This window comes from Camelus bactrianus, chromosome 3 (assembly GCF_048773025.1).
Source record: "Camelus bactrianus isolate YW-2024 breed Bactrian camel chromosome 3, ASM4877302v1, whole genome shotgun sequence".
Classification (NCBI taxonomy): domain Eukaryota; kingdom Metazoa; phylum Chordata; class Mammalia; order Artiodactyla; family Camelidae; genus Camelus; species Camelus bactrianus.
Window position 1 is genome coordinate 50,807,867 of NC_133541.1, and position 144,179 is coordinate 50,952,045.

General features: G+C 44.2%; 1 long non-coding RNA gene across 1 annotated transcript; it reads right to left on the minus strand.

Annotated features, from left to right (window-relative positions):
* Window positions 1-39,642: 39,642 nt before the first annotated feature.
* On the minus strand, window positions 39,643-100,888 carry LOC141575249 (uncharacterized). The gene is made up of 5 exons (XR_012502693.1): window positions 100,750-100,888; window positions 82,295-82,425; window positions 81,603-81,692; window positions 44,063-44,120; window positions 39,643-43,673 (listed from the first exon to the last, which is right to left on the minus strand). It is a non-coding gene; the product is annotated as an uncharacterized LOC141575249 (long non-coding RNA).
* Between the last annotated feature and the right edge of the window lie 43,291 nt (window positions 100,889-144,179).

Below are 144,179 nucleotides of genomic sequence, written 5' to 3' on the forward strand. Positions count from 1 at the left end.
CCCAGTGCACACAGTAGAATTTCCAGGGAAACTTCTTAGAAGCACTTCTGCCTGGGCCCTGCTGAGACCTGTTTAATCCGACTCTGGTGACTGACGCAAGCAGGGTTTGAAAGACCCCCAGGTTATCCTAAGTGGGCCGTCCAATTTCAGAGTCACTAGTGTAACTTACACTGTAAGGTGGAGCTCTGGGAGTTTAAGATGGCTTTCTGACCTCCATGGATAGTATTGTTTCTAAGGGAAGAGGCATTTAGAGCCTTACTCCAGCTGTCAGGCACACCCTGAATCCCCCCCAGGTCCCCTCCACACACACTGCAAGGCTTACTCAGCAGTAAAGGAAGGGAAAGGCCGGTCTGATCCAGTCCCCCTCTTGGGTCCCAAAGCACGGCTCCCAAGCCGTTCCTAATACGGAGGGCAGGAGCACCATCCAGTCACGTGTGGGAAACGTTTCGTAACCAGAGTGTTTGACCCCGTCAGGGGGTTCTTATTTAAGTCTGGTTACAGCTGAAAGGAAGGGGGATGGGTGTCAACAATAACAGAGGGATGGAAGCTCGAGAAGAAAGGGCCGAAGCTTGGAGTTAATAAAGAAGACACATGCCTGGAAATGGAGATGAAGTGTGGCTTCACAGCTCCATACTAGGAAATCAGCCCAGCCAAGACGTCAGGGAAACTGGTTTCTGTGTTCGCTTGTGTCAGAGCCGCCAGACATCACGAGAGCCGTCCAATCAAACAACACAGCCATTTCCCGAGGGGAGAAGGGGAGGAGGAACAGCACCCGCACTGACCCGGGGTGGGGGGTGGGGGTCCCTGGAAGGGGGTTCAAGTGAATTTCCACGGCCTGCGCACCCCACCCGCATGCCGGCGCCTGGCGGAGGGCGCGCTGGTGGGAAGCAGGATGCCGCCCGCGAAAAACACCCGGGGAGACGGTTGGCAGCAACACAAAACTTCATGAGATCCTTCAAGCCAACAAGACAGAACAGAACAGGCCAGAGGGTACAGCCAAAAACCTGTTGTTTCTTCGCCTCTTCCAGCATCGCACAATGTAAAGTCAATCAAATAATCGAATTACACAAGCAACAGCCTAGGGAGGATTGTGTCAATGCAGCCAGCATCTGGCGGCAGAGTGGGCTCCCGGAATCCCCTTCCAAAGAGGCTCCGCAGCAGCAAACGGGGGCCCCGGCTGCTGAGCCGCCGTGCCCGCGCAAAACGGAATCGCGGCCAGGCCTTGGGGAGGTTTCTCCCACCGCGCGATCGGCTGCTGCGTAACCCGCAGCCGGGGTGGGACGTGTGCCTCCGTCTCCCTCTCCTGCTCCGGAGGAACGGAATAGCACACTGCCATGCCTAAAGCACTTGAATTCCTTTGCAAATCAAGCTCTGCAGCTACCAGGATGGGACACCTTCGCACGTTACCCCAAAATGGGACACATGGGGGGCAAGGAGAGCAAGAGCCCAGCCAGAGGGCAATCGGGACACGCCCCTGGGTACAGGGAGGCTCCAGCAGCCTCAGGCAGAGCAGCCGCTCCAGCATCCGGCCTTCTTGCCCCGCGCAGCGTGGGCTGCTTCTCCCATCATGATAACACAACCGCTGTCTGTTCAGCTCCTGCAGCTGCTGCTATAACCTGGTTCCTCGACCTGGCGGCGTGCCCCCACTCAGCTTCTGTTCCTCGTGGCATCTGCTTCTTTGTCCCCTCTCCTTGTGCCCCTTGGCTTCTGTCCAACTCCAGACTCTCGTGTTCAAAGAATGACTCTAAGGCAGAGGCGACGATTGCGTCAGTTAATTACTGCCCCGTGTGGAGATTTCTTATTGGGCAGAAATCTCCCGGCAGCCTCTCCCTGGTGGCCTTCGAGTCAGGCCCCACCCTCTGGTACAAATGGCCAAAGCCCAGACAGATGGGGCCTGTGCAGGGGCCTGGCCACCAGCGCCTGGGGAATTGCCTGTGGCTGTGTCAGAGTCGATGGGGGCCCCGGGCAAGCTTAACACCTCATCCAGGACCATCTCAGCCTCCCCTGCTACACAGCTTTCCTTTCACAGGTGCAGGATGTGACAGCTTCTGGACCACACACTGAAGGAGGCGTGTGCAAAGCAGGCACAGGAAAGGAATACAGTTCTCTAAGGGAAAGGAGTCGAATAACTGCCTAATACCAAATCTCAACGGTTCTGGATTCCTGCCCTGCATGGTTGAGAATCACTGGGGTGAGACTGAATCAGGGCAAAGGGGTGAGAAATTGGTTCCTAGAGGATGACAGCTGATAATGAACAGGTGCCAGTTCTGGGCCAGCTCCTCACTGAGCGCTCAGGCCCGGTGACATCCTAACGTTGCTGTGGGGCCAAGCGGCACACCTGTGTGCTGGTGGACCCCAGAGCATCCCAGCCCCTTCTCTGAACCACGTCTACAGAGTTGAAAAAGACTGTGCCATCTTCCCTCACAGATGAGAGGCCTTGTAGCCCTGTTCTGACCAATGAAATATAAGAAGAAATCATCTGGGAGCTTTGGGGAAAGTTCTTCATTTTTGGAGAAAAGGGGGAAGCAGCACTGAAGCAGGTGTCTTCGCCCTTTGCACCCTTTATCTTTTTTTTTTTTAATCTTTCTTTCACCTCTCATCTCTGCCCCCTGCTTCCTACTATGAATGAAGACAATATCTGAAGAAATCATAACTGTCTTGCAAGATGAGACAAGTATGAAGATGGAAAACAAAGATGGCGAAGTCATCAGAAGAGCCTCAGTCCCTGATAAGTCTGTTGAGCAGCTGCACCTGCGAAAGGATACAAGTAGTAGTGTTACTCTCCCCATCTTACAGGTCAGGAAACTGAGGCCCAGAGTGAGCAAAGGATGGTCTGGGGTCTCAGCTACAAAGGGGCTTTGTCAGGGTTCAAAACTAAACCTGTTGATTCCGGAGACCTAACCACCATGACATACTCCTCTCCCACCAGGAGAAATCTTAGAATTGAAAAGTCTATATTTTGGAAGTTCCCTCAAGGACCCTGTGGCCCAGTTCCCCTTAATTAATGGATAAAGCCCACAGTGGTTAAATGCTGGGCCCACCTCGCACTGGCTCCACCCTCCTGAAGCATTAGGACTGAATCCTGATTCCTCATCCGGGGCTCGCCACGTTGCTTTGTGCTTTACACTGCCCTTGCTTTCTCTCCTGAGAACAACATGAGACGGCAGATCAAATCCTGCGTGGTACTGTGGTGGCTTCTCTGTTGTCTCAGCTAAGGATTTATCATCTTGATGCGCTTGGGACCTCTGACGCCACAGAAACCGAGACAGAAGTAGAGACGACAGTATTGCATGTCAGAACGTTGTCACGGTGACCGCATTACACTTCAATGTATTTCAACTATATTAAGCCAAGATATTTTATACCAGAAAATGTTACCTGAGACGGCCCATTATTAGTGGCTTTTGCAATACTCACTCTGGGATCCCGCGGCACAGTCCCTTCGGGAGAACAGTATTGCATGGGCAAAGCAATGACAGATTCCGTCCCTGAGGCCATCTCTGTTATTGAGCTGCTCAAAAAAACAAACCTCTCCAATTTCCTAAGGATCTCAATAAAACGAGCGGATCTGTTTACATTTAAATTTGCCATCTTTCCAAAGGGTGTCGAGCATGACGGAGACTGGCTTTGAAAACTCAGCTCTAAGAATCATTTCGTTCTGCACTCTGGCTTCTTTTCAAGCATCTCTTAACGTTCCCAAAAAACTGCCACCATCCTGTGATGGATGCATTTCTGGAGATTCAGCTGAACTTGTCTGTTCACATTATCCAGCTGTTCAGTGCCTGTGGTTTTCACTAATGGCCCTTATGTCTGATCATTCCCTCCTTGCCCCTAAACCTTCTGGCATTGCTCGAGAAAAGTGAGGAATGCAACTGGTACTGAGATCCTTGCAAATTTAGCATAGTTTAGGATCAGAAAATGTCTTAACATTTGAAATAATATGGGATCAAGGTGTGAAATCAGAGGAATCACTGGTTCGTTTATTCCACCCCTGTTTTTTGAGCACTTACTGTAGGTCGAGCCCTGTGCTCAGCCTTCTAGGTGCATTCTTCTATTTAACAAGACCGCAAATGTGTGAGTTCAGCACTAAGATTATGCTCACTTTACTCACCAGGAAACTATGGCTTCACAAGACAGAATAACTTACAATCTGAAAAGGGAGCGAGCAGGTAGTACACGTACACTTATGCATGTACAAGCTCCAACATAGAGCAGAATATATTACTTAGAGGGTCTAAATGTCAGGGCTCAGATAAAGAAGAGGTTGCATTCCAGCCTCCTAGAGAAGATGGCATGATAATAAAGTTCTACAAGATGAGTAAGACTGCAGCAAAAATAATCATCATAGGAATCCCAGAGGAAGGAATGGCATTAAGTAAAGGGGAAGAGGCAGGAATTAGGAAAAGGTGAACCATCCATCAAGTTTAGTAAGAGCAGAGTGGTGCAGTAGACTGAAGGGGTTAGGACTGGGCACGGGTCATGGAGGACCCAGAATGTTGATTGAAATCTGGAATTTGTCAGTATCACAAAGAGAAGCTGCTGCGGAACTTTGGGGAACCAGGAAATTCTCCCAGGTTGTCCTTAAGTAAAGTGCATTTAACAGTAATACGAAGATGGAAAAGGAAAGAGGCTGATGGCTGGGAGCCCAGGCAGCTGCAGCCACAGAACCCTATGGCAAAGAGTGAAGCTCTCACTGAGGTGGGAGTGGCAGGGGTGGAAGGATGGCCACTCAGGCAAGAAGCCTGGCAAAAAGACCAGGCAATAGATAAGTGGGAGAGATGAAGTGTCAAGAAGGATTCTGATGCTGAGTGCCCGAGACATTAACACTCAGGCAGCTTCAGTGTCTGGGAGGAAATGTTAAGCAGAAAATTACAGTGTAAAGAACTTCTAGTTAAAAATGATACCTGTATAGCACAGGGAACTATATTCAATATCTTGTAGTAACTTATGGTGAAAAAGAATAGGAAAATGAATATATATATATATATTCATGTATGACTGAAGCATTATTCTGCACACCAGAAATTGACACAACATTGTAAACTGACTATACTTCAATAAATATATATATATATATATATATATATATATATATACCCCCAAAATTGGGGGAAAAATGATACCCGGCTAGCAGTCCCTTCCTCCATGAATTTCCTGCTAAACATACAGATGATCACACATTTGAAAGAATAAAAACTCAAAAATAGCCCAAAAATTGCCAAAATGGCAAAAGAATTTCCACCGATTCCAGGATGGCTGTCGGGGGACTCAAAGAAACAGGGAGTGGCCAGGCTGTCCTTGTCCTCCTGAAGCAGAGAAGCCCACACATGGCAAAGAATGCAAGGTGGCCCCAGGGCCTTCCTCACTGGCTGCCCATTGTCAGAGGCCCAAGGTCAATGCCAAAATGAAAATGGGTTAACTGTCCCTTTATCAGGCAAGTGTTTCTTTTAAGGCACCAGAATAACACTCCAATCATCTGTTCCCCATCTTGTCCTCTCCCACTAATCCCATCGCAGCCAAATTTTCTATCCCATCTGTGGACTGAAAACAATAAGCAGGAAGTTGAAGGGATGTATAGCGCTGCCCGGCAGCCTCAGGGGTGGAGCCCACACCTTGAAGCTGTATTAGGAAGAGGAACAACTTTAGGAAATCTAACAGCAGTGCACGCCAGAGTTGTACATTTCCATGAACACCCTCGGCTTTAGACTATCAGAGAATCAGACAGTGCTGGGAGAAGGTCCCATTTCTGTACAGCAGAACCACAAAATCTGTTGGCAAACCCTGAATCCAGGGGGACCCAGTCTAACTGAGGATTAATACACAGTGAAGTAAATAGGAGGCCTCTGAAGAAAGTGCCAAATCTCACAAGAAAGGGAACGATGTCCTGAAGATCAAGAAGATGGACACAGCTTTGAGCATAATTTATTACTGGAAAAAAAAAAAAGAGAAAAATACTCTGCCATGTTCTGGTGTCTTCAATAGGATCTATGAATATATGGCCTTTCTGAAACAGGAACAGAAAGCCCAGCTTAAAAGCTGAACTGGAAGAGCATGATGAGATGGAAAGACAAGACAATGAAATGGAAAGACAGGAGCCCAGGGGTGCAGGGAGCTGGCTGAGATGAGGAGGCTGAAATTACAATAAGAGAGATAAAGGCAGCACTGACGACAGCAAAACAGAGGCTGGGAAGTCAAATCAGTAACATGTAGAATTTGAAAAGCTCTCCCAGAAGACAGGGAGAAACAGGGGGTCAAAAATGTGTTCATTTTTAAGACAAAAGAATAGATAATATACAGAGAGGACAAGGAAAGGGAATTCAGTCTACCAACAACAGGTCACCAAAGACAGAGCCAAAACACAGCGGGACAAATGCGCTGAGCGTGGGGATAATATGGAGGCCGTAGCTGTAAGTCTCTCATGTAGGAAATCGGCTTCATTTCTCTGTGTCTCAGGGTCCTTGTCTCAAAATGAGGTTTTAAAACAATAGGCAGGGAATTTTGATGTACAGTAAAGGAGCCGCTATATGCTTGGCTTCGATACTGGTACAGAGAAAACATTAGGTAACATCGGTTGTCATTTATTATTAATCTATAAACAGTTCAGACACACTGATAAGCCGAGGTGAATAAATAAATAACAGAAAGTCTGAAGAGTTAATTCCTGAAATAAGAACTACGAGCAGCATCTAAGGATATGACAAATAGTCCCCTTATTAGGAATCAAAGAAACCCAAATTAAAACAAGGAGCAACAGCTTTTCTAAGAAGAGTTTGGCTACAGTTTTTTCTTCCCTTAATGATCATGCTCTGTGTTGAGAAGAATTTGCTTACAAGGAGCTCTCCCCACCTTGCTGGTGGGGCTCTGAATTGGCTCAAACTTACGCTTGATGTTTATAGATCAAGAGGATGGAAAAAATCGGTATTCGTGCTATGGACTGAATATTTGTGTCCCTCCCAAAAGTCACACGTTGAAGCCCTAACCCCCAAAGTGACTGTATTTGGAGATAAGGCCCATGGGGAGGTGACAAAGATTAAATGAGGTCATGAGGATGAGGCCCCAATCTAATAGGGGTGGTCCCTAATAAGAAGAGGAAGAGACACCAGAGCTCTCTCTGCCATGTGAGGACACGGTGAAAAGGTGACCATGGACTAGCCAGGAAGAGGGCTCTTACTGGGGGTCAAATCAGCCAGCACCTTAATCTGGGACTTCCAGCCTTCAGAACTGTGAGAATATTGATTTCTGTCATTTAAGCCCCCAAATCTACAGTATTTTGTTATGGCAGCCCAGACGGACAAACACAGTTCTTTAAGCAGAATATCCGTTTATGGGAATCTATTCTAAGGAAGTAATGAGTGAGGTTGACAAGGACTTATGAACGTGTCCTACAGCATTACTGGTACAGTTTAAAACAACCTAAATGTCTAGCAATAGAACAATCTTTAGAAGAGTGCAAAATGCATATTTTTGAGTATTTCGCATCCAATAAAACCAGGTTTTAAAGCTCATTTATGATGTGGGAGAATGATTATTATATCATAACAATATAAAAGTGGCAGAGGAAACTACTTCAGTGTGATGCTCATTTCATTAAATTATGTATCTACCAAGTACATGCACATAGAAAAAGGAATAAAAGGGTATATACCAAAAATAGTAACAGGAATATTATCTCTGGTGGTGGGCACAAGTGGGACTTTTTTCTTTATTTTTTGACATGTTCTAAATCTCCAACAACCATCCTGTATTATTTTACAATAATTAAAAAATCATTTTAAAAACAAGGCATATAAATCCAACTTCTGCCAGTAGCTTGAAATCATCTTTAAAGAGAGCCTCGTTTCTTCATGTTATATTGTTTCCTGCCTATAAATGTCTAGGGAAATGATCAATCATTCAGCTGCATTCATAGCATAATAAAAGTTGTTTAGGCTCCTTGGAATCTTAAATATATAAAAAAAAAATGTATTCTTAGTCAACATGAGTACATTCTTGAAAAATATCCCACAAAAAAACCAACATGAAAAATATTGGGTGGAAGAGAGAAGTTTGTGCTGTATTGTTGCAGAGGAAGGAACTGGAATCAAAGGGTGAAGGCTAGAGAAAGGAAGATTTTGATGCAGAACCAAGAATTCCTTAACAATTAGAGGTTCCTGGCAAAGGAGTAAGCTCCCCATCGCCAGTACTGTGAAGAGCAAACACATGATCACTTGTTTGGAAGGAGGGGCAAAGTAATTTCTGCATTAAATGTGAACCAAATTGAAAGATGAACTGGATAATCTTTAAAGCAAACTAACCATAAAACTTGCCCAAACTAAGCAATTTTGAGAGAAAAAAAGGCAACATTAGTGATTACAATGGGACAAGGGGCATCCTAATTACACTGGAATGTGTGGCCATCCTTCTCTCTGGTCTCTTCTAATTCTTGGCACTAAAATTCTACAGTCATCAACCTTAAGTCTTTAATCCATGTTTCAAAGGCTAAATTCTTCCAACGCCTACGCTGCAATGGCTTAATGGCTTATTGTAATGGTCAGACATTCTGGTGCGTAACAAACTTTCTCTGAATGGCTGGGGATGGAGGTGGGGGTAGAAATGCTGCGTTTCCCCAATAATTGGCCCTCGGAGAAAAAGAGAGAAGTGAGCACAGCTAATTGGAAACCTACAAGGCATAGGGCACTGACAAGCCCAGAATTATCCTGAGCTGTAGTTAGCATACCTAGATGATTACTACTTGGGTATTTCAGGGCTTCCTAAGCATAGCTGGAATGCGTAACTCTGATTTGTTTTCCAGCTGGAAATGTTACAGAAACAGGGAGACTTCTGCTTTTGTGTGTCTTGTTGTATCCTGCCTCTGCTTGGCAGGAGCTCTGCTCTGACAGTCATGGACATCACCTTCACTGGGCTCTGGGCTCAACATAAGTCATTTAGAATGAGCTACAGAAATACCAGCAGAACCCTCCCCAGCAGCAGACAAGCCCACCCTCACGCTGATTCCTTGGGGTTTTATTGTCTGTGATCATACGTCATCGTTTGGAAAAGGGTGATAGAGAAGAGGTAAAAGGTGGGAAAAAACGATGTGATTTTAAAGTTTCCTGCCTCTTCTGAATATCTCCCCATTGGCCTAGATCAAAAGTACCATTGGGCTAAGGTATCATATTCCTATAATTTCCCTATAAGAATGCATAAGTGTTTTATTCTAGAAGTAAGACAGGAATCTATTCATTATCAATAGTGCTTACTTTCCTGCAATCAGACTATAAACTCTCCCAGGACAGAAATTCTTTTCATGTGTTTGTGTGTCCTCAGGACTTAGCAAAAAGTAGGTGCTCAGCACAGGTTAGGAGGAAGTCGTGGTGATGTGATAGTGATGAGAGAGATAATGATTTTAAAGGGAATAGTTTTTTAAAAGGGAAATTATTTACCATAAACAGAAAGGGAAAGGCTGCCAAGAGAAGGAGTCAGGTGAATTTGGAGAGGAAGTAAGTCCAGTAATGACCTGCTCTCAAAGGCAGGGCAGGCTAGGGCTGCACAGCAAAGAACAGTGAACAGCTGGGAGGTACTGGACCTATAAGGGGGAGGGGAGGGTACAGAGAAAAAGCCTCTGAAACAGAGATTGAACAGAGCCAAGACAAGTCATCTCAGGTTAGAAATTTTGCTTGATGCCTGGGGAAAAAAAAGTGATCCTCTACCTAAGCAGAAAACTAGGTCACATTTTTAAAAACTAAGAGGATTAGCTCTTTCTAGAGAAGCTTGTATGTCAATTAATGAGCAATTGACTTAAATTGCAAGGGAAGAGTATATATTCTTGGGCATTTTCGTGAAGCTCTGGCAATTGGAAAGGAGAGAACAATAAAGTATGCAGAATATTATCTTCAAGCCTTTGCACCTTCAGGAAAGCCAGCACCTCCTTTGGGTGGTTGTAGCATCAATCCTGCATCGGGTCCCAACCACAGTCAAAAGCAGAGATGCTGCTTTTCCAAGGGAGCTAGAAGTGAAATGTTCCATGGTCACTTGGGACCAGTTAAACCAGCCGCATCTCTAAAGCTTTCAGACTGTCCGCCAACAAGACAGCAAGACCAGAGTGCCTGGAACAAAGCCAAGCTACCAGTTGAGGGGCGACAGTTCATCCCTGAACACCTCCCCAGGGGCAGAGCTGAGCTGAGGGGGAGGAAAGGATGGGGACTGCACAGCCCCCATGTGGAGTGTTAGGCAGGGCAGGTGCTTGCTGTGAAGCCAGAGACGCACTTCCCAGCTTCAAGCAATTCAAAGTATTAAGGTACCTCTGCCACTGGCAGACTGGTGAGCCTCCAGAAGGAGGACTGTGCCTCCAGAAGGAGGCTTCATTTTAGCAAAGGCTGTGAATTATCCAGAAAATCCAACTGGCAAGGTAGGAATCACCTGCCGTGACAAAGGCTGTTGCAGCCACCAACTGAAGAACAATGTACCGGTTAGTGCTGGCTGAGGCAAGCTCAAGGTACCTCCCCCTTCAGCCACACCTGGAACCGTCTCCATGAAGGACACCAACAGGTCCTGAGCACTATTCAACACCACCTTCTCAGGAAGAATGAGCACTGTATTAGGAGGCAGGAGGCTTTGGCTCTGGTCCCCACTTTTCCACCCACTTGCCTGTGACCCTGGACTTTTCATTCACATGCCCACAATCAATAAAATAAACATCCCTTCCCTTCCAGACCCAATTAAGTCTTGCTGATAGGAGTATTCAAGTATGGAACGAGATAATGTTGAAGAAAATTATGGGGAAACTATAAAGTAGAGTTCAAGTGGAAAGTATTGTTACAATCTAACTGAAGGCAGTTAGGATAAAAACTAAATTAAATAATGGTGTCATGCAAAAGAACTTGAAAATTAATATATGTAAGTATATGTATGACTGAAACATTATGCTGTACACCAGAAACTGACACACTGAAACTGACTATATGTCAATCTAAAAACTATAAAAAATGAATTATAAAAATTTAAAAAATAATGGTATCTTATGCTCAAAGAGGCCAAAAGGAAAAATCCTTCCTAATAAACATTTGTCTTCCAAACAACGCCTACCACCAAAAAAGGGCCTGCCAATTTGTCTTTACTCAAGCAATATGGCTGGACCTGATAAGTGTCTTCACTCTGAGATTTCCAGCCCCACTTTTCTCCCCAGTCACTGTGACCAGAAGTGGGTGCCTGTAACTGCTGGCAAATAAGCAGGTAGGACAAGTGTCAGATCCTGGCAGGCAGCTCCCACCCTCCCACCCCCAGCTCCACTCCTAGAATCATACGGACTTCTGTAACTATGCGGCAAAGCCAGGTCAAGGCATCAAACACAAATGTTGTTGTTGTTGTTGTTTTTTAATGCTGTAAGGTTTTCCTGTTATCTTCAACATTTTCACTCATCTCTACTCTCCTTCTTTGACTGAGTGGTGAAGAAAAGATTCCTAAACGTTCGTGTGCCTCCGTGGCTCCAGAAAAAAATCCATGAAGGCGTATAGGCAGCATGCATTTAAGCACAACCAGAGGGTGGTGGTAGGAAGTTGGAGACCTCAGAAAAACTTGCTTAAAAATGCGTAGGCTCGGCCTCCTCCCAGACCAGCTGCTCCAAACTCTCCATTTGTTGGCGGAATTTGCACTGAGTCCCTGGCCCTCACATTTTAGCTCTAGAAGTTCCCCCTTGGTTATCTCTTTTCGACTTCATCATCCATTTGTAAGATCAGGAATGATACCACATAAAACTGGCCTCTGCAAATTTGGAACTGACCAATATCGTTTTCCAAGAGCTCTCAGAAAAATGAAATGGATTATGCAGGAAAATTTTGTAAAGTGGAAAATATGGCATACACAGAGTCTGAGGCAATCCAGGACATTTTAAACCAGAAAGCAGATGGAATAAGAGCAATATAAATTAGTGTAACTGTATTTTGCCAACTGCAAAGTGACTCTAACTCCAAACAGAACTTCTCCCCAACGTGTTGATTGCACATATACTTGTTTGTAATTACCACTGGGTAGAATTTAGTGAGATGTTTAGAGTTATAATCATAGAGCCTACAAAACTAAGGAAACAAGCACATAAAATACATGCGAGGTATTTACATTGGACAATAGTATCCATGCATATGTTGTATAAGCCAATTAACGAAAACTCTGCCATGTGGCAGTTTTTAAGAAAAGACAAAGTCTATTAAATACTGAACGGAAGGGCAAAACTTCACAAGCAGTCCTTCCTAGCCTTGGCCCTCTCACGTGACCCCCGTCCTGTCTCTCAGATGTCTTGGCGGCTTCCCAGTGGAAGAGTCTCGGCCCCCAGTTGTCAGAGTCAGAGCAGGTCTTAATCGACTCAGTCCTCTCTAGGCCACCACGTCAGGCTTAGGAAGGTTTGTCCAACTGTCCCTGGCTGGAGCAGATCGACGCAGTCACAGCAGAGCAAGCTAACCAGCTAACTGGCAGAGCAGAAGGGGCGGGGCGGCACAGATTTTCCCCTGCAGTGCAAAGTGCCGTAAAGAGCAGAGATGTTAACGACTTCTTGGTGAATGTGTCCCTTCGTATTCTGGCCGAGGTGCTCCAGCCTTGAGCCATTTCCTTGGGCTGGGTGAGCCTGGATACGGCTTGACCAGCAGGCTCTCGTTAACCAAGGTGCTACAGTAAACACATGACTCCCCAGTCTGCTGGCCTGCGAGGCTTCTGTTTGCACAAGGACTCTTGCTTAATATCCTAAGCCATTTCTGGCTCAGGTTTTCACAGCCCAAGTCTTCCATGACGAGCCACTGTGGAATATGGATGATGGGAGTAGAATGAAGGTGTCTCCCACGTCTGCAGTCTCCCTTTCCAACCACATAAATATGGATTAGCGCAGAACCACAGAGCCACGCTGAAACGGACAGTCACTCCAAGGTGCTGGCTGCAGTCTTTCTTACTTTTTCTTTGACATGCCTTTCCTCTCTACTCTTTTATCTCTGCCACAAAACCATCTTCATACCTCCTGCCCAGTTTCAGCTTTCACACCAGCTGTTACTATCAGGTAGAAAGGCTCAGAAGGAATCAGCATCTGGAAATATGGTAATTTTGCATAAAATTAGAGGATGGTAGCACAGATTACAGAGACTGCAAACTGGAGACATCTGTCCATCACAGCATTCCAACACACAGTAAGTGCAGGGAGCAGGGCTGGGGAGGAAGTTACAGAGACCTACAGGAGTGGCCAGGGAAGGTACCCTCCACCCCAGACTCAGAGGGGCACCATCCAAGGGAGTGAGAGAGACAAACCAGGGAAAGGAAACTGGCTAAACTCATTCAAATGTTGAAGAGCCTGTGCCCCAATACACAGGGGAAGGAAAGGGATGGTGATCCCAATCCCTGTCGAGCAAAGCTGTAGCCCTCACCCATCCCCATAGAGAAGGACCAGTCTTTGGGGATCACAGGGATGAAGAGTGGAAAGACGGCACCTCTAACACAATATCTGTGCACAAGCATTGCAAAGATGGGGACTCATTTCCATTCATAAACCAAAATAATGTCCCAGGGCCGTTTCTGAAACTACTGAGGAGTCATATTCAACTCAGTGGCCGTGATTGGCCGTGGGCCTCTGCCCTTCACAGCTCAGTCCACCTCTCTGCAGCTGTTTCTGGAATCGGGGGTGTGGTCCATCACGGGAGCTTCCGGGAAGCAGGGCAGCTGCAGTCACCCCAGATGGCTTCTCCTCCCAAGGGTATTCCCACCACGACAAACCTGCACACTTCGTTCAAGGAGCCTCGAGGGTAACTACCATCCTAACACAGGGACTAAACCTGGGAAAGGAGACTTGTAAATTGCATTTCCCGCTCAGTTTCTAGGGGAGAAAAGTGGGTGGGGTCGCAGAGCGCAAACATAACCCCATTCATTCACCTCAGAGGACAATGGAGAGAAATGGCTAATAAAAATGATTACAAATCACTACACACACGTGAAGCGCTTTATAATCGACACTAATACTTTAATCCCACGTTGCTTGTTTTTTAGGCTTGAAGCTTAAGGAAAAGTTAAGCTGAAAGACTCAGTGGAACAAACTTCATATGCTGTCGTTTTCTAGTTTTAAGTAAAGACCAAAAAAAAAAGAAGAAGAAAACCCCAAGAAGTCCATTTTTAACTTGCTGCTTATGTAACGAGAGCCTGTGAGCTGCACCAGAATTTAATTGAAGGAAAAGTAACTGTAGGGGAATTGCTTGGAGAACTGCCAGAAGGGTTTTAACAGCTGGAAGTTGAAAAGTGATTAATTTTGACAGCAATAAAAGCCTCATGTTCATACATAATTATGCTTAGATTTGTGGGCCGCTGGAATTTTTTTCTATGCACTGTTAACCTTTTGCTGTCCAAACAGGAATTTCAATACTTTAAATGAGTGCCTATTTTAAAATGGAATAATAATTTGTTTTCAATGGCTTTGACTCCTCTCAAGACAAGGAAGACTCCAGAGGGAGAAAGTGTGGAGGAACGGGAACAGATTCAAATCCTCTTGTGAGTATTTTTAGAACTTAATGCAGATAAAGTCATCTCATTTTACCCTACTGCAGAAGCACAAGGATAACAACAAAAAGCGTCCGGGAAAAAGGCATTCAGAGCAAATAAAAAATGATGCTGCAGTGGTCGTCCACTGTCAACCAAACAGTTCAGCTAAGTTCCTAGCGTAGGAAATCGAGGCAAGTCTGGATGTGGATACTATAATACCACTTTAACAAATACTGTGTAGAGTGAGAAAGTAATTAATTAAACTGAGTCCTCAAACTGGCAGTGTTGCTAATTGGCTATGAAAGCTTAGACAAGTCCCTTCATTTCTCCATGACTTCTCTGTTTCCCACGTGAGAAGAGAGGGGTGGACCAGATCACTGTGAAGATCTAAAATCGAATTGTCTTGCATCACCTGCTCTAGGATTAGCCACGTTTTGAAATTTTTCTCTCTTAGTCACCTTTACTATCCTCCTGCCAACCAGTCTGACCAGAAGAGTGAAACTTCAGTAATAGGAAATTTTCATTTCATTGAAAATAACTAACATTTAATAAGAGTAATTGCAGCACTGTCCAAGGCACAATTCTAAGAACTTTAGATAATATTATATTTTAATCCTCACAACCACTCTGTGAAGTGGATCCTCCAGTGCTACTACTACTATGATCCCATTTCACAGAAACTGAGACCATAAAGAAGCTACACGACTTCCCAAAGTCAAGTCACCTAGTAGGAAAGCAAAGATTTGAAGGCTCTCATGTCCTACTTTTCCCAAACAAATACATACTATTGTGAATACACTTGATTGGTGGCTTTAAAGGTGACATGGAAAGCCAAACAATGACCCTAAACTCCAAAGAACTGAACTTACTTTTAGCTCCTTCATTTTCTCAATTGGACCATTAGTCCAGTCACCTTGGACAATCCACTGACTTCTCCACTGCAGTTTCCTTAATTGTAAAGGACAGCATTTGTCTAAATCAGCGGTTCTCAAGGCGTGGTACCCAGACCAGGAGCATCACCCTGCCCTGGGAACTTGTTAGCAGTGGAAATTCTCAGGCCCCACCCCAGACTTACAGAATCAGAAACATCTGCATTTTGACAAGCCTACCTGGCAATCCTGGTGGAGGCTAAAGTTTGAGAGCAACTGGCCAAGGTGATCACTAAATTATCTTCTGAGTCCCACGTGCCATGATTCCATCTATACATGTCTGGTTTCAGGTCTCTGGATTTCAAACGGAGGTGGGTTTACTACAGTTAAATTCTTCTTTCCTGATTCAGCAGACATTCGGGCCTCTCGTTGCCAGAGGACAGACAGGATACCTAATGTTGGCTCGCTGGAATGATGGCTTCCTTACTCATCATCAGATCACTATGGGATTAGAGGGCAGAAAGGAGTCATGACTCTAAATAGAAAGATAATATTGTGAACGTTTCGTTACCTCCAGCAAAACGAGAAGATGGAAGTGCACAGTCAGAACCTCAGCATAATCTGAGTCCTTAATCCACTGCCGTGCATCGCACGGGGGCTTAGCAAATCCTTGTTGCTGCCTAAAGCAAATGACACCCAAGCTATGACTAGCAGCCTGGAGGAGATGGCCTGTGGCTGCTCCCATATTCTCAACTGTGCCAAAATCCAGACCTACCTTTCTCCTCTGAGTCAAGAGGGAGGCAGCCAACCCCAGAGAGAATGTTGGCTTTACCTCTTAATTTAGCACTCCATTGCTGCAGGGTTACTGGCAGATAAACACAATGACTTTGAGCCAGAAGCCGGGATGCCCGACAAGAGACAATTCCAAGTGTTCTCAGGAGCACATGGCCCTTGGTCTTGTCCTTGTCAAGGAACCACCTGCTCATCAGAAAAGGCAGAGGAAGACCTCTAAGTTTGGGTTAACCATGACATGAATGTCCAACATCTCTTGCTTCATAAACCTACTTCTAAAAGCAGAATATCAGGTGACCTCATACCCGAGGTACAAGACCACGAACAACAGGGGAGCAAAGACTGATGTCTCTACTTCCTGTGGATTTCTCATGACTCTCATTAACATAAATTGTTGTTTACTGATTAATCTTTTTTAAAAGTTACAACCGGAAGAAACAGAAGAGGCCAAAATGCAAACTCTATTAGAGTTACAAAAATTTCTGAAAAGAATAGGAACTTAGGCAGGAATGACAGCTGGAGAGAAAAGGTAGCCACATAAAGCAATAGGAACTTGTCTGGGACTGTAGCTACAAAGTGGGCGGGCTCTACTTTTAGAGCTGAGGAAACCTAAGACTTACATGAGGAATAACTCTGTCCTTTTGTTTTATGAGAGTGGAAAATCTCAAACATTTATTCTAGACCATCCTGGAGTCTAACAATTTTACATTTGGACATCATAAATATGAGAAGGACTGAAAAAGTTTACTAACCACTTCCTAATCCAAGTTTACTTAAAATGACATTTTAGCAGAGATTTTGCATTCTTTGATTAAAAATAATCTATAATAATTTTCCAGCTCCAGACACCTATGTATTGCTGTGACCACCCCCCCCATAAAGAAGCGACATTTTGACATTTCTTCTGAACTACACTGCATAGTTGATGTAGGACGTACTATCTTACAGATAGAGAAACTGAGGCACGGAGATGCTTGCCCAGCCAAAGTTACAAAACTAGTACTCAGAAGAGCTTAGATTTGAACCCAGGCAGTCTGGCTCCAGAGTTGATGCTTCTGGATGATCAAGTCATTCTTGTTTTATTTAGTCCATGTGTCACTTAGGAATGCTTCTGGTGACATAACACACAACCCAACTTAGAGTGGCCTTAAAAAATAGGAGTCCATCTTTCTCACTTTCCAGTAAGTATGGAGATAAGCAATTGCTAAGGAGTTCAGGTGCTCACAATGTCCCCTGGGACCTGGGTACCACCATTTTGCTGATCCATAATCTTAGCATCCTCATGCTTATCATCTCGTGGTCAGTGCTCTTCCAGGCATCACCTACCATGACAGGGGGGCAGAATGGGCAGGAGAGAAACGTCTCCTGGGAAGACTTTGTCTTTTCTTTGAGAACTAAGCTTCTTTCCGTAGGTGTCCCCTTACATCTCACTAGGCAACACAGGATCACCTGTCATCCTTCAACCAACCAGAGGCCAAGCAAAATGAGAGGATCATGACTGGTTTTGATTGATCATGATTTATATTTTGGGACTGGGAAAGGAGCTGAACCAATGGGTCTCCACCGAACTCCTGGATAAACTGGACTTCTATTCTTGGAGAAGGAGAACAGGCAGGAAGGGGGATGAGGGTTAGGTGCCTACCAGACTCCTACTTTGGAGTGTAGGTTGCCTCTCGCTGTTCAATATCTAACTTATTTGAACTGTGGGAAGGCACCTTGCTGAGAAGCGTGAATAAAGATAGAAGATATAATCTCTATATAATTATCAGTCACTCAAAGGCTTCCTTTGAGAGAACCAACCTCATATCCAATGTTAAATAAAGGGGTGAAAGAATTGGAATCATATATGGCTGGGTTGGCAAACGGCTGTCAGGAGAATCCCAGAGGCTTTACCTGAGCCAAGAGTACAGGGCAAGTAAGAAAGTATAAGCCCCAAGGTACCGTTCTTAGGCTGTACAAGTCCAGACAGGGCAAGGCTTCTGTACAGAATAGAGTGCATGTTGAGTATATCTGAGGCATTCCACACACAGAGTTGGCTTATACCCAGATGTAACTACAGTATAACCTGAGTCTCTCCAAGTCTCCCCTCCACTGGGTATAGTTAGGATGGGGCAAGAGTAGTGACTCAAGCCTCACAGGCACCTTCCCCTCCAGGCCCTGAAAACGCCCTTGCTCTTTGTGGAGGTCCCATGGGGTTCTCACGCGGGCACACAGGCACATCCAGTCCCTTTGGGGCTGCCCACTGCACAGACGCCCCAGGTTGCGTGTCGGCCTGGAGCAGAGCAGGGGAAAGCAGCCCTTTCCTCTCCCCACTTTCCTCGCCCCGACTGTTAGAAGGCTCTGGAAGCAGTCCCTGCCTGTAGTTTCTCCCTGGAACCCAGACATGTGCCCACAGGGCTGGGCTGGGCACAGATTCAAGTGCTAGTGACTGTGATAAACTCACCATCTATTCTCTTCCCCAAATATGACATCTTTTTTGTGACCTCAGATCATCTTGTCTCTTTCTTCCCTTGGGATGACTGACTGTCTCTGTTCTAGGAACTTATTCTTGGGAAATAACCAGACCCATGGCCAAGAATATGTGTGAGGAACCAGTTACAGAGTTCTTTACACTGGTTAAAAAAAAATCCTAAATTTTATCAGTAATAGACTAGTTAAATTAATTATATCACATTCATTTTGAAGAATAATATGCAAATAATATGCATCCATTTAAAATGATGAGGTAGAGCTACATTTATTAACACAGAAAGATATTCATGATATATTGTTGAACAGGGAAAAAGTATGATCTCATTTTTGTAAAAATATGAATATAAATAACACGTAGAGAAAACGGAGGCTATCTTTGAAAGGCAAGATAAGGGTATTTTTACTGTCTTCTTTACATCTTTCTGAACAGCACTTATGTCTTCACAAAAAGCATTAATTTCTTTCCTAATCATAAATGTAAAAAGATAAAGCCATAGTCATTTTGAAAAATAATCTTAATAACTGAGCTTTAGTAACAAATGCATTCTTTAGAGTAAAAGTGTGGGCGGATATAAAATCTCCATTTAGTGAGATTATTTTAATTTAAAAAAGGCTTGATCATTTGCTGGATATTCCTGGGTAATGTGGAAGAATATGAACCTTAATAGGAAGATGATTAGAACTGTACATCTCCCCAAAACTACTGCGACACTGGCCAGCAGCTTCGTACCCCCAACATTGCTGCTCCGGGAAGCCTGAAAAATTTGTGATTTCTGAAAGGAAAAAAAAAGCAAAGCAAACACATGGACTGGTGTATTTTGTAGCTGTCTCTTTCTAGCCTTGCATTATTTTTTTTTCAATTGGTTATCTTTTTCTAATTAGTAAAAGCTCAAAGTTTAACACCACCTGGCATTTCATATTTTTTTTCTCTATTTGTTTTGCCTTTCAGGGTTTTTTGTTTTGTTTTGTTTTTTCTGATTTGGGATTTTATACCATTACAAAAGTTCTCATAGTTCATGTGGTCAACTATAATAATTCTTTTCTTTATGATTCTTGGCTTTGGCATCATGCTTGGAAATGCCTTTTCCACTCCCAGACACCAGAATTATTATCTATATTTTATTAAATCTATAAATTTTCATCTTTTACAGTTCAATGCAAAATTGATCAGAATTTATTTTTGTGTGAGGCATGTATGAGGTAGTGATATAAACAGTTTGCCCCAATTGGTTGGTCATTTTCCCCAACACCATTGGCAAACTATCCAGCCTTTGCCCAATGATTAGAAATGAAATATCTTTATCATATACCAAAATACAACAAACACACCTATCCTTGGGTCTCTTCTGGACTTCTGTTCCATCCTCTGCCTGCTTGTTCCTGAACTAATATGATACAGTTACAATTATTGTATTTTTAAGCTATATTTTATTTTCTGATAAAACAAAGTGTCCCTCATCATTGCTCTTTTTTAAAGAGTATATTAGCGATTCTGAAGTGATCATCCTTTCAAATAATTTAGATTTCATCAGTTTCCAAATAACACTCCATTAAGACTTTTATTGGAATTACATGAAATTTATAGATGAATCCATAGAAAAAGTTCAATATTTTCAGTGGAAAGACTTCTTTTCACACTCCCGCTAAGATTTTGTAAATTTCTCTCTATTGTTCCTGCGTATTTCCTGGTAAGTTTATGAAACGTTGGTTGTCTTTCCCTCCCTACAAGTTGGGTCCCAGGCACGGTGATGGAATCTTTATCAAATTTACAACTGAAGGACAGATTTGCATATCTGCAGCTCCCAGGCAAACTTCCGCTTCCCACAGGCTTGACTTCTGTCTTCGTGAGGTGGCGCCTTCCTCTGACCTCCACTATCTGCCTTCTGGCTTCAGAGACCCACTTAGTCATCCAAATTCCCAGCAGGCCCTGCTCCCCAGGCTCTTATTTACTCCCACACTTCAGATACAGTAACTCACTCTGTCGCTTTTCTTTTGCTACACAATAGACAACCACAAGCCAGCAACATAACATGACACACGTCTGTTATCTCATAGTTCCTGTGATGTGAGGATCGTAGGGTCCTCTTCCAAGCTCACAAGGTTGTCAGCAGAATTCAGTTCCTTGTAGCAGCAGGACGGGGGGCCCTCCATTCTTACCGGCTGTCAGCTGGGGGTGCTCCACAGGTCCTCGCTTGTGGCCCCCTCCCACAACAGGGTGGCTTCCACCCTCTAGGCCAGCGGAAGACCCTCTCCCTCTAAGATGACCACAGGGGTGACATCCATCACCTTGGCCGTTCTTTCTCGGTAGAAGCCAGTCATGGGTACCGCCTGCACACAGGGAGAGGGGATTATTCAAGGGTGTGACTTTTTGGAGTCACCTTGGGGTGTATTTTCCACAGTCACAGGTCTTAGACCATCGCCAGCACCCCTCTATTTCCCAGTCACTTCTAAGACTTGGAGTACTGACCTAAATACAACAAGATGGAAGCCTGCATGAAGACAGGGGGAAAGGGGGACAGGTGGTAGCAGGAGGAAGGAGAGGGGAAAACCGAAAGACAGGCCCTGCTCCCTTCACAGCACTAAGTCTTCTGTTTGACATTGGCCCTGGGTCTCCAAATCACAGAGGCAAAGGAGAATTATGGTATAAGTGAAAGCTACGCTGGTTATTCTTGGTGCTCTCCACCTGCCTTGTATTTATCGGCAGTTCTTTCATAATTCTGGAATTTGGTGGTTAGTTATTTTTCAGTATTAGTGTTTCATCTTTTCTTTTCGTTCTTTTTTTTTTTTTAAGTCTTTGTGTATAGTTAACAAGAGGTTAGGGGAAAACTGCTAGCTTTGCGATGCTTTAAACCAGAGTCTCAACCAAGCCAATTTCTAGCAGGCTTTCACTTCGGTTTTCTTGAAATGGTACTGCTGCCTTGTTTCTGGCTCTTCTGGAGTAAGTTCAAAGTTGAATGCAGCACATCTGACAGGAAGCTTCTTGGGTAATTGCGGCAACTCGTGGGAAACCAAAGAGACAGCTAGTCTGTGCCTCAGGACGCTGTGGATATCAGAAACATATCTGCGTTGCTGGTGGCCAGTTCATCCTCATGATAACCTTGTGAAGTACGTATTATTAAACCACCTTGTGGAAGAGGAGACAGAGGCTCCGACTAGACAAAGAACTTTCCCAGTGTCACACAGTCAGTAAGTGACAGAGCTTGGATTCAAAGCACACTGGGGCTGACCCCTGACAGCTCTTTCTGTCATGTCTTCACGTGCACGTCTTGTACTTTTAGATGCAAGTCAGGTTTTCATTTCTGTAATAGAAAATTATTCATGTATTTTTACATCATTTGTTTTTCCTGACCAGTTTAAAACCAAAAGGATATTCTGAAAAATGGCCAATTTTTTTTTTAAATGCCATCCCAAGCGGCATGCCTAAACATTACATTGCATTTAGAAATAAAAAATCATGTGCCCCAAAAAAAGGATTAAAAATACTTTAAACTCTCAGGGTGAGGGAACACCTCCTGAAATAACCAACACATTTTTTTTTCTATTCTGAATTCAGCGTACAGCCTCAGAACCCTAATGTAGGAATCAACTGCAGCTTCCTGCAGGTGGGAGTTTTTCATGATGAAAATGAACAAACTTCTCACTTCTGTGAGCATACCACATGACCTTTGCCCCATATATTTTGTACCTTAAACAAAGCCAGTAATGTCAATTTTTGAGGGATCTGATAGTCACGCTGGGGCTTTATCTTCAGCCACAACTTTAACCCCTTGTCTCCTATCTCCCTGAAACAAGCCACACTAAACAGGAACATAAGCAAGTCACAGGTAAACTCCCTGCTTGGTTCCTTCAGGAAATTCTTTAGGGATTAGTGCGCCCTGATGGGACAGGACCTGGATACCGCAGTCAGAGCGCCCGGGTCCAAATCCTAGGGCTGGGTGCTTGCCAGCTGCTTTAGCAGGAAGGTTGTGTGTGGACGGTGCAACTGTGATAGGCGTACACTAGGTTTACGTTCTTAAGTAGCAAAGGATACCAAAATTTACCAAGATGTCTTACCAAATAGGAGACCACCCAGCGTACCCCTAGGTGGAGGAAGAGACTCCCCAGGTCCCCACAATGTATAGCTGCTGACCACAAGCCCAGCCCTATTGATTGCCTGAACTACATGCCTGCCTGCTGACCAGGTACAAGTAATTATAGCAGCCAACCCACCACATTCCTAAGTGTTTGTAGCTCATCGAAGGTCAGTTTCCCAGGCATATTGGCCTCAGTAGGCTCAAGATTTAGGACCACCTTGGGCCCATTCCTGCAGCAGCCTGGGGCAAGTCAGAAAATCTGGCCAATGATCCGTTTCCTCTAGCACAGTAGTTCTCAAATGTGGTCCTTGGCCAGCAGCATCAGTAGCATCTGAGAACTTCTTAGAAGTGCAAATTTGGGCACCCCACCCAGAAATACTGAATCAGAAACTCTGGGGATAACACCCAGCAATCTGTTTTAACAAGCCCTCCAGGTGAGGCTGAGGCACACTAACGTGAGAGCCACTGCTCCAATACCTCATCAAGCTGTGAGACTGAAACAATATAATGCACCTGTTCTGCTACCATGAGCGTTTCTGCAGCATGAATGACCCCATCAGGATCGGCTATAAAGCAATGATGTCAGTGGAATGCGAAAATTGCCCATTAAACTGCACATAATTGCACATTAAGGTTTCACCTTGCAATATAAAAATTGCACACTGGTTTTCACCGTATCATAGGTGGGTTTTCCTAAGCAAGAGGAGCTGGAATAGCAGAAGTGGAGCCATAAACTTCAGTGGGAAAGAAGGTCAGGGGCGGGGCAGCTGCATCCTCAGTGGGCACCTTTTTGTTGTATTCCAGGAAATTGAGAACTGGCTCCTGCCTCCAGGGCTGCCTCCTCGGTTAGGCACATCCCAGCCTCTGGAGCTCTCAGCTTGGGGGAGGCTGTCCTGCCTACTGTGTCCATCTTGACAGTAGCCCCACTGACTCAGAGCTCCACTTCCTTTGCCCTCTCTCTGCCCCTGCCAGTGCTGGACTAATTAAAAAGTTGCCAGCTTCTCATCTCTCTTGCTTTTGTGGATTTTAATGCCCTCTGTGGGAGCTTCTGGCCACTGAGCTGCTGCCAGTGTGGTCCAAGTAACGTTCCCAGGTGGCAGTGATTGTTTGGGTTCAGCAGTATTGCATGGGGTTTGAATAGTCTATCTTGGCCCTATTTTTCCCATAAATGCTATTTTTTTTATACTGACTTTTGCAGGTGGCAAAATTTTCTGGGAAGTGTTAGTTTGTGTTACCGCAGAAATGCCTGTCTATGTAAAGTCCCTGGCACCTAGTATAAGTTTAATAATTCTTCTTATTTGTCTATGTCTACCATACCATATCCTTGAAACACTGGGGAAAAAAAAAAAAAAAAAGAAGGACCCAAGAAAACCCTGCAGTGACAACTCCAGTGCAGAGCAAAGGAGCACCATAATAATTTTGATTCTGAAATGGTGAAGTTTTTACCCTCTTTGGTCAATGTTTTTAAAGATTCATTTGGAGCAATTCCTTTCTGCTTTCTTGTTTGTTTTTTTTTTTCCTTCCCCCAGTTTGAACAGCTTTTTCTAAGACATGGGGATGTTGTATCCACTTCTATGCACTTAAATCCTTAATTACACTCAATCTCTTTGTGACTCTGTAAGATGAGGCACTTAGAAGTAGCCAGGTGGAGACTAATTATCTTGGCCATGATTCCTGATGTTTACAGAGGATGGCACTCAGACCTGAAATCTTCCATCACCTCTGCTGGCAGGGACTCGTTCAGTCTCCTCACCTGACAAGTGTGGGAACTGAGGCCTGGCTCAAGGTCAAACAGCAAGAGTCTGGCCACGACAGCCAGCCAGGTGTCCCGGCTCCTGGTTCAGCACTCTGTGTGTTTGCTCTCCAGTCACGCCCTGCCTTCGGAGGTCATTTCTAAATTGTTTCCTTAAACATGGGGTCACCTGGTCAAAACTGGTGATCCGTAGGTCAAATTCAGCCCACAGACATCATTTGTTTGCCCACATATCATCATAAAACTGGAAAATATTACATTTGAAAACCAAAATCCTAGCTTTACTTAAAAATTCAGAACATCTGGCAACACAGTGAATAGCCCCACAGGGCAGCGCCGCTGGCGCTGAAGAGCATTTTCCCCTTCCAGCCAGGACGGACTCACCAGCCCCACCACGGTCTCCGCCACTCCCTGTCATTTCACACACCTGCCCACACCTCGCCTCACGCAAGCACATACATTCTGTATTAGTCTGCGGGGGCTGCCGTAACCAAGTACCCTAGACTGGGTGGCTTTTGTTTTCTCATGGTTCCAGAGGCAAGAGGTCCAAGACCAAAGTGTCAGTGGGGTTGGGTCATTCCAAGGCTTCTCGGGTGTAGAGGTGGCTGTCTTCTCATGGTCTTCCCTCTGGATGTGCCTGTGTCCACATTCCCTCTTCTTACAGGGACATAATTCTTACTGGATTTAGGTCCCACCCTACTGCCCTCAAATTAATTCAACTTCCTCTTTAAAGACTATTTCCAAAAACAGTCAGATTTTGAAGTACTAGGGTTTAGTATATATAAACTTACATAAATTTGGGGAGGGGGAGCATGGGGCATGGGACATCAACCATAACATATTCCTTCCTCCTTTTATATCACCTGCTCAACCCCCAAGGCTTCTGAGGCTGCAACTGTGACAAGCAGCGGAACATTTTGGTTTGTTCTTTAACTTCCACAGTTTTGTGTCTCATTCCATCAGACAGCCCCTCAACAAACTGCCTTAATAATGAAATGCATATAGTATACTTGAAAGAGATGTAAAATTTTAAAGACGGAGAGAATCTCAGGGACTATCTCCTGCAGTGGTTATCAAACTATTTGAAACCACAGAACAAAAGTGAGCAAGAAACTAACAATGAAAATAGCTAAGCTTCATTCCTATGCTCCAAAATGGCTCCAGAGGGAGCTCCAGAAGGTTCTGGGCCTCCCTGCATGAAACGTGAATTGAAAACCACTGATCTGATCCAAATCATTTAGTTTATATTTGAGAAACCTGAGGCTCATGCAAGTGCCCAAAGCCACGTAGAGCCAAAGAGGAGAGCTGGACCGGGCCCCACGTCTCCTGCCTCCCATGCGGGTTCCTCTTCTCTCCGTGGTTCCAGTGAGGTCCTGGCATCAGTGGAAGTGGACAAGACAGCTTGAATAATATCATCAGGACAGGGAAATCCTGATATTGTGCTGGTGGGAGGGGAAGCCAGGAGCCCAGATGCTTACTGAGCTTTGCAGCAATGGCTGTGCGACCCTAAGGACAAAGGGCTTGACCCCTCTGTCCCTCTCCACATACAGCACAGCGGGGTCAGGCTCCATGGGCTCTAATCCCTTCCAGAGTCAAAGCACTAGGACCCCAGCATGTCACCCTTAGAGTAATTCTGCTCATCTTTACATTTGCTCGGTTGGTACAAAGGGACTTCATGAGAGCTTCTTGCCCCAGAGGCATATGTTCCAGTGATGGCAGGCTCACCCTTCCCACACTCAGAGCATCCCCCAGACAGGGGTCCTCACGCCTAGGCTGCTGGCCACCAGGGTCACTTGGAAACCGTGGGGCAAATCCATCTCACCTGCCTTCACTAATCTAAGTTGTTTTAAGCCTCGAGTGTTCTCCAAGCAGCACGTAGCCTAAACAGTAAGATGTTTGTCAGGGTTGTTTTCTGGGAACTTAAGAGTCAGCTGCGTCTACTTCAATTTAGCCAGTTAAGACCGGCTAGGACCACTGCCCCTCCAAGTGGGCATGCGCGAGTGGCTGCTCCGGGCCCTTCTGTGCAGAAGCCGGCAGCCTAGTTACGCCTGCACACCTTTCCCCAATCGCCGTTCCCCACGCTCCCCACACTCCTGAGGCCTGGGACCGCCCCGCTGCTTTATTGGTCATCCCATAAATACCCTAAGCCCCTTGCTTTCAGCGGGGCGGGTTTTACATTTTCTCTACTGTCTTCTCACTCGGCTTCCTCGCAAATATACCCTTTCTTTACTCTCTTTGCTGCAAACCTAGGCCTCTCAGCTTTTTTGCTGTGCGCTAGGCAAAACTGGTTCAGTAACTAATTCAACATCTATAGTCTAGCTTGCTATCATAGGGAAAAAAAAGTAAAAATGAAGACGTTGTGTAGAAGAGGCAGCACCCTGCGACCCTCTCTTAGTAACGGAAACTAGGGGCTTTTCACCACAAGGAAAGGGGAGGGGGGTTAGGGGGGAGAATTGCCGTGCTCTTCGGGAACTGACTTAGGAGTCTGAAGTAGAAACGGGGGAATCTGGTTTCCGGCTAACACTCCAGTGATGACGACCTTACTGTTTCGTGAGGTTGCCCGTCGTGGGGTACACTGACGTCCCCCAAGTAATCAGTACCTCATTCCAAGCCAAAACCTGTGGTGCCAAACATCCAAACTTTGGTCACCACCTACGGCAGGTTTCTTCCTCTTCCCCGATACATAGCTGGGCCACGTTTCCAGCCTCCCTGCAGGTAGCTGTAGCCAGAGAACAGTTCTGCCCAGTGAGCTGTGAACCGGCTGTCCTGTCTCTTCCAGGCTTGGCCCATAAAAGTCTCCCCACTGTGATCCTTGCTCTTTTCTCTTCTGCCCACAGAATAGAAAGCCCTTTAGAGACAGGAGGACAAGGCCTAGGACCCTGAATCACCCGCATCCCCACAGCCTGGGATGTAGGCAAAGAGCGAATTTTTCATTCTGTCTAGTCATTGGCTTCAGCTAGCATTTCTTACTTGAATATGTGCATCCTTTGAAGCATGAGACAAACTCCTCATCCACTTGCCAGACCTTGAAATATTTGAGGCTAGTTCTCATCTAAAGGTGACAAGATGACAGTCTCTTTTTCTCTTAGTATCTTCCCCCTTTTGACTTTTCCTGATTCATGTGATTCCCCAGCATGCTTTCCTAAACACCCTGCATCAGGACAGGAGGTCAAGTGGAAAAACTCACTGAGAATCTTTCTGGCTAACATTTTCCAAAAACCTAAGCTTTTGGTAGGTCAGAAGGGAGTCCCAACATAGAATATTTGAGAGAAGTGTCATCAATGGTAGGAAGATGACTGAGGCACCCAGGGCTTCTCCACCCCCAAGATGAAGCCCCACGAGTTTGTCTCAGCCAGAGTTCTGGGGCAGAATTAAGCCCAATCCCCGAAGGGATCCGTTGCATCTAATGCAGTAACTTTCCTCCTCTACATCTGGAGAGACGCTGGGTATTCCATCCTGGGGGGAGTTGTAAAAACCGAGTACTATAGCTTAAATGAGGAGCTCTACTCAAAGGCTGGCCAAAGTGAAGGAGGAGAGGAATCAGAGCAGAGGGAAAGGCGCCAGGGAGCCCCCGGAATGCCAGGTACTGGCAACGGAGCCTGGCTTTGCCAAGCAGTAGGGTCCCAGGAGAAGCAGCAGGGTGGCAAGTTGCAGCCACCTTCGCAGAGATGCCAGCCCCTGGGGGCTCCAGCGCAGCGAGTGTGAGCTTGAAGGAGTGAGGCCGGCTGAAGGAGGGTCCTCGCAGCTGTAACCTGTATCACCAGTTCTTAAGGATTCTATGGGGCAATGAACGAGTACCTTTTGAAGACAATTCAGGAACTTCCTAAAATTGCCCCGTCAGGCCAGGTATTCAGAGGGGGCCAAATGATCAAGCCAGAGACTGTTCAGTGAATGCTTCCTACTGCAGTCTTGAGATAAGTAACCTCTTCCCCAGGCTGTTTTTTCATTTTTTCCACTCAACAAAGAGCTCCAAGACACAAGCCCAGCCCTTCTTCAAATGCAAAATCAGTCTTGGGACCTCCTCGAAGACCTTGCCAGGCCCCGAGTACGCTCCTGACAGGATGTAGTGGTTCCCCCATTTTAGGTTTTTCCAGAGGGATCTCCCTCCTTTAAGGTCATCAGGCTCCGGAATTGTACCCAAACAGCAATTTTGTTGTAAAAGTCATTAAGTCTTGCTCTAGAGACTCCTGAAGAGGGACCAACAACTGGGCAGGGCTGGCTGGCAATACACTGTCAAGATTATAAATTTAGCAGAAAGATTAAAAAAAAAGTTTTTCAGCAAAAGTAGGTATTTAATAACTACAATGTCAGATGCGGGCATCACACTGACAGTCCATGCAGTGTGCTCGGCACGCGTGAAATGTGCGATTACATGCTTAATTGGGGAAGATTCCTGTGCTGTCTTTAGCTGGGGGGCTCTGCCTTTTCATGGGGATATGGGGAAACGGGAGAGCGCAGATCAACCCAAACTATTTAAAAGCCCTTGAGAGAAGATTTAAAGGGGTTGAGGTGGTTTTATTCTGGTGCTAAGGTGGGGCTACGCAGCTGCTTTCAAATACCGTGAAGTTTAGTCCCAGGACACAGGCCTCCTGAGCTCAGCCCCGGGCCCCTCCCAACTCAAAGCACTTGAACTCAAATTCTGGCTGAGATCGGCTCTCCTAAGTGGAAAGTCGAGTCGAACGCCCTCCTGTCCCTGGGGAAGCTTCCTCCTGAGGCTCCCACATCACTGTCTCCCCACCCGATCCATTACATCATCCCTGATTCCCCAGCTACCCAGCCAGTCCCTGGGGCCCCACTGAGTCTCATGCCCCGCTAACCTGCCCTTCCGCCCTCCTGCCCCCACTCCCTTGGGGACTCTCTTCGTGTCTTGCTTGTAGCTGTGCCACTGCCCACCTGGCCTCCCTGCCTCCCACGGCTTCCCCCTCCTCACCCACCAGCCCGTTTCCACACTGCGCCAGCGCTCCCACCCAAACAAATGTAATGGTATCGCCCACCCACGTGAACACCTGCCGTAGACTTCGTGCAAGTTCAGTTTTTCAAAATAGTATTTTTTTTTTTTTTTTTTGATTCCTGCCTTTGGCTCCTTTTGGATCCAATCTCCTTGGCCTTGTTCTCAAGCCCCTTTACAACGTGGCCCACGCCGACCTCCCCTCCTCTGCCCCTACTGAATGCTCCGCCCCAGCCATGTTCGACACTCACCATGCCTTGAACCTCCTCCTGCCTCCCTGCCTTTCTCCTTGCTAATCCCTGTGCCTGGAATGCCATTCCCGTCTCCTCCGAGTGGTAGAATCTGAGCCATTTCTCACAGCGCAGGTCAAAAATCTTCCCACCTAGGCCTTCCTGAACCTAAGCCGAACTCATCACTTCCTCCTCTGGTCCCCATAGTGCTTGGCCCTGGAACAGAACTTGGCACACGGTGTAATTACCTGTGTACGTTTGTCTCACCAGACGGTTGCCTTCTTAAAAATAGGAACCACGTCTTATTTATCTGGGTCTTCCTCTAATACTTAGCACAGTATCTGGTGTATAGGAAATGTTTGATTATTGTTGAAGGAAAGAGAGCTCCTAGTTCAGAGTCTCCCCAGATTACCTGACACATCCGGCCTGGCTGGGAGCTGGGAGTGTTCCGCTTGGAGTAAGAGGCAGGATTCCAGGAACTGCTTACTAAGAATTGAGCTACAATGGTCCATAATGGCTCTTGCTAGGCATGGTTTTACAGCCCTGGGTCTGGAGCAAAGCCGGTGGTTTCCACCCTGTCTGTTCCTCAGTGTCGTAACTGCACAGAAGTCCTTTATCAACCAGTCTGGCCACAGCACAAACAGGTGGGGTGGAAAGCAGGGGCAGCCTGATTCTTTTCTGGTTCCTATGGCTACCAGGCCACCATTGATCCACTGGGACCTGTCTGTGTGGGCAGTGGATCCACCGTGAGCGGGCTGGCAGGGGAGGAAGGGAACGGGAGAGCAAGAAAGAACTGAGAGAGTGTGTGGGCAGAAGAGCACAGGAAGGAGGCTTTGGTGTTTGTTCCCACAGGAGACAGTATGATTTTCAAGTATGTAATATTTTTTTGAAGTTCCTTTTGCTCCTGCCTCAGGGCTGATGGGACAGATATCACTATTTTAATTTTACGGATTAAGATATGGAACTTGGAGAGCCTGTCATGTGTCCATTTAACACAGCAAGAAAGTGGTGAATCAGGAACTACTAAATCCTAAACTTCTGATCCCAAATCCAGGCTCTTGCCAGGTTGCCTATTGATTGTGTTGCCTTCTCCCACACCCACCCCCAAAAACCCCGATAAGACGGAAAATCGATCCCCACTGATGAACACAGCTTAGAGCACACGCTGGACTGCTGGCAAGGGACTAGGGTCCACCTCTGGGGTGAATAACAGGGCACTTCCTCCTGCAATCCTACAGCATCCTGGGCGCGTCTCAGAGAGAACGTCCGACTCTGCTGTGGTTGTCCCTTCACCCGTCTGTGCCTCTGACAAGGGAATAATGGTTCTTAAGCCTGCATCCAGGGGTAACTGATGAATCCCCTGTGATTGAATTTTCTTGCTCAGATAGAAGGTCCATACTTTTCATGGATCTTCAAAGGAGTGTAAGAGGCTACAAACAGCCACTCTGCTCTGAAAGCACATCAAGCCTGGGAGGTTTCTCCGCTGCCTCCCACAGTGCCTTTCGTATAAAGTGCTGGCTGACCGGATGGGTGCAGGCAGGCCTGACTCTGTTTCTCTGTCCAGCTCTAATTCTACAACTAACTGAACTACCGTGCAAATGGACTGATGCTCTAGATGGGAGCCAGTCAATGAGACAAAATCTTAGGGAGAAATATTTGAAATTGAAAAAGACATGTTTTTAACCCTCAAGGCTATTAAATGTGATGTGCCTACTCGCACTCAGCATTGTTCTTCCAGTCTTCCCATCCCTTTACCGTCAAGTAAAAGCGAGGATCTGCCATCCCCAAATGCAGCAGAGCACATGGAGAAATTGTGGCATGTGGTCCAGCCCTGGCAGGTTATGTTTTACATGCTATAGCCATTTCCCTGTCAGAATGAGAAATCTACATACACACAAAAGCATTAATTTTAAATGGAGCATATCAGAAAGTCACAGCTCAGCAAAACACAGCTTTTTTTCCTTGACAAATACTGAATAAGTTATATATGCACGCTGTGGTTTTAGAGACTATGGGGTGATTTGAGACTTCAGTCCCTCCTCCGTGAGTGCTGGACTGATTTCAAGAAGATAATTAAAGTCAGTGATACCTGGCATATGAAATCGAACACCCATCCTCTACTCTCTGGGTTTGGTAGATAAAAGATAATAAACCTGTCATAAACCAAGACAAAGGGCCACCAGGGAGTGACAGAGCCCTCTCAGGCTTAAATGTTGTCAGGATGGGCAGTGCAGATCCAGGGTTGGTAAGCACCCAAGCCTCCTGCTAACCGAAACGGAACAGCCTTGAAGGAAAACTGGCCAAGCCCTGACAGCCTGGAAAAGAACAGAGACGGGGAGAGATGTGCTAGAGAACAGGGCTCATCTGTCCTGCCAGAGCTCCATGTCCCCGTGGCCAGAATCTGTCACTCGGTATTTTCACGCCGCTATCAGTAAGCCACACAAAAACTACCTGGAGGCGGAATCTGACTCTGGCGTTTAGATGCCAGAGGGTATAAAATATCCTGCCAAGGACAGACTTTTACAACCCTGCGTTCCTCTCCCAGTGACTTGTATTCTTATCCTGGTCAGATTAGAAAGAGGCGGCAGAGTACAATCAATGGATTGAATATCAAATCAAAAGTCCTAAGGTCTGGCATCTGTTTTTCAGCTGCTGGACAAAAAGACATCTGAGGCTTCAGGAGGTCAGTTCAACTTACTTCTTACACCATTTTGATAAGAAGAATTCTTTGTAGTTTATTACCTCACTTCTACGTTATCTTATTTATCTTCAACTCTGAAGTAAGCAGAACTGGTATCATGGTTCCGAGTGTGCAGATAAGACATGGAGGATCAGAGACCCTGAGGGGCTTGCCTGGGTTCACACAGCAATTTCTAGAGCTGGGTCCCAAGTTTTCTGACTCCAAGTCCAGGGTTCTCTGCAATACAGTCTCTTCCCTTGCAGGTTGTAAGAGCCCTGCTAACCCTGAAACAGCTGCTCAAATGTTTCTCACACTGGCGAGTCATCTTATAAGTAAAACCCTCTTATAAAAGGGACCTCTCAGCAATTTGATTTAATCCTTTGGGTGGATCCAAAAGGTATGCATTTGGCATTGTGTTCTGGTCTCTCTGCAATGATCTGGAGTCAGCTTTATTTTCAGTAGTTTAATTACAAAATATAGCCACGTTTATTATGTTACTTTATTCTTTTAGGACAATTATCCAGTCTAGTCTAAGGCCTTAGAAAAATTTTAAAACATTGAAAAGGTATTATTTAAGGGAAACTTGCTTTATTCATTCAGTTCAAGAAATATTTATTGAATATCTACCAAGCACTATCCATGGCATTAAGAAGACAGAAGTGGTCAAGACTCCTTCTGTGCAAGGAGCTTAAAACAGAGAGGAAGTCAAATAAGAACGGGTTAAATGCAAAGAAATACACTGAGACAAGAGCAGAGGGTCCTGAAAGCACAGAGAAAAGGCACTTGATCTGGTGTTGGAGGTCAGAAAAGGCTTTCCAGGAGGAGTGACGTTAGTGCCAATGATTTAGACGAGTAGGATTTTGCAGAACTTTCAAGCCTCGACTATACCTCTAGGGCCACTGGGGAACACTGACCAACACTCAGCACGCTATACCGTTGCCCACTTGTTTACTTTATCCACACTATTCTCTTCGCCAGAATACCTTCTCTTGAATTTGATTCCATATCTTCCACCCTTCAAGGCTCAGCTTTAATGCTGCTTTTGTTAGGAAGCCTTCTCTGACCTTATTTTAAGAAACAGAAATGAAAGTAACTTGAAAAGGGTCAAAACACAGGATTCAAGTTCTATCACATTTCCCTTGACCTTTCAGCCCCTCGGTTGTATTCAGTCATTCATAGATCACTTCGTCCATTCTTTAACATTTTACGGATAAGTCACACTGTTACAGAGGAAACCTAAAGGGGGAAGATTACGGCCACTCCTAAATTCTGCCAAGACTTGTGTTATTACAGCATCTTGGTCTTCGGCCAAAGCCAAGGAATAAGAGACGACATTGCTCTTTGTCTCGGTTCCATGGGAGCCCAGTTGGGGCATATGAAGCAGCCTGAAGGGTAACCACCATCTGATCTGACTCCTTGGTCAACTGGTGGCAAATCTGGGTGAAAACACATCAATATTGCATTGCAGAAGACCTCAGGTTTTTTTTTCACTCTGAAATTACATACTGGTTCTTTTGGCTATCATCAAATCTCTACACATGGGACCAAGACAACTGTCTCCAGAGATACCATGGGGACTAAAGAGAGAGACGGTATTCACATTATGGACGGAGTTTTGCAAACTCTCCGGATGTCCTAACAATAAGTTACAGATGTTTAATCCTAAATTAAGAAGCTAAATATAATGTGGACTCTACAAGTGGCAATTTTCTATAATTTGAGGAAAATATCTGGTAGCTCAATTCCCCCTAGAAATGGCTGGCAGTGGTTTTACTCTGTTAAACATCTCTGTCAACTTTTCATAAGGACAGGATCGTCCAGAGAAGATCAAGTGTTGTGTTTTTTTTTTTTTAATAAAATTGATCAAGAAACTAATTTGAAATTTCCTCTGGACGTGTAGGTATTAGTTTATGATAGAGGAAGTAAGAGGAAATCAAGGGACCGATATTCACATTTGTATTCATTCCATCAGACCACTTCCTGGCTTTTCTTATTTTGTGTTACTGCTTTGTTCTTTGTTTTGAAAAGAAACTTCGTCAGTTTTCCTGTGGCATGCCATTTTATCTACTTATTCTGCTTACAATAAGATAGCAGCCTCATATTGGCAGAGCAACTTAACGACAATGATTCTTTGTTCCAAAAAAAAAAAAAATGAATAGTACATTATTAAAATAGAAGGAAGTGTGTTTCATTCCTTACTCTGAATATTGTCCTGGAACTAGGCGCTTTACAGCCAAGTGAAGCAATAATGCAATGCATGCGGATCTTGCATTTACCATGAGGGTCTCTGAGTATTTACCAAACTGTGGCTCGTAAATCAACTCACTTCCAGTAGGATGCAAATGTTGCTTTAAGTTTATAGTCAACTTTATGGAACCACCATGTCACCAAGCAATGTATAGACTATCTTGTTGAAACTCCGAGGGCTTCCAAGGAAAGTGAAACCAAAGTAGGAGTAGGCTTACGAAAGACGATAGGTGAGTTTTGGGGAAAAAAAAAAAAAAAGAGGGAAGAAAGTAACATATAAGAGAAACTGGGAAACCCAAAGCTAAAGCAATGAATTTCCTAGACAACTAGCAGTTAACTCCGGATTCTAAATCAAATGGCTGTCAGAGTAAATGTTTTCCTTATCGCAAACTGACTCTTATCTGTGTCCAACACATTCATGACATCTGAAGCTGTTTTTTCTGCATGGGAGGAAATGTCTCAACATTTTTTTTTTAAAGATCTTTAATCATCTAGATTGTATTCTTATATTCACAAAGTTGAAATCTGTTTCATCCTAAATAATGATTCACATAAGTTGCCACATACCATTGTGATGTGAGCATTTAAATCCTCAAATCCACATTAACTCAGATCTCACGAAGTTCTGAATTTGTGGGAAGCAGAAATCGGTGGAAGATTATGCTTGTGTGGTTTGTCAGGTAGTGTCTGTGATGGGGCAGAGACCAAAGGTGTGGGCAGCTGCCGCCCAGGGGACCCCCACATTGGAGACACACGGTTGCCCCTGCAGACCTTCATGGAGAAGGTCCTCACACCTTTTCTCTTGGGAAGAATTTGGTGAGCCCCATGCTCAGAAACAAGGTGGAGGGCAGAGGGGCCTACAGGCCAAGTTTTCCAACTACTATTTCAGAACCAGGTACCAGAGGCCAAGTGTGGGCAGCGGGAGCTCGGCTTTAGCCTGATTGCCTTCCACTGCTGGGCTCAGAGCTCCCTGGGTCTGCGCTGGTGGCTGGGGCCTGAGGCAGTCTATTGCCTGGGGTCTGAGCAGCCTCCTGGGAACCTGCTACGTGTGCCCACCACTGGATTCAGTCTGGGTATGTTCCAGCCTGGTAGAATACAAAGCAGAATTCCACTCTCTCCGGGAGGACCAAGGAGCTCTGGGAGGCAGCTCATCCTAAGAGCAGGCGGAGCCCAGAATAGGGCCAAAGAAAGTAACACAGCCCTAATGTTTGGAGAGGGCAGGGGGAGGCAGTATGGGTAAACCAAGAGTGTTCAAAAACAATGGAAGCCCCTAAAGGAGTTGTACATCTGTGTCCGCACCCAGCAAAGCACTCAAAGTGCAGCCTCCTCCTGCTCTGTTTGGTTTCCTCGAAGAACAATAGCATTCACGATGACGGTGTCGTTCACGGACGATGCTGTGGTACCTTCCTCTCTTCTCGCCTATGTCTCTAACTCAGGCTCTTCTGCTTGGGTTCTTGGCAGCATCTTCACAGTGATCTGTGACAGCTGCTGTTCGGTACTTGAGGGTAGGGACCCCTCCAAGGAACCCCACAGTAGGATTATCTCAATTCAATGCACAAACTCCAATGTTAGAGAAACAAATCATCTATCTTACAAATATTGTCTATCTGCCAAGGAAGAGTTCTCATTTCTTTCTAGTCTTATGCTCCCTACTCCTTCCTCCTTCACTCCCTTCTCTCTTCATGCTATTCCTCGTTGGAGCTGGCTGCCCAGGCCCCACGGCCAACTGCCTCCACGCTCTCCCTCAGAACAGGCAGAAACGACAAGAATCCTCGACTTGCCTTTTGACTCCTTTGCCTGCCTCTCTCCCTCCCTTTTTTATGTCTCTTGACTTCCTCCCAGGGAAGTGTTTTATGCTTTCAAAGTGCTCCCACATTGCTTATCTGTATCCAGTGTGTTAATTTTTAACCCCAAACTCATGGATCCAAAAACTAATGCACTCGGGTGGCAACGTTTCCATCTTGATCTTGTTGCCTGTTGCTGATCAGTGACAAGGTCTACTGAGAAATACACAAGGATCTTATGGGTAGCATAGCATCTTTTAAAACTGCATTTTTGAATCCCTATTCTTCTACCATTGTGGGAAATATGACCTCTCTTGGCTTCTGTCTCCCCAAATGATTTCTCTAGCTTTGGTATAGAATCAGAGCAAGAAGCAGAACAGGAGAGATCTAGGTGCCAAGAGGAATTGGTCAGGATCCAACAGTCAGTTGACTTCTTTCTTTTCTTTTGTCAATGTCAAGGATACATCTCCAGAGGAACGCTAGACTGCCTGCCCCGTAACACAGTCTTGAAGTCTCAGGCACATCCCGATCTCTCTTACAATCTCCTGGAAACAAAGGCAACTAGTTTTTACCAGCCACCTCAGAGACATGCTCATCAGATTCATTCCTGTTTAACATGCATTTCTTAATTATTCATCAGCAAGACATAAAATCGTTCATTATGAGAAGAGGTCTCCTTTGGACATGAATTTGCAAAGAAAAGGACAAAGTTTGTAAAATATTATGCTTTTAAGTTTATGTACATAAAATTGCTTCTAAAACTTCAGCAAGCCGGTGAGTAAAAATCTTCCTGGGAAGAATAATGCAAAGGCATTCCCCCGACTTGAAAAAAATGTTATCAGAGTCCATCTTCTGTGGGCTCCTTTAGTAATCTAAAGGGTGAGATTAGACCTCATTATGAACTACTTATATACAGCATTTGAGATGATGGGAAAGTAATTTGAAGAATTCGGAGCCCGGTAATGAGTTCCCTTTGAAGTTGGGGAGGGGTGACACTGGGAACAGAGTGTGAGATAATTGCTGGTTGTCTCCAAGGAGTCCAAATGTCGATGAAGCTTCTGTGTTGAATTATTAAAGATGCTAACCTCAGAGAAAGAAGGAGGGACATTGTCAGGAACCCCTGGACTATCAAAAAGACTGCATCTTGGTCTAAGGATCCACTATGATCCACTATTGACCTTCATCCTCCTCTTGCCCTCTTGGCTCCCACCTCTGTGCGTGCTGCGTCTTCCATCTCAGGCACTGAGAAGAACAATGGGAACAGGAAGAATGGAAGAAAACCTGCTTAGGGGACTTGACAGGCAGCATCCCCCACGGCAGTTGTGAAAATATCCACCTTTGTGCCTGAGGTGCCCTGCGGGAGAGCAGGGCTGACAAGGACCCCTCTCCCAAGTATGTTCAGGAAATCAGCAAAGGTTGGCCCGACTTTTTGAAGCTTCTAAACTCTGCATCTGGGTGAAGTCCCATTAATGCCTCCCTAAGAAATCCTTTCCTAGGATAAAAATGCAATTCTGCTCATGGCTCTTTCTTGCCACTCATTCCAATCTCTGCTGTTCAGCTCATGAAAGCTTTACTCCGGTTAATCAAGCCACACCTGGAATATTCTCCCAGGATCTATTGCCAACAGGCCTCAAAGTCCACCTGCCGTGTTCTGCATTTGGCCTGAGTAACCCTTATTCTAATCAGCAGTGTGCCTCTTGGCACAGCTGTGTGGGCTTTAGGGGACTTCTCGTGGAAAAGGGGAGAGATGTGCTCACTTCTTGTGCCAATTCCCAGAGGCCCCCTTGGTCCTAGAGGCATTTTGCAGCCATGCCAGCAGAGCACCAAAGGTGACAGAGGAGGAAGAGCTTGGCCATGGTGGCCCAGGGAACAAGGTCAAAGACATGACCTCACCTCAACCAATTATATCTGCAAAGACTCTATTTCCAAATAAGGTCACATTCTGAGGTACTGGGGGGTGGGATTTCAACACAGGAATTTTGAGGGGACACCATTCAACCCAGAACAATATCTAAGTCAGTCATTCCCAAATCCTGGTCCGGGGCTGAGGCAGATGGAAACTGCATCCTCCGTGGCAGATTAATCTCCCCCAGCTAAAGTCTTGTCTGCTGTGTGACAGGCCTCAGCAAGTCACCCTGCCTCTGGCAGAGAGAGCTCCCTGCTTCCCTTTGTATGCTTTCCACTGGCCAGACACCTGGTCTCCCACTGCCCACTCTCCCCTGACCCGGGAGAAGCAGCCGGGAGGAGAGGAGGGGTGGCTCTGGTTTCTTGACTTCTCTTGGCCCCCTCAGAACTCAGACCCTGTTAAGGAGTGGGCCAGCAGGACATCCTTCCTGAGTGCCAACCTAGAATACCAACAGGCTTTCTTAAAATCACTGGAAATGAAATAATAGAAAGACAAGTGTAACGACCAGGGTGAGTGGGATGGTGCGTCCTCGGAGAGCGTGTTCAGAGGCCAACAGATGCCTCCTTGGTTGTCTTCAGAGAGCAGGTCCTGCCAACTAGAGGATTTGGGTATTGCTAAATGGTGTTTTTGAGGTTGGAGCACCATTTAGTAGCTCAGATTAATCCAGACTGAGTTCTCCCACCAATTCTCCTCCTCTAACCTTCCTCTACACAATAATGACCACCCCCAACAAAGGCTGAATGTAAATATTACCATGTGAAAGTACTTCCAGATTGTCAGAGCCCCAAGTGCCACCGTGCACAGGATACGCCAAGTTCAGTGAACTAACACCAGGTATGATGTTTCCATTTGCATTGGAAGAATTATGACAGACTGGATTTCTCCCACTGAATGCAATTTTTAAATGTAGTTCCTAGAAGCTGGATATTGGGACTCCACTTCGTGTCATAGAAGATAAATCTTCAAATCAACAAACTTGTAACAAAAAAACAAGTCTCTAAAAGGTGATTTGATTAACAAAAATTTTACTTAATTATTCGACATTCAATCATTCAAAGTATCTTTCAAAATATACATGGGTTTGGAGTCATGGACCATGTGTTACAAAGGATGGCCCAGCTTTCTACTGTTCAAGGCTAAGTTGTCCTTTTCATACAATGATGAGAAGAAATGATACTTTGGCCAATTAAGGACATTAAAAACAAAGTAAAATTGGCCATCCTAGTGATCTGTCCCGTCTCTCTCCACACACACAGATACTTACTTTTTACCCTTTACTAGGTTATGACATTCAGAAATCCATAAGCACTGGCCAAAAAAACCAAAACCTAGAGACAGTTCAGATGATACAGTCTCCTGTAAAAAAGACTTTAGCAAATATCTGAGGAAGTGAGTAAAAGACCTGATCAAAAAACCTCCTCTGGATGAATGGACATAGAGATTATCACAATAAGTGAAGTAAGTCGGTCAGAGAAAGACAAATATCATGATATCACTTATGGTAAAATCTTAAAAATGATGCAAATGAACTTATTTACAAAATAGAAACAACTCACAAACATAGGAAAAACTTATGGTCAGGGGAGGGGAGAGAGGGATAAATTGGGAGTCTGGGGTTGGCTGATACAAACTACTATGTACAAAATAGATAAACAACAAGGTCCTACTGTGTAGCACAGGGAACTATAGTCAATGGCTTGTAGTAACCTGTAATGGGAAAGAATACGTATCTGTATAACTGAGCCACTATACTGTACACCAGAAACTAACACAACACTGTAAATCAGCTACACTTCAATTTTTAAAAATTAGGATTTCAAAATCTGTAGATACTGACAGGCATATGCAGAAATAGATACACAAGATTATACTGTATAGCACAGGGAAATATATACAAGATCTTGTGGTAGCTCACAGCGAAAAAAAATGTGACAATGAATATATGTATGTTCATGTATAACTGAAAAATTGTGCTCTACACTGGAATTTGACACAACATTGTAAAATGACTAAAAGAAAGTTTTAACAACTTAACATTAAAAAAACACACAAAACCTAATTCCCTCATACCTTCCCCTCCTAAAAAAAACTCCTCCTGACTATACACACCTGCTTAACTCCAAAAAAAATCATTTCTTAACTCCATCTAAAACTGAGTCCATATGTGACACAGGGGTCTTTACTTCTGCCTTCGTTCTTTCTGCTGCCATGAGCTCCATGACACTTTCATATTCGTTTCCCTCTGTGACTGCTGGCCAGTGAGCCGGCTGTCTTGGACTGTCTAGGGAGCAGGAAGCAGATGGAAAATAAATACAGTTGAGGAGCTCTGGGGGCAGAGCTACAGACAGGACAAGAAAGCCAAGAAATAAACAAACAGGAAGGAGACTGGCCCTTCTGCCTTTCATCCCTGGCAGTGATAGATAAGACGTTAACTGGGCTCAGTTTCAAATTCTACCCAGCTTTTACTCCAGGGTAGTAAAAATCTATACCTGCTTTTTTTTTTTTTTCCTAAAGGATGATCAAAATAAGCTCTTAATAAGTGATTGCAGCTCATTTCAAATGCTATGGTCATCATTACATCAGAGATGTATAGCATGCAGGAATGGACTCGACTTCAGCACAAATCTTGCTGGCGTGTACACAGGGCACGTGTGTTAAAGGTAGAACACTGATTTAGACAGAGCTTATGTGTATTGAAACAGAGCCTTGGGCCCAGGTCTTAGAGTTTTAAGCTATTGGAAACCACGACTGTGTTGCCTTCATCATTCTTCCTGTGCCTACTGTTCCCCATGCTTCCCTTTCCCCTGGTCAAACCCAGCTTTAGCACATAATCTAAAACCAGTCATCGACACCTCATGATAAACTTAAGCCAAGCGTTATCTGATTCTACACTCTTATTCTTATTGTGAATGCTTTATACTCCAAGCCGATTCCATTTGAGTTTCCTCACTTAGAATTTCTTCCTTAAAACCTCCTCTTACTGTCTGATGTGTCTTCAGTACTCCCCACCCTACCCTCCTCCTCCTGGGGGCTTTCTAGGTGATCAGTATGAACGGTGGTTAACACGCTGGAGCTGGATTACCCAGATTCAAATCTTGAGCCCCCCCATGTCCTGACTGTATGCCCTTGCCAGTGCTTTTTAGTCTGGGCCTCAGTTTCCTCATCTGCAAAATGAGGAGAATACCAACACTGCCTTATTTGCAGGATTATTGTGGTGCTTGACTGTGGTAAATGTAAAGCTCTTAGAGCAGTGACCAATACTTAACGACCAACAAGTACTGGTACTTTCATTGTATTCTCAGAGATTATTAATGTGTATATATTTTCCTTGATACTAAATAAACAAAATTTCAAAAGCAACTGGCTCAGCAGAAAAGAATAATTTCCAAAACCTTATATCTTTTTTCTTTTAATTTTATTTTTTATTGGTGTAGTTGATTCACAATGTTAGTTTCAATTGTACAGTAAAGTGAATTCAGTTATACATATACATGTCTTTCAGATTTTTTTTTTATTATAGGTATTACAAAAAATTGAATATAGTTCCCTGTGCTATGCAGTAGGTCCTTGGTGTTTATTTTATATATAGTAGTGTGTATCTGTTAATCCCATACTCCTAATGTATCCCTACCCACCACCTTTTGCCTTTGGTAACCATAGTTCGTTTTCTATGTCCATGAGTCTGTTTCTGGTTTGTAAATAAAATTTGTATCTTTTTTTAAGATTCTACATATAAGTGACATTATATGATATATCTTTCTCTGTCTGACTTACTTCACTTAATATGATAATATCTAGGTCCATCCATGGTGCTATAAATGGCATTATTTCATTTTGTTATGAATGAGTAAGATTCCATTGTGTGTGTATAAATATACCACATCTTTATCCAGCCATCTGTCAATGGACATTTAGGTTGCTTCCATGTCTTGGCTATTGTAAGTAGTGCTGCTATGAACATTGGGGTGCAGGTGTCTTTTCGAATTAGAGTTTTCTCCAGAAATATGAGCAGGAGTGTAGGATAGCTGGATCACATAGTAAGTCTATTTTTAGCTTTCTAAGGAATCTCCATACTTTCTTCTATCGTGGCTGCACCAATTTACATTCCCAAGGAGGGTCCTTTTTCTTCATACTCTCACCAGCATTCACCATTCATATAAGCCTCTCTTTTCTTCAGATCAGCACCTTTTTTTTTTTTTTTACAGAATTCTGTCTTTATGATCATTTTGTCCCATGTAAGACTATCTTGGTGACATTTATGTAAGATACAGTGTTTCAAAGAATCTTTAGGTAGAAATATATGTAGGACAAGAAAGTCTCTTAAATTTTAATCTTTTTTCCAATATAGGCAATTCTCATTTGTTGTTATGAATCTAAAACTTTAATCCTTTTAGTGTATCTTGATTCAAGCCACACCTGACTTTCTACAAAATCTATTTTAATCTCTACTACCAATTTTTAAACGTTATTGGATGGGAAGTTTTTTGAGGGGAAGGCATGACATTCAATGAGTTAGCCAAGGGTGAAAATAGTGGACTTCATCTTAAAACAATTTTTACAACCCTTGACAGCTACAGTATGGCACTGTGGCCAACAGGAAAGAAACCATGCCTATGAGGCAGTGTTTTCTGCCTTTGGCAAGTCGTGTCCTGTATTTCCAATGTCTTCCTGTTTACTCCAGGCGATTCAGCAAGATATGTTGGATCTTCCCTCAGCCTAATGCATTTAAATGTCAAAGGAATCATAAGAATTGTAAGGGGAGAAGGGAACGGGGAGAAGATCTTGTACCTCTGCCATCGCCCGGTGTGAGTGGCATCCTGGTTGGTCTTCACCAATAAAGCTGGCAGAGGACAAGGATTCACTCTGATTTACACTAATTGCAGTTTTATTTTGTATTAACTGTGAAATTGTTGTAGTTACATTTCCTTCTTGCCTATGTTTTAATGTGTGACGGTGGAAGAGCACGTTTGGAGGAGCAGCGCAAGGAGTATCACCTCCCACTGAACGCCCAGGTCAACCATGGCTTCCTGTCTGGTCCTCCAAGGTCACCCAAGTCGTGAAGCTTCGTGGTACCTCTCTTCTGCAAAGCTCAGATCAGAATGTCTATCTGCAAAGGATGCTCTGTGGATTAACTATCAAGGGTTTTGAGACTAGTAAGTGCTTGGTAAATGCCGATGAGACACGTCAAAGAAACTATTATTTGTTTACCTAGCACGTTATTCCATCTACTCCGTGTAACTGCCTGAAGCATAAAACTGCCTTGAGTCCCCTTTTTCAATTGCCACTCGACTTTGGCCTCCAGATGATCATCCTGTTTTAATTACAAAGCCTTGGGTTTTCAGCCATAGCCATGGAGTCCATCTTTAGGGTCTGTGTTAGGACCAGAGGGAAGGTGCTCTGCCTTGGGTTTAGTTGGGAATCAGCTGGGCAGCATAAGCCTGGGAGTTTTAACAGAGACATTTTAATAGTTACTTTAAGGAAAGCTCAGCGGGGAAGAAAAGCCAGGCTATGGGGGCAGAGTAGGGGTGGTGACCGTCTTCTAAGCTTCAAGTGGAATCCAGCAGTGGGGCCGGAGACCTCAGAAGTACATTAGAAGAGACTTCCAAAAATATAGACTTTGCAGTTTCTTTGAGTCCTATCTCTGTGACTCAAAATGTATTTGAAACATGCTAGGGGAGAAAAAAAAAAGCATCGCAAGCATCTCTGTCCTAAAGAAATTAAAAAAAAAAAAAAAAGGCATGCTGCATTTGCCCAACTTTTCACAGGGAAAAAGAAAATAAAGATGAGTTTAATAGTTTGGCTGCAAAGCATCCAGCTCCATTCTCACCTCGGTGCTGACTCATTCAGGTCCTTGAACTCGTATCTCCGTCATATCCCCCCTCTGCCTGGAAAGAAAAAATGTAATTAAAACAGCTCTCTCATACCTCCCAAGTCGTAAAGATTAGAGTTAGAACACAGAACTTCAAAGGCGAAAGGCTCAATATAAATTCCAGCGTTATTGTCCAGACATCAGTGTGAACTGACAGAAATGTGCTGCTTAAGCCATTCCTACCTGTCAGCAGATCTAAACGAGGACGGCATTGATATGCTGAGGGAAGGGCAGGCGTGGCGGGGACTGGGCAGCACACTCAGGGCCAGTCCTCGCCATAATACCACTTAGTGGTCCACCACCATAAAGATTAAATGCTACAGGTTAGTGTCTACCTGCGACTCGCCCCACCCCTCTGCAAAAGAAATGCATATTCATCCTGCCCCAAAAATGCGCAAGGCTGTGCCTAGGGCTTGAAATACAAAAACAAAATGTAGTTCTTACCTCTTGAGAGCTCACATTAAAATAGGAGACCGGTGCATTCTGTACATAGTCTAGAGAGAGGTGAGTCTGTTAAAGCTCAGAGCATCCCGAAGGAAGATCTCTACCAAAAAAACTACCCAGTAATTTTGTAGCTGACTTCCATTAGCAATGACTTTGGCCAGCTTCCTATTCTCAAATCAAAAAGATGTCCGTGATATTTGAATCTACAACTGCTCCAAATTACCCCTGAAGATATTCTTGATGGGACTAGGATGAAAACTTCATCACCCTGAACTCAGAATCAGTAAGCTTGAAGGAGCCCTTAGCCCCCAGATGACAAATGCCTCCACCAAGGTTTGGCAGCTGACTAGCCTCGAGATGAGCTTCAGCATGGCCGGGGGTGTAGAGAACAGACTACTCTGTGTGTGTGTGTGTGTACACCAAGGACAGCATGCCACATTGCCCTATCCTGCCCTGGGTCCCTCCTGACTATTTGGTCATGAGTAAATGACGGACAAGTTCGGGTGTTGCCTCAGATAGTGCGTCCCCCTCCACCTAAGTCTTTGGAAGCAGCTGTCCCAACCCTGTTCTAAAGGTCACTAGACCCTGACCTCCCTTAGAAACCTAATTCCAACATCTGACCCTACAACTACAGTTGGAAAAACCTGTCCTACATGGAAATAGAATCCCAGGTCAGCTCTTCTCTGGAAGTCTAGAGAGACCATTGTCACACCTTTTAATTTTCCAACCTCTCTCATTAGAGTTTGGCTTTCCTCAAGGACAATTAACAACCGATTTTCTTCAAATTCCCTCCAGTTTTTTTCCTTGTGTCTTTGAAAAATACGGATTTAAGCTAGCTGGGAGAATGTGGGTATCCATTTCCTCATCCCTAAAATGAGACAAGATGATCCCTAAGATTCCTTTTGCTGAGGAGCTTAGTCCTCGAGAAACTCTGCACAGTAGTCGAAAGCGGGGATCAGCACATTTCTTTTCTGTAAATGCCAGAGAGTAAACATCTTAGGCTCTGTGGCCATAGTCTCCATTGTAACAGCTCAGCAGTGCCGTTGTAGGGCGAAAGAGGCCACGGACGATACATAAGCAGATGAGGGGGGCAGTGTTTCAATAAAGCCTTGTTTACAAATCCAGGTGGTGGCTGGATTTGGCCTGTAGGTCCTAGCTTTCCAACCTCTGGTCAAAGTTCAAAAACAATATCCTACTCTGCAAGTCCATGCCACCCCTCCTGTCCCGGCATCCAGGCTCAGATTTTCTGAAATGACGCACAACCATTCAGCAATCAGTGGACTTAGGAATTCCTCAGTTGCCTATGTATATAACACACACACACACACACACACACACACACACACACACACACGGAGTAGAGATAGACAGGCAAACTTAAAGCAGAATGTCTTTTGTTTTTTATATCAATCCATTCCTGACTTTCAGGGTGAGTGGATGCCTACATTTTTGTTTATTGTGTTGTGTAATGAGACTCAGTTTTTTCATTTCTTGGGCTCTGTTTGCCATCAGCTACAATACAGTTAAGGAAGAAAGTTCCTCCTGCTCAAAGCATTGTCCATGGACCAGTCACCTCAGCATTATCTGCGAGTTTGTAGAAATGCCAGATCTTGGGCCCCAGCCCAGATCTACTGAAACAGAATCTGTGTTTGAACCAGACCCCAGGCGACTGGTATGAACATTCCATTTGAGAGGCACTGCTGTGCACAGTATATTAGTCAAAGGTCCTGGCAAGAAACAGGCACCAACCAAGGGTAGAACAAAAAGAAAGGTGTGCCCAGAATGAGATGAACACACAGGGGTGTAGAGGAACCTCTGGACTAGCAACAGCTGCAGCCCTTCCTGTCCCTGGGGCCGCGGGGACACCAAGGAGAGAGAGTGACACTTGCACCCATTTTGCACTAGAACCATCGAGGCGAGCCTGCCTGGTAGAGCTGTCTCCAAAGAGGGAATAGCAACTTCTGGGGACACAGCACCCAAACAGGGAGAGAGGAAAGAAGAAATAGCCCAGCCTCTCCTTCCTCCTGCCCGCCCTCCACATGCTTGCTGCTACCTCCCATTGGCTAAACCCAACCAGAAGACAGAGCGCAGGGAAGCCCAGAAGGCATTGTGCTCCAGGGCCGGGCTTCCACGTACAGAGCAGAGGATGAGGGGAAGCGACGGAGAAGAACCAGCACAGCCAGGAAGTGCTCCAGCTGGGGTGTGCTCCCCCCACCCCGACTGTAGGCTGGGTCCCCCCAGCTGGTGTCTACCATCTGCCACTGGCCCCCTCACTGGGAGCTCCATGTCCTTGGTTAACACTGTCATGGCTTCTCCTTTGATTTAGAATTCGAAATTGCTCAACCTCTTGCCCAAACTCCAACACCATTTTTTAAAAAATAGCGAACAACTTCTCCACGCCACCTCCAGAAAGCCACACCTCAAAATTGTTTCTCCATTAAACAAGTTTCTGCTGTACAGCACAGGGAACTATATTCAATATCTTGTAGTAACCTATAATAAGAATATCAAAAGGAATATATGTATGTCTATGGGTGACTGTAACATTATGCTGTACACCAGAAATGGACACAACATTGTAAACCGACCATATTTCAATAAAGAAGAATGCGAAAAAAAATTCTCTTATTGTCCAGTAAAATTAAACAAGCCTGTTTTCGGCCATCAAAGCACCCAGACTGCAGGAAGGACTGTGCTGTAGCGGGCCATGAGCTTGGCTCAGAGAAGCCAACATCCCTCTCTCTTCTACAGGCAGCAAATTCCTGAAGACGGTCTTCAAACGAGACTTGATTTTCTTTCCTGACATGCACAGCAGATCAAGTTATTTCTTATTAAAATAAAAGAAACAGCAGCATTAAAAGGAGGGAAAGGAGACAATAAATAGACGTATAATAAAGTGTTTGCCTCTCAGTGACCCTGTCCTTAGGCAAATTACTTACTTTAGCTTCAATGTGTAAAATGGAGATCCTGGCTATATTGTGGGTAATAATAGTACCCATCCTACACGTTTAAAAAGAAAACCAGCAGTGTGTCATGGGGTTGAAATGAGATAATGCAGAAAAAGCACTTTGATGGCCTGTTAGCCGAAATTACTATCACTACTGTTAATACTGAGCTACACTTTAAAAGCTCCTAGAAGAGTTTTCCATCACCCAAACCCACCTCCACTTCTGGATCACGGGGAAAGGACTCATCAAATGTGTCATCTTTACTCGGGAGCTGCATGTCTGCCCCTTTTCCCATCAGGCCAATCTGAGTCAGACGGACAACCTAGAAAGAAACCAGAGGACCCTCTCCCTCCCCCTTCTGGGTCTGAGAACAACAGCCCTGGGGCGAGAGCTCCCTTCGTCCTAACCTTCCAGCCAGATGGGCTGGCTCTTCAGAAGCCAGGTATCCCCCAAGTAGGCCCACAACGCCCCAGTTCCCACCAGGCCACCCAGCCGTCCCAAGGAGAAAGAGCGTCTCTCCTGTTCTTTTTTGGGTTGGCATCCGTCTCCTGCTAGAAGAGGCTTCTGTGTGTGGGAGCTGAGGGGCGTTGACAGAAAACGCTGGGGTTTAGACATTACCTCCACACCCTCCCTGTCTTTTCTGTTTTCAAATAACTCTTACCAACAATTTATCTGCCAACTCCTTCCACCTCTCTCTAGAACTTTCACTGATAATCTTGTATTCCCTGTCTAAAGGCATGATAGCAAAGGAGAATGGATGGTTTTCTCTGGCATTGGTTTTGGCAGCACTGGATTACACGAAAGGCAGACAAAGCAGTACTTAGGGTGCATGCATAGCAAAACAAAGCAAAGAAAGACAAATGAAAGAAGGAAGATAAAAAAAAAAAACTGAAGGAGAGAGGACGGGGGTGGAAGGGAGGAGGGATGGGAAAAGGAAGAGAAGATACTATGAAATAATTACAACTTGATGTTTCAATACAGTTCTGAATTAATTTTCAGGGCAAAATGCAGAATCTTGTTGGGGTTCCTTACACATTTGATGACTTAATATTATCTTTGTTTTAAATTACATTAGAGGAGGTACTTCCTTTCTCACAATGGCTGCACCCAAAATTATTTTTTTAAAAAAACCCAGCCTGGGCTGCCTTGGGAGTCTGGGCAGGTATGATGCAGCTCACTATGAACCCCAACTGCCCCACTGCATGCAGGCACAGAATGGCAAAATGACTCACTAGAAATCACCCGATAAGCCCACCAAGTTCTCAGGGCACCCAGCCACCCAATCTATGTTTATTCCACTCAGACAACAAACTCCCTTTCCCAGAGTACACGGTGGCATTTCTTTTTCAAAAGTTCAACACCACTATCAGCCACAAAAATGACTTAAACCAAGAGGAATCAGAGTGCTTGCTTTGTTTCAATCCAAGCTCCCCTTCAGAGTGCCTGCTACCTGGAGGTGGCATACGTCCCAGGCTAAAAGGAGTTATTCAGTATGTATGCATAGCTTGCAAAATCCAGGGACCCAGCACAACTCCAAGGAGTGGCCACAGTCACCAAGTTTATTTGCTAACTTTTGCAAATATACATTTGACTCATTTTACTCATTAAACATGTTTTCTTTCCCAAGATGAGTGCAAGAGTCACAGGAAAAAAATTACTTAGGAGGTGTACTTTAGTGCTGTTTAGAGAAGATTTTCTCACCGTTACTTGGAAAGAGGAAGGTACACAGAATGGGAACCACATGAAGTCAGCTCCTTCAACAATTTTGGTGCATCTTTGGACTTTTGTGTCTGTACCCTTGACCACAAAACAAATGCACCTTATAGGAAAACCACCAGACTGTGATTCCATGTCATTTTTTTTAAAATATTTTTTATTGTGGTAAAATATACATAAATAAATTTTACCAGTCTAACCTCTTTCAAGTGTATGGTGAAGTGGCATTAAGTTCATTCATCTTTTTGGGCAGCCATCTCCCCCTTCCATCTCCAGAACCTTCTCATCTTCCCAAACTGAAACTCTGGACCGATGAAACAACCACTCCCCATTTCTCGCTCTCCCCAAGCCCTGGGAACCACCAGTATACCTTTTGTCCACGAATTTCACTATTCCAAGTATCTCCTATAAATGGAATCCTACACTGTGTCTCCTTTGGCCCCTGGCTTATTTCACTTAGCATATAATATCTTCAAGGGTGAACCACACTGTAGCATGTATCTGCATTTCATTTCTTTTCAAGGCTGTGTAGTACTCCATCACGCATGTAGACACCACATTTTGCTTATTGATTCATCTGTTCAAAGACATTTAAGTTGTTTTCACGTTGTGGCTGTTATAAATAATGCTGCTGTGAACACGGTGTACAAATACGTGTTTGAGTCCCTTGCTTTCAATTCTTCAGGGTATATGCCCTCCGTGTAATTTGAATTATCTTTACCAAGATGCCTTCCTCTACTGGAGAAGGCCATCCTTTCAGCCCAGCACATGTCCCTGAAAGAGCTGTCCCTAGCCCAGTGAGAGAGGATGCGGGAAGCTCCCCGGCACCATCGGCCAGCTCAGCCCTGGCAATCCGCAGAGCAACACAAGTTGCAGCCAACACACCCCATGTGCTTACTAAAGGAATTCATAGCATTCTTAAATTGAAAAGAATTTAATTTTCAATTCCATGACGCTTTAAATCATCTGAATTTCAATGTTCTAAATTTCTCAATCCCTAGGGCCTTCTTTGAAAAATGGATGGCGTGGCCCCCCAGACAGCATTTTGGCAGCAGGTGAAGAGACAGCCAGGCTGCGTAGGGAAGCACGGCTCAGGCGGGCCACCCGGGTGTTTGGTGCTCAAAGGGAAAAGGCCAGAGGAGCTGAACGGAGCTTCTCTGATAAAGTCATCCAGGATAGAGAGGAGAAGAAGGGAGAGGAGCAGAGACGGGGGCTCTGGGGTGGCAGAGAAACAGGATTCCTGTGGAGTGAGGAACAGGCCCTCTGCGGCATCCTGGGCCGCAGGAACCCAGGAATTACAGGAGAAAGCATGGAACTTCGAGTGCAGCCTCTAGAGAAGCAGCATCCGAGTCCTGAGAGAGGGTAGGAAGCAAAATCCCTAATGGGAACCTGGCCACAGCGACACCGGCCCTCACAGGAGCTCAGCCGAAAGCCCAAGGGAGGGGCGGCTGGTGTCCAAACAGAAGAGACTCCTAGCTCCCAGGCCAGGCAGGCTCTGAGGACGGTGTCAGGCCCAGGCCTTGAGTGTCTCGAGAAAGTCTGTGGCCCCGGGAGCCCCAGCACAGAGGAAGAAAGAGGAACAAGGATATTGAGGGACCAGACTCTGCTTCCCACCAATCGTAGGGCCGTGTGAGTTGGCAAGAGACAAGACTCGGCAGAGATCTTTCCTGGATGGGTAATAGCCCACTCCGGTCAGTCACCCACGAGCCAACTGTTCACACCAGACTTCAGGAGCCCATGGTGTCAGGGAAGAAACGGGGAGAGGAAAATGGCTGGAACCAGGGAGTTTGGGGACAAAAGGACACGTCCTCACACTCCCTCACAACCCGTTTTCACCTTCGGTCGGTATCATCAAAGGGTGACACCCAGATCTTACCAAGCCAGAAGTGGTAGACATGCTTCCTCTTGATCCGTTTCATCCTTTGGATGCATTTGAAAATTCCCCATTTGGCACCGATTTCATTAATTCACTCAGCCAGTGCCTGGGTTCTCGCTCCATGCTAGGCGCTGCTCCCCAGGAGTTTGTGACCCAGGAAGTGTATATAATCCAGAGGATCAAGCCCACCCAGTACATTTGTATTAGTCTCCTATTGCTGCTGTAACAAGTCACCATAAACTTCCTGGCTCAAGACAACACAACTTCACTGCCTTACAGTACCTAGGTCAGAAGTCCAAACTTGGGCCTTAGAGGGGCTAAAAACAAGGTGTAGGCAGGGCTGCAAGCCCTCTGGAAGCTCTCGCGGAGAATCCGCTCCTTGTCTCTCAGTTTCTGGAAGCCATGCGCTTCCTTGGCTCACGACTCCCTTTCACCAACAGCATCCCTCCCACCCCGGCTTCCCCATCACATCTCCTCTCTAACTCTCACCCCTGCTTTCCTCTTAGAAGGACACTGAGCCCACCTGCTTAATCCAGGATGATCTCTGATCTCAAGATCCTTTACCTTAATCACATCTGCACAGTCCCTTTGCCATGTAAAGTAACACATCCGGTTTCCAGGAATTAGGACACGGATAGCTTGGTGGAGAAGGGGGAGCATTATTCTGTCCACCATGAAGTAAACTCCTTAAAAACCAAAAGATCCTTTTGCAGAAGTTGGTCATAGCATGATTAGCCTCCTGAAAATACTATCCTCTTTTTTTTTTTTTTTCCTGTATCTTCTTTTAATGGGAGAAAGAATTCAAGCACATTTTCTTCTACTTGAAAACTTGCCACAGGTCATCTAAATTGCATGTTAAAACCGTGGTGGGACAGCATCAGCACCCACCAGGCGTCTTCTGTGAAACCTACACTTCTTTCATCATTTAGTTTCTCCAGAATGTTCCTACAGTGAGTCACTCTGATTCTCCACCTGCTGGTTTCTCATATTCTGGTCTCATCACCGCTTTTCCCTTGCAGTAGAAACTGGGGAGTCTCCTAACCAAACTTGACTTTTCAAGAGCTGATCAAATATACAATAGTCAGTTTCATTTTATAAATTTGGCATCAGAATAGAGTTCAGAACAATGTACTGAAATTATTTGTATCTATAAAATCATAAATGGAAAATCTTAAATCCTCTAATATTCATTGTATTTCTACAATTGTGGTGTGTGATGGAGGAAGAAAGAAAAATTGTAATCCGAAGTGGAAGCAAGAATAAACTTTGCTAAAGGCACACAGGTTATTAATAGTACAACCGGGGCAAAACCCTCAGCCTCTGGGCTGCAGACCCAGCGATCCTCGCACTAACCATGCTATCTTTTCTATGTCATTTTCTCTTGGAGGTTAAAAAAAAAAATTGGTAGGAATTCACTTTTAAATACACACTGAGTTTAAACACTTGTCCTGATTTTCCTCTTCATTGAAAACCTCCCACCAATAGTAATAATTGGTGTTCTATCAAGAGTCCTTCCTGTTGGTGGCTGTTCACCCCTGTTAAACATAGACAAGTTTCAACAAGAAGACAGGGAATCTGTCATCAATATACCTTGGCTCCTGTTCCGAACAGCCATGTCCCGGCACTTGATATTTTTGCCGAGAATGGATACTGGAAAGGAAGATCGCACTTCATTTAAAAGCAGAAGAGCAGATGTAGGGGTGATGGTGTCAGTGAGAATCAGTTACGACTCTGATGAAAGTCTTTGTGACTCTCAAATAATGACAATATGGCCATCCTTTTATTTCTCTCTGGAATTCCCCGGAGTGGCTCCTCCAGACCCCCTCCCTCTCCCCCATCCCGGTCTCTTCCTCACAGCCAGATGGCTGCAGCCGCGACTGCAGGGGGACATCAAGGCCAGCCGCCACCGGCCCCCGGGATGCTCCTGCCCCCACCTCAAAACCACTCCTACCTGCACTCAGCTTCTCTTCCTCTCCACTCAGTTACCATCCCCTCATCTTTGTTCGGCTGGCTGCCTCCCCTCTATCTACTGACACAGAAAACCCGAAGTCCTCAGCCTAGTGCAAAACTCATAAGCCACCCCCGCCACCTCCTGCCTCACTGTGCCATCTACTCCAGCAGTACGACCCACTAAGGTCTCTCCAGTCCTTGGCACACTCTGTTTTCTCTGCCTGCAACGCCATTCCTCCATTCTTTACCTGGAGAGCTCCTAATCATCCTTCAAAGCCCAGCTCAGCAATGACCCCTATAATGCTGTTCCTGATCAATGGCCCTCTCCAGTTAAGGTCAATTAATACTCTCACTCTGTGCAGCAAGAGCCCCAGGCTTCGCTCCTGGGGAGCTCTAGACACAATACATTAGCATGATCAGTCTCCCTCTCTGTCTCCCTCCAAAAGTTCCCAGACTGAGAACCCTTTAAGATCAGAGCCTGCTTCTTCTATCTTTAAATCCCCAGCACTTACCGCAATCCTCGGTACTAACTTAAGTAGACCCACAATAAATGTTTGAATTGGTTGAAAAGTCTGACCCTTTCCATTAAAAAAAGGAAGAAAACACAACCTGTCCCTCTGCGGCCTTCTGGAATGGCTGTCTCCTCCCACCTCCCGGCTTCCCTTTCTCACCAGACTTGTCAGAACCCAGGCCTCAGCCTCTGCAAGCTGATATCTTTGCCAGCCGACCCCGGGGTCTGCTTCACTAGTGCTTGGTCCTTTCCCAGTCACCTCGTCCATATCTGTGGTCAATCCTGGCCCCTTCTCCCCACCTCTCTGGGCATTTTTTACCTTCCTGCCTTTTGTGGCACTGCCTTCTGCTATTTTAAGTCTAGAGTTTGTGTCCCTACCTTTCCAGTTTCCCATCCAGCCTGTTTCAGCCATGTTCCCCCACCCCAACCCAAATTGCCACCTTCATAAAGGCGCTGGTCGGGGCCACGATCCAGAGCCTCAGTGTACACGGCCTGGGAACATCTGTAAATGGAAGCAAGCCTCTGGAAACAAGACAGCAATTAAACGAAGTAATGCATGCACACACTGAGCATGGGGCCTCAGCACTTAATGAGCGGTGTCACTCTCCACCCTGGATGAGCTCCCTCCTCACCCCCCGCCCACCGCCTGCCTCCAATCCTCTTACTCCTCTGCCCTGGAATTCACTCTGAGCAGCGCTGCTATCATAGCATTTCTAACACAGAATGTCGATTCCCAGGTGAAGGTCCTCAAGGTGTCGCATACACGCAGTTATGAAAAGGAGGTGTTCCCACGTGCCGCTCACAGCAAAGTGAGAGCAATACAGGCAGCGAGCGCCGTGGGCTTTCCATCACGTTACGTACCTTCAACTTAAAGGCTGCTCTTCTGACTTCAGGTGCCTCCTGCCTTCTATATTAAAATGCCCTTTCTGCAGTGAAACAGTGGTCATTTGGCTTTGTTTGTTTCTTTCAGTATCCTTATTTGGGAAAATGCCAAATTTATAACTGTAAATATCCTAAATTTTGGTTTTTGGAAATTATATTAACTAGTCTGTTATCTCAGATTTCTGCAAGAGACCATGTGGTCTGTATTCTTACTACATTGGATGGAAGACCTTACTACCACTTCCAGCATTTTAAAAGTAAAATACAAAAAAGCTGTTGGTTTGTAACAGAGACCTACTTGAGATCTTTGCAGCCCCCACTTTCTTTTCAAGAAGGTGTACGTCAGGGAGAGTATAGCTTAGCGGTAGAGTGCGTACTTAGCACGCGTGAGGTCCTGGGTTCAATCCAGGACCATTTAAAAAAAAAAATAGGTGTATGTCACCATATTGACTATCCAAGCGATGGACATTTTCTTTTGCCCTGAATGGCCTCCTGTTGTATATTTAGAAATAATGCATTCAGCAAGAAATGAGATTTCTTTGACTCCATGCCCATCAGGAGGGCACAAGCGTCCTGACAACCCTAAGAGCTTCTTTGTTCATTCACACCTTCCAATTTTTTTGGTGATTATTTGCCTTTAAGTTTTGTAGACACACATACTAATGGTGACTGTCCTCAAACATGCCACACACACACACACACACACATACACTTTAAAACAGGCAATCAATCATTTCCTCCCCCAGGACCATATTTTACAGTCAGAAGCCAATTGTCAGCACACATGCTCCTAAATAAACCCACACACACACCAGCTAATAGATTGATTTGCATGGAGGAGGCGGCGTGGGAAGAAAACCTGTGTTCCCAGATTTCTCAGGCAGGTGCTCTGCCTGTTAGCATAAAGATCAGTCGTCCTGGCTGCAACCCCTCGGGAACACTGCCCAAAATGACTTACAGTTTCAGATACAGTTGATGCTAAGATAGTTCTGCAAAATGAAAGCCTGGTTGACACAAGGGAACCTAAGGACAACGCAGCCAGGGAAGGGCCGGTATAAGCTTTTTTGTTTCGGTAGGGGGTGGGGGGGTTGGTTTTGCTTTCTTACATCTGACTTTTCTAACAGAAGATCATTGTTCCCCAGTGCGTCATGCTTTCTAATTCCCTTGCTGCCCTCACCCCCTGTTTTCCCTCTGCCCCCTGGAAGTGGGAAAGGTTATAGTTCCTGGGGAAACAGACTTGATGGAATGAACGTGTTCAGAAGGGAGAAGGCGTCCCCCGTGCACACACGCTCACTTGAGGGCCCCTCCCTTAGGGTGCAGAGCTCCTGGGACCCCTTCCTTGCCTGGTCTCTCCTGAGCTAGTCCGTGAGCTCAGTCAGTCAGCGCTTCTGAATAAAACGGTCAGCTCCCCTATAAATCACCCTATTGAGGGAAGGGACCATGGTAGTTTGCACAGAGCCCCAGAAGAGGTCAACTTATGGTCTGTTTTTCTGTTCCACTCCATCAAATCATCCTGCTTAGAGCAATACTTTAAAGCTTAGTGTGGGTAAGGGAAGAGATTTACATGACAAAATACTAGACGTCCAAAATTCTGAAAAAGAATCTAACGCCGGTATTCTAGTTTTCATTTCCATAAACAAGGATCATCCATCCATACTCTTCCATATAGGAGTCACAAAAATGTCAAATGCAGCAGCTGCAAATCCACCCTGCCGTTCCTTTCTGGGTCCTCAGTGAAGAGAGGATGGGAGTCTGAGAGCTCCCCCGGGAATTAGTTTGGCAGCTCAGCCTAGTGGTCCAGCAGAATGGCCACATCCCAGCAGGGCGGTGACCCTTGGTTTTACCTATTCCTCTATTGTAATCCTCCAGTAATCCCACCTGTTTTCAAAGACACCATCCTCATTGTTCTCAACTCCCACCAAAAAAGAAAAAGGATTAAACTCCTGCTAACCCAGCCACTCTCTTGTTCTGACACCTTAAGAAGTAAAGGATTTCCCTTCCCTTCCGTAACAGGAGCAAAGCCTTCCCTCCCTGCAGGGGATATGGGATATGGTCCCATTCCACAGCGTTTCCTCCAGAGAGTCAGCTTTTTTGAACAAAGACCCCACTGTCTGTTCAGTATGGGAAACTCTCTCCCTGGAGTTGGGAGCACACCCTCCTACAAACCCAGACATGCACAAAAGTTCCGCACTTCACCACAGGAAACTAGACTGGTGGCTTCAGGCATCGTTAATCATTTTGAAGTGATTATTCTTAAAAAGGAAAAATGAAACAGGGATGCAGTGTAAGTCATACCCAATAAAAATTAGCACTTCTCCTCAATAGCATTTTCCTGGTCCCATGTGGGGCAGGAAGAGCTCCCTGTACTGCTGGGAGCTGAGGGAAACAGAGACGGTGTCCTCCCTAATGAGAACTCTGACAAAGATCTGGGACATGGCGCGGGCAGAGGGAGCACCTTGGAGGGTGGTTCAGCCTGAGGGAGGGGGCTCTTCTTCCTTGGCCTCTCCACCCAGAGACACACATTTAAGAGAAGGATAAAACAAGAACAACTTGGGGAGTTCGCTCCCTCCAGGAATCTTCATCTTCCATTGGAATGCCATTACACACAGCTTGGGACAATCCTGTTTCATGTTCTGATTCACCTCGGGGAGCAGTGGAGCACCCCCGCCCCCATCACGAGGCCCTCCAGCCTAGCAGACGGGGCCCAGGCAATGCTTTCCTTGCCTGGAAGTGCTGCCCCCTGAGGGTGTTCCCCAGAAAAGGAGGGGTGCACCAGCTGATCAAATCCAGTCATCCTTCCTAGTCTTCGCCTTTGATGGAAAATTGCTTCTCTAGCATAGAAAACGTGATAACCAGAAAATGAAATCTTCAACTCTCTTTCCCGGGAGATTACATTTCCTGCTGCCCTGGAGCAAGAGGAAGCTCACTTACATAAAATAGGATTTTTTTTTTCCTGAAGTCTCCTGGTCTACCAGAAGCATCTCCTGTCAGTTGCCTCTTTCTGAACACTTCGCTATATCCCAACCTTCATTTGTTCCTTAATCAGGACATCTGGTTCTGGAGTCGAGATCAGACACCATAATAGAGGCAGAGAAGAATCTGCCTCTTTTGTCTTGGTTGCATGTTGCCTCCTTTCCCCCTAGGCTTGCATATGCTTTACACGGTGCGAACCCAGACATGCCTTCATCCTCTTCTCCATCAGTCAACTGCCAAAGTCTCACAGCTAAGTTCCCAGCATTTGTCTTAAAGTCTAAAAATGGAAGAGAAGGGGAGAGAATCGACAAATTTCATCTTAGTGGTCTAAGCTACACGTGTTCAGTGTCATAATGTTACTAAATGAGGTGGTTGTGGTTATTGTTTCTAGAGTTTGGTTTCTTAAATTCCTTTTGTATCTAAAGAGGAGCCTTTTAAAATCTGCTCTGAGTCACTCTGTAAATGACTGACAGAAAGCCTGAGCAGGGGGAGGGGGTGGCCTGGCAAGGGGATTGGAGCTCGGGGGCAGCTAAGGAAGGTGTCTGCCTAGAGGAACAGCCTAGCAAGGGAAGTCAGCCCGAATAAGGCGAGAAGGGCGTCCCAGTCTGGGAGCCTGCAGGATGCGGCATCAGAGGCAGGGCTTCGTGTGGCAGGAGGGAACTGTGACCCAGAATTCGGGTCAGAGCCTGAGCATCTAAAGGAGGGAGTCTGACAAGGGGAGATGGGAGATTGGTTACATACTGGAGGACTGAGCAGAGAAGGGAACATTTGAAGGCTAGCAGAAAGGGAGAAAACTAGAATGAACCCTATGTATGGTTGGACTGGATTTGGACATAATTGATGTGAATAAATGGTTTTCAATCCACATACGTAAATATAGAAATAAATAAAGCTCTGTCCTCTGCGAGGGCCTGAGGGCAATGACACCATGATGACAGTGAGCACACCAAGTGTGCCTAGATGGTTACTTCAGAATATCCTTCTCCAAAGAAACCAGGGCTCCCTGGAGAAAGAGCTGATGCCAGAGCTGGAATCAGGAAAGCACAAGATAAGTGGAGTTTCTTGCCACCCCAGAAAGCAAGGGAGAGCTCAAGGAATGAGGTAGAAATGTCCAAAGGACACAGAGGCCACTTCAGTGGACGGCCACTAACCAAATCAGGGACAATTCGAACCTCAAAAAAAAAAAAAAATTGCAAGAGCAGCAGGTTACAACCCATTAAATAGGAAACTATGAGACCATTCTGAAAGAAACAAACAAAAGCTTGAAGAAGAGCAGAATATTTACATAGTTTTAAAGTGCCTCCCCACAAAATGCTCCTGAATTACAAAGGAGCAGAGGATCACTTTACGGTGGAGAAGGCTGGCATTCGCCATCTTGGTCAAGTGCCCACAGTGGGACATCATTGGTACCGAATGGAGTGAAATCTCGCACCATCCCATCAGGTGGGATGAAAAGAACACAGAGTCATTTCTGTGGCTGCTCCCCAAAAGGCACAGCCTCAATCACATTATGAGTGATCATCAGGCAAATCCAAAATAACTGGCCAGTAATCTTCGAAAGTGTCAGGGTCCCGAACAATGAGGGAAGATGAGGGACATGTTCGAGACCCGAGGAGACTGAAGAGGTGTGACCAAATTCAACGTGTGATTTCTTTTGGGAACCTCTTGCTATAGAAAATATGACAAGGACAAGTGGCAAAACTTGAATGGAGTCTGTTTCCTCACTTGGGTGACTGTATCGTGGCTGTGGAGGAGAATGTCCTTATTTGTAGGAAAGACACTCTCAAGTCATCAGGGGTGATGGGACAGCTTACACCCACACAGGTCAAGGGAAAAAAATATTTATTTTGTGCACATAACTCTTTTGTAAGTTTATCATTGTTTCAAAGAATTTTTAATTGAATTAAAAAATTTTTTAAAAAGACTGCTAGCTTATGAACACCTGGAACGGCAGAAACCATGCAAATTCATTCTTCCCCAGCACCTGGCACACACTCAGTCCAGGTGAGTGCTCAATTAATGTTTGCTGACTTGAAATGTTTGGAAAACTCTCTGAGATACAGAAGGAACGCAATGAAAAGGCTTCCATTAAGGTTTATGTATTTTAAAACACTTTTACAGGGCTCATTATGTGCCAGACATTGTTGTAAATATTTGACAAATAGCTCTAGGAGATAGGTGCTATGACTATCCCATTTTACAGAGCGGGGACTGGAGGACAGAGAGGTCATGCGGCCTGCCCAGAGTCACACAGCTCATGAGTAGCAAAACTAGGAGTCGAGCCCAAGCAGGGGGGCTGCAGGGCCAGTGCTCTTAGCCACTTGGCTCCGAGGCCTCTTCAAGATACCCGCTGCAGAAAATTGAATATCCTTTTCAATTCAAAATACTCAGTTCTCAACTCTACAACCTTATTTTCTGTCCATTCAAAGTTTACAAAGTGATGTCATACTCTTTACTTTATAACGCCTAGAGCCAGCCGAAGAGAAGCTCATTCCAGCGCTGAGCACGCATCTTTGCAGGTGGTGCTTGCCCAGCGTTGGCCTCCACGTAAGTCCTGATCACCCAGAGACATATGGTTCTAAATTACATCAATCGCAGCTTATTTGGTCCTGATTTTTTCGATTTCTTTCTGCTACACACGCCCCTTTCTCCTCTTTCTATTAGGATTTTAACACAGGGTAGATACATCCTGGGCATATCATGGTGCGGCCAATCTAATACATGGTGAGCAAAGTCCCGTCAGCCACTGGCCGAGATCCCACATTCTGATCCCTCACTGTCAGGCTTCCCTCTCTCACGAAGCATTGACTCAAACTTGCTTCCTAATGGAATGGATGTTTCTGCAGCCCCTATGGAAAAAAAAAGTTGAGGATCTCTACCTTGTAGCCTTCTCTGCCTGACTTTCTCCCTCCTGTGCAAATATGTTGTGAAAATACATTGTTTCATGTTCACTTATGTTCTTCTAGGAAAAGGAGCTCCTCTGTCAACCCCAAGGTGCCACATCCATTAGGGTCCCCATTATAGCAAACGGCTCATGAAGTGAATCCAATAAACAAATGCTTTTCTTTATAATTCAAGGTAGCAAGTTACCTAATAAAACTGTAAGAGGCATGACACAATGAGTTCTATTTCACAGGAATGGTCTGACTATTTTTATAGCCTGTGATGTTATCACAAAAATGTATCGCAAGTTTCGGGTAGGCTTAAAGCAGTTTCCATGTTGCCAAATAATAGCTCTTAGAATTTTTTATCTTCAAATAATATTTAGTCATAGGCACAAGATCTTCCGTTTGCTGTGCTCCATTTCCACAGGGCTGAAACCACCAGGGACAAAACAAGAAGGAGGAAAGCTTTTATTCAATCTGAAGTGCTATTTCTGCGTCTAAAATTGAAATGGAATCTCTTCCTGCACTTCCTCTCTATATCAGTTTCCAACCGTTGACAGGCATCGTTTCCTCTGTAAAGAAAAAGTCTATTTCTACATTTACACATGTGTAAATCTGTGAGTGTGTGTGTGTGTCCTCTGCTCGCCTATCCCCACTGCCAGTTTCTTTCAGTTGCAAAAGCATAGCTGTGGGGCTATCCGTGCGCCGCCTGCACCCTCTCACCCTCGTCTCTTCAGTGCACCTGCCCAGCTTCCAGCTGCGGCATCAGCCTTTCTTTGCCTGAGAGTCCTTTCTTCATTGCCGGAGCCCATGTTGCTGCCTGGGAGACAGGCAAAGTATCATGGAATGAATGTGCCCAGGAGCAGTCCTCCATGCACGACTCAGAAACCTTGGTGCATACCCCAGCTCCCTTGCCATTGGGTGGGATGAGTCTGAGGGAGCGTTTTCAACCCTCGGTGCCAGAGCTGCCCCAGCGGGGTAGACTTCCAGTCACCCACAGTGGCAGCTGGCTCGATCACACACTATCTGTTGCCTTCTCACATGCCTGTCTCCCTTCCCCCATCCCCTACTGGCATTGCCTAAACTAACTTTAATCCTTGCCATAGCATCTTCTGGGGAAACTAAGGCAATCGCTCTCAAAGAATATGGAAGTTGACCAAAGCCACTGGACAAACAGCCATCCTGCTGTCCTGGTTGCTGACAACGCCCCCCATAGAAGAACTTCGAGGCACAATTTGTATCTGGGCCTTAGTTTTTCTTTGCCTCCACTTTCCCCCACCCTCTGCAGTGGTCAGCATGCCAGTGCTGGGTTTCTCCTTCCCTCGTTCTCAATAGCCCTTACCCCAAAGTTTTGCTTCCCTGGCAATCTGTTGGCAGAGACGTCCCCTGTTTGCGGCACTGGCCCTTTTGTTCAATTGGCTCTTATAACGGGGTACTTATTCTTCTGTGCACGACAGATAGAACCTACCATATGTTTATTTCCACCAGGGTCACCCTGCCATCTGGACGATGGAAGCTTATGCCCCGGGGAAGACAGAGCCATAAGCCAATTAACATTAAGACACAGATTCTAGACATACAGTCTAAGTTTGGACACAGAGCTGACTCCATCTGACAATGCCACCAGGCTCTGATTGATTTCACCCACAGTCCGTGGAGGTTCCCGTGTCTCACAGACAGAGGCAAAGACATTATTTAGGCTGCATGACCAATCCAATTGTTTATTCCCTTGCTGTACCCATCTGTATTGGGTCTGAAGGCACCAAGTCCAGGATAATAGTTTCAGGTGCCCCCCCCTGCCCTGAACCCCTATCCAATTCCCTCAAGCTTGCTTTGAAAAGAACCCCAAGACACTGTGCCCATGGGCCACCACTTTCTTTGTGGCTCTTCTCGGCATTTCTGAGGCCATTAAATTTTTCTAAAGATTAAAGGGCTGGTTACCATCATAAAAATTAAAATTATTTAGCATCAGTTTTTCACAATCTCTCTTACTTTCCAAAACACAGTGGCGGACAGAAGATGTGGACTAGCGTTCAGCAACCTATTTTTCTCTTCTCCAAAGCAAAGTTTCTGCTTTCTCTCTCTCTTTTATTCATTTATTATTTTTTTTAATGGTATTGGGCATGGAAAGAATCTGTCAGTATTTTCAGCAATCCTCTCCCCTCCCTACCCTAGTGCTTCATACAATATTATCCAGAATATTCCTTGGGAGCCCAGAAGCAGGGAGACGTGGACGGCTTTATCAGCAGTCACCAACTGCCAGCCGCGCTCGAAGAATCCTCTCTGTAGCCTGAAGATGTGGAGGCCTATTGGGAGGAATGCCGGCGTTCCCTGTGCCTTGGTGCTGATAAGATACAGACTCTTGCCAGCACAGTCTTCGCACGGCCCCACAGCCCTCTGCAGGAGAAAGGCTCACCATGCATCCAAAGCAGCTCTGTTGATAGGTTACACACACACACACACACACACACACACACACACACACTTCATTTCTTTTAATCAGCCTGGAAATGTTTCACAAGCTTTTTCCAAATCTAATCTTAATAAGAAGCCTCTAGGAGCGTGTTGTGCAGGGTTAAGTACATTCCTAGTATCTGGCATGGGACCTGACAAGTGTTCAGTAAACAGCTACGTCTTGATCTATTTATCTATTTACATAAGACACCAGGCCAATTTAGGTGTCCAGCAAAAAAAGTGATATTCTCATAAAGTAATATTCTCTTTTCAGTTTTCATGAGAATTGGTACATTGAATAAATACAGAACTAGTGTCTTACTTCCCCAAAGCTTGATTTCCTGGAGAACTTGTTCCTCAAGTCTGTGGTTAATTTAAGCAAATGACAATAGCTAAGAAGGAATGAAAATAGATTATGAAAAACGCCTTAAAAAGAGACAATTCGGTTCTCTGATTTTGTGTGGAAATTCAATCAACAGGCGCCAACACTGCACGTCCATTACAAGAGAGGGACCCTCCTCTGCTAGTTCTGCTATTGTTAGGATTGATGACTTCTTTGTCTCCTCGACTGCTTGGAAAACAGACACCCGTCGGGTTGTTCTGTGCCCCCAGCGCCTGGCACGCTTCTCGTGCATCCAGTGAAAGTCTGAATGAATGGGTGTTTGAATGAATGAGAAACAACCATATAAGGATGTCAGCACTTTTTAAAGGCTTTCCTTGTACAAGGTGTTCTTTCCACAGACAAGCTGAAAGGCCCTCTCTGATTCCAGAAACCAGTTAGAACCCTGTAGGGGTGGGGGGAGCGCTTAGCCAATGACTGAAGGGCTTAGGAGTGCGGGAGCCAAATTCCTCTCCCTGAGTGGGACACACTCTGAAGACAGGCTAACTCCAGGGCTCCCTGCGGGATCAAGCTACAGCTGCCACCCAAGGGACTTTTCCAGAAATCACACCCTTCCTATCTGCCTCTTCCCTATCAGGCTGCTCCCACTCCCATACCAGTTTATTAATCAATTAGCAACACGTGGGAGGGAAAAGCAGGTTAGGATCAAAGGACGGATTCTGTGGCGGAAGATCCGAGCACCGACTCTCCCATTTCCTAGAAGCACTGGCTCACCTCTTCCTTCCCTTGTCAGTGAGCACCAGTCTCACCCAACTGCTCTCTTGCCAATCTCCTCTCTGAGTTCCACCCACTCTCCATTTCTCCTTACTCTCCCCCAAGCCTCACCCCACGCTGCTTCCTACACACATACTGCCACCCTTGAACTCTGACTTCTTCACCATCAAACCTCCGCGACTCATTTGATGGACACAGCCTCTCAGGATGGTCTAAGTCTCTACCCAATTGTCTCTAGAGAAAGGTAGGCAAATAAATGTACCTCTGGGGTGCCACACCCGCCTATGTGAGCAGACATCAGACACTGCACTGGTTTAGAAGGTCTCTTGATGAATTCCACTTTCTCTGTGGATAGACAGACTATGGGACCTGTTCTTTCTAGGATCACCTGATGCAGTCCTGCAGATGCTTCCTGATCCTCTCAGCCTGTTTTGACTCCAAGAGTTGAGAGCAAAGCTATCTTGGAATCTGTCTCTTTCTGAGCAATGTTCAGTATTCATATCCTTGAGCCCTTCCTCCACTTCATATTTGTAATGTAACAGGGAAGTAGAGCCAGTTGGCCTGTTGGTCAGTTTCTCTGCACTGTGTCCTTTTAGGGACAGTCATCCCCTTCTGATTGGACAGCAGGTCCCTGGACTCTGGACCTAGGCCACGTCAATTAAATCAAGTGAGCACCCAAGTCAAGACAGGTGTAGGCCAGAAAAAAGGACTTGGAAATACAGGGGGCTTAAAGGGGTACTGGGCCTTTACAGGGGTCTGTCCGTCTCTGCTGGGTAACTGACCTGAGCAGTGATGCAAAGCTGAGGCTGGGGCAACCATGTTCGTTCCAAAGAAAGTGAAGAGACACGTACTAGAGCGAGAGGGTCAATGGGCACCCAGAGGCAGGGGTGCAAGACTGTGGCCCCAGTAAGACAGAGGAGTTATTCAGCTGTGGTTGTCCCTCTGGGTTCCTGGTTATAATTCCTACCCTCGGGTTCCATGACACACTCCATGTCCTTCTAACAAAGTCCGCTCTTTAAATGAGTTTCAGTAGGTTTGATTCCAGGAAAGAAAAAAAGGGAAAAAAAATCCTGTCTAAGATAGGAACAGGAAGGTACTGAGCCTTGGTTTAGTCTGAGACAGGGGAGCGTTCAACTAACCGATGATTTCTGACTTCTCAGCGTTACACAATCATCCTTTCTTTGTAGATAAGGGAAAAAGTCCCCTATGTTTAAAATAGATGATGTAGACTTTTGTCATTTAGGAAATACTCTCGGATTAGATAACAGAATTCCTGATTTTCCAGACAACTCAGCAGGGTCCCATAGACTCTCAAATCAGCTTATCCAGTAATCGTTACTGCACCGTGTCACGAGCTGACGAATTCCTAGAGCCTGAAACCTTGCAGATGAGGGAGGGCGTGGAGAAATAGGCTTATCTCCCTCCTGAGTTAGCCTCCATTTCAGAACAAGCGCAAGCGTGCCAAGAATAACTGATTATTCTCCCTGTGATGAAATGTGCATTCCAGCAGCACTGAGTCCTTCCCACCAGTACTGGGTTACGATGTCAACATGGCTTAGTTATTCTCATGCCAATGTGAGGTTGGCCTAGTTACCTAAGAGCCAGCAGGAGAGCTCAGTCCTCAGTTTCTCATCCAGAAGTGAGAGCGTGACCACCCGGATAAACAAACTACATCCTACTGCCAAACATCGCTCCCTGGGAGGGATTGCCAGTGCCATCTGAGCCGTAATGCTCTCCTTGCCGGAATCTGATGGAGCATTTCACGCATACATTTGAGTTGTTTGCCAGCCTCTGGCAATTTCCAAGTTTCCCACAGATTAATGAAAAAAATCCAGCTGTTTCCAACTATTTGGAACAGAGCAAAATGTGATAAAATGAGGCTGGAAGGGAATCTTTATCCAATTTCTCCAGCAGTCAGAGAGATTTGGAATATACTGGGAAGAAAAATTGCTCCAGTTGTCCAAAGATTTTTTTTTAAGAAGAAGAAAGAGCACTTTGTATTAAGTTTCTGAGAATGCTTTTTATTTTCCAAACAGAGAGAGCTGAAAAACTATTCTTTGATTAATCAGGTATGAGCTCATTCTGCCTCCTTCATCCAGCCTTTTGGGGAAAGGTGAGCAGCTCTGGCTCACAGGAAGGGCACTTGGATGTCCTGATGATCTCAGAGCAGCAGCTAAATGAAAATGCTGTGTAGGTCAGTGCCCCCAAGATTATCCTTGCTGAAGGACCACTGTTTGTTGGCTGATTTGAAATCTTTCACAGACTCTTCAACAAAGCGTTTGGATAGCCATATGCAAAAATAAGGAAAGAAGAAACAGCTGCCCTTCCCACCGTTTACAAAAACTAATGCAAAATAAATCCTAGCCTTAAATGTAAATTCTAAAACTGAAAAAATTCTCAAAAATTAAATGTGACACCAAAAACTCATTGATGCATGAAGGGAAAATTGATAAATCAGAGTTTATCAAAATTAAGAACTTCTGCTCTTCGAAAGACACTATCAAGAGAATAAAAAAGAGAGTCTGGGAGAAAATGTTTGCAAAGCACACACGGGATAAGGGATTTGTATCTAGAATACGTAAAGAATTCTTACAACTCAATAATAGGAAAACAATTTATTTTAATTGGCAAAAAAAAAATTTGAACAGGCACTTCACCAAAGAAGATAAACAGATGGCAAATAATCACATAAAAAGATGCTCAACATCATCAGTAAAATACAAATTAAAACCATAATGAGAGCCTGTTACAAAGGCTGAAATTTTAAAAACCAACAATAACCAGACCTTACAAGGATATGGAGCACTGGAACTCTGATACAGTGCTGGCTGGAATGTAAGAGGGTAGAGTCAACTTGAGAAATAGTTTTGCAGTTGCTTATAAATTTGAACACAGACTTGTCATATGACCCAGCAATCCCCTCCTAGATATCTTCTCAAGTGGAATTTTAAAAACCCTATGTTCACGCAAAAACCTATAAGCAAATGTTTATAGCAGCTTTATTCAAAACTGCCAAAAACTAGAAACAACTCGAATGTCTCTCAGTTTGGGAACTGACAAACAAGCTGGGGTGTCCATGGGATACTACTTTGCAATAAGAAGAAATTTCAAAAAATGGCACAACATGAATAAATCTCAAATGTATTAGGGAGAGAAAACAGATCAGTGATTGCTAGGGACTGGAGGTGGCGGGAGGGGTTGATTATAAAAGGGCAGGAAGACATTTTAGGGGATGATGGAATCCTTCCATATATTCACTGTGGCTACAAAACTATACATTTGCTAAGACTCATACTAAAAAGAGTGACTTTTACTATATGTAGATTGTACCTCAGTTTTTTTTTCTTAACTGAAATATAGTTGATTTACAATGTTGTGTCAGTTTCAGTGTACAGCAAAGTGATTTAGTTAAACATATACGTATTCTTTTTCAGATTCTTTTCCATTATAGGTTATTGCAAGATATTGAATATGGTTCCCTGTGCTATACAGTAGAAGGTCCCTGTTGTTTATCTATTTTATATGTAGCTGTGTGTATATGTTAACCCCAAAGTCCTAATTTATCACCCCCAACCCCTTTCCCCTTTGGTAACTATAGGTTTCTGTCGTTCTGTCTGTGAGTCTATTTCTGGTTTTTAAATAAGTTCATTTGTATCATTTTTTTTTTTAGATTCCACATATAAATCATATAATATTTGTCTTTCTCTATCTGACTTAATATGATAATCTCTAGGCACATTCATGTTGTTGCAGATGGCATTATATCATTCTTTTCAATGGCTGAGTATACCTTAATTCTTAAACTTCACAGGCTGATAACCCTTGTAAAATATGATAAAAATTAGTTTCTAGGGAAAAAAGATACAAAAAAAAGACCTACATAATACAAGTCCAAACTGTTTATTATTAGATTCATTGAACATGAAATTTCTTTGGCCAAAGTGTCATTTCTAAACACCAGTTCTCAAGTTCTGAACTGACTTCATCGCAGACTGGGGGACAGGCTTACAGACCGGCCGCAGTCTGCGGGCTGCACTGAACAGCAATGTTGTACAGGACGTTGTCGATGGTCTTCTTGGGACCCATTCCCACTTCCTAATAGTGCCCCAGTCTCCTTGTAGGTGATGACCTCCCCACGGCTTCCAGTCTGACAGCACAACTGGCTCACACCATCGTGGGGGCTTGGTGAGTCTAAAATGTGCTGGAGGAGGCCCGCAGCCTGGAGACTCAGGGAAGAGGCTCAGTTCTGGTCTCAAGGCCACCTGCTGGAGAACTCCCTCTAGGTCAGGGAACATCAGCCCTCTGTACTATCTGAGCCTTCAACTGATTGAAGGGGACCCGCCCACATTATGGAGCGTGATCTGCTTTACTCAAAATCCACCAAATTAAATGTAAATCTCCTCCAAAAATACTCTCCCAGAAACATCCAGAATCATGCTTGACCAAGTATCTGGGTATCATGGTCCAGCCAAGGTGACACACAAAATTAACCATCATGGGTGGGTTTTAATCTTAGTTTATAGACAAAGCAATCAAGGCTCAGAGAGATGAAGTAACATGCCCAGCTGAGGGGGAACTGAACCCCTGTCTAAATCCACAGTCCCTGTCTTCTCGTGATGTTCTGTGCCTGGTTTCTGGGACCTGGCTGGGTGAACAGGACATTTTGAACCAGGAAGAGGGCTGGGAATAGCACATGCTGTGTATCACCCTGCGTTGCCATAGAAATGCTTAACACACACTTCAGGGGTCGATGGGTGGAGGGATGTGTGGGGGAATGGGTGGTTGGGTGGGTAGATGGATTGGTGGACAGATGGGTGAATTAATGCAATAAAAAAAATCATCACTCTGGTAATTACAGGTACAAGATGGAACTGATTCCTGATGTTTCTTCACATCTGGCATGGCTCTAGAACTGGGCTGTTCAAAACAGTAACCTTGGGACAGATGATAACTAGACTTATTGTGGCAATCATTTTGCAATGTATAAAAATGTCGAATCGTTATGTTATACACCTGAAATTAATACCATGCTTGTCAATTATACTTTAATGAAAAAGATGAAAAAAGCAATCAGCATTAGGAACATGTGCCTATTAAAATTAAAATGTTTAATTAATATTAAATCAAATGAAAACTCAGTTTCTCCATTGCACTAGCCACATTTGGTATGGTCAGTAGCCATAGGCGGTGAGTGGCTACATGTTGGACAGCACAGATCCAGAACATTTCCACCATCATGGCAAGTTCCACTGGACAGCGCTACTCCAGAGAGACTGTGTGGGTCCTCCCATAATAGAACTTCTGCTGGTATCTCTGAACATATTCCTTGTACCTTGGAGGTGAATTATGAGAAAACATGTAACTATAGGCCCAGCCAAACTCCCCCTGGCCAAGGCCTTTCTTATACAACACAGATCTGCAGGGACCTGGCCTGCTGGAGTCGGTTCCTGCCTCACAGAACTGCTGGCTCCACTTGGCTCCCTTCAAACCATAAACATCTAATAAGCTCCAGCTGCACAAGCAGTAGATTCAGAGTCCTGTCAATATGGACACTAGGGCCTGAAATGAAACACTTGGCATCTAATTTGACTAAAATGTTAAACTCACAATTTATTGGTTCAATAAAGTGGGAATGCTAACAGCCAGTTTTTAGGTTGAAGCCTCTGTCCGTGGGTATGTGTGTATGAATGTGTCAACACAGGTTTTCAAGACAAAGTAAAGAGCAGAGTCAGAAACCTGTCTTCCAAAGAGAGCTTTAGTGATGATGATCATTTTTAATGGGCCCAAAATGGTATTCATGATCAACCCTTCCCTGGGCTGAGTGATAAAATTGCTGATAAGCCACATTGCCTCTGAAGAGTGAAGACGGACGGCAGAGGAGACTGGGAAAGTAAGAGCCTTCCTGGAGGCTGGCCTCATCTCCCAGTGCTTCCTGCTGGAAGGGTGGCCAAAATGCGCCAAGCCCCATGGACTGGCCTTAGTGAAAAGCGAACCGTGGCGGGTGCTGTAGCTGTAGAGGGTTCACACAGCGATCACAGTTACAGTCAGTGCCCGACTCGCCAGAACCACAACAGCTGAAGACAAAATCTGCCTTGCCCAGTCAACGGGAATCACGAAAACGAGTTTTCCTCTCTGACACCGGTGTCACCTCCCCGTCTCCTGTTTAAAATGCAAACGTGGGCAGGCAGGATAGACATTTTCCCCTATTCCTCTAACTACAACCCGAAAAAGCCCAAACTTTATGTAAAACATAGACTCTGAAAGGCGGAGAGAAAGCAAAATCGTGAGGGAGCTCAAGACCCGAGGAATAATATGGGTTATAAGTTTCCTGGGTTGTCTTTTGCCTTCTGCTGCTCAGATGGGAGCTGGGGAAACCAGCAACCCAGAAAGAGCCCCGATGCAAGCCAGAGCAACAGCAGAAGCCTGCGCGCGCTCGCCCGAGGACCAGGAAACAGGCAGCCGAGTAAGACAGAAAACCCTAGATGGTAACTGCCCTAATCTAACCAAACACCACAGAAAAAGGGTGGCCCTCCCCCCACCCAGGCCAGCGAAGGCTGAGGGAGTCTAGACCTTCATCCTCTGGAGGTTGCAACAAGGTGCCAAGCAGGGAAGCAGAACTTTAATCCCTGCTGGATGATACAAGCCCTACCCTCACTCCCAGACTTAGAGACGACATGGAAAGTCTCAACTTCCACCCTCAGCCAGCAGTAACGAGGCATCTCTCCCTCCCCTGCGAGACTGGTGGCTCAGGAGACCCGGTAGAGAGTCCAGATGTTCATCATGACCATTGTCACTAGCGGTACTGTCCTCTCTCATGCTGTCAGCAGAGACCACGTGGGAAGCAGTAACCAGCCATTGCTACACCCGCTCCCAGCCAGGGAGGTGTCCGTGGAGGCCAGGTTGGGGGGGGGGGTTGACAAGACTGTCGCTAAATCCATCCCCACCCTCCCACTGCAATCTTCCGTTATGAACAGAATAGGACCTCATGACCAGAGCAAAATAACACCATTATTTTGTCACGAACAGATCACACCTGTTCCTTTAAATCAATACTATAGATGTAGTTAGCACTGCAAAAAGCCTAACAGGGCGATGAGGAGGTAAGAATTCTTTGGAAATTACCATTTCTCTTTTTCCTCATCTCCTGCTGCCCAGAACCAATCTGTGTGTCATATCTGGGGGGAAAAATAAGATGGTCCACGGAAATTGTTTTTCCACGCTCGGGCAACTGTACGGAAGAGCCAGAGATGGAGAACCATGTTTTCTCAGAGAGCGTGTGGCTTCTCGAAAATCCACTTGGGGATTTGACCAAAACAACTGCCTCCAAGTCAACTGCATTTAAGGAGAGTGAGAACTCACGGTGCGATTTGAACTGTGCCACGGGCATCATGGCTTTGGCATTGGGATCCCATCCTAACCGTCCCCAAATCCGAATCTCTCTGTGGGAAGAGAAGGGGTGACATTGGTGTTACAGCTCAGGAAGAGAAACAGTTTATAAATTATCTTCAAAGACTCCTTACAAGACAGAACAGCCCTTACTCAACACAGCTTTTTGATGAATTAAGTATAAGTAAATATTTAAATGGTTATTAAGCTTCCATTCAAATTCATGCACATGGGTTTAATGCTAATAAAGAAGGAAAGCTGGCAAAACACAGGGAGAATTTAGCCAAACCCAAATGCTTGGAAAATAAGTCGGACTTTCTGAAAACACAGAGCACTCCTGGGTTTGCTCACCCCTTATGACAAGAAACTGAGAAACTGTGACACTAACTCTCTGCTTCCAGCAGATGCTGAGGACCCGGGAGGCTGGCTCTGTAGTTCCCAGAACAAAGCCGGGGTTTCCATATGCCTCCCGTTCTTTCAGGGCTCCACGCTCAGATGCCACCAAGGCAAAATTTTCTCCCCTCCACTTTCAGCCAGGCAACACAGTTCAGGCAGAAGCCTTATTTGCTTTTTTTAAAAATCAATTTTAACATTTTATTTAACCCCATGTATCCAAAATAATTATTTCAATGTATATTAATGAACTATGTAACATTCCTTTTTTTAAAAAGTGAAGTATAGCCAATTTATAATGTGTCAATTTTTGGTTTACAGCATAATGTTCTAGTCATACATGTACATACATAGATTTGTTTTCATATTCTTTTTCATTATAGGTTACTACATCTATTGAATATAGCTCCCTGTGCTATTCAGTAGAAACTTGTTTATCTATTTTATATATAGTAGTTAGGACCCCCAATTTATTCCTCCCCACCCCTCTTCTCCGCTGGTAACCATGAGTTTGTTTTCTATGTCTGTGAATCCATCTCTGTTTTGTAAATAAGGTTATTATGTCATTTTTTTAGACTCCACATATAAGTGATATCATATGGCATTTTTCTTTCTCTTTCTGGCTTTTTTCACTTAGTATAATGATCTCCAGGTCCACCCATGTTGCTGCAAATGGCATTATTTTACTCTTCTTTATGGCTGAGTAGTGTTCCATTATATATATATACCACATCTTCTTTATCCAGTCATCTGTTGATGGACACTTAGGTTGCTTCCATGTCTTGGCTATTGAAAATAGTGCTGCTATGAATGTTCTTGAAGGGTATATCAGCCCACACTTTGAGGTCAAAATGATTACCATCAAGCCTCTAGGACCCTAGGTTTGTGCCTATTCTGACATGGTGTTCCTTTGGTACAAGACCAAACATAATTATGTGATAAGACTGAAGCCCCATGACTGCTGTCAAATCAGCATAGCAGGACAGACAAGGAGGGGTGCACAGCACTAGATGAAAATGTAAAGGGTAGGAGGTATGTGGTCAACCCCAATCAATTCTTAACCCATGCTTGATTCTGAGAGGGTTAGCACAACCGCAAATGCTTAATATCTGTATAGAGGTCCACAATCCATAAACTATTTTTCTATGCACGATGTCTTCTAATCTTCACAGTAACCCTCTGAGTGAAGTGTTGCCATTCCCAGATAAGGAGACCACAGCTTGGGTAGAGACCTTCTCCAGCTAGTGGCCAGTGAGGCGCTGTCAGGGCCTGAGCCCAGGGATTCTCTGTCCAAGTTCATGCTCTGTCCACAATTCCACTGCCGAGGTAGGGCAGAGCCATTCAGAAGACGCCAAAGCTGGTAGGTTACCCTCACGCGTGCCCAGTGCTTTAAACACAAAACTTACGTAAGCTTAAAAGACCTCATGCTCTCCTGAAACTCTGCCACTCAGATTCAAATTGCCAAGCCCACTTTACCATGAGCTTGTTGATCTTTTAACTCTTGGGCTATACGGACCACAACATTTTTACGTGAAGAACTTAAACATTCAGGAGACTCTATTTTCCACTATAGAAGATCCTAAATACCCCATATATATGAAAGCCATCTTCGACAAAATGCCTGCCAAAATGTTTTAAGCAATCGTGGCTCCCAGTTAAAAGACTTTAGCATCTTTTACAGACAGAACAAAAATGATATCTGAAGGTTTAAAGAATTTATAGAGAATGCCCTTCCATTAGTCAAAAGACGCCACCTGTCTTCGAATTCAAACCTGTGCAAATAAGCTGAGATGCCACTTTCCATCTGCTGTATTTTACGCTTTATAATGATTGGAATACAGGACTACAATTCACTAAAGGAAACTGTTTTGTTTCATAATAACCGATAAAATAGTTCCCTAGACGTCATTTGAATAAGGAACACCTGAACATAATCTTGCTCAAAAAGCCAAACCAGCTGATTTTATGGGTCTCACAACCAGGTTTAGATGTATCATTTATAAAAATATTTTTAATTGCCCTTGACTCTTGCATACTTTGGAAATATTTGATTGAAACTAGAAAGCCAAGTATTGAAAAACGAGCAGACCTACAGTTATTGTAAATTCTGGCTTAAACAAAAGCAGTCAGATCACCAAAACTCATTAGGAAACAAGCTTGGGAGAAATTTCCAGCCCATTAATCTATTCCTATGACAGAGTGATAGACCTAGAAGACTGAAGAGACGTCAACGACGTAACATATCTTGGTTGAAGAAAGGTTTTCTGATTTAGTCTCATAAAGCAGAGACTAATTAGAAAAATATTCAGAACACAAACTGCTTGGTAGGTGCCCAGATAATTGGAGGATTATAGCCAAGAAGTGCCTCTGAATAGGTGATGTCAGCAAAACAAAGATGTTTTACCTTTTAATCTGCTGCGTGAGTACTGCGTGTGGTAGCACTCTCGCTGCGTTTGAGAACACCACCCCGTTCAGCAGAGAACCCTGCCCCTTGGACAGGGGCACCCAGAGTGGTGGCACACAGCCCTTCTGCCCTTCACAGAGTGCCTGGGAAACAGGAGAGCAGAGGAGGAGGAGGAGCAAGCGGGAGGTGGGGTAGGGGCAGAGAGCACACATGCGAGGGAAGGTACTGAGAAGGAAAACAGTGAATAAGGATGAAAGACTCTCCGGGTCATAGTGAAGGATGTCAAATTCAAGTCAATGTTCTATCCAGAAAGGATTCCAAAAAGGTCATCCGGCATAGTTAAATGCCAGTTTTTACCGGTCTTTGATGAAATTTTTAAAAAAAAAAGAAAAAAAGACACCTTATTAAGTTTTATATAGTTTTTTAAATTGAATGTAATGGCTCTCCTTTATTGTTAAACTACCTCTGTCCCTCCTCTCTCTCCCTTGCACATATGTGGCAGTCACGTAGGTGATACCTTGGTCCTTTTTTGATGCCCTTACTTGGCAAAAAGGAAGGTTGATAATTCTGTATCAGTCTTCAAAACCACTTTAGATGTTTTATTGATCCAGGGAATCCAAGAGTCTAGAAATCACTGACCTAGTCCATCCTGTCCTTTTCACTAAGTAAATCTCAGTATCCAGGTGCATTCAATTTGAAAGTTCCCTGGCAACTTCGATAAAATGCAGTCAGTCTCCAAATGTTCTGGCCAGTGCAAGGCTTGCCCAGTGCCAAGCGGCACCCCTGCGGGATGTTGTTAACTGAGCTGTCAGGGAAGGTGGTGTGATGGAACAGTCCGGGTATCTCAGGAGACTAGGTTCTCACACACGACTGAGCAGGGAGGACGTTCACTTACATCCCTTATCAGAAACCAACAAATTAAAATAAGGAGAGGCCTGGCCCAAAGAGGAAACAGCAGGAAATGATTATTTAGGATTGAGATTCTCGTTCCTAGACATGTGCGGTAAAATATTGCCTGGGTCAATTTTCTTCGCCTCCTTTGATGAAGCCACATTAACTTAAACCAACTGTTAGAAGAACTGCTGGTTCTAGACACTAATGTCACTTTGCCCAGAATACCCTGGAGACTTCTTGATGAAAACATTTCAAAGCCCTTTTGATAATTAAGAATTCTTAGAATAATTAAATTCACTAGGAATTGCACTTTGGTGGGTCCTACGCTAATGATTATAGGAACTTCAAACTGCCCAGTTCTTACCCTCCAGCCTCCCCAGGAAAGAGCCTCTACTTCCAGATTCTCAGTTCAAACCAGACAGTGAAGAAAAGTGCAAACCAGGGGTTGGAGTCTCACTCAGCAGTGCCTTCCAAGCAGTTCAAACCACTGAGCACCAATCTATTGTATTTCTCCAGCACTACAGGAGCAGAGCTTGCCCCAGCACAAGGGAGGAGAGAAGCTCTTTAATCCAAGCTGTCTTGGGTCACATTCGGGCAGAATCACCCTGCTAGACTCCTTAACACGTACATGTGTGTAGACACATATACACATGCTTCTAATTACATTCCTTTTGTACTCTCATTTCCCTTATAAAAGCCTCTGCCTTCCCAAAACACACTGAACTACATGTACACACGTACAGCTGTCAATCACCCCCATGAACGGTGTGGTTAGCAGGTGCACACAACCCATTGCTACCCTGGACCATCCAGTAACAAGATACCATTAAGAAGTAAAGATCATAAGCCCAATATAACCTATAATGGAATGTCGTTTGCACAAAATCCAAATCACTATGCTGTACACCTGGAACTAACACAGTGCTGTTAAATCATCTTTACTTAAATTTAAAAAAAAAAGTAGGGGGAAGGTATAGCTCAGTGATAGAGTATGTGCTTAGCATGTATAAGGTCCTAGGTTCAATCCCCAGTAACTCCATTGGAAAAAAAAAAGTTAAGAGCTCTGTCTGGGAAAAGGGGGACTTTGCCCCCTAACCCTGCCACTCAGTAACTGTGTCATCTCAAGCCAGGCTTCTAACCTTCTCAGCCTCTGTTTTCTTGTCTATAAAAAGACAGGAGCAGAATACTGGCGCTGGTCATTTCCCTTGCAGCCTCAACAGTCAAAATCCTGAGCAGCTACAAATGACTTAATAACCACCAGCAGCCAAAAAGAGTGCAAGCATCCGGGCCAGAGGGTGAGCAGACTCCGTGGCTGACCGTAGCCAAACTTAGACTTGAATGTCGGGTTCTTTTTACAGTTAGTTTTGGAACCCACTCAAAAACCAAAAGGAAGTTGAATCCCAAGCCCTAAGTCAATCCAGCAATCTTTTCCCAAGGGCGAAAGACAAGCCTCAGGGAGAGCAAAGAGAGTATGGCTGCCGTGTCCCAGCAACAGACGGCCCGCAGTCCTTCAGATGCGGGGCCCTGGCTCCGGGCAGGGAGGAGGCTCAGGGCTCGTCAGTTACCCCGATCGGTCTCTGCAAGCCGAGCGGACTGGGCACCCTGCTTCCCTCTGGGCACCATGTTAGCCACCATTCAGGATGAAGTCACACAAGTCTTGAGCTACCTACCTACCCATCCTCACCCCCATGCTACAGAAAATCAAGTTCCTCCCCCAGACCAAGTACAAATGTCCGCATTTATCAGAATGCTGATGCGTTTTCAAAAACAGAAAGACTTGCTCACTGAATGGAAGACAGCGGTTCTTCGAATAATACGGTGCAGCTTGAGGGCTTGCCTGGGGTGAAGGGGAATTAAAATAATCAAAACCAGTGGTAATAATGTGCTCAAGAGGCAGTTCTGAAATGCAGATCACCCACTCAGCAGTCAACTCACTAATGACATTAGAGCCTATGAAATACAAACAGGAGAAAAAACAATCTAAGCCAATTACACTGATTATGCTTCCAACATCAAAAGTACGGCAAATGAAGCTACATTTCCATATATTAATATTTAAGCCCGTGTAGAATAGAAAGTACTATACATAATGAAGACCCACTAGATTTAAGGACACACAGTTAAAATCTCTAATCAAGCAAAAAATAATTTTCTAAATGATAATTAGCAGTAATCATGTTCTTTAAGTGCAGGATATTATGAAGTACAAACTGCAATATTTTTTTTAAAATGCAAAAACCAGAATTCCATTTCTTAGCTACAGTACAACAACTGTAACAAGCAGAGCAATGTCAGAGTATCTCTCTCCAGGTCTTATGATTAAACGTAGCTGCCAAGACACAGTGACGTGTGTAATTGGTGTGATCGAAAAGTAAACTGATATTGACCCAAAAAAGGCATGATGGACTAGGTCGTCTGTTCTGCACCAGAGACAGAAAGGAGAGAAGGAAGAGAGGGAAGGGATGGAAACGTAACAGGGATGGAAGAAGAATCTAGACATCTCCACCTCCTAAATTATTTTGTTGAGACAACCTACAACTCTGTCCAGACATTGAGCTGGCTCTTCTTTTTATTCGTCAGGTTGCAAATAACTATTTACATGCAGCAAGGCAGAATTCCTGCCGCGCAGCAGTGAGAAATGTGTCATTTATTCTACTGCCTGGGTTTGTTTGAGTTACTGAGTGAAAAGGGGGGAAATGGCTAATTACAGCAACAACATACATTCACAGGGACCTCCTAGACACACACACACCATCCAGAAAGTACTGACAACTCCTGGTACCCAAGGTGCTTTGTAAGAACAGAGCAGGGTCAGCCCATGTGACGATCCTGCTGAAGACAGCACGATTCTGTTGTGCTCCTTACACAGATCTCATTATTCTTTTCAGCTCCTCTCTAACTTGCAAAAATGCTACCGTTATCTGCAGGATGAACGATTGCACAGAACGGAAAAGTGACTTCCCTAGAACCCCGCGGCTGGATCCCAGGACTATTGTGGAAGATGTACAAAACAACGTGACTGCACTCACTTCCTTTAGGAGACACCTGAGAAGAGCTGAAATGCGAACTTGGCACAGGAATGAGCACCAAGTTAGAAAGTCGGCTCTGGTGTGGGATGAATGCTCGATTCCCGAGCTTCCAAAGACTTTTTAATCTGAATTATCCCTAAGTGTCATATTTGACAGCAGAGCCAGGTTTTATTTTTGGTCTCACATTTAAACCACCACCATCACTACCACCACCACCAATAATACTACTCTTCAAAAATAAAATCCAAATGAAGTGAGTCTGAATTTTTACAACACAAATAAAACAATTTCAGGCTCATTCCGACCGTGCCAGCTACCAATCAATTGGCCCTCCAGTGGCCTCATGGGCCTGAGGCAAGAAATCCCAAAGAGAAAACTTTAGTGTGGACTGTTCAGCAAAATCACGTATGAACTCAATATCCCTGAATGGCACACTTTAACATAGTTAATATGGTAAACTTCATGTGACGTGTTTTTGAACACAGGTTTTAAAAATTGGGGGAAAAAAATTCTAGCAAAATCATGAAAAGATATACCTGAGGCTGAAAGCAGAAAAGTCAGAAAACAACAGTGATGCAAAACTTCAATGGCGGCCCACCAGAGGGCTCCGTGGGGACCACGCCCGCCAGCGCATTCCTTTCCATCTTTCTTTTTTTCATCATATAAGCAGCCAATATAGCCAGTTGCTGATTTCTCAGTAGAAGCTGCTTTTCAGACAACTACTTAGCGCTGCCCAGAACTTTCGACCCACGTAACTCAGACCTCTGACAGACGGCGACTCCACACTGTCAGACCCCAGAGATTCCCTTCAACTTCTCTTCACCAAATTGCTTCGCTCATGCTGGGCTGTCTCGTTTTCTCTAGTCTCCTATGGATGTTCTACTTTCTGCCTCCAGCCCAGAGCGGAGATGCCTCCTTATCTAACAAATTGCTTCACAGATTTAAGTGTGAAACAGACTGCATTTAGATGAGAAAAGAGTCTTCTGGACAACTCCCGTCTGACTGCAACATAAAATAGCAAGGAAACTGTGAGCTGAAATTGGAATCCACACTAAGGCTTTGAAAAATAGCCTGTGTATTCAATCGAGATTTAAAATTATATTTAGAATATTTATTCTCAGCCCTGAATATATATATATAAAAACATTTGGTTAAAAATGAAAATCCTGGAAGGCTAAAAAAAAAAAAAAAAAACAGAAGTCCTCCGGTTACACACAAAATCGTTAAGAATAGCAATCTGCAAAAGAAAAGGAAATGAGGACCCCTTGGTACTCACTGAGCATCTACGGGATGTTCAGCGATTTTCTGGGCACTGTAGGATATCAGAGGCAACTAACATGGCCAGGTCCCTTAAGAACTCTGCCTTCTTTTTAGAAGGCCAGGCTAACTCCAAAGCCTTTATTGATGTGAAATATGTCACGCCGTACAGTTTAGCTCCTGCCTTTAAATGCTGTTGGTGGTAGGAGTGTCTAGTGTGGCCGATCTCTTCCTTACTCTTGGTCTGTCCAGCATCACTGACAAAGGTGCGCATGCTGTCAGAACATCCTGGGAGAGGGGTATGTTGGGGAGGAGACTGACATGTATTCATGGTGGAGTCTCAGATGTTCTGACTGATTCAGTGAGTCTGCACCATGAAATCCCTGAGAAGTCATTCCTGCTGAGAGCTTCCTATTTTGAAGATCTGTCGTTCCCACAGCCCTGGGATGAGACTGTGGCCACCACGTGGGCTACAAACTTGCATATCTTTCTCATAGGTCTTTCTCCCCCAGAGACTCTTTCCTTTATTCAATAAATGTTTAATGAGGCCTACCGGACACTGTGGACTCAGAGGTACAAGGTTCTAGTTCATGGCCTAGCAGGAGCACAGACAAGTTAACAATTACAACACTCTATGAAACAAACCCAGGGGGAGGAGATGAATTCTTCATGAAATAGTGTTGGGGGGAAATGAAAGGGCTTTCCAAGTGTAAACAAAAGGAAAGAAATATTTAATGAGCAGGTATGATTTTTGAATTGGTTTTATCTAAGAATCATCTTTAGAAAAAATATATGTAATGCTCACATAGCCACCACCCATAGTTAATAAACAGATGTTTGTGTTTGCCCACATAAAATGATGTAGACATCTGTCCACCAGAAAATCTTATCAACAAAATTAAAATCAAATGATAAATGGGAAATGGACTTGCAAGCAATATAGTAAAGGTTTGACTTTTTAGTATTAAAGGATTGTTATAAATTAATAAGACAAACAGTTGACATCTAATATAAAGATAGACATATGCAATTAGATGATTCTTGAGAAGTTGAACCTGGTAATAAACACGTTAGAAAGTGTTTAGCCTTACTGATCACTGATAACCGTAGATGTGCAATTAAGTCAACAGTGAGATACTGCTATTAAGTACTGGCAAGAGCATGGAGGGACGGCTGTTGTCGTGAGCTCCTCGTTAGGGATGTTAGTTGGGTTTTCTTTCAGCAAAGCAGTATTTATGAAATACATGCATATAACGTTTAAGTATGTAGACTTTGACCCAGTGATTTTACTTCCTGGAATCTTCTCTAATGAAATAATCAGATTTGGGAGGATTCATGTACAAAAAATGTTACTGTACCATTGTTATAATTGCAAAAACTGGAAACAGTGTAAACACCCAAAACAGAGGAATGGTTAAATAAAGTTCAGAACAGCAGGAAGATACTGACATGAGAGGGTGTGGGGGGTGTGTGTGTGTGTGTGTGTGTGCAGGCACACACATGCATGACAGGTTGGGATATACTGGGTGCTCAAGATTTTAGAATCATCCAATCAGTGATTAATTGATATTACATTTTTTTATGAAAAAAAAAAACCCTTTTTTTCAGCTCCTTTTATCCTTGCAAACACATGAATCCTCTCCGCCAAAAAAATATAGCCTCATTTTGCACGTTTAAAAACTGAGAAACCCTAGGGTCGAGCTGCTGGTAGTGGCGTCTGTAACACCAAAGGTCACATTTCCACCACACTGTCCTGCCTTTGAGAGAATGTTCCTAAATAGAACCACCAAATAACAATAAAGTTTCCCATTTGTATAATAACGCTTAATACAGAGAAGAAAATTATACACTTAAATGTTCTGCAGCAATAAATCACAATATTTATTAATAATAATTCCTTAATAAGGGGGAATTATAGCAATTTGCCTTTAAACATCGCATCAGAAAGATAAGGTAATAAACTTTTACTGTAAACGAACTGATGAAAAACATCAGGAAAGGTAGTATTTATGAATAAAGAAAAGTCACAGGGAAAGTAAAATCTGAAGGTCTTATTTATGCATTAAAAAGAAGAAGAGGAAGTAAGCAATTACAGAAAGTTCAAATGAGATCATGCTGGATGGTTTTTCCAGCGATTTAATTAGAATAATCTGCAGGCTAGGATGCTTGTTTTGAAGCTCAGCATGAATACAAATGAGCACGTCACACTACAGCAATGTCAATCCAAGAGCATAATATTTTAGTAGTATTCTTTTCAGGGAGTGAGAGGACAGCTTACTAAATACAATGACAGACCATTTATTAATATTTAGATGTCATACACCTTCAGCTTTCCAGGGAAACTGTGAAAGGGTCCCTGAGCATGCATAGCAACCAAAATACCTGAAACGACAGAGGTGTGCTGTGATCAGCAGGCTCACTGGCAAAGACAGGGGACGTCTCACTGGTCTGGCTGGGGGTGGTTGTAAAACCCTGCATCAAAACCAGGAAGAAAACGTAAGAGTAGAACACTTAATATAAGAACCGGCAGCCCCACCCACCTCAGCTTTCTCTGACTACACACCAGTGCACACACAAGGTTAGCACAATAGTTTATTTTGAGTAGGTTTTTTTTCCAGATTCCTAATAAGTGATCTCTTGAAAATTAACATGGAATCTCAAAGAAAAATAAGTTAGGGAAACGCTAATAGGTGCCCTCTTGGAAGGTCTCTTTAGGATAACGAAATCCTATAGCAAAGAAACATAGTTAACTTTGTTTTATACTCAGTGCTTATGGCTGAATTGTGGCCCCCTGAAATTCGTATGTTGCAGCCCTAACTTCCAACGTGACTGGACTTGGAGACAAGGCCTTTAAGGAGGTAATCAGGGTTAAATGAGGTCATAGTGTGGGAGCCTAACCCACTGGGATGAGTGTCCTTATAAGAAGATGGCTAGCAGTCACTGTCACTGTCACTGTCACTGCCATACACACGGCAAAGTAGCTGATGTATCAGGAAGCAGAGTGCGCCCTTTGATTTTCTTCAGAGCATGTACTTCTCTTTGAAAGCATCTTCCTCATTTACTGGTGTACTTACCTGGTTTGCAGGAGAAGGCAAGTGGTGGTTGAGACTGCAGGCTCCAGACCAGCCTGTGCAGGGACCCTGGCCCTCTACGTTGCTGCGTGACCTTGGGGAAATTGTCGGACTCCTGTAGGGTTGGTTTTCTTCTGCAAAAAGGGAAATAATGCCTGTACTGAGTGCTACAGTGGGTTACCCCAGAGCCCCCCCTCAGCCCCTATGCAATCCCTCCCCAGTTGCTAGGAATATTGATAGCTGACGCCTCTCAGCTGCTGAGAGATGGCCTTGCCCAGGGTCACATCCTTCCTGGGGGCATTGGACACCCACTGGGATCATTGGGAGGGTGGCGGGGAGTGGTGGGGAAGAGGGGGTATGTAAAAGCCTAGTCCCCTTGCCTTAAGATGGGACAAAGCTGAAGGGCATTCCCAGTCCCCAGTGGGCTCTGCAGAGTCCCCTGCTGCAGCTGTGTGGCACTGCGACTCCTCCCTCCTCCTCTGCCCTCCCAGTCCACTGCCTTCACCCCACAGGTGTTGATCTCAAAAGCATTCCCCCATAAACTTCCTGCACACGCCTCTCCATCTGATTGCCGGAGACCCCGACCTCAGGCACTATCTCATAGACTTAAGGGAGATAAACCTTGCCAACGCTCAGAAGGGAGCTTGGCACACAGTAAGCAACTCAGCAAGTATTTGATGAGTTGAAGGAATGACTGATGCTTGGTCCTTTTTTAATTAGAAATATAAACCAAGAGAAGTTAGGAGAACATCTATTAAAGAAGGATAGTTGCCAGGAGCTGGGGGTTTGGGGGGGAAATGGCAGTTCGTGTTCAATGGGGACAGTTTCAGATTTGCAAAATGAAAAAGTTCCAGAGATCTGTTGCGTAACAGTATTAATATACTTAACACTGCTGAACTGTAAACTTAGAAATGGTTAAGATGGTAAATTTTATGTTTTTATCACAGTTTAAAGAAAGCTTTGTCCTGCTTTGCCCAAGCAGCACCCCTGTTAACCGAACTCTGCCTCAAGACCCTGTTCTGTCCCATACCGTGTTGTACATGGTCTCTAAAATTAGAATGAGGGAATTTCTCAAAATGTAATAAAAATATACTTACGAAGTTAAAAAAAAAAAAAGAACCCCTATAACTGCATAAAATTATCTTTGTCTACATTATATTGAGGGCAAAGTTATTTGTAATAGTAACGCCATTTCTTATAACCAGAATCTCTTACATCTCCACAATCTCACTAGCAAACACGCATAACCAGGAGGCACTTTGCATTTTTCTGCTTCTAAGGCTCTTGGCATCACCATTCAGCCCAGCTGGCTTCTTCCTCAGAGTCCTGCCTTCGCTTCAACCGTTTTTAGCTTGGGGGTTATTTCTCACCACAATGAGCCAGATTCTGAACGTGAAGAAGACATGAAATTCAGTGTCTAAGCTCCACCAATAATTTTTTAAGTGATTTACTTCTCAGACCATTCAAAGCAATTTTGGAAAAAACCATTGCTAAAAGACGTCCCCTGCTCACCTGGGGTGCTGAGGGCACTCTTGTCTACACCTTTGCATTCATTTCCCTCCCATGCAAATACACTTACAGCCCACAGGGAAAGAGGCACAATTACCAGCCTCAGCCAGATTCATCTCTTTCAATTGAATGTCAAAGAAACATCCCAGGAAGTCATAATTTACATGTAGCCCATTCATCGCCCCTTTTCAAATGGACTACATTAATTCACAGGGGAGAGAAACCTTCTCAGAGACACACATTTACATTTATATAAAGTAGACTGGAAAATAATTGTATTTCTCTAAGAGGAAAATGACAGCTACATCAAGAATAGTCTTCTACCTTTTTGTGTGCCACTCGTGACACTGCTTTTAAAATTACATCTATGGAGGGGACGCTTGGAAAGGCAACGCTATTTGTAACAAGCACTGTTCAAACCATTCACGAATGCCCTTACTTTTTCCCTTCTTACAAGTACACCTTGCTTAATTTTAGTATATGTTACTCTTTACAAAATGTATCCTGTCGAAAACTTTCAAAGAGGTTTCTCAGAACATTTCCCCTCTTAGAGTCTTAAGTAAAGATTGCACATTAAAGGGTTACAAAAGACCCTGAATAAAGACTGTTATCTGCATGTAGCGTTCACTTGCACTGTATCTCTGATCTATTGACATAAAGCAATTTATTGGTCAATATCACTGGCCAAAGGCAGAGACAGAGGTCCGATTCCAGCCATCTGGAAATCTATTATCACAGGGCTAATGCACAAGCCTTTCACCTCTACAGATTTGGTTTCAGCTTCATCAGTTAAAAGTGAGTTGGGTGGTCTTGTCTTCCCCACATTAAAGACCCATTATGCAGTTCAGCCTAATGAAACACCATTGGTCATGGACATCCATTTAGTCTAAGTCAACCTCGGGGAAAAGTTCCCAGTCTCCTAGGTATGCCTTCTCCTCTGATCACTTATCCCCTGCTCGGCTGACCCTGGGCAAAATTATGAAGTAGGCAGGGTCAGTGTGGGGTTACTCTCAGTCTATTAGTTAACAGTGTGGAGTGGGAGAAATAGACAGGAGAGCAGAACCGGAGACAAAAGACCTGTGTCCTAGTCCTGGCTAGCCTTGAGCAAGTCACTGCCTCTCTGTGGGCTTAGCATCTTTATCTGTAAACTGGGAACAACCACCACCCCTACATGGTGAGTGTTCTTGGAAGGATCAAAAGAGCTTATGGCTATGAAAGCTATAAATCATTTGCAAATGACGGGATGACTACAGCTAACTTTTCATTTCCTCATTTTTATTTCTCACATTTGCCACATGCCCTTCCCCATTTACCGAGGCCTCTCAAACTCTCCAGTCACACCCTGCTCCTCTCCAGACTGGGCTGTTATCAATCCTACACCCTGGGACCTTTCTTGCTCCCAGTATGCTGGTAATGTTTCCCTGATTCCCCCTTCCCACAAGGTGTGACCTCTGCTAGGTGTCAAAAGCAGCCAAGCTGAGCAGCTGCTACTCCCTGTGCTGTCAGAGTTAGCGCTGCCTCGCCGAACACTTACTAAAGATAAAGACCCTGAATTTCACGAGCAATTTCAGTATTGGCACAGGATGACTAGGAACTCGCAGGGGGCAAGGTAGAAATTTTCAGACCTAGAGGTGGGCATGTGATTTACTCAATATCACTCCAGGCCTAGGAGTCCAGGGCCAGCCCGGTCCGGGAGGAAATAAAGACGGCTACCATACATCCGTATCCCAAAGTCACATGATTTCCCTCCACCACCACCCCACACACACACACACAGGACACTCTGTAGACAACATGCCTCAGCTGTGATTCTAAGAGGCAGGCCACAGTTTGGAACTTCCTACCTGTGCCAAGTGGGTTGTCACTCCCTTTCCTCCTCTCGTATTTACCTCGGAGACATCCATTGGTTACACTGGAAACAACGCCTCTTTCAGGCTAGCTCAAAATTACCCGCTTGTGGATTGTTGATGAATATATATTTTTAAAAACCCAAGTAGATTTCATTATATATCTGTCAATGCTTCTGGGTCGCTTTCCTCATCCACAGTGTGGTTGGTTCTCAGGAAATGCAAGCTAGGATTCATACGGTCCTGAAGTAATCTATTAGAGAAACATACGGCCCCCTAAATTTTATCAAGGTGTGTATCCCTCTCACTCAGCAGAAACGTTTTTATATCGGGCCCTGCATGGATTATCTCCAGCTACAGCCCTCCCACCCGCCACGCCCAGGATGAGCTAATGAAATCAAGGTCATCCTATGAACACAGAGCTCTTGGGACAAAAGTACGGAACTCTCCAACCCCTCACCTCAGTCCTACCCACCCCACACATATACCCACTCTCAATCCATGTTTTACAGATGAGATCATTTCCTAAAAGACTTTAAGAAAAAAAATACAAGGAGCACCCGGAAGGGCTTAAGGCCTGGTGAGGAGGCAGATGATGGGGTCAGGTTCACGGGCTCGGAGGGCTGGTGCAGTGATGGAGAGAAGAGGAGAGCGGGTGTTAGCTCTGCTGATGCAGATGACGACCTGATAGCTCCTGAGCACCAGAGGCAGCCCCCACCCTCCACCTCCCTTAGCTGAGGGCTTTACTGAGCATCAGGAAATAAAGCACCAGGGAGTCTATCCAAAATTCAGATGACACATCTCACCCCCAGCAATGGATCGGTCAGTCTGGATTTGGGGCTCTGCATTTTTAACAGGCACCCCAGGTTATTGTGAAGTAGTGGTCGGACAATTTCATCTTGAAACGTGAACACTGATCTCATTAAATAGAGAGGCTTGGAAGCCAAGACCCTGGGCTTTATGAATGGGACTCCAGTATGCAGGCATGATCCCAGGAGAAGGTGTGCGTGAAGATACTGGAAGACAGGGTGTGACTTGAGAGAATTCAGCTGACATGTGATAGTTACACTATATGTTGCATAAAAGGAGGTGTTATGGAGCTTAATCATTACCGCTGGAGGCTTTTAAAAATGTCTTCTATGATCCCTGATTGCTTGAAAATTTGAACCTGGGGAAAAAAAGTCTTTGTGTAATGCCCCATAAATAATAGCAATGAACAGCTGTGAAGAATGACTTTATTTGGCACTCAAAGTGAGATGATCAGGCACTTCCCCCAACTTTACCAGGAACCCATTTCTGTATTTTTATTTATTCCCATAAGATATAAATTGTGTTTATATTGTGCCTTGTGTTGTACAAGAAAGGGATACTTAAAACAGCTCTATGATTTTTTCTTATGTAAAATATCTATGCTTCCCACTCTATTCTGTTGACCATCTCAAAACAGTGATTTTCTTTTGGGAAACTCTATTTTAAAAGCTATTTTCAGTATTCCAAAAAGAGAGCTCTTAAATTCCAAAACAGAAATTTATATTTCTCTAAGTTAAGGCCATAGAGGCCCATATTGAAACTTTTAATTCTGTGAGTATGTTAAACAAGTTTTGGAAAGCTATAAGGAAAAATAATAACAGAAGTCCTTGATAGCAAAACAATTGGGGAAATCTCACTTTAGAAGAACATCTCACTCTTCAGCTATATCCTAGCAACCAGAGGTAGCTTAATCAAGAGGCAAATTCATTTCCCAATTAAAAGCCTTTTTAAATGCTGTGCTCAAGATCTATCTCTGGAAACACAAATCCCTGCATCTGCCATTGAGTCACATGCAATGTCAGGTTGAATTTTTGTTTTTTAATGATTTTATTTTGGCCTCCAAAATACAAAAAAAAAAAAAAAAGGCAAGAAAGATAACAAGAAAAAGAAGCTGTCAGAAAAATGAGCATATTCCAAAAACCAAATAAGCTGTCTTCCCAAAAAAAGCATCTCTCTCTCTGTTGTTTATCATATGCACAAGTGATTTGCATGTTATTTCAGGTGGAACTTTCCATAGCATTTCCATTCTCTCAGGAGCCAATTGCTACCCACTCCTCATTCTGTCTTGTTGCTATGGAAACAATGAGGTACAGTAGGACAAGGAGCAAAGGTAACAAGGCTTTAAACAGAAATATTAACAAAGGAATCATCTGGAGAGCACATGGAAACTGCTCTCCATCAAGCAAAATACATGCAGGGGGAAAATGCCTACATTTACAATCTGCCCTAAAAGAATAGTTATCTAGCAGTAAAGACCCTTTAACCATCTTTGTTCAACTGACTTTATTTTTAAAACCTTTGTAACAATCATAGTGTGTATGTTCCACAGCTTGAATTTTATTGTGTGCCTTCTCAAGTATTAAACTGTTTAGTCTGTCTTTATAAAAGGAGATTGGTTCAAATATGCTATGCTAAATTGATAAAAATTATTTCAGAGTCCTCACACTCACAGAGAAGTTTCTATGGCTCAAGTTACCAAAAGTAGTGGTTAACCTAGATGGCATTATACATTTGAAACTTGTATATGACCTGAAACAAGTGTCTTAAACTCTAAATCTTTGTTCCCTCCTCTGGAAAATAAGATGATACCACTTACGTCGCCAAGTTGAATAAAGATTTGATCTAATAAAAAGTTTGGCCCAAGATAGGCATTTAATAAATGTGAGCACACTGGCGTAACAACTGAATTCCACAGCACATACCAACCGAAAGGAGGAGATAGTCTACAGGATCATAGTGGGTGGCAAGACAGTTGGGGGAAAAGGACCCAGGCTGGACCTAAAAATTGCTGTGAATAATCCATAAAGTGAGTTATGCACACAAGCAAATAATCAAGCATTGGCTATATATGGAAAACAGCTTCCCTGCCCATCCAAGAAAAAGGTCTTCATGGGCAAGATAATTCCAGGTTGTGGTTTGACACTGAGAACTGGCAAGGCTGCCTTTCCCCACAAGTTCAACTATTCTGAGCACACAAATATCACATTCTATTACCCACCCTGTGGCAAAGGCGATTTGAGAGCCGTGCAAACTCCTCACTTCTTCTCTCCACCAGCGTCCAGACTGCTAAATATTTGGTGCCAGTGGTTACGGCTGATTCCATTTCCAGAAATGCAACGCAGCTGGAAAATATCTTTTCTTATAGTGGAAAAAACCTATGCCATTACGTATCTCTTTAGCAAACACAGGAAGCCATTATGATACATATAGAAATTGATTTGAATGCAATTGTAAAGCACACAATTCACCAAACCCCAAACAGGAAATAAGGTCCAGGTTGGGACTATCACATGAATTTATCCACAGTTCACATTATCGTTTGTGATTACCAGCTATTGGGAAAACTGGTCCCTTTCCCTCCAAGTGTAGTTGGATGAATTTAGAAATGTTTTGGAAATGAAAACTTAAGTTTGTTAGTGTAAGTCCTTTCCACTCAATTCCTTTAATGATTTTCTGAAATAGGAGAAAATAAGCTGATACTGACTCTGCCATCTGTTTTTACCATGTTAAATGAGCTGGAGACCCTAATCTAGGAACTCGTTCAAAAGATGTCAATAAACCACACTTAGCTCCATTTTTTTTTCTCCCAGGCTCAAGAAATGTACTTCCAATTTTAATTAACAGTATTTGCAAGAAAACTTCTGCTAATAGGTGCCCACAATGTGTCCCAAAATGCAGCAGGCATCTTGTTACATGTCTTGTCGAGTGCTCACACCAGCCCTGTGAAGTGGTATGTTACTATTTTACAAATGAAGAAACCAAGGCTAAGAGAGGCTAAATCACCTGCCTAGGGCCATAACACTAGAAGTCAGTACAGATCTGCTGATTCCAAGCCAAGTGCTTGTTCTTCTTGCTCAAGAGCACCTGATGAACTTCTCTAACAGTTGGAAAACAGGACTTCCAGTAACTTTATTAAGAGCCACCCTGACTTGGTTTTGATGCTATGATGACATTATTTTTCCTTCCATGAAAGGCTATGACACTGGTTCCAAATATTATGAGTTCTGCAGAGAGGATATAGTTCAAATGGTAGAGTCCATGCCTAGCATGGTTCTGGGTTCAATCCCCAGTATCTTCTCTAAAAAGAAAGCAAGAAATAAACAAAGAAACCAAATCTTAGGAGTTTTTAATATAACTAACTTAGTAGAACCTCTGGGATGAGGACCAGGCATCTTACACTTCTTTAAATTCTTCAGATGATTCTAATGTGTAGCCTAGATTTAAAACCACAGCTTTAGAATAGTGTATTTTATTGAATTTAAGAAGTCATTGATTGTAAGTCACATTCTGGTTTCAGAGGCATTAAAATGGGAACAATAGTTGAAAGTGATAATAAAACACCAGGGATTGTGCGACTCACCCCAGTTTCAAGGATATTAAGATAGGAACAAATGTGCATTTCAGAATTGTTCCAAGAGAGTTCACCATACAAGATGAAGAGAAGTTGGACATGTGATCTTGGGCCACTCCATTGCACAAAACAACTTAGAGTGAAACAACCTTTTGTTTAGAAGGTTTTGTGATTTGACTTTATATTTGCCACCTAACAGTTATCGCTTATCTCCTTAAAATGAAGGTGAGAACCATAACAATACATTATCCCCAAAAAAGATCGCCCAGCAAGCCAACCAGTCACACACCTGCAGTCTAGAAGAAAGCAGAGATGGAAAAAGACAAAGAGTGTCTTTCAACTCAGGTAGAGCCCCTTCTGGGTGAGAACCAGGGCACCCCCTCCCCCTGCCCACTCCTGGGAGCTCAGGGTTCCTCCTGTCAATATCCCCCAGCGCTTGCCCCTCCTTCCCTGGTCCCACAGGGATCAGCAGCAGATAATTCAGAGTTTTCTAACTCATGCTAACAGATGTTGTCAGAGGGTAAAAGAGGAAGATAGGTTACATGAGCATTTGTGCTTCTTAATCCATATACAATAGAATAATATGGAGCCATTTAAAATTAGGTTTTAGAGCACGAATATCATGGGGAAATTCTCATGGTACATCATTAAGTAAAAAGCTAAAGATGCAAAACAATAATCAAGACTGGAGAGATATATACATAAAACATATCATCAAAGTACTGCATGACAGATGGTTTTGATTTTCTTCATACTTTATTTTCCAAATTTTTATAGCAAGCATATAGTATGTTAAAAATCATAAATGTTATGCATATATGCAGTATATGCGGTTGTTATAAAAATTAGAATAACTATATGGAAAATTCCTAAGAACCAATATTAAAGAAAAAGAATACAAAATTGTAAATATCATGTAATTAAAACTATTTTACTAGGCATAGGGAAAAAAAGGACTAGAAGAGAAAATATCAAAATATTAGTAAGTAATCATATTCAGGTGGTGGGATTATAGATTGTTTTTCATATTGAAATATGCAATTGTTTAATATTATACTTTATGTTCTTAAATTTTTTAATGAGAATGCATGGCTTTAAATTTTCTTACTTTCAATTTACAAGTTTTTCAAGCATATAAAAACTGTCACACATACTACTCATATTTAATAGACATTAACATTTTGTCATTTAACTCAGATCTCTGTACTTTTAAGGAATAAAATATAAATACAGCTAAAATTCAGTCCCTTCTCTATCCTCCCCACCTTTTTTTAGAAGTGACCACAATTCCCTGATGAGTATTATTATCATATGCATGTTTTAGAACTTACGCCGCTTGCAGTGCTTCTATAAACCACAAATACTATTGTTTATGCAATTGTATGGAGTAACATCAAACTATACATATCCTTTTTATTTTTCACTTTAATGCTTTGTCATGTTAATATACATCTATCTAACTCATTGATTTTTAACTACTGTATACTATTCCATTGTATGCATCCACCACAATGTATCCATTCTTCCATCCACTGTTCATCAAACCTGGTGTGCATCAGAATCACACGGGGGGCCCCCAGTACAAAATTTAAATGAATGAGTATGGCTGTATTCCAATAAAACTTTACTATGCTATAAATTAAGTACACTTCAATTTTTAAAAAAAACTTTACTATGGACACTAATATTTGAATTTCATATAATTTTTACATGATATAACACATTATTGGTCTCTCATAGTTTACATTTTTTAACATTTAAAACTGTTTGCAAGATATGTATAAACAGACAGTGAGATGGATTTGACCCAGGAGGCTGTAGTTGGCCAAACCTCTACTCCAGTCAATAGAGTTGGGTCATGTCCACTTTTTTTTTTTGACTATTATAAACAGTGCCCCTTGAGCATTTGTGAGACAGTCTTAGTTATTTCACTTCCAAGTATTTACTCTAAATTATAGAGGACCTACACCTCCAACTTTACTGGGAATTACCAATTTGCTGTACAAAATAATGGTACAAAATCTGCCCTCAATCAATAAATATGAGGTTCTGTCTTCCTGGGGCCTTGAGAACACTTAGTATTAGAAAGTTTTTCGATGTTTGCCCATCTGGTGGATGTGAAATGGTACCGCACTGCTCTTCTGCTTTGCATTTCCCTGATAAATCCTGAGGTTAACCATCTTTTCAATTGTCAACCATTTGCCATTCCTATCCTCTAAACTGCCTCCTCATACCTTGGCCATTTTGTTTTTAATTATTGATGTGAAATCACTTTTATATATTCTAGATAATTATTGTTTGTTGAAATTTAGAAACCGAGAAAAAAACTCCAGTTTGAGATTTTTTTTTCCGCTCTATCTATAGTGCTTTGTCATACAGATGTTTACTGATTTCAGTGTAGTCAAATGTATAAATCTTTTCCTTTATAATACATCCCTTATAGTTTTTAAGAAATCCTCTCCTATTTCAATGCCTTAAAAGTTTAATCTCCCCCATTTTCCTCCTAAAAGTTTCTAAGTTTTATTTTTCATATTCAGCTCTTTAATCTACTTGGAGTTTAGTTTTATGCTGATGAAAGCTATACACTTTTTCTTTTTTGGTCAATATGGTTAGACAATTGTCTATATGGGTTTGTGATGCCACCTCTGTTACACACAAAGTTTAATACGTATGTAGGAATTTTTTAAATGAGGAAAAAAAAAAAAAAACTCTACGTAAAGTTTGTCCTAGAGGCAAGGATGTAGAAACAAAGTCAATGGGCTACAGGATAAAGTAGTAAAGAATGAGTTGCTATGATAGGGTATCCAAGATGTGCGTGAGCAATGCCAGAAATTATCTGCTGGAAAGCAAAAGCTTCCGCCACATTCATTTTATAAATGTAACTTTGTGATGGTGCTGAGATAAAACATGAGCAAAAGCTTTGTGAAAGAAATTTCTCCTTCCCCCAGAAAAGAGATTAAAACCATGATCACTTCAAAAACAGGGGCCAATGGCTGGACGGTTCTCCGCGTCAGTAACGGACATGTTATAAAACCACAGTCTCTGAACCTGAGGCTGGCTACTCAGACAGAGCAGCAGAACACCAAGTGTGGCCAGCCCAGGCCAGGGCAGCCACTGAAGGCTGGCCGTGCTACCTGAGGGAAGGCAACAGGAAACTAGCGTGTTTAGCTTTTCTGTTGGATTATTTCAGAGAGCTCAACAGGTAGTGAAATTGACAGGCAACACACAGTCTCAGAGAGAATAAAGCACCCGTGTACCTCACAGGATTGTTGAGTTTTGCTGAAATGTTAGATTGAACCATATGAAATTGTCATTTCTGTGGTTTTAAAAAACATAGTTGACCATCTTCACCTCCATGTAACTCAACAGAGGAGGAGGAGAGCGCCAAGTTAACAATGATTCAGGAGTCACCTGCTCCAGAGCTAGTCAATATAATGGAATTTCCTACTCGGGTCCAAAGAGGAAACTCACTGGTGCTGCAATTATTGACTCCTCCCCTACGTGTCATGAGCTCACTGGCGAAACTGGAAATCAAGTTTCTCTCAGGCTGAACAAGCAGAGTCCCCTGACTGAGAGACTTGATTTCTTTCTCCAACTGATTGGGATTAGGGTCTCCAGAAAGTGGTCCCAGGCGTCCCTTTCCCTAAAGCTCACCCCCTCAACAACATGAAGAACGCTCTTCTCAGCAGTGGCATCCTGTTCTGCTGACTCACACCCTGCTTTTAGGTCACCCAGGAAATGAGATACTAAAACCGAAGAAATCATTAACGACATCTATTACACTAAACAAAGAAAGCATCTTGGGTGCTTCACACAGAACTAGCAGAGCAAACTGTTTCTGCCATGACATCCAGGGAGGCCACCTCCTGAAACATCGCCCTGCATGCGGCTCTCCCAGCAATTTCTTTCTAAACCTGTGGCCCTAGAGTCGCATTAGTCCATCCTTCCAGCTGTCAGCTGGGCAGCCCGCTTACACCCAGCCCCATGCCAGCTTTTCTAAACATACATGTTGCTGGTATTTCACTGGATTTCCCGTTCTGAAATTAGGAAATCCGATTATGTTTGGGTACCAAGGAAATGTGAGGGGACCCACTGAGCTGTGACTCTTTCCTTAGAATCCCACAGTACATGTATCAGGCTGACTGCTATCAGTCTCCAATTTTCTTGTTTCCTATTGTTCTCCCTTCATGTCAGCACTGTCTCAGGCTGCTCCCTTAGGGTCATGGTTAATTAAATGAGACTATCCTCAATGAAGGAAATTGAATTGGAAGCTTTTAGAATTCTCTTCTCATCATCTAATTACAGGAATAGCAGTTATGGGCAGTCTAACTCTGGCTAATTCGCTCTCTGAATCTTGAGCTATCATACAGTTTGAACATCAAACCCGAAAACCACAGGGTGGGTATTTTCCACTGCTCTGGTAACACACTCTTTTCAAGTTTCCCTGAAGTGTATTCTGCCAGAAGACTGCTTTAAGGCTACCTCTGGTAGCCAGAAAGCCTTCAAAAACCACATCCAAATAACTGCTGCTGTCCCCTCTACTTTGAGCATTCCAAGATTTTCATCACTCAGCGGCTCCAGATAAAGCCACTCACATTAAACATGGTTGAAAAGAGAAAACTTAGATGGGAAATTATAGGGTTTCTCTAGTGCCCCCAGAATACTGGCTTGCTGACATCCCCATAACACTGGGCTAGATCAGCTCCCCAGCAACTGTATAACCAAGTGCCTTACAGTGATAGGAGATTCATCCTTCAACCCATCCATCCTGTTAGTCATCAAATTCTCCCGCCTTCTTGTACTCCTCAGCATCTTGCCAAACATCGTTTCCCACCTCTACCTCTACAGTCTTAAAGGAGTCCTGCTAGTTCACCACAATGTCCTTTCAGTAAGCCCACGATACCAGACCTACCAGAGCCACTGTCAGAGGAGCTCTGTATGCTTAACTGCACGGGTGAAGATGCTCGGGTGGCATGTCATAACTCAAACTGTAGGGAGCAAAAGTCCATGGGTGGAACTGGCTCCAGAAGTCAAATGATATCATCAATATTGCATCTCTCAACTCTCCACTGCTTCATCTTAGGGATCCCCAGGATACAGGTCTTCTGCATAATAAGCCAAGCCACAGTCTCAAGGTTTTTCATCAGGAAACTCCAGACCAGCTCCCTTTCTGCTCCGTGGCTCCATTATTCCCTATGTGATTCCTTCTTTTCTTCAGGCAAATAGCTATGAGCAAAATGGCCGGAAGAAGTCATAGCTTCAGGGAAGAGGGCTTGGGTTGTAATCTCAGCTCTGATACTCCCCAGTTGTGTGTTCTTGGACAATTTATTTCACCTCTCTGGACCTCAATGTCCTCATCTGTAGAGTGTCATTTCCTCAGTGAAGTTTCCCCCAAGTACTTGCCCTTCCCCATCCAACTAGTCACTTCCTCCAGAATACGCACAACACGCTGTACTGCGCTTACCACCAAATATGGAGTGGTAGCACTCCTGGAGAGCATAAATTGTTTTATTTCTCTCTGTAGCCCTGGGCCAGGATACATTAGCTGCAAAATAATTCATTCGTTGGTAGGATCAGATCTCCAATGGCTCGTCTGTCTAATCTTTAAAATCACATGATTTATCTGATCATCCCATCACAATCCAGATTTATCCTTAATTAGGTGGACCGACCCTCTGTGTCTTCTTCATCTCTGAAGCAGTTGCTAGAAACCAATCTCTACTTTTGAGGTTTTTCCAGACTAACTAATCTCTACCCATCTCCACATCCAATTCTCCCCCTACATGACTCATTATATCCCAGGTATTCCTTCCCGTTGCTTGTTTGCCTTGAAAATGCCTTAACTGCAACCTGATCTGGCTAGTTTTTTCCATTTGTAAGCACTTTGTGCCTGACTGTCTTGCAAAACCATCCTGGCTTGCAAGGGGGCCAGAAATCAAGGGCTGGATCCATCAAGACAGTGCCCCAAGCATGCAGCTGTCTCCTAAATGCTTTTAAGGATAATGAATGGTAATGAATTCAGATTGATTATGTTATAATATTCTGCAGTATATGCTCCCACTCCAGATGAGCACAAAGGTCAATTTAAAAAGTCTAATTCAGTGACTCTCAGTGGAAAGGGGAAACACAAATTTGTGGGGGGTGGGGGTGAGGCTTGTCATTTGAAAAAAACATATTCAATGTGATCATATAATTGTATACATTTGGAAAATCTAAAAAAGTAAATGATCATTACTTAAAACATAAACTATAGCTTTCTCAGGTACTTGATGTATTAATCTTTTCTTATCTTCACTATAACCCTACAATTTCACAGATATGTCTACTCAAATTCAAAGAGGCTAAGTTACTTCTTCAGGATTAAACAGCTGGAAACAGCAGAGGTAGGCTTTGAACTTGAGGCAGCTCCTCATTCTATTACACTGTTTCTCCATGAAAGAGGCAGCAAGTGTGGCAGGCCCCAGCTTAGCTGGTTTTGTACTGTCATTCTCCCCACATGCTTGATCTACACGATAAAGAGCCCTGGAGTAACCCTGGAGATTTCAGAAAACCTTTGTCTCATATGATGGGGTGAACAAGACTTCCTAACAGTCAGCAAAAAAATTCTCTAGGCACCAGGGTTCGACTAACACTCAGGCTCATGGAACAAAAACCAACGACAGATCTCCTTCCTTACACCAAAGAGTCGACGTGCTTCCCATTTCTTCCCAGAAAAATGAGGTGGGTGGATGATCTAGGAAAAGCCAGACAGTCAATACATACTTTTGAACTCCCTCTATGAGCCAGGCATGTTCCAGACCACTGTTGCTATTGAGGTTTTCTTTACAATGAAGTTATTAATGAGCTGAGTGGAGTCTCCAGTGGCTTCAAATACAGCGATAGAGAACAGTTTATTTGACCCCCAGGGCTAGTAGGATAATGATAATACCATTTGAATCGACAAAATCTTGTTTTTACAAATGCATCCTGGCACTGTATTCTCCCCTTCCTAATCTGCCAGTTCAGATCTCATTTCATACTGCATTCTGTATGATGATTTTGGAAGAGTGGCTGAAATCATCCACTCCATCGTGTTCAGAATCACTCTGAAGAAAGCACTTTGGGGGTGAGATTTCACAACAGACAAATTTAAACACCACTGCCGAGTCATAGAAAGCAGGAACAGAAATAGTTTTCAGGGCAAATTAGGTCATCAATTTTGGTCTGCTATAAGACTGACCTCAATAAAGACCTTGCTAAGAAAGTTGTAAACAAAAGAAAGTGGCACATCACAGAGCTTGGAAGAGTATTCGCGCCCTGAATAAATAAAACCTGGGCTGCAGTTCTAAGTACAGCAGGGATAGTATTTTTGAAACACTTCTGAGGGGTTTCTGCTCTTAGTAAATTCTTCTAATCACTACTCTTTTCACTCTCCTTCCCTTACAACCTGCCCTACCTGCCCTGCATTTTTCATTTATTAAACCTGAATTCGAGGCTGAGGTTTACCGTCTCAGAAGGCAAAACACAGTGAGAAGCAAATCAAGCCACCACATTCCTAAATAATTTTTCAAGCTCATAGTAGAGATAGTTGTCTTGAAAATCAAGATCCTTCTGATATGCAAAAGCCAGGATTTTTAACAGATAAAGGTTTTCTGTGATCCAAACGCTTGGTTTTCGAATACCAAGAGCCAAAGCCTTAAGTAATCTCTATATAAAGCTTATCCATAAATAATGGTTTGGGGGAAAACATTTTCTCTCCACCGGGAAGAGAAGAGATGAAAAAATTTCTGGGTGGGAGTGGAGTGTTGAGGAACCGGGGAGCAGAGCAAGAACCTTTGCAGCCGGTCTATTCAGCCGTGCTCTCTTGCCACGCCCCTTGTCACGCCCCTATGCTCCACGCCCCGCCCCAAACCCCGCCCACATTAAATGCCAGGAGGACCTCCCAGAGCAGAGGAGTTTGTGCTTGAAATCCTAGTGCAGCAAATTCTCCTAGAGGTCTTCCACCCGCCAGTGCTCTAGCGGGTAAAGTTGAAAGGGCCAGGGAGGTGTCTGTGGAGAGCCCCGCCCCCACAGCCAGGGCGTGGAAGTGCAAAGAAAGGTCCGCAAACCCGAAGGGGTGTCCTGACCGGAAGGTGGAGGATGTGGAGTGTGGAGTGGTGGTGGGGCTGGAGGGCTGGTAGGGAGAGGCCACGGGGACACAGCAGCCGAATCCCGGAGGGATTGAGGCCAATAGCCCTTGAGGACCAGAAGGCCAAGGACATCTCGTAGGGTGCCAACCCTAGGGCAGGGGCCAGAGGATTCCCCAACTCCACTCTGGGAGTGCTGCCATCCCCTCCCTGTGAACTAAGATGCCACCCCCCGGGTCTAGGGGAAGGGGCAGAACTCTGCAAATGACTGGACCTAGGCAGGAAATGGGGGGGGGGGGGTTGTCACTAACTGGACTTCCCCTTGAATGGGCAAAATTAAATGGTCAGTTCCCAAGGAGAATAGGATGTCGAGGTAGAGATTAAGTTCAACTGCTTGTAAATTCCTACCCGTTATGTAACTGTTAATTAAACCAGCAAAAACTTTAGCCTTTACCAGATCAATAAATAAATCCAGAAAGGGAGGGGAGACAAAAATCAGTGGAATTATTCTTTTTTTTAACCTCTGCAATACAAAATATAAACTATCATGGTATTACAAAGCTTCTTGGAAATTCAAACCATAGTCCCATCACCAAATACAGGTCACCTTTTTAATATTTCTGGTATTTAAAGGTTCTCTTCCAGGAGTTCAATCAAATATTATAATTCTCTTTAAAACTTCAAATAAGCGAGACTAAGCATTTCAAAATGCAGATCTAATGGGTCAATTCTCCCTAAGATCTACCCCATGAGGGTGGGAGATGACCTGCTTCTGCTCACCAGTTATTCCAGCACACAGCAGGGAGACTGGCACACAGTCGGCCCTCAGTTGTTGAATGAATAGGAAAATTAATAAATCAATGTGATAAGGCTGGAGAGCTCCGACTCCTGTTTGAAATTCTGCAGTTCCTTGAGTAACATTTCCCAGACAAAAGATGACCTGAACCCCTTGAATTTCAGAGTTTAAACTGATGAATCTTTGCAGTATTGAGAAGTGGCTTAATATGTTTGCATCCTATTAATTGTAGTTCTAGTCACAAGTACATTTATCCATACAATGTATATTAACTGACCTCATTTAATACAGGGCTTGATCCCTGAAATCTAATTAACACAGGCATTAAGTTAATAAAATCTTAAAAGCTTAACTTAGAACTGGGGTAAATGTTAACAGGGATAATTCTTTCATGTTGCAATTCAAATTAATATATAGAAGTGGTCATGTTTTGTTCCTTAAGAAAAAAAATGCATATGGAAATTACATTCTACTAAAATAGAATAATGCAAATGAACACATTTCCTTTTTTCCCAAATTGGTCTGCAGAGGAATTAATTTTCATCCATGACAAAACCTCTTCCCTGAAAAAAGCAGTAAAGCTTCGGTTTTCAGTTCTTATCCCGATTGTTTGTTCACCTCTGCACATTTTGTTGCACACAGAAACATTTTTATAGATTTATGACTATCTATATAAACACCTTTTACTCCAGCAGTCCCTACATTTTCAGAAATTGTAGGAATTGAAGATTCTCATTTCTCCACAAAATATGAGCAAAAATTCTGTAAATTCTGGTTTCCCATCCACCAGAATCTCTCACACAGTAATTCAAGTCTTTTATCAGCATCACTCTGTGCTACAGAACAATCTAGTCTCCCTAAAAATAAATGCATGAGGGCACGGGGCGGGGGGAAATTCCTCTCAATGATAAGCAAACAGCAATTATTATTCCCTGTTATTAAAATGCTTTCAACTAATTGCACAGATACCAGCAGAGAGATTACCTTAAAAGGCTGGATACCAAAGGGGAGTTAGAGTTTTGAAACTTCTGCTCTAATTTAGAGGACAGTTTACAGAGAGAGTCAGTAAATATTTGTGAGGAACCATTAACATTGAGTAAACAATTCAATGCTGGCAAAGAAAAATGTATTTTAGAAATTGTAAAAGAGCCTCCCTTGATAAATGCTGAAAAATGAATGATTTTGAATTGAAAACAGACCAAATACAATCACAGAAGAATACTACCAACCACATTTTCTAAGCATTTTTTGTTGTATACAGTTTATCATCTTGGACTGTATTTATAAGAAGCACATGTTCAAAAAAAAAAAAAGCTGCAGTTTTCACTTGAGGATTATTTTACAGAGAATTCAGTGAGCCAGCTCTTTCTTAGCCTTTTTTCTGCTTTAGTCCCAATAGAAATGGGATTTTACTGTGTGTCCTGCATGCTGATACACACAACTTGTCAAGGTTTGATGCTGTCCTTGCATCAATAGGTGGAGAAAGAAAGATCAAGAAAGGAGGAAGTTCCCTGAGACTTCCCTTCACCTCCAAATGACAGATCAAGCTAGCCAGGGAATGGGAAATATCTTGGAAGGCTTCCTGGCTCAATTAAAATCCAACTTGGAAGAAATATTTTGTTTAAAGAGAAAAATGGTATCTCTCCAGTGAACACTGTTTAGGACAGCTGCTCCGGGGAAGGCAGGTGGTTGTGACTACCCTGAGGGCTTCAGAGATACTAATATTTAAGCCTCTCGCATTTCACTCAAGTTCAGTGCAGCTTCCTAACGCCTGGAGGAAGACAGAGCCGGAAATTCACAAGCCACAAAGCGGGGAATACCTTCTAATTTGGCCCGAGGAGGGACTGTTTGTCTGAATTCCCATCTCAGCCTCTCTACTTGCTGTTAGCTCACAAAGGCACTGCGTTCGAGTTTCAAAGCCGGCTCCTTCCTCCCCGCACAGCAAAGACATAACATGTCATCAGAACCCAGGCTTTGCCAGAGCCGTGATTTGTTTGTCTAGACTGGTCATTGAACTCTGTTTATTACTAAACATCACGCGGAATGGGCAGCAAATCAAAGGGGATTCTGGGAACCTGCAAGGCCTGGCTGCCTGAGCACAGCCAGGACCACAAGGGGACAGGCTTCCTTCTCAGTTTCTGCAGCCTGGAGACGCCCACCTTTCCCAGGGCCCGGAGGGTGACCACTAGACGAACCTTTCATCTTCTTTCCCACCCAGGACATGACCCCAGGTCATTTGCAGCCCCCAGAGCCCTTCCCCACCACTGCTGGAGCGGCAGCCCTTAAGAACTATATTCTGGGCTGTGCGTGGAGAGGTCACTAGGAATGACTAATGATTAACGTTTGAAAATGGAATGTGAGAAGAAAATGCTACCAGTGGTGGCAAAACAGTCTGCCAGAAGAAAAGAGGACCAAAACAACAACAAAATGTGTATAAATAATATCCTCTTTTCAAGATGTAAATGCACTATTTATAAGAACTCTTCTGGTTTTTTTTTTTTTTTTAGAAAGACACATAATTAACAGATACACCATTATCATTTTGATGGATAATTGTTGCCTAATTTCTAATGAATATACAAGTTCTCTACTTTAAAAGATTTGATTTAGAAGATAAAATGAACAGAGACTCAGGCTTTCTTTAGAAAATAATGTGCAACTTGATTCTTTTGAAAGAAAAAGCATCTCTGTGGCCTCTAAAAATAGAACTGCTTTGGACAAAAATCAATTCTCCTGTGCACTATTTTGGAAACACATTGATTCTGTTAAGGAAGACCTATGAGCTGAGAGAGCTACTCTGGTAAGAGTCAGGGTCTCAGGACGCAGGGCTCTCGCTGGAAGGGCCCAGGTATCTAATCCCTATGAACTTTACGCATTACCCAAGTGGGGGTAAATTTTCTAATCTGCGTTTCACTTTTGCCGAGAATTGAAAGCTATCCCACAAAGGGATGTTAAGCAATACAAAACAGCACTCCCAAAGGAGGTCCACCTTCTGCACTATGACAATTCCATGGTCATTCATTCATCAGACAAAGAAAGCGAAAGGGTCAAAACTGCCAGAGCCCTAGAGCATGGCCAGGGCCTCCTGGCCCATCCCAGGAAGTCTGTAGGTGCAGCAGCCGGTCCACTGTGCGCTCTCTGTCTGCACCCACGGGCTAGATCTAGATGGGTACAATCCCGTGGGGTCAACCACAGCCGTGGGTCTGCAAGTCCTCTGATAGTCCTAGGGAAATTCCTGGGGGAGTGAGGGATGGACAGAACCAATCGAGATGTTCCTGGGGCCCATCCTGGCCAGGACCCTTGGGATGGCTTCTAGAACCCCCAAATGACTAAGAGGACTTCGGGGTGCTGCCCCATTGAATCTGGGGTGATGCCGCAATATACTCATCTGATTACCGGGGGTCTCAAGTTTAGCTGCAGCCCTTTCATAAAACTGCTAGTGAAGTCAGATGCCGTATTATCATCCCTGTCATAGGAAGATACAAGCAATTTTGTGATTAGAACGAATCATGGATAATGAGCGTCCCATTTACGTCTAGAAATAAGATCCCACTGATCCAGCTACTTAGGCTCCATACCGGTGCCTTCTGCTTTTGTTCTGACCCTGCCTCTCCTCGACCTCACCAGGTAGGTGCCTCTAATGCTGAAATGCTGGTTGAATTAAATTGAATAAGTTCAGCTACACTTTTGAAAACTCCAAAACAAAGCAAAAGAGCAAGTAGGCATTTTCATCCAAGCGCACACAGCAAATCATTTTCTTTAAAGGCTGAAGGGGATATCAGATGAAAGTTGAAAGAGTGGATTATGAGAAAGGATTTCCCCCACTCAATTTGGACATTGATTTTTCTTTCCTTTTTTAAAGAAGTCTTCACATAGATGGTATGAAGTTATAATTTAACTCTCGAGTTAACTATTGGTCCCCTTGTCTTTCAAGCCATACAAACACAAAGGGCTTTAATGATTTTTAACTAAGAAAAGAAAAAATACGAAAATCTCTTCTCTCTCTAACACCAGTCCCCTGGCCACTCAAAGACTGGTCTGTGAGATCTTTATCCACAGGATCCATTCATGAAAGTAGCACAGGAAACTCTCAACAGTCCAGACAACTTTAAGCTTGACAAACACAGGAAGGTTACGAGCTTAAGAGGTTCTGGTCGTGCAGTTAAAACTTTATTTGAACACTTGAATAATCATTTCCCTCCTAAAAAGAGGATGGTGGGTTTTTAGCTCAGTCAGTTCTCAGTCTCAATTAGACCAAACCTAACACACAACAGCTTCCTCCATCACGACAAAGAAAAAGAGATCTAGTCAGAAGAGATACAAAATAATAGATTTTACAAGGAGCCCCACAGAAAGACAGTCATTCTCAAGGACTGTTCACGCCCACAGGAGACAGACACGGCACATGTGACATTTGTATGTAAAACCATCCCTTTGTTGCAACAGAGGACTTACTCCTTTACAAGAAAAAAAAAAAAAAACTTTGGAAAAAAGAGGACAGTGATTGTCACAGAGTTATGGGATTCAGAATAATTTTCCTTATTCTTTTTCATATTTTCCAAGTTTTTACACAAAGACTAATTTTTACCTTTGAAATCAGGGGAAATTTTTTTTAATTAAAGAAATCCTATGGTAGAATCCAAGGTGAAGAATCAGTCGGAGGAAGTGGAGCCAGCCCATTCCTTGCCTTTGTGTGCATTAGAAAAAGGCAAGACTTCGGGGCAGACACACATACCCTCCAAACTGGTCCTGCTTGCTCTTGGGAAAGTCGCTGGCTCCCATGTCCAAATAAGCAGCTGTCAAATGGGCCAGAGTGAAGAAAGTAGTAAAATACAGAAACTTCTGGAGAAAACTCTCATTCGAAAAGATACACACACCCCGATGTTCCCAGAATTACTATTTACAACAGCCAAGACATAGAAACAACCTAAATGTCCATCAACAGATGACTGGATAAAGAAGCTGTGGTATATGTATACAATGGAATACTACTCAGCCATAAAAAAGAATAAAATAATGCCCTTTGTGGCAACATGGATGGACCTAGATATTATCATACTAAATGAAGTTAAGTCAGATAAAGACAAACATTATATGATAGCACTTATATTTAGAATCCTAAAAAATGACACAAATGAACTTATTTACAAAACAGAAAGAGTTTCACAGACATAGAAAACAAACTTATGGTTTCCAAAGGGGAAAAGGGATGGGGGGGAGGATAAATGGGGAGTTTGGGATTAGCATGTACAAATTACTATATACAGACTAGACAAACAAGGTCCTACAGTACAGCACAGAGAACTATATTCAATAGCTTGTAATAACCTATAGTGAAAAAGAATATATATATGTGTGTGTGTGCGTATAACTGACTCAGTATGCTGTTTACCAGAAATTAACAGAACATCGTAAATCAACTATACATCAATAAAAATAAATAAATAAGCAAACAAACTCACAGGCCATCAGGAGATGTCCCAGGTCAGCCTTTAATTTGCAGACAGCCCAAGGCATTTTTCAGAATAGTTTTCTACTTTTTTCATCTGGAGAGTGGGGCATTATCACCGACAAACATCACAGTGATCCAATTTGAACTCGGCAGCTCCTGGTCCTGCAAGTGATGAGCCTGTTAAATACAGCCTGGATGCAATTATGAAGAGCAGTTTTCATTATGACACATCTGGATGGAATTCAAATCACTTTGCGAAAAAAAAAAAATGAAGCCATAATTTTCTCTCCCCATGTACTCATGTTCAGATAAAAATTAGTTGTGAAATGAATGATCTGGGCAGCCAGAGACCATACTAAGAGCCCTCACTTCCTGGAAACCCCTGGGCCAACCCCCGCCTCGACCAGCCCTCTGTCAAGGGCCCCAGAAAATCCTCATCCCAGCCTTCCTGGAATTTTCCAGGACCCCATGTTCCCAAAGATCCCCCCCAGGTACCAGCAAGGATCCCAACAAAGAAAGTTATGTGTATATTTTGAAACCAGTTATTTTACTTTTATGCTCAAAAAGAAGTTGGAGCTGAATTTTTTAACAAAATTCATAGAGTTCAGGATCTCTCCAAGCTGGATCCTCCATCCTGAATAAACGGTTGAAGAAAAAATGTCCAGGCACCAACTCCAAAGCCTGCCAAGGCCAAAAACTGCTTTACAATGTAAATCACTCTTTTAAGAGAAAAGAGAAAATATCAAAATGCTAAAATTGGCGAAATTCTAAAAAAGTCCTGCTGAGATGGATGAATGGTTTGTGGGGCTGTAAAAACACACTCAGGCCTTGTATGAACATAGCCTTGGCTTTCAAACATATGAGCCACATCGTTACAGACGGTCTGGTGTGTACACTGCACAGTCCTACCCGCTCACACCTCTAACCCACATACACCCACAGTTCCTCTTCTGGGGGACTAAGCAAACACAAGACATTCCTAGGGCCTCTGGCTAAAATAGGCACTTTTTATTCTGGCAGCTATATTTCATAGGAAACAGGCAGGGGAAAGGAATGGAGATGAGGTGACAGCCTACTGTGTGCTAAGTTGTATGTTAAGCGCTTTCACAAAGGTTGCCCTCTCTTTTCTTCCCAAGGTAAGCCCCAGTTTAAAGATGAGTGGCCTCAAGACCTCCCCCCTGCACTGGGCGGAGTCCAGCCCTGAAAACAGAACTGGACTGGAGGCCGTGGCCGTCAGAACACTCCGGTAAAGCAGCTGGACAGGGCACCAGGGTGTCCAGACTGGCAGGCAGAGCACAGCCCGGAGGAGGCAGGCACTGCGAGAAATGCACCTGCAGTCAGGCCACCGCGGCTAGTCCTCTGTGCCCAGAAGAGGGTCCCTGTCATCAGCACCCTGTCGGTCTGCAACCATTGAGTCAGTGCACATGAGCAGTGCACATCCCACAGGTGAAGAGCCCACTGCCTGGCTCAGAGGCTGGTTCTGCTCTTTACCTGCTGGGTGACCTTGAACAAGTTACTTAGATGCTCTGCCTCAATGTCCAGTACCAAACTGAGAGATTTTGAAGCTTTGCATAATTTAATACATCTAAAGCCCTTGGAACAGTACCTAGGACACAGAGACGGGGTGATAATTGTTACATGCTATTATGTACCAAGTATGTTCTGCAGCAGATCTGGGACCCCAGAAAGTACTCTCAACTCCAAAGAGGCAAAGCCATCTGTGGGAAGCCTTGAAGCCCCCCAAAATAGCCTCTTTCCCCATCACACAGTGTGCTCAGTGATCTGTGCTCCAACAGAGGAGACCTTCGGATTCACAGCCCAGGCAGACTTTCATCCGTGAGCGGCAGCCTGCAAACGGTGTGATGGCCCACACTCCTGTGACAGGACTCCCTAGGGCTCAACATTAAGAACCACCCTGGCACACTCATGGCAGAAATGGGTCCCTTCTCCTCCGCTGCTGCTGCTGAGAAAGACAATCAAATCGCTGAGGCTGAAACCATTTGCAAATTCCAGGGGAGTATGGCACCCTCATTCCCCTTTATGATTGTAATAAAATGCTTGGGTGCTGCCAGGGGACTTGCCATCCCCCCAAACCAATCCCTACAGCTCCCCATGAGAGGGCCACCCTTCCAGCCAGAAGAATTTTCCCAGCGTGGAGCCCATCAGTGTTTCCATCAGCTGGGGAGCTGGTTTTGCTCCAAGACTATCAGGAGATTAATGGTTCAATTTGCAGCTGCTTAACGGTGTCCTAGGGAGCCTCCCCCGTGTCATTTGCCCCGGGCAGCCCGAGGACTCGTGGTTAATGGGGCAGGTGGAGAAGCCATTTGTTTCCCCTTGACTGGGTGTCTCAACACTGATCGGTTACTCTATCGGGTGTCTGTATCTTAGTCTCAGTCTTGCTCTGATGGAAGGCTTCTCTCCCACATGCTTCTATCAAGGCCACGTATTAAATATCCAGAAACTGATAGCTTCAGCCCCACTTGTGTTTTCCAAGGATCCAGTCCTGAAGGAGGTAGATATCTTACTCAGCTTAAAACAATAACACATAACACCCGACGCCCCTTACCAAAATGATTGCGGTCTTTTGCAGTGCTGAGAGCTCCGTCTGCACCTTTGCAGGGGACGGGAGACTTCATAAGATTAGACAAGAAAGGGTTATGTGTGGCTTGTTAGTTTCTCCACGCTCCTTCCCTGGCACCCCCGCCTGTCTCTTTCCACTTCTGTTCACTAAGACCCCTCTTACACATTTTGCCCCTTTCAGTAGAACACCGTTTCAGTGCCAGTCACAGGATCGTGTGTTTCTATCTGAGTCTACCAAGCAGAATCCGGGAAGCTCAGTCCACAGGGGTAGAAGTCTCCTCCCTAGAGGCTGGCCCTCTTACCCAGTCACAGAACCCACGGCCCTGCAGCCTCCTCGGATGAAGGAAAGCTGACTGCTCTGGGGTGTCCTCACAGCCAGCAGCTGCACTGGACATTGGAGGGGGGTTCCTCTTACTGGGCAGAGGGACAGAGTCGAGAGCTCCCAGCCGGGTGGTCCCAGCACTTTCCACTGGGAGACTCTGCTGCCTTTGCTTGGGGACCACAGAAGTGCTGGCACAGTTTGGCTGTTCTATTTGGTGAATATTGGTTTACTCCAGTAATTTGAGATGGTGAAGGCAACAGGACTCCTCCATCCTTATTCCTGGGGTATATGTGTGGGCAGACAGCTCCCCATGGCTCACTCACATTCTGCACGTCTTGTTAGCAAGCCCTTGACTGCCCTTTGTTCTGGACGACTTTTTCAAGGATGTCTGAATAGAGAATAGTCTTCGAAGACAGAGATAATGTCTCTCTCCAGAGCTTAGTTCCACTATAAAAGATTTGGTTTCCCTAAACTCAGGTGTCATCTCCTGTACCATGACCCACTCCATGTGTAGGTATCATCTGGCCCTTTTATCACCCTATGGGGACTGAGGCTCAAGTCCTAGGTTCAATCCCCAGTACCTCCACCAAAAAATTTAAAAAAAATTTTTTTAAACCATACATAAAAGTAACTACTGAATATCACCAGACTAGTAACTCTTGGCTCTCCTATTTATAAAATTCCACTTGAAATTTCAAGGTAACATAAAGAAAACTGAAATTACTTGTGTGTTTTTGAGTAGAATTTCCCCCTATGCGTGATTGACTAAAGCAAAGCCTAATCGTCTGTCCTTTTTTCTCCTCTCTATTACCTACTGTGCAGTTTTCCTGAAGGCTGGTAGCCCTCTGTTATTATGATCCAGGTTAATCTCTTATATTCATATTTATTCTATGAATCAGTCTCTCCAAAGAGAAAGAGATACAAAGGGAGACTTGGAACTTCCAAGCTCTTTGAATTTTAAAAACACACCTGTACTGTAAATTGAAGAAATGGTTAATCCGTATTCAGGACGTAGTTTTCAGAAATGAGAGGCCCTCGGCGGTTTCCAGCTTAGCATCTGCAAAATCCACTTGCCGTTTAGTGAGAATCGAGCTCTCCTTTCATCAAATAGGCCAGCAACTTAGCTTCTCTGCGTGATGACATGAATCAAGAGGCCCGTTCAAATCTTATCTTTCGGATTTTGCTGAACTGCCCAACTTGAAGCGTGTGTCACTTGAGCAAGGACAGACATCCTTAGCTTGAAATTTTCAAATGCCAAGGAAAAAATTTAGAATGTTCTTGACGTGAACAAGGGTTATCTTTTTGAAGAGCACTCAAACGCTTAGGCAACTAAAAGTTCCATTATTAAACACAGAAATATAACTTTTCAAGTTACATTAGGGCTTGTTCGAGTCAAGCCTCTGTCCTAGTATTTGTCACCAATAGTTAGTGTCCCAGCTGATGGAGATTGTTTGCTGTACATTTTTTCACTCTGTCTGCATGTAGTGAGGAAGAGCTGCTAGTCCACCAAACTGGTGCCGGCAAAATCCTGAATACTAGTAAAATCAGAACACGGTTTTGTCTGTTCAAAGCCAATCTTTTCAATCACCTTATGTGTATGTAAAGAAAAATTAATAAAGAACATTATATAACATTATAAAGAGATTTGTTTATACAAACAGCAGTTCTCATGGGAACTCTAAATTTAGTATTAGTGGGTAAATACTAAATTTACATGGATGTTATATGTGAAATTAGTATCTATTTCAAACCAGTGGACCTTACACATCAAGACTGGCATTGCCATGTCGTGGAGGTATCCACCTTGGGGCATGATTCTAACTGGTCTGCCATTGCTTGGTATCGTATTGGAATTCCTATTGTAATTGCTTTTAGGGCCATTTTACACAAAGAAAAGAATACCGGGATATTATCATTGAGCCTTGTTTGATCAGCTGCTTTATTCACTGAACCCGACATCCAAGGACTTTGGATGATTTACGAGAATCAATTTTCTTTCCAAGTAGAGAGATTGCCACCACTGAGGACATCCAGAGAAAACGCCAGAGGGGCGAGAGGACTTTTAGTATGCTTTGAAGCTACTTTGAAAAGGCTAGTACTCATTTACTTGGGTGACTGTGTCCTGGTGTATTGTGCTTATTGAAAAATAAATGAACTCTCTTATCTCCATGCTGAGAATAAGGACATTTCCTAGCAAAATGGGGTCCCCCACACAGAGTGCCGGCACACAGGATGGCTGAACTGAGGAGTTACAGGGACCAGAAGGCTTCCTGCAGGAGATCTTGCCACTATGAGGCTCAGATACAGCTTCCTGGGGTCCCAGACCTGCTTCAAAAGAGCCTAATGGGATGTTCTTTGCAAAGCAGTTCTCGTCCCTCTCTGCCTGTTTACTCACCGTGCAAAGTTGAGCCTCCAGCGTGCTGGAGCCCGCATCCCCTCACCACGTGCTGGGTGCCAACAAGAAGCCAAAGAACAGTGAGGCGATGAGGTTACCCTGTGCCCATGTGCAGGCGCACCAGGAGTAGCCATGCAGATTAGAGACCGCGCTTCCCAATCTTTTAACTAGTTGTCATGGCAACAAAAAGGAAAGCCCATTCCAGGAAAAAAATCAGCTCCTTCCAGCTTCAGCCCAAGTGCCCAGTCCGGTTGGCAGTCAGCAAAGTGGCAAAATTGGTTTCTTTTGTTTTCTAGCCATGGTAGCCCTTAGTTTACCACTGTCCCAAGGACTGGGTGAGCAGGGAAGGCTCACAGGCTAAACCACACCTCGACACAAAGCTGTTCTTCATCTCAGGATAAAGGAGTCCCAAAGGCAGCCCTGAACCAGAGTCACCTCCCAGGTTCTTGTGTTGATTCCTCAGCTCCTGGCCCATTACTACCGAGAGAATCCAGAAAGGGTTTATCCAAAGGCCTCCACCCCAGTCTCTGGGAGGGACTCTATTCCTCCTCCATCCCATCACTAGTCATGTAAGACACTTAGGACTTTTTTAGGGCAGTGTGAGAGCGTCTCAGGACCCAGGTCATCAGCTAAGACACTGTTCTCCACAGCTCCGTTAACTGGACTCAGGCTTCCAGCGTTAGCCAACTTCCTCCCACTTCTTCCCTATACCACCTCCACCCAGAGGACCACTGAGGGGTCTGGGGAGCTCTTCTCCTTCTACTCCAGACCTAAGCTGAGATGTCTCTGCAATTCCGTGGTCACAAAGAGCAAGGCTCCAGGTTTTACACTCTTGCAGCTCGCGCTCAGCCCCTGGAGCTCAGGCTGGACAGCCTGCCCCGGGCTTCACCGCAGAACTTCCCCCAGGGGGACTGCAGGTGGCCAGAACAGCTGCCTCCTCCTCCCAGCACACTCGTCCCTCCTTCTACCCACTGTCCTTCCCTCTACCAGTTCTCCTTTCCAACTTTCAGGCTTCTTCAGCTTCTTTCTCCAGGAAGAAGGCGTCAGCATCCCAACCAGCTTCACCCCTAACCAACCAGGAGTCACCACCTGTTCTCACCAGTGGGGATCCAACCTGCCCCACCCGTCCACACCAACACAGACACGTGTAAATCAAGCCGATTTCCTGGTATGGTTTAATTCCCAAAATATTCATTGCTAAAATTTGTTGAGAATGAGAAACCAAGCTGTGGCTTTCCCTCCCGACCTGACAGCATGCTAAAAAGCGTTAGGACTGAGCCCTGGTGATGGGTTCAGCAGTAACTCAACTGCGCGTTCTGTAAACACCGGGGTCACGTTCACTGGTCCCTCTGGTTGCCGCTAAGGCCATACTGCCCCTTGCCTCTCAGTGCTGATTCCACCAGTTTTTAAACACACCTGCCACGTATTTCTCATCTGGAAGCCTACAGGCTGCATGCTTCTTTCAGTATCCCTTGATACTCCCTGTACAGACACAGAAAAAAAGGCTTTCTACCCTGGCTTAGAGCCTGCATGGACCCCAGACCAACGCTCCTCCAACCACAGGGTACATTGGCGGGGAGCTTGTTATAAATGAATGTTCCTGGGTCCCATCTGCTGTGGACCCCAGGAATCTTCTTTGCTGACAAACCTGTGAATCTGAGAATGGCTCTTTGAGAAACACTCCTATACAGTGTCTTAGGCGTTTTACTACGTGGTAAATCCCTTGAGGCCAGGGGTCACTCCTGGTTCTTCTTTGCATCTCCCGAAGGCTTTAATGCAGCTTCCGTCATACAGTGGGCCCTCAGTCAATTGAATGACACTGAAGAATGGCATTCCCTTGATGTTTGGTGCTTATTACCCCAAAGAGGGTACTGCACTGACCCTCTGATATCACAGCGCCTGTTGTAAGAATGACAGGCGAGGAAGGAGCTGGTTATAAAAACAGCTGGTGTGTGCGGGGTTGGTGGGGGGGTGCTGTGAGTGAGATGATGGTGAATTTGTCTTCCCCCTGTTGCCACCGTCTCTTCTCCTGAGTAACCCTATGTGTGCAGCCGGGTCATCAGGTTCCCTGCTGGAGTTAGTGAAATGTTAACTTTTCCCCATTAGCTGAGTGATAGTGGATCACTCATCTACTTTCCCACTCTTTAATCTCTGTCCCCACAGATGCCCTTCGCACATTCCTTTAGAATGACCCAGCTCTTGAAAGCGCAACCGCCCAGCCCTAAACCCAGCTCTCCAGCTGAGGCACCACCCCCAACGCCCTGCAAGAGCCAGTGTGAATTCTCACGCCAGGGTTTCCCCGGCTGCTCCTGGCCCTAGAATGGGAGCCCCAGTGTCCATCCCAGGCTCCAGATGACGGGAGGTGAGCAGACAGCCCAGTCCCACAAAGGCGTGAATGAAGCCTGGAGGAATGTTAACAGCGGTATCTGTTTCGTATCAGACTTGCTTTTAAATTCTTCAGCTTCTACCAGAATTTTTATTCTCCAGGAGCAGATAGATATTTTAAGCATATCAAAATGTTTTGTTTCTACTTTCAATCTAGGTGAACCATAGGACCAACAGGACTTTCAGAGTTTTAGTACATCGCTGAACATTTCACAGCGGAGTCCTGGTGCGTCTGTGCAATGCGTTTACATTGTATTCAGGACTGAAGCTGACGTCTAGTGAATTAATTGTGCCAGACCCAGTGATGAGTGCTCTACCTATATATATTGACTTATTAAAACAAAACAATATCCCTATAATGTAGGTGCCATAATTATGCCGATTTTACAAGCAAGGAAAATGAAGCTTGGAGAAAGTTACAAGAGTATATATATATTTACTTAGGGTCACACTTCTCTGTGGAATGTGCAGCCATCTCCTAGTGTGTCCTAATGCAGAAAGGCTCTCCAGCCCAAGAGGAGTTCTCTTGAGGGCTTGCCCCTCAAAATTTCCAGGATGAAAATCACAAAAAGTATTTGGGAAGCATGGGCATTTTAAGTGAGTGCAATTTTTTTTTTTTCCAAAGAGGGTGCCATTGGTATTCTAAGTAGACTATTTCTTCATTGTGTAGGACTTTCGGAATATCTAAGCAGAGGGGACTGCCTCCCCGCCCCTCAGAGCTTTGCAGCCTTGCTCACAGTAGGGCAGCTCCTTTAGCTGGACACTTCTTACTTTGTTCATATGGAGAAAGTTCCAAGGAGTCAGGATGGGAACCGGAGAAAGGGGGTGGCCCCCAGGTCCCCAGCGGTGATGAGGGCTGCAGCCCCAGGCAGAGGACACGCCCATCCTAAACACAGGAATCGATGCTGCTGAAATATATACTGACAGCCTGGATCTCTGCCGCTGGGCGGACACTGCCCTGCCCACTCCAGCCAAGAGGAAGTTTCCAGGCCAGAGTTATTTCATTATAGAAGCAGTTCCTCAGTTCTCAGCAGGGTTTTTGAACTCCCAGGCTGTCCAGACTGCAAAGAGGCTGAAGCATCAATGACGCAAACCTCTTATTTGTAGCAAAGAGCACAGAGTCCCCAGGATGTGCAGTGCCGTGCCCAGCTCTGCAGAACTGGGGCCGAGTTAAGCTCTGAGTCCGGCCCAGGGCCCGCGTTCCGCCTCCATCCCTCGCCTCCCAGGACCAGGCAAACCTCGTGAGCAAAAGCCGGGGGAGACAAGTGCTGGCTGCCGAGATAGTGCAAGGGGCCTGAGGACAAGCAGGCAGAAGAGAAACTTGCCACACTGAGTTCTTTCCCAGTCTTCTTCGGCTGATCCAGTTTTCAGGGCAATGTCTTTTTTCTTTTGGAAAATCATGAGACTGTCAGAGGCTGGCGGATCACTTGTGTTCTCAGTGGTCTGGTGACAAGAGTTGCCTGGAGGTGGGAAAGGTGGGCAGATGAGGAGGAGGAGTTGAGCTAACACTTGTCCACCACGTACATTCCACCTGCCACACATCTTACAGCCACTAACTCATTTAACCCTCACAGCTCCATGAAGTCGCCACTACTGGTGTGTCCATTTTACAGCTCAGGACACAGACGCACAGCGAAATGAAAGCAGCTAGGCCGTGTCATCCAGCTAGGTCAGTGTGATTATAGACGAAAATGAGTTGAACCACTCAGCACATCAAAGGGCCCTGATAACTACTTATTTAAACCCGTTTCAGAGAGCTTCAGTGTTTCCACACCTTCAGTAAAAGGAACCTTCTAGAATTATTTTTAGTCCAGAAGAATAAAACATTCATGTCTGTTTTGCGACCTGTTCAGAGACATTCAATTTTCCAACTCCCCTAAAACTTAGCCACCAGGTAAAAGGGATCATTTCCCAGTTACAGCTTCTCGTAAGACACCTGCTAAACCCCCTCCCCGCCACACACACGCCCACCAGGGAAGAAGCTTGCTCTTCAGCCATTATTTGAGAAGAGATGAGGTCGCTTTTTGAGCCCATGAATTCCCCCTCAGTGTTCTCTCAATGGTGTCTTGCAGGTTTATGGAGGATATTAAATTTAAGTCCAGAAAGCCTGTGGAAAGAAATGTGTTTCTTGCTATTTCTAAAAAAAAAAAAGCAAAAAACAAAAAAACCTACCATCTGCAAAGTAGGTGATGGGTATTTAGTCTCTGGGAAAGGGTTGGCAAGTTCACCCCTTAAAAACTACAGACAAGAATCCACGCTTTACCCCTTATACTGGACCTCAAATTGCAGTAGTAAGTGAAATCGTTTCTCAATACTTATTCCAATAAATATGCTATTGCTTTTAAATGGGGTTTCAAGCGAAGCCCTCCTCAGCCCCCACTCCCTCTCCCTCACTCCCCCGTGGGTTCCCTGCACAGCAGTCCATTCCCTCCTCCATCAGAGGAAAACTAGCACAAAAAGAGCCTTGTTTCTGATAAGGGTACCTGTCACCGACAAAGCAGAGGCAATGAGTTTTTACTGAGTGGACCCCCGTAATGAGCAATACACAAAAGATCATTAATTATAAGCCGTCCTCGGTCCCAAGCCCATACACGCATTTGCATTTCCAAAAGCTCCACTCGGCCCTTTTGAAAAGCTTTGCCCTGGTTTTTGACAGGCTGGTTAGGAAATGGCTACACCCAAAGGCACCGCCAGCATCAACACTCAGCCCACAAGACATGTATTTAAATTTAAACAGCATAGTGTCCCAAGCCCAGGCTGCCCCTGGAAGGATGCTCAAAGGTAATGTCGGCACCGTCTCAGATTCTCACCACTGGAAAAAAAACAGCAACTGAGAGGAGAGAAAGCAACGTCCACACTGATGGTGAACTTCCTGCCTTTTATGCATTTGTGTCACAGCACGCACACCACACAAACAGAAAATTCTGCGGAGTTTTGGGACCATGCATTAATGAAAAGAAAAAGGATATGTCCTGTTTAGAGTAGCTCTGTTCTCCCTAGGAAATAAGGATTAACCTGTCGAACTAAAACAACTTACTGAAGCCACTTCTTCAGATAGGCTTTGTCCACTCAGCACACCGGGACAACCCTCATGTTTACATTTTATGTGACATGAAGTCTTATGATTGCTTATTTTAAAAGCAGAACGTGGGCATGCCTGTTCTCCACCATGCAGGGGATGTGCAGTATGTCTTAAAAGGCGAGAGGACACGTTGTACAAAACTCCTAATCACACTTACGGTTTGGAAAAGGGCGGGGAGGGAGGGGGGCTTGGAGCAGAGGGGAAGGGATCATACCTAGTGAGCCTAACAAAGTACATGAACACATCATACATCATCAGGGAAATGCAAATTAAAATGACAAGGAGATACCACTATACTCCTATCAGAATAGCCAAAGTCCTGAACACGGACAACACCAAATGCTGACAAGGATGTGGAGCAACAGGAGCTCTCATTCACTGCTGGTGGGAGTGCCAACTGGTACAGCCACTATGGAAAACGGTTTGGCAGTTCCTTGCAAAACTTAATGTACTCTTACCATATGATTCAGCAATTGTGCTGCTTGTTAATTTACCCAATGGACTTGAAAACTTATGTCCACTCAAAAACCTACACATGGATACTTACAGTAGCTTTATTCATAACTGCCACAACCTGGAAGCAACCAAGATGTCCTTCAGTAGGTGAATAGATAAATAGACTATGGTATATTCAGATACTGGGTTATTATTCAACACAAAAAAGAAATGAGCTATCAAGCCATGAAAAGACAGGGAGGAAAAGTAAATGCATGTTACAAAGGGAACGATGTCAATCTGATAAGGCCACATACTGTATGATTCCAAACATACGACATTGTGGAAAAGGCAAAACTATAGAGACAGTAAAAAGATCAGTAGCTGCTTGGGGATGAGGGGAGGAGGGATGAACAGGCATACCCCAGAGGGTGTTAAGTCAGTGAAAATGCCCTGTAAGATACCATAATGACGGACACATGTCATTATACATGTGTCCGGACCCACAGAACGTACAGTACCAAAGCAAACCGCGAACTTGGAGTGACGCTGACGCATCAGTGCAGGTTCATCGGCTGTGACAAACGCATCGCTCTGGTGGGGGGCGTTGATCACGGGGGAGGCTATGCATGTGTAAGGGGGAGAGGGTATATGGGAATTCTCTGCACATTTTTTTAAATTTTGCTGCAAACTTAAAACTGCTCTAAAAAAAAATAAAGACAGTAAAAAAATTTTTTAAAGAAAATCCTTAGAAACTATGTTAGGAGACCACCTTCCCCAGGTTTAGCAGGAGAACTCGCAATAGTCAGGCAGAAGGAGTAACTGAATGACATCTATGTGAACTCTGTGTATATGCAAGAATGACTGCAGTAGGAAGCAAACAGCTATTTAAAAGAAGACTAGTTCAGATTTTGTAATGTGGAAATGGGTCCTCATTTTCAAATGGTTTTATGCAAACCAGTGTTTATAACTATAGTGATCCTAAAGTGTTGCATGTACATCAAATTTGTATAAATCAATTTTTTCCTCTGATGAATTATTATCTTTTTAGCTCTAAAGTGAACAGTTCTCTTAACTGTGCTTTCTAAGGAGCTTTATCTTTATTGTACACCCTTCTTAAGCCTAACTTCCCCCAGTGTTCTGTCATTTTCTTTTATTCATTCGTCACATTTTTACTCAGCAAGTATTATGGGTCAGGCATAATTCTAAGCATCGACTTTATGTTTATTTGCCATTCTGCCCTTTTATTTACAGTCTGTGAATATTAGGACCATGTTGTAAAAACACACACAAAAGGTGTAAAAGGCATAGTGATGACTGTTGAAATGACGAGGATATAGAGAGGATTTAGCAGAGGATTGATGCAATGGTGGGATAATGGGACAGAAGTAGTGAAATGGAGAAACTAATGAGTCTTCTCAGTGTGGACAGGGCTATCTTGGAATAGTAATCTAGTTTATCTCTGTGTTTTCCTGCCCTCCTTTTTTTCTTCCAGTTGCACCCCAGGGGTTTTTCTGTTCTCTAGCCTATACCACAGCAGGAAAAAAATAATTATTCCAAAGAGCTATTTCCTTTTCCAAACAACTAATGCATCATTCAATTGTATCTGTGGTTCTCAGCCAATGGAGCCAAAACATTGGCAGATTTTCTATGTATGCAAGAAAATGTAGAATCAAAAAGAAGTGAAATTGATTTAGAATCACCATTTTATCTAACTGAAAAGTAATGCTTCATGGAGCATTGATAAATTGATAAATGACATGTAAATGAACCTTCTGCAGCTGCATGTGTTAAGCTGTCTCCTTGCAAACTTGCAAAGAAAATGGTGATGACTTTTAGGAAAAAAAGAAAAGTGAATGATGTTCTCAAATAATTCATTCTGAGTATTAGTATTTTGTCCCCTAACTTTTCAAAGTTCTACACCCCCGACATTGTAGTTATCAATACAATGGCATGACCCACAGTTATTAGTGGCCCTCACCATAAACTGGGTGTGCACCTGTCCTGTATGGCCGCACCATAGCTGCTGATCGCTTTCCCAGTTAAAATGGTGAGCTCATATCACAGCTGGGACCAGAAGTCCAAGCCTCTCTCCAGTCCACTTTTCCCTGTCCCTTAATGAGGATTACATCCCAATGAGAGATAAACTTCACCCACTTCAAGCCTTTATCACTCTACTCATATTGTTCAGGAGGAAAACTCCAAGTCTCTGCAAACTCAAAAACTCCAGTTTTAGTCAACAGTTGCTTTAAAAGAGCATGTATTTCCTCACTAAGATATGAGGAATAAACACATAGATCTGCTGAGACCCCAGTACAGTGCCTGGCATACAGGAGGTACTCAATGAATGGTGATTGAAATGAAGGAGATCAGTTGTCCTTTAAAGAGAACAATATTATGTTCTTTGCATCTGACAAGGTCACTTAACTTTTCATGTTTACTGTCAGTAAAATATTCCCTCCTGAGACAGGTCTGCCCAGAATGTAAAAAAGAATGACAGTCGGAAGTTCTGAAACTTGCCCCAAAAGAACATGCGACTCACAGAAGTGGACGCAGCTCTACAAGGATGCAATCACCCCAGGTAAACCGGGGGCCACCTTAGCATTCCAGATAACTGAGATGTGTAAATAACTCTCTTCCTCAAATAAAAAAAAACACAAAACCCATGGAGGTACTTAGCAGAGGGATTAAGGGCATGGGCTGGATTTGGATCCTTTGCTTTGGGCAAATTGCTTAGGGCAAGTTGCTAAATCATCTACAAAGTGAAAAGAACAGTTACCTCCTACAGTTACTGGTCAGATTAAGGGAGATCATGTGCTAACAAATAGTTCATAAATGTAAGCTACTCATCATAATGATCTTGATGAAATAAAATAATTCAAGGGACCAGAAAGATAATGAGCTTACAACGGAAGTGATCCAGGTTGGACAGATGAGGATGCCAGCCAACAGAAGCTTCCTCCCTTCGGTGGCCACACACGCCCCCTTCTAAAGCAGGGATTCTTAACCTGAAATCCACAGTGCCTTCAAACTCCCTGAAGCTGAATGCAAAATACTGTGCCACAGGTACCTTCTTCTAAGGAAGGAGTCCATAGTGTTCAGGAGACTCTCAGAGGAGTCTGGCACCTCCCCAGAATTAGGAATCTCTGCCCTAGGGTACAGCAAACTCTTAATCTGAGTCTCATTTTCAAATCTAAATGTACACAAAACTCCCTTTCTTCTCCCTCTTTTGGTTTACCTAACACATGCTGAGCTTTTCAAAAGAATTTTGCTAAGAATCTAAGGAGAAATTAAAAAGGGAAATAGAGCATATATCAAAAAGAAAAGGAAAAAAAGGTGAACATCAAAGTGCAGGGTGCGTTACAACAACACTGGTGGGACCTGCTTGCAGGTGTGTGGGCCCAGAGCCCTTCGTTCTCAGCCCCACTCTTTTGTCCCTTGGAAGGTTCACTGTTTCCTTTTATTTAAAAGTAGAATTCTTTTAGGGAATCTGCCACCTACTTGGATTTGGTCGTATAAATACAGACCATTGCTTCTTTCTTAACAAAACTCCTAAAGGAGAGTTTACTAAGAACCGAAAGGGGCTGGGACTTGCTCAATCTCTCGATGACTAGATGACTGGGGGGCTCAGGGGGACAAGTACGCTGCAAAATAGACATGAAAAGAATGTCCTGGGATCAAAGCATTTTGTGGTAAAGTCCAGAGATGAGATGGGAAATGCAAAGGAGATTAGAAAGAGAGAATTGGGGGAGAACCAGAAAAGGGGAAAAATCACATTAGAGACCCAAACCATCACCAGAAAAATTTCGTTTAATAAGCAAGTGCGCCATTATCCGTTATTAAGTCCTTAACATTAATGAGTTTCAGAGGCTTTCCTGAATAACAGATTCTTTTTCTGGGGGAGGGATCCGAGGTGAGGAAGTAATACAGATATCAGACCCACCAGATAGATCCCTGACCCCTCTTCCCTGCCTGTTGCATTAAGTCTGAATGCCCAAGGGCCTTCCTAAAAGGAAAAGGAAGCATAAAAAAATAGGGGAGTTTCTGAAAAGTATTCACAGCCAATTCACAAGCCCTGACTGAGCTCTTATTGGATGCCAATCTCTGGACTAGGCTCTAGAAAATAGGAAAATTATTAAGAGTGAGGTCATGTCTTCCAATGTTCTTAATCTAAGGGAAGATGTAAGCAATTTAAAAAAAAAATGTCATCCAGAGCGGTAAGCATGTTATTAACTGTGTGACAGGGAAACACAAGAGGAACGAGGTTGGGGAAGAGCGTCCCAGACTTAAAACCAGACCACCCTACTTCCTATAAAACCATCTGTAAGACCTGTCCTTTCCTGTCTACAGCCACCTCGTGCTCCTCTTAGACCCACAAGCCAAAGTTGACATGAAAAAATTTCCTGGGATCAAGGCATTTCATGCTGTCGTCCAGAGTTGAGCCCCCTGAGCATTTTGGCTCCAGGCAAAGTAAGCTCTTCCCACTCCCAAGGAAATGAGGAAGAAGGGAAGGAGAGTTGTTCCTTTTTCCCAAAGCCTGAGCCTTTGCCCTGTAATCTTTCCCTTTGCTTCTGGAATGCCTTGTTCCGCAAAACTCAGAAATGTGTGACACAGAGGCTACTTTGCCACCAGAGTGTAAGGACATCTCCGGGTGTGAGCGCCATAAACGTAGAACTATGGGCACACAGGATGTTACTTCTAAGTTCTACCTCCTGGCCCTACTTCTGTCACCAAGGAAGCCAGACCCTTTTGGTGTGGGCCCCGATCCAAGTCCAAACCAAAAACTCTCCACCATCACAGGAACCTCTCAGTGAGTCACGGAGAGATAGAAACCATGGGTGACAACAGGGGTGGATACGGAAAGGCAACCAGAGAGACCAGCCCCGGGGTCTCACCAGAGGGATAGAGGAAAGGGATGCCAGAAAAATGGCACTGATACGAGCGGGACGCACAGCTTTTTACACCCAAACTTGCTGGAACTCCCGCCAACCCACGCGCCCCCACACCCACCCCTCCCCACCTGGCCACCTTTTGAGACCTGCACCAGGCCTGCCCAGCTGGAATCCCCAGCCTGGACCAGGTTTGTGGGTCCGTGGACACCACAGCTGGTAGCTGGATGCCCCCTCGCTGCTGCTGCACCAGAGAAGTTTCTGACTCAAAGGTAGCACTTAGAAGCACAGCAGAGTTCCCCAGTTACCCTCGGCCCACCCCCCACACACACACACACACCCCATCTGCCTGGACTCCCTACCTTTCAGATGGCTCTGCTGAGATGGCCAATTTTACGTCAACTTGACTGACCAGAGGACGCCCACGTTAAGTGCTATTTCTGGGTGTGTCTGTGAGGGTATTTCCAAATGAGATTAGTATCTGAGTCAGTGGATTCTAATAAGGACATTGTCTTCCCCAGTGTGCCATGGTCTGAATGTTTGTATTCCTCAAAATTCACATGTTGAAATCCTAACCCCCCAAGGTGATGGTATTAGAAGGTGGGGTTTTGGGAGGATGATAAGGTCACAAGGACCTCATGAATGGGATTAGTGCCCTTACAGAAGAGGCCACACAGCTGCCTAGCTCCTTTCCACTATGTGAGAACACAGCTACAAGGTGGCAGTCTAAACCCTCAAAGAGAGCCTTCCCCAGGACAAGACCATATGGCACCCTGATCTTGGACTTCCAGGCTCCAAAAGTGGGAGAAGTAGATTTCTGTTGTTATAAATCACCCAGTCTATGGCATCCTAAATGGACGAAGAGATGCTGGTCACTGAGAAGTAACAATTGTCTATGTCATGAGCCTGCTTTTCTTCATACTTGAAACACTGCATCTCACATCACCCGCCCAACACTGCATCTACCATCCCTGTCCTGCCCCGTGCATTCCTACTTTTCCTTGAAAGCTTAGCCCTGTCATTATCTCCTCTAGAAAGTCTTCTCTGACCTTCAAAATCAATGTTAGGGGCCTCTCATCTGCCTAAATTTATCATAGCTCTTATCATGCCAAACTGAAATTATTTGTTCTCTTCCTCAATTATGGGTTAAACGGCCCTTTGTGAACTGACAAGGGATCATAACCACCAAGTGTGATGCTGCAAAAAAATAATGTAGATGAGTTTCAAATTTAAAAATTGTGACCTGCTGGAAATGATTTTTTTGGACTGCTTTATGAAACCATTTTTAATGAAGGAAATGGAGGTTTCTCTGAGAATCCCTAAGCCATTCTTGTGTAATTCCTGTGTCTGTGTGCTGCTCCATCACTTGCATACTGCCCTCCAAAGGGGATTCTCAGACCAAATCCAGTCTCACCTCTGGTTCCTCACTATTAGATTTCAGCATCCTACCATGGCTCTTCTCTCCAAGCTAAAGCAAATAAGCTCAGTGCAAGCCTGGTTAGGATCCCCAATGTGTCGGAATTTTCTGTTTGTTTCATTATCTGCAACAGATCTTAGTTTAATCTGTGGAAAGAAAGAAACATATTAATATATTTCTATAGCCATCTTGTGTGCTTTTGAGAATGAGTCCCTCGTTTTTAAACCATGCTTCTCCTAAATTAGGCTGGCTCTCCTCCAGACCCATTGCTTTAGAGGATATTGCAAATTTATTACAAAAGCACTCACTAAGTGAATTACTAGTGGGCTTCATAAAGTCATTTAAGAGAGAACTCATCTGTATTGAGTGGGCTCTGTCAGGCATTGAGCCACAGTAGGAGGGCAAAGCATGTTATACAGGAAACAAAAGCCAGCCTCCATCTGGCAGTAGCAGTAATGGTAGATGTGTCAGACAGTAGCATGAGAACTGCTGCTATCCTTGTGCCCAGAGCCAGAGTCTGGGGATCAAGATGGCATTTTAAGCTTATGTTTTGAAGTCATTCCCTCTACTCTAAACACTTAGGAATTGCTGAAAACATATTTGAAAAGACTAAATTTAAAAGATAGTAAGGGGGAAAAATGTAAACCATGAGCAGATTCATACACACATAAAGAAAAACATAAATATCTGTGCACTAGAAATTGAACAGAAAATTATCGTAAGTTACCAAAGCTGTGAGCTTGGTAGGCTCTCAAGGCACGCAGAGACAGGCCAGGTAACTCCTTCATGGCACTGGGCAGCAAAGGTGCTTGAGATGGTTGGAGCCTGGATCCAGGCTTACTGCTGGAGCCTGAATAGGGTGGGGAATTCCTGCCTGAAAAGAGAAGCTTCATCTGCTACCTGAGATGAGGGCTTAAATTCATGTGAATCTAGAAAAGTAGGAATAAGCAGGTCAGGACTTGGACCAAACTTCCAATCGGCTCAGTGACCAAATCTGCAACATCCCAATAACATTAGAAGATGGGATTCCAGAGACACCAACACAAGACCAGGCTGAGGACTAGGGCCCTAAAGCCTACCTGGAAACTATTGCAAAACTGCTAGACATGGAAGAGCAAGCAGGGAAAGAAAGGGAGAAGAAGAGGAAAATGCACAACAGATGTGCATCACAAAAGCTAAGACAGAGGACCTGCACAGAAGTGACCGTTAGACTAACTTTTATGCACAATGGATGCCAGAAGACAGCAGTCATCTTTTCACAGCCTTGAGGGAAAACATCTTCCAACCAAGAATTCTATACCTGGGTCAACTATCATTCATAACAGAGTAAAATAAATTATTTTCAGGCAAAAAGATCAAGTATGTTACCACTCACATGCTAAGCCCAAAAATGAATAAACATTGTTGATAAATATAATTAACCATTGACTTTAAATAGCTAATTTATGTTTTCAAAAAAAATAAGTAGAAAAATCTAGACAATAATATTATGAAAGATAGAGGTGATGTTCTGTGGGTGGGCATTACGTGCAGATTCCTAGGATCTTTCAGGAAGAAGACAGAGATAGTGAAAAACTCTAGATGTTCTAGTGAATAAATATACATATTAAAATTTAGTTGTAATCACACAAAGTGAAAAAAAAAAAAAAAAAGAGTCAGAGTCTTTTAATAAATGGCCTAAAAAAAATCTTCAAGGCAGGACTTGAGCTGTAGAGATAGCAGTTCACTAAAGGCTGCCCTCGGCCTGAGAAAACAAAACTTCCCAACATTTCTTCTTTGTTATTAAAGGGGAACTTAAATGCTGAAAGAATTAAAGGCTGTGAAATTAAATTCAGAAACAAATTAAAATTTTTGCTTCTTCAGTAACTAAAGGATTTGAAAGAAAATGTATGATTTCAGTTTGAAGGTGCTAAAAATTATGAAACACTATCTGTTTAAAACCTTTTTTGCCTATGTTACTCTTTGACTATAAGGTGCCGTCTGATTTCAGAAACACTAAGTAAGCATTTTTATTTCTCTGTTTACTTTTATTGAGATATATCTGACATTTGACACTGTAAGTTTAAGGCGGACATTTACACTGGTACATTTATATCGCAATTTGCTTGCCATTGTAGCATTAGCTGACATCACATAATTATCATTTCTTTAAGTGTTGGGAGTAATTATAATCTACTCTCCTAGCAAGATGAATGTTTATAATACACTTGTGTTGTCTATAATCGCTGCACTGTGTATTAGACCTCCAGGACTTACTTCTCTACTAGTTGCAAGTATGTACCTTTAAACAACATCTATCTTATTCTCCCCACCTTCCAGCCTCTCACAGCCAGCATTTTACTTTCTGCTTTTATGAGTTTTTTTTAGATGTCACATATAAGAGATATTACACAGCATTTATCTTTCTCTGTCTGACTTATCTCATTTAGCATAATCCTCAAGTTTACCCATATTGTTGCAAATAGCAGAATTTTCTCATAGCTGAATAGTATCCTATTATGTGTGTATCCTCATCTTCTTATCCATTCATTTATTGATGGACACTTAAGCTATTTCCGTATCTTGGCTATTGTGAGTTTTGCAATAAACATAGGTATGCATACGTCTCTTCAATGACCTGTTTTCATTTTCTTTGGATACATAACCAGAAGTGAGATCGCTGGATCATAAGGCAATTCTATTTTTAATGTTTGGAGGGGCCTCTGTTTTGTTCTCCATAGTGGCTGAACCATTGTACAGTCCCACCAACAGTGCACAAGGGTTCCCTCTGCCCCACATCTTTGCCAACGCTTGTTGTCTCTTGTCCTCTTGTGGCCTTTCTTACAGGTGTGAGATAATATCTCATCCTGCTTTTGATCTGCATTTCCCTGATGATGAGTGACGTTAAGTGCCTTTTCATGTCCCCGTTGGCCTTTTGGATGTCTTCTATGGAAAAATGTCTTTAACTCCTCTACCCATTTCTTAATTGCATTATTTGTGTTTTTGTTATTGAATGGTATGAGTTCTATATATATTTTGGATATGAACCCCAATACGTGGTTTGCAAAATTATTCTCCTACTCTGTAGTTTGCCTTCTCATTTTGTTGATCCTTTTATCTGTACAGAAGCTTTTAAGTTTGATGTAGTCCCATGATTTTTTTCTTTTGTTAAGCATTTTAAATCAATAAAATGCATGAACTTGACTTTGGTCCAGGTAAAGTGGTTTTCAAGGGCATAAGACTTTCTTAGGGAAGCTTATTAAAATCCAGACTCCAGATACAACTCAGAGCTTCTGATTCTAGGGGTCTGCATTTTTAACAGATAATTCTGATATGGGTAGTAGAAAAGACCATACTTTCCGAAATGTTGGCTGAGTAAAGTTAAATTAGCCAGAAATCCCTGAGGGAATCAAAACCAAAAAGAAAAATGGAGCCACCCATTCTGGGAGAGATCTAGGTTCGCACTCTGACAATTCTAATTAATGAGCTAAATACTAGTCTAGAAATCAAAAGCCCTGGTTTCTGTCCCAGTCTGCTGGTAACTAGCTTTGAGAGCAGTGGTAGGGAAGCAGAGCTGGGGACTGTTTTTCCTCTCTGAGCCTCAGTTTCTCATCCATAAAATAAGAGAGGATTAATCCCTGCCAACTGTGATGTTCTTTGGCTCTGTGAGTTCAAGCAATGGGAGTGTGGACCTGTAATTAATTTCATTTTTGTGCATTCTTTGGAAAATAAGAGCTCCTCTTACTTCCCTAGGGGGTGACAGCAGGAATGTGCCCCAGAAGGAAACACCCAGGATGGTTTCTGTTTGAGGACAGTTCCCTTAGCGTTAGGGCTGCGAGCAGACTCTGGAGGCTACACCAAACTGCTCCTCTGAATCAGATCTCCACCCGCCCAGTTGCAAAACTTATTCCCTAGCAAGAAACTTACCAAACGAATATAGCAAAGAGTGGGTAAAGAAAATGCAGCCGAGCCCCTCTGATTGGAAATAACATCGGCAGTTGCACAAAGCAATTTCAGATAAAAGTGGGTGGCAACTAAGAACAACAAAAAAGACGTGATTCCCAAGCGAAAATCCCTCAGATTCAGCCCAAAGCCAGTTGGCACACACAAGCCACATACAGATCCTGGGAGGAGCAGGTCCCTGGGAGAGCTGTGTGGTTGGTGGCCACAGGGACCCTAACAAAACATCCTTTGGAAAACAAACAGACTGTGAACCAATTCTTCTACGAAAAGAGTTTTTCCTCTAAAAGCTATCTTTTGTGAGTCTTCAATTCCTCCAGCCACGAATGTAGGGCCAAGTTGTTAACCCAAAGCCCAGAGCCCTGCTCATCTCCAGCATTTACATTAGGATTCTTTATTTGTTCTGGAAGCCCTTTTATCAACACTTCAGTTGCTCCTACAGTGTGGACTCCAAACACTGCTGTCTAAGAAACTATCTGCAAATACCAGAATGGCTAATCCCCTAAACAAGGAGTTAACCGGTCCCTTGGAGATTCCGACCCCACACACACCCTGCAGTGTTTCTTTTCAACTGCAGAGGTCTGGCCCTCACAGCACGTCCGAAGTGCTGGCCGCTTCTCACCTGGATTTCTTTTCCCTTTTTCTTCTTTTCAGCTTATGTTTTAGGTGAGGATAAAGGGGAAAGAAAGTAATGAGAAATATAACGGGTCTTGTTCTTTTGACCTGACAGTAATTATAGGGTGTTAAACCCAGAGTTAAACAGGCAGTACAGTGTCTTCAGGAAGAACCGATTAGGAGGGAAGTTTGCCATTCCTGAAGTCTTCATCAAGAACACAGGAATCTCCATTTAAATAATAAGTACCTCTTAGTGCCTCTGGCCCCAGTGCCCAGCGAACTGTGGCCCAGTTTCCCCGGCTGCTGGCTGCGTGGTGACCTGACACAGGAAGTTAGTCCGTGAACTGCCGACCTTAATCCTTCTCAGCATCTGTATTTTCATCTCCTACCTCTGACCTGCAACAACCTACATTGTCATCTGAGATTCTGGAGTCTTCTAACCCTTCCCTTGCCACTAAAAATGAAGGTTTCTCCAAGGAGTGAAGGAGTATGACTGTGGAGTGGCAACAGAGCAGGAGAGACAGGGGCAACCAGGCAGGGACAGATGGCCTCCGGGCTCTACTCCCAACTCCCTTTATTTTTTGTATCAGCCCTCACTGCCAACACTACAGTGGAAATTCTTTGCTTTGGCAGGAACAGGAATCTGACCTGAGATTTGTATTGGTTTTCAGGAGAGTACATGGCCCGAGGACAACAGAGTTTGGAATGTCCTTGGGCACATCTTGTCCTTTGCCTGGGAGTGGGGCCGGAGCAGCGTTAGGGGAGAGGCTTGCACTGATGAGGACGGTCCTTCCCCCAAACTTTCCAGGCAGACACAGCGTTGACCCATACTTTCGAAACCTCCTGGGGCTGCGTGTACTTTCTGGCGGGCCTGGCCGCTCAGTTGCCACCAGTGGAACTGGCCTGGAGCCTGGAGAGCAAGGGTCAGGAGACAGGATGCGGGGTCTGTCACTGTCTGAACTGGGAGCAGAGACTGAGCCGGCCCAGCGCTGGGAACGGAACCCTCAGGCATTCCTTCACATCTCAGAGGACTGACACAATGATGGCCCTGTGGCGGGTTCTGTTCAGCGGCTCAGTGTTTGGTTCTCTGTCCTCAGTGATAGTCTTGTCACCAAGACAATGGCTTCATCAGATGACTTCAGCAAGGATCCTAGGATAGTCGCTTTTTTCTGATTGGTAGTATCAGTAATAATCACAGGCTCCCTATACCAACCACTACATGAAGCCAAAGCTAAGAAAAGTGGCACTGCCTTTCTATAACCCATCTCCCTAAAGATTATTTTTAAGTCCTTCTATGTGATTCATTCAACAAACATTCATTGAGCAGTTCTTATGAGCATGGCACTATGCTGGGTGTTGCGTTTGCTGGTGGATGATGAATTCAACACCACCTTGGCCTCGGGGGTCTTATAGGACGTTATTGAGGACAGATGGGCACATACAAACTAGACAGTCCGAAGTACCAGCCCAGAGACCTGGAGCTCGGTGGGAGGGAGGGCTGTCTTGAGCAGAAGAGGAGAATCAGGGGTTGGGCCGCGTTGCGTTATCCTTGTGTGTGGTTATAACTCAAGGGTGAGTAGTGTATCTGTCTGTGCCATTATAACTCGGTGAGCCTGTGGTGTGGGAACTCCTTCTCTTCTCCAGGCCAGGATGCAGCAGAATATGTGTTTAACATAAAATCTCGCCTCATCCAGTCTTTCCCCTCCACTACAATAGGTGAAAAAAGAGAGGGCATGAAATAGTTTACAATAATATCTAATAATAAACCCCACTGGTCATTAAAGATCCGCCAGTGCAATACTGATACCCTACTGAGACCCACACGGAATCTGAAGAGGATTCCTGCCCGAGAACCAGGACTGGGCTGCCGTTGTCTTCGGCTCTTTGCCGTAACTCCCCTCTGTCTGAGACGCGCTGCCACACGCCCCAGCTCCTCTCCCCGGTGCCTAAAACATCACCTCCCGGAGACCTTCCTTGAAGACTCTACAAAAAGAGTCTCCCCAGCCCACACCCGTCCATTTAACTCATGAACCACATAATTTCTAATCTTTATTTCCTTACCATCCATCTTCCCAAGCAGACTGCAAACTTCTTAAGGACAAGGTCCTTCCTGCCTTGTTCCCGATGGTACACCAATTGCTTAGCGCAGTGTCCAACACATAGCAGATGTGCAAAAATCACTTGATATGTGGATGAATAAATAAAGGAATGGAAGCAGTTACTTGAGACAAGTTTCCCCACCTCTCTAGACTATGGTTGCTCTGCCAATAAAATGAAAGCGTTCAAATCAGGATCCAGGTTGAATAATCTATGACTCTGTGACTTGGTAAATTCAAAACTAGCTCCTCACCAGAGAATGCTGAGCATCTCTGATACAACAGAGTTTTCCTCATAGAGAGAGAAAACAGGCAATTGGTGGGAGAATGTTGGGCATTCTGATCTCATTTTTTTTTTTAATGAAAATGCTTAAATACATTTTGTGTCTGCTGAAAAGCCAGGAAACTGAGAAGAGGCTCCTGTCCATGTGCAGGTGGGCAGCCAGGGGCCCCGGGCTGAACCCCATCCACTGCAGGACACTAACGAAAAATACTTGCAAAATGCTTTCTGATGGAGTCAAGATTGCCTCCGCTCAAACCCACGAGCCTGCATTAAGTGCCTCAGTTCAATCTGACTCCAGCACCGCCTTACAGATGCTAAAGGTGGGTGGTCTGCGCTCCCGCTTGTAAGCCTACCTCAGACTCAGACAAACCCCCATTAGTTCGAAACACAGAGGCCATAGGGATGGTCTGGATCACCAGTGTTGGTAAATACAGTGGCTTTTTTTCTTTAATTAGCTTTAAGAAGCACACGTTCCCGTTCAGGACAGGAGTGAAACACTGAAAATAATTTCTATCTGAGCTGTTTAGTAGCCCAAGTGAAACACATCAGTGGTGTCATTCTGATTCGCAGCAGATCCAGCTCCAAAGGTTTTTGTAAATCAGTCTTTCTCTATTTCCTGTTAGCAAAGAACATGGGATTATTAAAAAAAAAAAAAAAAAAGGTGGGGGGTTTTCCCAAGTATTGATAAGGTCTGGAATAGCCTGCATATCTCACAAAAGAGAAATCAAAAGTCCTAATTAGAAGTTTTGTTCTCACAGCCGAATCTTGAACCTGTGCCTTTTGGCTCCACTTCTCATGTAGTAACTGGTTTCCATCTTCCTCCAAAAGGATAAGTCGACAGCGCGTGGGATGAGCAATTATCAAAAGATTATTAATATTATTATTTCTGGTTTTGAAAGGAAACGTACTTCGCTGCAGCATCATACTTCAGAGAGGATGGTATGCACACCTGTGCGCCCAGCGCCTACCCCAGGGGCTGGGGCACACCCAGCAGGCAGTGAAGACGCACTGAACTGAATTTTTCCTGGGTTAATCACAGGTGTTCCTCTCCAGGGCCGGCCAGGTAGGCCGAGGTGGTTTATTAAATGGACTAGATTTAGGCTCAGGTTGAATCCAGTGACAAGAAACTGGAAACAGACCTGACCTGGGATGACTCAGCAGTACTTCATCATTTTAAACAGATAATTCAGGTGCTGGTGCTCTGGGGCGGTGGGGGGGGGGGGCTGCCAAAGGTCTGCTCTCCGCACAAGCAAACTATAAAATGTAAACTGGAGCTGTAATGAGCCACCTGATTATTTCCCAGTGCAGACTGCATATTTTCTAAACCAAAATGCTTGATCTGACCACAGGCCTGAATGTTCAGAACTGGGGCTGTCCCCGAAATCTGCTCAGGGCCCAAAACCTGCAGTTGAGGGGGAGTTTATTCAGCCACACAGGAGCCTGCTTTCCTCAGCGCGCGCGCACACACACACACGCCATTAAAGGCGGTTATTATTTAAATACTTCAAGACTGAAAAAGACATACTCAAAATTCAAATGTCAGTGCCATGGTGGACTCATCCAGGCAAACGCCTTTTCTTAGCAAGAGTCTGACTTCTCCAAGACCACATAGAAACTTCTGGAAGGGAAGTGGTATGAACACCCTTTCTGCTACCAAGAGTATCTGTCGTTACGGCAAATTATAAGTTCTGTTTTACTTATGAAACAACACCCCCCACCCCCCGTATTTGGAAAGCTCTGAGAGGAGATAGAAGTAGGTGGGAAGATGGCCCTGAGCCCACCAGGCAGCAGCCAGACTGAGAGGTTGCTCCCCCCGACCCTCCCCAGCTTCGAGGAGGCCTCTCCACCTTGGGACGGGTGGTTGCTCGAACCGAGGAGGAAAGGTGATGCTGCGTGGAATCCTTGTTCACCAAGAGAAGGGCCTCCCTTGTGGCTCACCCACCGGCGATTCCCCACGGTGCCTGGCGCCTCCCCCAGTGCCGGCCACTTCTAGTTGAGGGGAGACAAGAAGTAACGTTCTAACAGCCTGGTTTTCCCACTCTTTACAACTAAAAAGATTTCTTGAAGAAGAAACCTAAAAGCAGTGGCACATTAGAGGCCTTTTGGATACTCTGTCAACCTGAATCGTGCCTGATATTTCTGTTCCCTCTGCTCATGCGTGATAGAAACCAAACCAAACTAATCAACTCTTGTTATTCTGTTTTGCTGTTTTCTATTTTAAGAAACCCATAGTTTGAATGCATGTAGGAGCTCTTTTTTGCCAAAGAGCAGCATCCTCTTTTTTTTTTAATTGAAATGTAGCTGATTTACAACATTGTGTTAGTTTCTGGTGTACAGCGTGCTGACTGCGTTGTACCTATGTGTGTATATATATATATTCTTTTCCATTATACGTTATTACAAGCTATGGAATAGAGTTCCCTGTGCTGTACAGTAGGGAACTACTGTATATCTATTTTATGTATAGTAGCTAGTATCTGCTAATCCCAAACTTCTAATTTATCCCTCCTCCCATCCCCTCTGGTAGCCATCTGTTTGTTTTCTATGTCTGTGAGTCTGCTTCCATTTTGTAAATAGGCTCACTCGTATCATTTTTTAGATTCCACATGCAAGAGGTATCATGTGATCTCTCTCCAGCAGCATCCTCCTATAGGTATTCTCCCGGTGACCCACCTCATGTCCCCTCAGTTTTCTATAAAAGAGCCTTGAGTTCTTAGAAGGACGAGATAGCTCTCTAGCCTGCAAGTTAATGGAGGGGTCGTCTCGCTCCAAGAAGAGGCAGCAGCCATGCAGGGAGTGGAAAAGGGGTGTGACTGAGTGACAGGAAACCCCGCGGCCTCCTTCTCCTCTGCCCCCCTGTTTCTCTCCCCTCCTTCTCCTACCCCCCCAACCCTGACCTCCTGCCTCCTTCTCCCCACTCCTTCTCCTCCTCCTCCTCCTTATCTGTGTGAAGACAGAGGAGCTCATTGATCAGACCCCTTCCAGCACAGAGCTGGAGCGAGCTTTCCCCCTCTGTGCCCCTGTGCTCCACGCCTCCTTCCCTCCTCACATCCATAGAGGAGGCTCTGTGGGGCCCGGAGGCAGGCACATTCCAAAAAGAATCTCGCCTATTTCATTGTCAGAGAATCCTCCTCGGCTGGTTTCTGCCAGCACTCTTTTCTCCAGCTCTCACTTAAAGGCAGGAGGCCTTGTCTTTGTCCCCTTCTAATTTGCCCTCTCCACCCCCTCACACCCCAAGCCCACTGCCTCTGGCATCCCTGCTGAGAACAATAGATGGGGGAGAAAATGTTTCCAGGGGGGATTAATCTCATAAATCTTTCACTGGCTTCCCTGGAAATTCTCTACCCTTGAGCAAGTGGGGAGGGGGAGGATGTCCCTAGAAGATCATTCCTGACTCATTAGCACGGTTCTGCAATGTGCCAGCTGGATCCTCTAAAAATTATGCAGCTACCCGGGAGGGTAGGCTTTTTGCCAAACTACAGGCTAAACTCGAAGAATTTAGTGCAATCCTCAGCCCTAGTGCCCCACTCAAAGCCTAGAAGGCCATTCAGAGAGTCACCTCCTGACCCCCAGCACGGTCAGTGCCCCCCCCCCCAGTGGATTTTTACAGAGATTCTGCCCTTGTCTGCAAAGTTTCCCAAAGAACAGTTCCGGGAAGACAGTCCACTGTGTGGTTGCCCACGTGCACATCGGGGAAGAGAGAAGTCACAGGGCTTCTTGCTCTTGACCTTGTGGGACCTGGGAAGCGCCCTTACCTTTCCCTGTCAGGTGCCGATGCATCCAGTCAGGCTGATGATGCAAGCCTTTAGATCGTCACGTTGTCGCATTCACTGTTTATTCTCCAAATGACTTTTATGGTTTCTGCCTTGGCCCCTCCCATATCTAAAAGACTTTATCCTCACTTTCTTACTGTATTGGTGTCTGTGTCTCAGTCCCGAACCAAAGGTGTCACATACATTACCTCATCGACATTTTGACAACACAGCAAGTAGGTGTTTAGTATCCTATTTGCACATGAGGAAACTGAGGTTTAGGAAAATCAGGACTATGACTCAGATCACACTAGCTAGAAAGTGGCTGCAAGGCGTTCAAACCTTGCTCACAAGCGTTGCATGTAGTCACTTCTCTAAGACCCAGAGAGCCCAGGAAATGTTCATTTTCTCTGATTAACACCCATATCTGAGCCCATGCTCCAGAGCCTGGGCAAAGTCCGCTGTCACCTCACCAGCTCTCTGATGATGATGAAGACCAGGATGGCTGTGACAATTTCTGCAAAAAGGCAAGATACAAAAGGAGTTGAAGGATTGTGAGAAACCTTGAGGCCAGGAACATGCCTAGTTCCTAACCCAGAGCAGGGTGTTAAATAGGTGGCTGATTAAATGCTTTTGATGGTGAAAGAGAATTCCTCTGGGAGACAGGAGATAAGTGACAGACAGAGTAGTAAATGAACACCCCCAGGGAGCAGAAACGGGGATGCCACCACCAGAGACAAGGAGACAAGCCAGACCAGCAGAAAAACCAGCAAGCCTTTGGTTTGAGGGATGGGAGAAGGTTAGAGATGGTACTAAAAGTCCCTCTGCTGTTAGATTCTGGTCTTCAAATCTCTACATCTTCCTCCTCCCCAGTACTAACCCTCCAGGAATATGGGCTCGAAGAGCACTGGAGGCCAGTGAGGTTGAGTGGAGCAAATCAACGGAGCTAATTGGGAAAGACGGGTTTGACATCTTTAGTTTCTTGGTCCTTAGTTTTCTCATCAAATATATCCATTCGTTCTAAAATATTGAGATTTCCCCATAGATAGGGCTTTGTCTTAGCAGCATGAGAGACATGATCCCTCACCCCGAGTGCCCGGCTCACTAGGTTGTAAAATAATAAATGCACACATCAGAGGTGAATAAAGATAGTTCAGACCTCTATCCATCTGCCTGGCACCATCCCCACTCAGAGGTCCAACAAACACCATGAAAGTTGATATATTTAAAAAACAGACCGTTGGTTTTCCCCGCATCTTGATACATCCCCTTCACTGTTCTCCTAACCATCCTTCAAGGCTCAGCTGGTCTCCCCCTTCATAGAGCCAACCTGCCCATCCAGCCCATACGGGCTTCTCTCTCCTCTAAAACACATTGACCTCTGCCCCTCTTACGGAGGTGACCCATCATCCTCACCTCGGTAAACAGCAATTCATACCACCCAACTTATCACCCTGAGCCCACGACATCATCCTTGGTCTCTCCCTTCCCCTCTGCAGTGAAATCAACCTCTCAACAAGTCCTGCCAGCTGCACTTATCTCCCACACTTATCGCAGTCTGTGCCCTTCTCTCTTTGGGCACCACCTCCACCCCCATCACTCTCTGGGACATCTGCAATGGCCTTGTAACCAGCCTCAGCTTCCACTCAGTTGTTCCTCCACTATTTCTCCACTCTGCAGCCAGAGTGATGTCTTTTACATAAACTGGAGCACATCATCCTTCCACTTAAAATTCTCAAATGTCTTCTCATCACATCTAAATTTAACTCTGAAACTTCTTACCCAACCGGTAACTACATACACTGGTGGCAGCCTCCCTTACTTATCTGTCTCCTCTATGCTCAGCAAGTAAATGGACCTTCCTTCTGCTCTTCCAACCACTAAGCTTGTTCTGTTCTTGGGTCTTGAACTTGCTGTTCTCCTCACCTAGGAAATTCTTGCCCCAACATAGAAAAGAAACGTATGGTTACCAAAGAGGAAAGGGTGAGGGAGGGATAAAATGGGAGTCTGGGATTTGCAAATACAAACTATTATATAAAAAACAGATAAACAACAGGGTCCTACCGTATAGCACAGGGAACTATATTCAATAGCTTATAATAACCTGTAATGAAAAAGAATATGGAAATATATATAACTGAACCACTGTGCTCTACAACAGAAACTAACAAAACACTGTAAATCAACTATACTTTAATTTTTTTAAAAAGAGAAGAAAAAAATAAAATTCTTGCCCCAAATCATCCTAGAGTTGACTCTTCTTGTGCTTCAGGTCTCAGCTTAAATGTTCCCTCCTGAGAAAATCCTTTCTACACGGCCAGTTCAAAATAGCCCATGAGGCACTTTCAAAGCCATTACTATTTAATTTCATTACAACACATTTCACTAGATTTTTCCTGATTGCTGATTTATCTCTGTAATTGCTAACTACCTCTTCCACACACACACAGTTAGAATGTAAGCTTCATCATATGCCCTGTTCCACACTATTTCCCCAGTGCCTAGGATGGCACTCAGTAAATGTTTACTGAATGAATTAATGTAGGACAATAGAAGTTTTTCTAGCTAGAAAATGGTATTGACAATACGTAAGCGCTAATAAGAGCTGAGCCGTGAATGAAGATTAGGATTTGAGCTGTAAGGGAGCAGGCCATGCATTCCTGGCTGGGGATTTAGCATAAGGACAAGCTCCTTGACACACAATAAGAAGCAGTAAGGCCCTGACACAAACCTGGGAAGCCCAACTCCAGACACGGAACCAAAGCTCACACTCTACTAATAAGCTGGGCAATACTGCAGTCATTCAAATGAAGATGATGACCTCAACCACAGCAGAGCTGGAATGGAAATGGAGGGGGCACGGAAAGAAGGGAAATGAGAGGGATTTTACAGAAAAGAGACACCAGGCAATGAGTTATTTAGTACAATTAAATTGAGCAGACATAAATCAGAAGTAGAAGGAGGAGTCCGAATGAATTTGAAAACCACAAATCAAAGATGAACTTTAAAAATTAGGGAACATGGTGGTGCCATTGATTGTTAAAAAAAAAAAAAAAAAAGTGCCCCAGATAGTATGGGGGATGTGGATCAGACTTCTTTTGAGTTGGGTCTGAGGAGGTGGCAGGGACTTCTAATGAAAATATCTAGGAAGCCATGGGAAATGTGGACTGGTGTCTGAGTGTGAGATTAAAGCCAGAGAAATGGGTCTGCAAGTCATCTAAACAGAAATCACTGAAGACTGTGATATATTCCAAGAGAAGAGAAGATTGAGGAGACAGTCCCAGTGTCTCTCCCCTCAGCTGCTGCACTCCAGCTTCAGGAAGGGAGGACCTGGCCAGGCTAGAGGTGGAGGTGCCGCCCAAGCACCAGAAATACAGAGTGTCCTCCCCAAAGAACCAAACAGCACGTTGGAGCTGTAGGGAAGCAGAGTGGCTAGGGGGGAAGACAATTCAGCTGCTGCTCAAAGCAGGCAGGGCATGCGTGATGGACTGGCTGAAATGATAGAGACCAGTGGAGACTGGATGAGGAAGGAATAAAAATTTGGTCCACAGATGGGGACAGAGAGGAAAAGAGAAGGAAGTCAACAAGGCTGCACAGCTGTCTGGCTAGAAGACCCCGGGTGGTAGCGTCAAGAAGCCAAGGGAAGAAACTTCAAGAGACCTGATGTGACCAGGGTGTCTGCTGTTGCCAAGATGTCAAGGAGAGTAAAATCTCTGAAAGGGGAATTGGTTTTTCCACTCCGTGAATTCACACTGACAATTGGGAACAATTTCAGTTGAGTAGTGGGACAGAAACCAGATTGCTTGGGTCTTTAGGGAGGAAATAGAAACCCCTGGTGAAAAGAATTGGTTCAAGATGAAGAACCACAGTAACTAATATTGTTTCAGCGCTCTGTAAGGCAGCAAATGAAGTCATTGGCTGAAAGAGACAAAATGGAAGTGAGGTTTGGAAGAACAGAGAAGCGTTGGTATAGGTTCTATGGAGACAGTGCGGAGAGTAGATCTTCAGAAGTGACGGTTATGTGAAAAGTGAAAAATGCTGAATGCAGCGAGTTATCCCTTTAATAAATACTTTTTGAGCGCTGTCTTGGCCAGAGAGTTACAGCCATGAACAAGACAGCCAGCCCCGCCCTCAAGCAGCCGGCAGGGGTGGGTGGTCATGGTTGTCATGGTAACACTCACCACGACCCTTCTATAACACCTTATACTGGAAAAGCACTTCCACATTCCATTGTTTCATTCAAACCTGACAACGATGCTTTGACGTCAATGTTGGGAAATTCACTTTTCAAAAATGGAAACCGAGGATGGGAGACTAGAAGCCATGTCGAAGGCTCCACAGCTGGTTTCTGTGGGGCTGAAAGAGAACTCTTGTGTCTGGACTCAAGGAGGATGCTTCTCACAAGCAAAGGGCTGGATGAGCAGAAAGTAGCTATTTTGAGCATCCCTTTTCTTTATTCTCTCCTCCTTCCCCTTTCCTGCTCATCCCCCTCCCCTCTTTAAATTAAATGACATTCTCTGCTTGAATCTAATTTCTTGATCTGGGCTCAGTTCCAGCACTGAAGTGCCAATTCAAGTCAAATACTTTACCCATCTTTGGATTGGGTGTAGCCAAAGATAGTAGCTGTCAATCTTAAGATGAACATTACGTGGTAGACAGTTTTTAGATACATCAAATTCTCATGAACCCAGCTGTCCTGTGGGATTTCCCTGTCCCTTGAGTGCTAGTAAACTTGGCTTAAACCTCCCAATTTTAAAATCTGTGTAAGTTCAAAGCCATCCCCTCAATTTCTATGAATTTCCGGAGCTTTAGCGTCTAATCTCCTTATACCCAGTTTCTGCATTCACACATGCTGTCTTTTCTTTGGCCCCAAACTGACAACCAGAGTCCCCTTCACTTGTTTCCACACCCATCCGGTGAGTTTCATCAAATGTGTGGATTTCCTAGCAGGTGCGCAAGGGAGTTTGAGGACATGCTTCGGCCATCCCACAATCTCCACTCTTTCCTCCCCCTTCCCCAACTCCATTCTTGTGAACTAAATGAAGTCCTCTTCTTATTTCAGGCAGTTTAGTGTATCAATCACATTATGTGTCTTGAGGTTGCCCTTGGGGGTCCCTTCCTCTACCCTGAGTAGTTGATCCAAGTATTTCTTCCAAATAAGTGCAGTATATTCTCTATAGGAGAGATTAAGGCAAATAAAATATGCTATATTTTGTGACATTCATACTAACCCTCTGAAGCAGACATTATTATTATTATTATTCCCATTTTGCAGATCAAGCCCGAGACACAATAAAGCTAAGCCACTTATCCACATCTTTATAGTTGACAAGTAGCAAGCTCAGATTGCAACAGTGTTCTGTCCAGACTCTCAAGTCCATTGGTTTTTGTAAGACACCATGATCGTGAGGTTGTCCCAGAGAAGTCGAGGTGAAGGACCAATACTGGAGGAGGGAAAGTGGAAAAGGGCCACTTTCTTCCATATTCAGGAAGGAAAAGGCAAGCCGAAAATTATGCCTATGGAAGATATTTCCCTGTGCAAATCCTTGTGAGAATAAAACCAGAACACCCAAATTGTTATTTTGAAATGATCTGATATAGATATGTCTGGAACTTTCAAATCCGACAGAAAAATTTATCTGAAGTGGTATTTATCCCAAGCTTCAGAAGTACTTGGACTTTAACATCATCCACTTTAGAAAATTGCAGAGCAACAGCCCGGCTAGACCTCGAGGACATTTTGTTAAGTGAGATAGGTCAGATGGAGAAATACAAATACTTTGCATCACTTATATGTGGAATCTATAAAAGCCAAACTCGTAAAAAGAGAGAGTAAAATGGATGGTTACCAGGGGATGGAGGGTTGGGGGGTTAGGACAGTTGCTATTTAAAGGTACAAACTTGCAACAAGTAGTGAATAAGCCCTAGAGATCTATTGCACAGGCAGTGAACATAGACAACAATGTTGTTTTATAATCATCAAACCTGCTAAGAGACTAAATCTTAATTATTCCCACAGCTAAAAAGAAATGATAATTATGTGACATCACAGAGGTGTTAATTATTGCTACAATGGCAATCATATTACAATATATAAATGTATCAAACATGTTGTACATCTTAAATTCATACAGCGTTGTGTCAAATATATTTCAATTAAAAAAGAAAAGAGAAGTGAAAATGATTGGCGACACAGACCCTGAGGAAAGTGAAGTCATGGTTGAGGGAGCATCTTTCAAAAGGTCCAGAGGCTGACCCTAGTGAATGGCTGAATTTAACCTGGGAAATGAACCAGCTAGCCTCGGGACTCTCTTCCTGCTGATGCTGGGAAGCTAGCAAGTCTCTGAGAATCGGCAGAACAGAGCCCAGAAATGAGGTCTGTACAAATAAGGAGAGCTACTGCGTCCGATTTCTGTGTTTAACAAAAACTGTAGCGGGAAATCCTAAAGGGGGGGGGAGCCCCTCATCATCAACGATTAACAGAAGCAGGCACTGAGCTAGGCGCTCCAGGTCTAAGGACAAGTAAAGGCAGAGTCGTTGCCCTCACCGAACTTCTCATCCAGTGGGCAAAGGAGGTTTTCATTTTAAAAATCACAGACATGAGTGTATGATTGCACCTACAAATTCTAATTACTTGACTTCTGTAGGCTTATTTGATTCCCACAACCCCAGAGGTAGGCTGTATTATCCTCGTTTGACGGAGGAGTAAATTGAGATTCAGAGAGGTTAAGCCTGAGGTGACAGGACTGGGATTTTACCTAAGTTCAAAGTCACCCCTGTGCATTCTTGCACTGCAGAAAAGAAGGACCTCAGCTGAGCGTTTTGACACAGAATTATGACAGGTTAAGGCACGTTACCATGTGAAAGAGATGATGGGAGAAGGAGAAGGGATTTCCTGTTGAGCCTTGTGAACCTCCCTGGGCGGCCCCTTACAGCTACTGCTGTCACTTCCCACCAGATGGTGGATGGGAGCAACTCCTTGGACTTTTCTGAGTTCTCCTTTAAAAGGCGGACACTTTTAGAACCTACTTTTGATTATTCCCTTGTTTGTTTGATTGTTATCCTGTTTATTTGAATCGCCCCTTGATTATTCTCCACCAAAAAATGACCAAGATTCTTAGCATGACAGATCTCTTATGACCTGACACCTTTTGTCCTCTCTTGAGGTCCCAACCTGGAACACATCTCTCTATTTTCAAGACCACATCTCCCCATTTCATTGTCTTGGGAAAGCTTTCCTCCTCTACTGCAGGCATTGCCTCCTTTGCATTCTCACCTTTATTAAAGCTCTTATCATCTTATAGGATATTTGCACCTCACCAAGAGAACCCTGAGTTTCTCCAAGTAGGAACTGTATCATATGCATCTGGACAGTTCCAGCACCTAAGGGCAGGCCCACAGTAACACAGCAGGTGCTTGATAAATACTCAGTGGTTGAAAGTAAGTGAATGATTGGCTATCCTGTGACTCAGGGCTCTAGCATTCCCAGCAAGTACAATTTCCAAAACCCTAGTAAGCCGTTTCACTTAAGCAGCTCAAGAAGCAGCATCACAGAATATCAGTTCTGTAAGGTTCCTGAAATAACCTCTTCCAACAATTTCATTTTGCAGATGAGGAACTGAGGTTTGCCCAGAAGAGACTTGTCCAAGGTCACTGCCGCATTACTCTCACTTACCTCTCCATCTCTCTTGGTTTGTCCTTCTAACTTTGTGCTCAAATGCAATCCCAATACATTTTTTTAATTAAAATTAATGAGTGATCTACAAAGAAGCCTGTTAGTGCCACAATTACCCTGAGACCTGGAGAGACACTCTGGCAGGTGGAGGGAGACAGAAGAGATGAGGTCATCTGGTATCTGTATTTATCAATAGGAATCTCCGTTCCTTCCCCTCCACGAAGTCTCTCTGCCTTTAGTGGGGAATTTTAAAAGCTTGTGGTTTGCAATAAGATCCATCACTCTGGCTTCAGTTGGGCCTATTGTTCCTTGCTGCTCACTGCGAATACAAAGTGGGACTCAAATAAACGTGGGTTGGTATTGAATAAATACGCAGACGGCATTGGTAACATTGAATTAGCCCAGTCAAGGTAGTGCAACTAATACTCAGCTGTGTGTTGTAGCCGAGAACTTGGCAGTCTCACCCCTAAAAGTTATTACGGTGTTGAATTCTTTACAAAGGAGTTTTGTCTGAAAAGAATTATATGAAAAGTGCAATTCTCCTGCTTAGCGAACAAGAGACAGCCAGACTTCCCTGGCCTGCCCATGGCCGTTTGGCCACTGTTCTTCCCTTTAGAAAGCAAGGGGTTGCAGCACTAGGATTCTCTCCTTTCGTCTTGCATCCCCAGTGCCTCGAACAGAGTTGGAGTTCAATTAATGTTTGGTGAAATGATAAGTCAACAAATAAAAGAATGAGTGTTTGCCCACTGTGGTCATTAAGCGTAAGGTTAGCTATTCATACTTGAAACCAGAATGAGAGGTTTGCACAAGACAGGGGTCTCTTTCTCTTTTACACAAAAGAGAGCTAAGGAAATCAAACTGATACGAGGGGTCTATGGTCAGCAGGGACCCAGGCTCATTTTATCTTTATGCCACTTCCTCCTGTACTCAAGGATGCCTCAAGAACAAAGGTGGCTGCCATAACACCAACCATCAAGTCTGTGTTGAAGGCAGAAGGAAGGGGGGAGATGCACCCCACCTAATCAAGTGGATCTCTTTTTTTTTTTTTACTTAAATATTTCTTGATCTCTCTTTTTTAATTGTGGTAAGATATAGAGATGTAGATAGATATGAAATTTACCATTTTCACCATTTTTAGGTATATAGGTCAGTGGTGTTAAATACATTCTTAATGTTGTGTAAGCATTGCCCATCGATTCCCAGAACCCTTTTCATTTTGTAAAATTGAAACTATGTGCTTCTTAAACCCTGACTCTCCATTTTCCCCTCCCACCAGCCCCTGGCAAGTTCCATTATACCTTCTTTATGAATTTGACTAATAGGCACCTCCTATAAGTGGAATCATACAATATCTACCCTTTTGTAACTGGTGTATTTCATTTAGCATATCTTCAAGTTCCACCCATCCATGCTAGAGCATAAGTCAGAATCTCCATCCTTTTTCAGGTTGAGTAATATTCCATTGTATGTATAAACCATATTTTGTTTATCTATTCATGTCAATGGACACTTAGGTTATTTCCACTTTTTGGTTATTGGGAATAGTACTGCTAAAAACACAGGTGTATCAGGTAGATCACTTTTAAAGAGCTTGACCAAAAGTCCCACCCAATTTCTATTTATTTTTTTTATTGGCCCACCCTTGGCAACAAGAGAGTTTGGGGAAAGTAGCTTTTCACCTCGCATATTTGTCACCCCAAAATAACACATTTCCCCCCCAAAAAAAGAGAAAGAATATTGGGTAGATAACTAGCAGACCACGCTCTCTACCAAACGAGTCTGTCTCATCCGAAAGTCCACTTATACTGTGCTGGGGATGAAATGTACCACATGACGAATGTAATGAACACTGCTGTATGTTAGATACAAAAGCCGTGAAGACAGTAAATCCTGAGTTCTCATCACAAGGAAAAAAATACTTCTTGTCTATTTCTTCAATGTTGTATCTGCATGAGATGACAGATGCTCACTAAACTTATTACAATTATAATTTCCTGAACTGGGTAAGTCAAATCATGATGCTGTACACCTTGAACTTGTACAGTGCTGTGTGTCAGTTACAGCTCAATAAAACTGGAAGAGAAAAATGCCCACTTGTTCCAAAATAATCCTGTCTACTCCCATGTCTGAACTTACCACCAAGACTGTGGCTTAAAGGACCGTCTCCAGAAATCTCCTTCCCATAAAAGACTGGCATGTTCAGGCCTGAGTAATAACCCTCCTGAGCATTTTTCGGAGCACTTTCACATACCTCACTCTCATCTCCAGACCCACATTTGCAATGACGTGTTTAACACCCTCACTTGGAAATTCACTGGCATTTTAACTCAACAGATCAGAAGGGTAATTACTCCCCACCCACCGAGCTGCTCTTCCTTCAGACTTCCTAATTTCAAATCAAACAGGTTTTCTTTCTGTAAACTCAGAGTCTTTAATATGAGCATTTGTATTGTGAGGCTCCAAAAGAGAGAGAGGGAGAGCTTAGAACGCTTTTCAAACGTATTTGTCCACGGAAGGCTCTTCTTCTTCTATGGAAGAATTCTGGGAACATATTTTGGGGAAACAGCCATCAAACCTGGAAACTCAGAAACATCGTCATGTCCCTCTTATCTCTGGCATTTTCCAGGTCACCTCGATTCTGCCTCCACAGAGTCTCTTCTCTCTCCTTTCCTTCCCTTCTCTCCAGTTAAATTAATTCAACAAGAAGGTCCTGAGGTTGAGGTGATTCTAATGCTTGAACAGCCTACGGAAGCAAACCAAAACTCAAGCCTCAAGTGCCTCGAGGGTAGGAAACCGAAAGCTAAGGACCCCCAATCACAGCCAGCCAGCGACGCTTCACGCTGTAGCCGAGCGATCATTTCCTTACTTTGTTTCCACCTTTCTCCATCAGTGTCTCTCCTCTTGCTCCTGCTGGTGGCCGAGTTCTCCTAAACACTTCCGGTTTGTCACTGGCCACTTTAAATCAATTTTTGCTCAAATCAACTCAAAATTTTCAATATGACTCAGTTTATCTTTTAACACTCCCATCCATGTCTTTAGGGCCACCGTTCCACCTGTCCCTGTGGGACTTCTCCCCCAGAGCTAGAGCACTGACCTTATTCTTTCATTCCTCGAACCATGTGCCACTGAGCGTGCTGGGCGCTAGGGAAGCCACAGCAACAGAGGAGCCGTGGTCCCTGCCTTGTGCTTTGCACTGCTTACAATCCGACGGGCATGGAGAGACAGACGTACACCAAATCGTCACAGAGGAAGAGTAAATTGGCAGGTGTGATGGGCACGGCAAAGCAGAGGAGGAGGATGCTATGTGGTTCTCTGGGAAGGTCCCTGGGGAGCAATGTTTGGCTGTTTGACTGGAGAGCTGAGGGCTGCATGGGAATTAGTTAGGCAGGAGGGAAGGAAGAGTTCCCCAGGCAGAGGGGAGCCCCTTGCGTGAGGCAGAGCTGCGGCAGAAGGCCGCCGCCTAGATGGGAAGGCTGAAGGCCGTCACGGCAGCTGCAAGACACAGTGATGGTTGTGGTCCAGATGGTCAGCAGGGGCTGAAGAGGCAAGTGGGGCCTTGAAGGGCTTGTTAAGAATTTTTATCTTTTACCTTGAACCCTGGGGGGTGATTTATCACTGTTTCCATCTTGAGAAGTGAGTTTCGTCTGCTGTGTAGAGGGCGTGGGACTCGGGAAAGGCAGGGGTACACGCACAGAGACCCGAGAGTGTTTATTGCAAGTATCCTCATGAATGATGGGGGTAGCAGCTTGGACCGAAGTGGCTGTGATGGCTATGGAGAAATATGGACGGATTCGTGTGCTACTTAAGAGGTAGAATCAACAAGACATTGTATTGGGTTGTGTTAACTTACTTGTGGACTGGTCTCATTCTTTGAAGACAAAAATCTGTCTTACTTATTTCTTGGTTCCTCATCCCTACCTGCAGACCTTGCAT